General features: G+C 37.2%; 1 long non-coding RNA gene across 1 annotated transcript; it reads right to left on the bottom strand.

The window, feature by feature from the left end:
* Positions 1-28,894: 28,894 nt before the first annotated feature.
* LOC132075020 (uncharacterized) lies at positions 28,895-134,858 on the bottom strand. Its single transcript, XR_009418697.1, has 3 exons — positions 134,644-134,858; positions 29,664-29,794; positions 28,895-29,125 (listed from the first exon to the last, which is right to left on the bottom strand). It is a non-coding gene; the product is annotated as an uncharacterized LOC132075020 (long non-coding RNA).
* Between the last annotated feature and the right edge of the window lie 1,346 nt (positions 134,859-136,204).

Genomic DNA, 136,204 nt, shown 5'->3' with positions numbered 1-136,204 from the left:
CCTTTAAAAAAAAAGAAAAAGAAAATCAATTGGTGAAGCAGGAGGCAGATGGGGATACAAAAGGAAGGGTAAAGGACAAAGAGAGAGGAACATCTCAAGTATTAAAGAACTTGTATAAGTGGGTGCAGTGAGGAACATCTCTTGTCCCAATGTATAAGAACTGATTCAGCCTGAACCTCTGTTTCTCACTGTATCAATCACAAGTTTTTCACTTTGGTGGGCTTAAAGTAGTCCTCTGGGTCTTTGGAACACTTAATGGAATCACTTAGTTAAGATACTTAACTAAGTATACATCATGCTTAATGAGAGAGAACTTTCTTTTCATTCCAGTAATATTCTGAGGACTCACTACATTTGAACAACTTAAAAGAATCAATCTTGATGAGAGTCCCTCTTCCTTGTTAGAATACTAAATCTGGTAGTAAATAATGTTTTAAAAATTATTGTATATTTGGGAGAGCAGATAATACTTTCTTTCTCTGATGACATAAAAAACATATTGACTTACTACATTATTGTAACATCAAAACATACTTAATATTATTTTATACTTTAAAATATTTCTCCTGTTTCATTTTAAAAAATAATTTGTTATGGGACTCTATCATGACATTTATATGACAGAGACAAGAAGAGACACATATGAATTTTGCTTGAAAACCATTTCAGGAGTTGTCTTTAAATAAAAATGCAAGAAACATACAGACCTAAGTGATTTTATGTAGAATATTAATTAAAGTGTCTCCCCTCTACCCCTTATATGGAAATACAGTAAATATTTAATCCAGAGGGGTCCATACAGCGTTGACTTTGCACTCCTTGCATGGCCACAAAATAGCATTCTACAAAGTATTTAAGAATTACAATAAAAATCAACAGAGCTTTTTAATACATATATGTATGTGTTCATGCATCATGGAAAGAGAGTAGAACACGAATATTTCTATAATTATCCATCATGTATGCATTCCTAACAGTTTGTAGAAGATTGCTTAAGCAAAATTCCACAATGTCCATAGAAAGAACCCGGTAGACAGAATATAATGTTTTAACTCTAATTGCAATACATAAGGTCTGTGCTGGTTTCAGCTGGGGTAATTTTCTTCCCAGTGGCTGGTATTTGGGGGGCTGTGTTTGGGGTTTGTGCTGAACACAGAGTTGATAAGATGGGGATGTTTTTGTTGTTGCTGAGCAGGGTTTGCACAGAGCCAAGGCCTTTTCTGTGCTGCTGCACCGGTGAGGAACTTTGGGGAGCATGGGAGGGTGGAAAGAGGCACAGCTGGGACAGGTGACCCCAGCTGACCAAAGGGATATTCTAAACCATCTGACATTCCCAGTACATCAAGTGGGGGGAAGAAGTAGGAATTAGGGACATTTAGTGCGATGGTGAATATCTTCCCAAATCCCTGTTACGGCAATGGGGCCCTGCTCTCCTGGGGAGGGATGAACACCTCCCTGCAGGGGGGAAACAAGGATTAATTCCTTCTTTTGCTTTGTTTGTGTGAATAATTTTTGCCTTCTTGCTGTCTTTACCTCAGCCCATGAGTTTTGCAGCTTTTACCCTCCCAGTTCTGTCCCTGGTGTCACTGGTGGGGATGTGAGGGAGTGGCTGTGAAGGCCTTGGTTCGTAGCTGGGGTTAAACCACTATCAAGGAATCAAAGTTCCACTATGTTTTTCTCATGTCTAGAACTAATTTATTGAACTTTAAACTAGACTTTAGGACCTTTACCATCTAACACAGTTTCTTAAACCATTTAAAATGTATTTCTACCTACTTAAAACTGTAACTACACTTACTTAAAACTTAAACCTACTCTTCTGCTTCACATCTATGTAGCTTAATATATCTTAATTTCTCTAAAAACTTTAATTCAACCCCTACATTCACTCTCTCTCTCCGAAGAACTCAGAGACTTACATTCCAGCATCAAGGTCTCACAATATCAAGTCATGATAATTCCTTAGACTGAGATTATCTGGAACACTTTAATATCAAGGCTTATAACACTTCTGAATGGACAAAAAGGTGTTGGAACCCAGCTGAAATGGCTGGAAAATTTATTGAAGAGGCATCGTTTAGCCCACCTGGCAAAATACATTTCTGATGAAAGTATAAAACCCTTTCACATTTTAGCAAGTTGTAGTACTTTTTAAGAACTGCAAGAGTATCTTATGGGGAATTGGATTCATATTGAAAGGTAACCTTGAAGACTCAAAATGAATTGGTTCTTATTATGATTTACACACTCTAATAAAGCTGTCAGCATTTTGGCTTCTCTTTTTAGCAAAACTTTAAGGATCCCTGTGAGCTGCTTTGAATTAATCTTGGATTGGAGATTCTCTCTCAATCCCAGTGGAGGTAGTAGTCTGTGATTCATAGCATGCACCAAGCTGGAGTCTCCTATTCCTATTTGGATTTGTCAGTTTACCTGAATAGTTTTCTTTCTTGTAAAATGCCATAAAAAGTCACTTGATTTACTGAATTCCTGACAGGATTCCATGGTTAGTATTAGATTTCCTCTTTAAAAACACAACTGAAGTTGTAAAATTGACTAAAGAAGAAGCTGGTTATTGTGAACAGAAATGCCTGAAGCATGACGAGAGCATCAGGAAATACACTCCTGAAGCTCACAGCATTTGATCTGAACTGTACTTTAAGGAAGAGGGAGTGTGCCTCTTCTGTCATCTCTGCTTGGGACCCACTGGCTAGTCATCTTGAACTCCATGCCAGAAATCCCAATGACTTCAACAAGAACCAGACTGGCCCATATTTTATAAAAGAAGGTAAAATGCATAGCAGAAAGTTGGCTAAATTCTCTATGCTTTGGTATAATTTCCACTAACAAAATGGTCATTCTTCCTGAAGACCAATAAATCCAAACAACATTGCAAATCTTGGCAATTTCAAAGTCTGAAATGTCTGTCTTCACCTTCATTTGTGGCTATTTCCAATGGATGGGAGGATCTCAGAGATGCAGTGATTTACTTCATTTTAGACACAATGCTTCTCCTTCCCTTAGAACTGTGACTATACAATATGAGAGCCTTTCTTCTTCCCATGGTTTCTTTTTTTAAGATGTTAAAAGGAAGAGAATATGAATCCTTGTGTTACAGAAATAATTACAGCTGCATCAGTGAAAATGTAATTTTACTAGCTCTGTGCTACCAGAATGTTAACACTACTCTAAAAAAGTGCAGATATCTGCATCCATGTCTGAGTTTAACTGCTTGGAAAACTTTGGAATAAATATGAGGGTTCTCCCACCTCTCCAATAGCATGATGTGAGAGCTGCCACAGTACTAGTTTTGTTTCAATACAAGACCTGCACTGTGAGCCTTTGGTGGCTGAAAGGTAAATTACATTCATGCAAAACAAAACTGATGAACTACTGAAAGCTGTAGCTGTTGAAATAAATTCCTGTGTGCTAAATTTATGGGAACTATGCAGCGTGTACACCACAGTGCATTCACTTGCAGCTTCAACTTTCAAACGACTTTCATTACCACAATAAGCAGCAATATTGCAGAACAAGGTCCACCAGTGATGAGTATAAAGCCATAATTTTGTTGTTGGAAATATATACTAATCAGCATATATTAAACCTTGCGTGGATCAAGGAGCATTGCTTCTATATTTATTTTCATTTACTATTCATTACTGACATAGAAGTAATAGCAAGGCCTGAAGGCTCGGTTTAAAAGGTACTTCACTGTATTAACACTTGTTCACAGATTTCATCTTGCAGCTTAGGGCCTCCAGTGCCAAGATTTCCTCCAAGATTTCTCAGAGTCTGTTTGTCCTTTTCAAATGTACTTGTTTTCTCCGTGGCAGCATTTCCTGTTTATTTTCTACATGATTCTGACTTATTACACTGACCAGCTATTGAGGAAGACTGAAAAAAGGAGACTAAAGAATGTGTAATGTCTATTTTTCTCTGCATTATAGAAAATTTTGGTGTTTGGATTTCAGACCAGGAAGATGATTATTCCATTCTATACCCCTGTTTTCTGGAGGGTTTTGTTGAATTTTGGGTCACTGTCTCACATAAAAATTTTCAGTGTGATGCTAAAAGTGTTTCTTATATTTCTTACATCAAATAATAGAAAAGACAGCAATTATTAGACAGATCACATCCATTTAATACAGTTTTCTCACATGGTATTTCTTATATTCTAAAACCAGTGAGTTCTTAACAGCTTGCATACATGCTAATAGTTGAGATATAATTGTTAAAGTGCAGATACCGCAGATATGACATTTTGCACACTTGATTGGAAAAATACAGATTACTGAACAGACAAGACCAAGTTAAATTTGAATCTAAGCCCTGTTACACAGAATAAAGTTCTCCTTACCAATGGACACCGATTAAGTGAACACAATCATGCTTAGTAGCACTGTCAGCCCACAAAAACAAAAAGGATTTTTATTTTGATTATTTTTAAAGTTTAATGACAAATCCTTTCCCTTCTTCACATTAAAAAATAAAGGCTGTGCTGGAATCCCATTAAGGGACTGCTTTAGAGCCTGGTTCTCTGAGGCACTTACATTGTTTAAATTTTAATTTCTAGTCTGAAATTTTTATTTAAAACAGTACTTACAAACAAAAAAAAAAGTTTCTCATAGTCTGTGGCTCCTACTCTAGCAAAATCTTCTAAGCTTTTACCTGTCCCAGTGTATTCTTTGCCAGCTCCCAAAGGCATGTTTTCCCTTCCTCTGGCCTCCTTAGTCAGGGCTGCAGTGCTGTGGGAAAGCACTCTGCTTAATGCCCTCCCATGGTACTTTGACAAGGAATAGAATATATGAAAAGACAGAAGAGCTACATTCACCTTTGGTGTAATGACATGGAAGGCAATTCAAATGGCAGTCAATGAAGCAGCAGCACAGATAAATTCATTTAATGCAGCATGCTGGTTTAGGAAATTTCTGTCATGGCTATAATGTTGAGAGAAGGGACTATAACCACTACTTTATTCTGTGAGTCTCCACCTCTCTGGTGCTGTGAAGTATAATTTTCTTTGTAATTAGAAAATATTTGTAGAGTAAATTTGTGTTCATTGCAATTGATTTATTCGTTGCAATTTTCTGGTCTGTGCAAATCAATATTTAAGCTGCTTTGAGTAAAGAGATGGATCAGATGTTACAATTCTCTTTCCTAACCAGATGTAAAAACCCTCAGAATTAAGATGGGTTACATGTGGACCGCTGTCCAGAGAGCCCCATAACAGATTTCAGCATCTCGTGGTTACTCTCCTGTATTCCATTTTTGCAGTAGAAACACTGTAAGCAGATGTCTGTAACCAGATGTGTCCCTTGCTCTCTGCTTGCTCACTTCTTGCTTATTCCTAGTGCCCAGTGGGGTGCTGTTACTGAGAGAAACAGATCAAATAGTTTAAAAATCTTCCAAATGAAATGTGAACATGTATTGTTTCCCTCTGATCTTACACAGGCTATTCTCTAGGTTTAGGATTTTTAAAACTACATTAAGATGTAATTTCTCTGAAAAGTCTTGCTAATTCCTTTTGGGGTTTTTTGGGGTTTTTTTTGTTTGTTTGGAGTGGGGGTTTTTTTTTGAGGGTTTTTTTGAGGGACTTTTTGTGTGGTGTTTTATTTTGGTGGTGGTTTTTTTTGCTGTTGCTTGTTGTTGCTGGTTTTCTTTGGGGTTGGTTTGTTTGCTTGTTTCAGTTTGGTTTTTTTGTTTTGGCCTTTTTTTTTTTTTTTTGTTCAATGTCCATTGGAGTTTTGGTAGATTTATGTGATTTTCAGTTCTTATATACAAAAAAAATTATTTTCTCTGAGGGTGGTGAGATATTAGGACAAGTTTCCCAGGGAAGTTTCGGACATCCCATTCTTGGGAATGTTCAAAGCCAGGCTGGATGGGGCTCTGAGCAGCCTGCTCTAGAGGAAGGTGTCCCTGCACACAGCAGAGGAGTTGGAACTGAATTATCATTAAAGTCCCTTCTAACACAAACCATTCCATGATTCTATCATTTTTGCAGGGAGCCTTTAGAGAACCTGCAGTAAAAGAGATAAATTCCTGTCCAGCAGATACCCATATGGATGACTAACACATCAAATACAAATCTAAAATCCAAACAACCAACACAAAACATAATTCCTGGTTTAGAAACAACAGGTTTGATTTGGAGGCTGCAGATGGCTTTCCTGCATGTCTGTTATTCTGTTCTTTTCTGTGACTTTGCTGAATACAGCTGGGATAAGAGTTGTTAGTGCATTGGTCTTGTTCTTCAAGTTTAATGCAGTCTACATTTGGGTAATGCTTGGGAAATAGATTGTATTCCACAGGCACAGTTAAGGAATAAAGCTGTAAGAAATACTGAAGAATACAGTTATATAAATGTCAACAAGAGGGAAAAATTCCGGTTTAATGCAGATATTCCCAGAGAAACCTGTTTGTCATTTCTCTTTTATATTTTGAGATCTGTTTGGTGTCTCGGCACAAAAACTGAATACTGTCACTGAATACTCAGAAGTCATAATGCAGGGATATAATCCCTTGTATTTATTCACAGATCCCTGAGTGGATCAACAACAGCTATGTCCTTGATCTGGGCATTTGGAAGGTGATAGGATCAGTGGAATTGTCTGAGAATGTGTTGAGCACACAGGCAAGGTACTGCTTTCATCCTGCTCACTGAGGCATTATGACAGCAAGTATCTATCCCTTGGTAATATTTCCATCCCTTTCTCTCTGTAATAAAATACTTCCGAATAAATGGAATTATTTTGAAACTAGCTATGCATTGTTTCTGCTCTAAATCAAAACATGTCTATGATATATTTCCAAACCCACAAAAGCTATGGGAGAAACTGAAGATGCTCATAAAAAAAAAGGATTGATACAAAACTTTACTCAAAAAATAGCTTGGAAGTTATGGCATGCCTTGCTAGGATTCTTCACACTGTTATCCTGTCCTGGTAAAAATGACAGCACCATCAATAATTCCCTAATCACCTCAGTCGTTAGAATATCCCATCTGCCTCCTGCTGAATCAAGTGTGATGCTTGGGGTTTAAATGGAATGCAAAAGAATTTTGTTCTCTTACTTTCTCCTTTCTAAACTTCTAGAAAAAAGGGCCACCAGAGAGAAAGCTGTTGAGAGTTAAGGGCTTTGGTCTGCTCTGAACAATTCAAACAGCCTATATTTCCCCAATGACTTTCCCATATGGGATATTTTCCCTCTCCCAGTATTTGTTCTCTCCAAGATGAGTGAACCATGGAAGTTGTATGGGTTTTACTCTGTAATAAGTATCTTAAAAGTAATCATGATAGGTTTAGATTTTTTTTTAGGTGTACTAAAAACCAGTATGTTTGTCTGATGAGGCACAGTTCAACTATTCATTGATTTCTGGCAAGATACACCATGAGTTAATATGTCATCCATACTGAGATGAAAGACATTGATAACTAAGAAATTGTGCTAATTCACAGCCACTAATAGAGAGCATCTGTTTGAAATTAATAGAAATGCAAACAGATAAAATATGACACCCTATTGATGTCTCAGGACTACACTGTTGTATATTTTCAGCACACAAATTTTCTGAAAAAAATAATTTGTGGTACTCTGCTCTCCACTGACCTGTATCCTCTACTTCTGTTCACTCTAATTGGCACTTACAGGTCTGGGCCCTTAAAACTGGCACAAAAATGAATTAATGTGATGTGTTTTAAGCTTCTGGTCTTATCACGGTTTAATTGCAAGAATAAATTAATTTTGAATATTTTTATATACTTTAAAAACCCTCTTACTTTAAGAACCAGAAAGGGGTGATCATTCCATTCTCATTACATCCCCAAAATTGCCATGAGAAATAAAATAATTAATATCTGTGCTTATTCTTTATCATTAGTCTTTGTCCTAAGAATGGATTAATGAGAATATTCAATGAAAGTCAGAACATCCTGGCATTCACTTCTGTGAAAACTCATCCTCGTGTCAAAGACTGTAATGAGGACTGAAAGAAGCGTACAATTAATTCACAGCAACCTTAAGGTTACAGTGAGAAAATAGTACATCATTCCAGACTGATGACCAAGATCAGCATATGAGAAAATGAAGGATGAATATGAGAAGACTGAAGGAAGAGCATTTTAAAGCTGAATTATAAAGCCTTTGCTTGATGGTGTGTCATTTCAAAATCCACATTTGCTTTTATTGACTACAGTTTTCACTCCATTCAGTTTATTTCCACCTCTCCTTCGCAGATGTTCCTTCAGAACTAAGCAATTATCTAGCAAACTGATTTTCTTCACCTCTCCCACGTAAGAGGCTGTCAAGAAACAAAAGATGAAACTTCTTGTATTCCACAAGAAAGGCTAAGAAATAAGAACACTATGAAGACCTTTAGAGAAATTTCCTTGGCACCTATGATTTTGTGACAAGCATAATCTCCTTTTGGCCCCGTATATATATCTTTAGGTATTCTTTGCTGCAGTGATTAAACCGTGGGGTTCTGTTAGAGCTGTGGTGATGTTTGGTCAAAGGTTGGACTCCATGACCTGCGAGGCCTTTTCCAACCTTAATGATTCTGGGATTCTGTTAGGGCTGCTCATTTTCTGAAGGGTTCACAGCCACGAGGAGGAACAGACACTGATTAGTTCAGTGGTTTCCTAAGGCCTTGTGTTGTGTCAGTTGTGGGTATTATTTCTGATCATTGTCCTCACAGTGGTGTGAGTGTTGCTGGCTTTGAGTGACAGGTACTGATATAAAATAATATATAGAAGCAAGAAATTAAATGAGCACATCTCCTCGAAAAATGTTTAAAATGGGTGCTTTGCTTTTGATTAATAATTAACATTGCTTAGTTTCTCTAGGCCTAAGGGAATTATTACAGCAGCACGCCTGTTCCATTATACTTCAGGTACTACCAGGTTTTTCATTATTAAGCCCTGTATTTTCAGTTTGTTTGGTAATGTGGCTATAAACATTGATTCCAGCCGTGAACTTGCCAGGAAAAGATCTCAGCTTAGCAGAGACTTAAAAAAAAATTATTTTAATTTTTAAATAGTTCAGCTACTTGATAGTTAGCAGGGGGAATGGAAGCCTGGGATAACTCTTCAGAGAGAGAGATAGTGATCAGAGCAAGGCCTTCTCACTGAGTATTATGCTTTATGTTGTTTGTTTCCTGTCACAAAAAAATGCTGCTGGAAGATAAGCAGAGAAAGTTGGGGTGAGGAGCGTGACAAAGGAGAGACTTCATATCCTTAATGAATATCTGGTTCAGTATCAGAATAATCAGAATAATAACTAATTACTGTAGTTCCTTGTGGCTCCTGATATGGAGGTCAGAGCTTAATTTAAATCGAGAGAAAAAAAATTGCTGCCCGGGGTTGGAGAGAAGAATTTTTACTTATGGACCATCACTAAGAAATGTGGCACCCAGTGGAAAGATAAGAGGCAGTGAGCACAAACTGAAATACAAAAAATTCTTATTAAATATAAGAAAAAATGCTCTGACTGCAGGTGGTCAGACATTGACATAGGTAGTCTAGAGATGTTGTGCTTTACCCTTGGAGCAATTTAAAGCCTGACTGGGCATGGTCCTGGTCAACCTGCTATAGCAGACCCCTCTTTGGGCAGGGGACTTGGGGTTAGAGAATCTGCACAGGTGCTTTTCAGCCCCAGCTGTTTTGTGCTTATTTGAATAATAATACTACTATTAATGAATGGATCTGGACCAAGATTCAGACTTTGGTGCTTTCTCAGCTTTGCATTGCCTTCTGCCTGGTGGAACAGCCTGACTGAGCATAGAGATCGACAAACATCTCCGTGGATGCTTATGCCTCTAAAACTTTGGTGAATTTTAACCCTCCTGCTATCCATGTCAACTACTCAAGTAATACAGAGTTACTTTATAGTTTCCTATGCCAAACTGTCTTTGAAAATCCTTTGAAGGCCTTAACCTGGCTGCTTTTTTTGCCTTTTCTTCTTTTTCTTTCTCAGTGATTTCTAGCGGGATCTGCCCTTGAAGTGAGAAGGCGGGTGCAAGAGGAGGCAAGCATTTCACAAAGATACTGGCGAGATAGTTGGGAGACTTTCTGCTCTTTTCTTCCTGTAACAAACCCCAAAGGGCTGCAGAGTTCCAGAGGTGTAACCAACAAGTGAGACAGGACTGAGATTTTGAATCCTACTGCTAGAATTGTCCATGTATGGAGCACTGCCCTGTCAGTGGCTCAAATGTAGAAATAAGAACAGAGGCTAGCTGTAAGCTGAGTAAGATTCCAGAGGGTTTAATGCAACTTTTACTGAAGTAATGTTCTTCATACTATTAACTGCAGAAACTCATGTTCTTCCCTATTATTCCAAGGATGAAAGATCTGACCAATGTTGAAGAGCATTTTCCCAGCATTAGAGACCTCCAGAAGGAATAAGACAGTGATTGTTGAAGGGTTTGCATCTTCCCATTCAACAGCAGCTTCATGTTCTGACCCACAAACTTGACAAAAATCTCTACCTTGTCAGAAGCCCATCATGGGAACCTGGAGAAAAACCCAATTTGACATAAACAGGCAAAAATGCTACTATGCTGGAGAAAATTAGTGAACCAAACCCTTCACTTAAGATAACATCAAGGAAAATGTGTAGTGATGAATTAGTTACATCATATAGGTTTATTCTTTGACAACAATCCCCTCTTTTTCATCCTCTCTGAGCCTTTCTCTAGTGCAAAGCAATGAGACTTTGAAAGCTGCACCCCATTCCTTGCAGGAATTAGCCAAAACCACAGCCCAAGGTGGCCTTTGAAAACTGAAATTTCCTTAGACCACAATGGAACTGGTGAGTACATTTTGACACAACCTCTCTTTGATTTCTTCACTTATATTTTAAAAATAAGACTACTGTAAAACTTAACTTCTTTTCCCCCACCTTCACCTTTTTCAACTCTGGAGTAACACACACAGACACAGCAGTGTTCCAAGCAAGGGGGTTTTTTTTGTGTGCGTGTGCATTAAAACGGTACATTTATTTAATGAAGTCACCTTGGGGCTCAAACCTCATCTTGAAATCACAGTATAAAAAATTTAATACATGTATAGTGTGTGTGTGAGCAGTTGCCACTGAAATCTGTGAAAGGAAACTGAAAATATCTGCTGCACACATACTTAATAAATATTTTTTTGAATTTCTGTGATGATTCAGTGTCTTAGCACTATGATTCTGGTAAAAAAATTAGTGAGCTTTGTAAGGGGTTTTTACAGTGAAATATTCAGTACAACCTTCTCTTCATGACTTTCCTTGCATGCGTATATGGTTTGTTAAAGTGAGAATTGCTTCCTTGTGTGTTTGTGCAGTGTTTAGCACCAAAAAAAACCCCACACAAAATATCTGGGGGATCTTTGCTCTATTTTGGAGCATGTAAAATTGTAAATAGTAATTGACAAACCCAAAAGCAAGTTACATTTAGTAAGGTAATCGCAGAGAAAATCACAAATTTAACTAAGGATTGTAACATCTCATTGTATGCTAATACAGTTCTTGCAGGTACTTTGACAGCTTGGAGAATTCAGATCACATTTAGGATCCAAGTTCTCTATGCAGTGCAAGGGCTAAGTACCAAAGAGAAAAATTCAAAAGAATGTAATTCACTTGTGGGAATAAGGAGATGATGGTGGACCAAATTGGCCAGAGCAGTTGATGTCAAATAGCAAGGAAGGATCATGGCTTTGATTCTGCCCCTTGAACAGAAGTTCTTAACTCTATGGTTAGGTGCTTTGTCTAAAATAGAATTTTCTCAAAAAAGCAGTAAGGGAAGAGTGTTTACTCACATGCCTATTCAATTCTTCAGAAGTAATTATTTATTAAAGTGAAGAGGAGCCTGGTTATTTTTTTCTACATCCTTGACTAAACACCCTAAAGCAATGGGCAACAGATTTGATATTTTCTTTGGCTCTTTTGTTGTACAGTACATAGTAAAAAACACGTTTTCTTTGAGCTTGTTCTATGGAGAACAAAACCTGGATGGCAAAATAAGCAATCTCACCTACACTGATGATAAAACACCTTTCAGCTGCTTTCTGGGAGGGAAACCAAGCCCACCTGAGTGTAATTTTGGAGGGCTGAGACTGTGCATTTGTCAAGGGAAAAACCTTTAGCATACTTCCCTCCTTCCACACTATTATAGCAGATTCTTCTGTTGTATGTATATGGTTACTCTTCAAATGGAATGAAGAACTTAATCATCCTAACAGAAATTAATTTTCAACTTTACTGGCATTGAAATCTAATCTTTGTCTGGAAACAAACCTTTCCTGAGCAGTACTTTACAGCTAAGGAGCAGAAATAAACCTCTGTGGCTTTCAGTAAACTAGAACACATTTAACTGAGTGCCCTAAGAGAGACTCTCATCCTAAAATCTGGCTCCAAGCAAGGAAATACACCTTTTGTGGAATGTGCTGAAGCTAAAGTATTGATCTTAGGACTGAGTTACCCATATGGATGCTGTTCAACACTGTTCTAGTGGTACCATAGAAGTGAACACAAAAATGTGCTCTGCTAAAAAGAAAAAAAAAAAAAAAGAAAATCTTATGCATCTCTGCTTTTTAAAGTGTCTTTGTGAGAGACACTTTTTTTGGATGTAACAATAAATTCTATGAATGGTAGCTGTGAGTCTGCATGCATGTGTTAGTTTCACATAGTACTGAACACAAATATCTGTTCCAGAGCCCTTCTGGGAACAGATTTATTAAACAAAAAGAATAACTCATTTTGTGGAAGGCAAAACATTGTCTACTGTCAATGTTATTACAAATAAAGCTTGAATTGTTTCTTTTCAGTTTTTATTTCAGTTTATTGCATTTCCTTCAGTTAGTGGCATTCTGGTGAACGTGATGAAAATCTTGCCTCCTGCAAGAGTACGTGTGTGAACCATAACCGAAATCCAGTTTTGTCAAAGTTTTTGGAAGTGTGAATGTTCATAGAACATTCAGAATAGTTTGGCACAATCTCCAGTGTGAACACACATGAAAATACTAGTTAATACTATCAAAATGTGACATTTTGTTGTTTCTGTTTTCATTTATAGATCCTGCCTGTTCTGCAGCTGTTCCTTGTTATACAAGCTGACTAGAAACTGAAGAATAAACATGAGGAAGAAAAGAATAATAGTACTATCTTAACCTGCTCTTTTGATTTTCCAAGTTCACACATCAGCCCTTTGCACTAAATGTGTGTCTGTCTAGTACAAATCCCATCCAAGAGCAGTTCCAGGTAACATAATTCTAATTAACAGACCCAGCAGACCGATGTTCCCCACAGAAGTAAAAAATCACCAAACGTCTGTTATTCCTGACTGGTCTGTTTTATTTTGTTAAAACCAACCCAAAAACTCACATCTGAATATTTTCAAATCTACAAATACAGTTTTGCTGGAAGTAGGGAAAGGGGAGAAGAGTAATTGGTATGGACCAAAGGTGCTTGGTGGATAAAAAGTTTCTAATGAGAAGTTATTACATGCCAACTTCTCTTGATAAGTTTTTTGCATGGGATTTTTAAAGGGCAGAACTTCCCACCTGTCTTATGCTGTGCTATAAAACACCATAACTCTAGATGGAAGGTAGGGGGGTTTGTCCACAATGCTGTTAGCTGAGCTGTACAAGCATTGATCCTTATTAGATGAAAAATATGAGAAATGTCATATTCCATAAGGTGTCAGTGTTCCTTATGCCCCTCAACAGTGCTAATGCCTCCATGCCTCCTGGGTGGGAACAATCCTGTTCTTCACCTGCTCAACACCCACACTACACAGAGAAATTATTGGATCCTTTCAAGCAAAACATTAGAAAATTTTGCATGGGAGCAGTGGTGGAGGGATGAGATCAAGGAGGCTTCTTGAATTGTTCAGCACAAACTGAAATGTGCAAGTCGGTGGTCTTCAGGACAGTACCTGCTTCAGTATTCTAAATGGCTAGATGGGAATGATTTCTTTTTCCTTCATTAAATTTGGGTCCTCTTGGACTCATGGCTTTTGAAATACTGAGCAAAATGGCTGTACCTTCACATTTACCACATGAGCCTGGAGTGGGGCTCTCCAAGTGAACTGTTTCTAAAATGACACAGTTTTGGTTCTTAGTAAATCCACTTCAAAACCAGTATCAATGACTACCAAAGAGCACTCAAATCAAGCTGAAACCGATCGTAGCTTGTGGTTCTGAGATGTCCATTGCAATTCTAAGTACTGGATTGTTTGGTAGGTTTTTTTCAGGCTTGGTGAGTTGTGTTTGAAAAGGCAATCTAGGGAGTGTTTCACGGTGCTGTCTGTCTCAGTCTGTATGAGGCAGAATTGATTTCTTACATTGAGCAAAATGTCTTGCTATGGAGAGAGACATTGAAACTTTGAAATGCTTTTTTCTCCTGTTTTGGAAATATAACATCAAGGTGTGGACTCCAAAACTGCTGGATTGGTGGGGTGTGAAGTCTTTTCATTCAGGAAAAAAAAATAAGCATGGCTAATAACACTTGTTAATGGCTAATAATAAGAAAATAGGCATGGCTAATGGGTGAGGGGGACCATAATTTATGCAGTATACATATAATAACAGACTGTTCCTGCTGAGATGCAGTAGAATAAGCAGAGAGTAATAAAAAGTAGGATATTTTTGAGTTATTAGCCCAAATTTTAGGAGAAGGAGTCTCTCAACAGATGACGTGTGTCAGAGCTGGGAACCAGAGCCAACAGGCTGCATCAATCACAGGGTCAATTGTTCTGATTTGAAGAGAAGGAATCGTTTGGGCAGCCTTCGAGAGCTTCACATAAGTATCAGATTGTAATTCCAGCTTTAAATTTCTTACTTAAACCAAACCCCAAGTCCAACCCCCCTGGGGGTCTCTCAGCACTGCTAATGCACCCGTCAGTGCACATTCCAAGCAGCATGTGTATCCAGCAGACAATAGGGATTGTTGTGGTGGCAGGCAAAGTATGCAGTGGGTTGCAGTAGCAGGGATCATATCCCATATATTTTTAATATGATGTATGGCTCATGTTTCAAAAACTGATTATAACTAAAATTAGGGTATAAAATATTTGACTTTGATTAATATTTGCATCCAATCTAATGCCTTCATTTGTTCTGTAGTTTCATTTGAAACAATCCTATGTACAAAATGTTATGTCAGCTGAAGCTTAGCAACTGTTATTTATCTCTTATAGTCTTGCTGGAAACTTCTCAGCAGTTTACAATATTTAGTTAGGATATTTGAAGAGACCTAAAGGATTATTATAAAGAAGCAAAGCTAGGTTTGGCAAGGAGCCTTTCTTTTGTCTCTGAAACCTTCTGCAGTAAATTTAGAACAGAAGAGCAGTTCTCTGGAGTAAAAATATATGTATTGCTGGCTACAAGTGTATGTTTGCTGCTTCACAATTTTAGAATTAGATGATGGACTTATTTAGTAGACATTGGAGAGTAAAAAGTAAAACCTCTAATTTAAAACATTCCACATTACCACATTCCAAGAAAAACATGGACCGGTGAACAAAACCAGCAGTATTGTAATAAGAAAACAACTAGGTGCATTTTTTCCAAAACCTAAACCCAGAAATCTAAATGTATGAGTTACTGGCTAAAAAATCCCATTTTCATGTCTCAGTTTCTTCATGAACTGAAAAAAAAACCCAACTCAGACTTCAGAAAATTAAAAAAATAAGATCTAAGACTCCAGGTCAAGGTTTAGAGCACAGTTCTGATATTATAAAAATCTTTTTTGAACCTTAATGTTGCAATTTTTTTGTTAATTTAAAAATGTGTGGGTTTTTTCTTTAGAGGTGATTTAATGTTAAAGCATTTTTTAATGTAAAGCTAGGATCCTTGTGGTGATTTAAAAAAATCATTTTAATACATGACTCTTCATTTAGATGCTCATCGTTAGCTTTAAGCACAGGGTAACATTCCAGCCCAGCTTTCTACAGCATCAGCTTAATTTGAGTTTTACTGAATCCTAACTGCAGTAATGCATGGAAGTGAGACTGCTCTTGAATCCCTGCTCTTATGAAGGGTGCTAAAGCTGCTTTGCTTTGACTTTCTTAAGGGATTTGCAGAACAAGAGGATCTGCACCTGTGCAAGAGGCACAGATAGAGGCAGACAGGTAGAGATCCTGGAACACAACTGCAGAGATACTTGTTTGTATTAATGGAAGGCCCTGAATATGGATAAAAACCATTGTGAGGAAGGCAGGGTATGTATGTGCAAGATTTTGGAAATCTGAGGTACAATCTCCTCCTCCTAGACATCACTGTCCTGCTTGGTGTAGCTCACCCTCTCTTGAATATTTAAGAAAATAGTTGTGATCAGAGATGGATCAATAGCTGTGTGAATGACATGGATAGAAGGAAGGATGTAGCACTGAGGGGTGCTTTGGAATCAACAAGGCTCCACACAACTGCTCTGATTTTGGCAGGAGAATATTCTTTTCCAAACTCATAAGGACTTGCCTCCTGTAGTAGGCCATGTCTCTAGATAAGCAACAGCTGCTTTCTATCAGGCAATTTCTCTTATGTCTAATCCTTCTTGCTTTATCCACATGGAAGGAACAGAAGGGATTGGACTACTACCCACTGGTTGGTACATCTGTATGATTCTACTGGTATGTGCAGATCTCTAACACGTTACAGTCAGTCACTTCCCTGTGGCAGCTTTCATGGATCCCTGCTCCAGATTTCACATTTAGTTATCTTCCTGTGCCCCAGAATATCTCATGAGGGCAAAATATTTTTTTTTAATAATATGTCACTTTTGAAAGGGTGATGGGGCAAAGGCTCCTGGATCCAGGCTTGCTCAGCTGTTTGAGCTCTTGCTGTTTATGGATAGATCAATATTAATCAGAAGAACACTGCATGTAAAATATAATCATCTTTGTGATTATATCCTTTATCTCCCTCTTGAAAATCTAGTCAAAAGGCAGCCTCTTTACTATGCTCAGTGCTTTGTACAACTTCATGACAGACCAGAAAAAAACACCAAAACGTGGTGTGTCAAATGCAGCTCCCTTGGGAGGGTCAGTGTGACTGCTCCATTATGTGCCCTGACCTTCACTGCCTGAAGGACAAGGAGTTTTGTTCTTGGATCTGTTTCTCTCAACCTCTGCCTTCCCATTTTGACACGTGTTATAAATACAAGTGCCATAAATAGCTGTTTAAAGAACCAGCCTGTATTGTTTCATTGCACTTGCTGTGATGTGCAGGGAAAGATAGATCTTTGATACATGATTAGAAGTACATGAGTTAAACTATAGCCCTTCAAGGTAAAAAATATGGTTTGATGAATAATATCTTCATATTTAGAAAATATGGCATCCAATTCCAAGTTAGCTGTAGATTTTTTATGTAATAATAGGATGAATCACTTAACAGTTATGAGTTCACCTGATAAAAGTGGTATGAGGTTAAGCTGATGCTCCTAAACTGCTTGGGAATGCACACAGCAGGTTGCCACTATTCAAAGTAGTCCTGACTGAAAAACCTCCAGCCCAGCATCTATAGGGGCACATTGCTTACTGTGCCATAGTGGCAGCACTGTGAGCTTTTCCATGTTGGAGCTCACTTTTGGGAATGTGCAGCATTAGCTCAGCAAGGCAGTGGACCATAAGAAAAGTAGGTCACAGCTACTGGGATGGATAAGAGGGATACTTCTTGGAGTCCAAGTTTCTTAGCTGGGTGTCTAAAAGTCTTGAGGGTTTTAAACAAGTTTGTATCCAAAGAAATTTCATGTATGACCTGGGGTTAATACCACTGCAGAACCTCAGACTGGCATGAAAAACCAGTGTCAATCCATGCTTACAAGTTAACTGAATTACTGTCTGTATTCAAAGTTTTCTCCTCTAGCCTTTGGTCTCTTCTCATTTTTTTTCCTCTTCTGTTTTCACCTCAATTTATATGTGCTGTATTTTCCATTAATTTCTCCTTTCCCTTTCACTGGCCTCTAGGTAGGAGATGGAACAGGTAATGTTGTTTGGGTTTGGACCAATATTTTTCATATCTGATATTCAGTTCTTTTAAATTAGGCAAAACTTATTGCAACTAAGAAGTGGAGGCATCTTTAATTCAGCTGACACACAGGTTATTGTTATGAGGGCTGCATCTGCGGTTGATATCCTGCTAAGTGATGCAATTATTCCACATTGCTAGGAAAACTGGAGTGCAAAGCACACCCACCATAATGCTTAAGGCAGTGTGCAGTATGAAATATTTACTACAAAAAAAGTCTAACATCTAAAGAGAAAAAGAAATTCAATCCATGCAGTCCAAATGAGATTAAAGTCTACCTAAGAAAATTGCAAAAAAAATGCAGGGAGTCTGAAGCCAATAAAATATATTTTTGGTTATGACCTAAGAAACTATCATGTAGTTGCATTACAATTGAATAAAATAGGAATCTGGGTTATTGTCTGAGTGATAAACCCTTTGTGAGACGTTGAAGTTCACTGAAGATTATTCCTGTGTTTTCCCTCACATAACTGTACTATCATTTTATGAGTTGCAAGCAAAATGTGCACCTCAAGTCATGCACTCTTAAAAATACCAGCAATATAATCTATTTAGAGAAGGCCTGAAGCATTTTCAGAACAAGTACATCATTTTTTAAGTTTTTCCATGGGGAATTACTTATAAAAATATGTATCTTTTGGGATTTCAACCAGGATATTTGTTAATTATTGCTGACATGCCCCCCATAACACCATAAGCTCCCTCAAAGGGCAGGAAAAGAGAATCGGTCTCCCTTAATCACCAAGTATAAACCAAATAAACTTAGCAGCTACCTCTTGCTATCGAGGCAACAAACTGATACATTCAGAGTTCCCTAATGACTTAAATGTATAAAAACTAACAGGAAAAAAATAGTGCTGCTTGTTGTCAGGTTGAAACCTCAACTGGTTTCATTTTTTAGGGCACTTTCCAGAGCTACCCACTGGCTCAGAGAGCTGCAAGTGGGGTGAAACCAAAGGTTGTCTAATCAGTCAGAGGGATCACTTGTGTCACAGAGGGAGCTAAATTGACTTACAGGTGTAGTGAATGAGGCCTTCAAGGAATCAGGAGAGGGGACAAGTCCTGAATGCATTTAATATCTAGAACAGCATTTTGAAAACATGAGTTATCTTGCTATTTTGGGAATTTTAAAAATAAAGACTAAAACCCAAGGATTTGCACAAAGAATTGGTGTAGAGTATCCATGAAGAGTGCTATATGTCATCTTAACTTTGTGCAACTCCTCTGAACATCCAACATTTGTTAAATCAAGTATAACATGCAATTTTGGTCTATATGACTATTTTCCTTCTGTTTATCCTCATCCATTGATTTGTGTTGAGTTCTTCAGGTAGGAATAAAGTGAATACTTACTTAAAAGAAGTTTTCTAGCATGGTTCCATATTTTTATAGACTGATAGTGTGACAGCTTTGTAGACTCCCAGGGGGCACTGAGGTTACATTGCACTATTTGCTTTAAAAATTTCTAAAAGAGACAAAGCCACTCCAGGTTGTTCCTTGCTATTAAAACTGTATTTGGCTATGAGAGGGAAGAAACGTAACCATGTGCTTTACATGTAATATATCAAAGCCATCCATCAACACCAGCTCACTTGAATCTTGTCTGATTTTGAAGTCCTGTGTTTTGCAGAAAAGGGCTTGAAACCAGATGAGTTTTATGACAAATGTTTCTCACAATGTTAGATGCAATCCTTGTGTATTTATTTATGTTTTTATCCTGGAGAACGTTTAGGTTCTTATGGGAATGGGAACTCAATTCCAACTGACTTTATTTAAAGTTATGAATCTGCATTGGTTCAATGACCCTTGCACACAGGGTTTTAGTACAGAAGGAGACCCTTAAAATCACTGTCAAATTACACACAGGCCTTTACACTTGCACCTACTAGAAGAAAAATTTGTTTGGTGCTTTTACTTTTCTGTTTATTGTTATTTTTTCTGACAATTTAAAGGAATAAAAGACTGATGTCCTTTATCTATACAGGAACAGGTAAAATAATTATAATCATTGTGGTGATATTCATCCAAGATTATTTAATCCAGTGATTTTACTTAAAGAATGTACTTTTAAATTTTAATTTTCAAATGCTTCAGCAAAGAGACGAAGGAGGATGAATGAGAGTCTTGTTCCGCTGCAATCTCGAACTTTTGCAGTTCAAATTTATCAATCTGTTATATTGTGACAAGTACAGACTCAGACACCATAACCTTCCTCTGTATTCATCTGATTCTTCTGCTTTTGCCTTACCGGTCTTTAGGAGTTGTCTAAATAGTAGAACTTTTGCTCAGGTACATTTTAATGTTCTTTGGAACAAACTTGAAAGACGTTTAATGCTTTATCCACAGGAAAAATTTAATTAATTTACTCTTTCCACTTCAAAACTCCTCTAAACCCCTGTTCAGTCATCTGCTCACCCTGGAGCCAACTAAGGTTCGCAGCTACTAGATTGTTGCCCAATGAAGTTCCTAAACATGTATTGTTAAAAATCTGTTAAGATTGCACAACAGGTTGATTCCATGTCTGGGGCTTGAATTTTGGAAATTTGACTTCTAGGTTTCTAATTCAATCAGTGTGTCTATTGTTTCACATATAAATATATAATATATATGAGGGAACAATAAAGGGAAACCAAAAGAGTATTTTAAAGTTCTTTTCTAAAAAAAGAGAACCCTTCTCAACACTAGAAAACACGACATTTCATCCCTTTCTTGGTCTGAATTAAAGAAGAAACAACTTCCAGCTGCAAAAAACTCAATGATTTTTTTGCCTTATGAAACGATAACTTAAAAATCTTTTTACTCAAGATTTTTAAGAACTTTTAAAACTTTCCAAAATATTATCATCACATACATCCCTGAGGTCAAAAACCTGCACTGTCACCAGAATAATTTGAGTCATCATCCACAAAAACAGTGCAGCAAGAGAAATGAACCATTCTTGCAAAGAGCATACATCTAATGACACTTGAAAATCCTTGAAGTAAGAAAAAAACTTTACTATTTAAGGTCTTATTTGAAATTTAAATTGATTGAAATTGAAATGCTTACTAATTGAAACTCAAATGCTTACTTTTTCGGGAGTCTCCCTGCAGGATCTACAGAGCAACCTATATTTATCTAATAATTTTGGATATTCACTTTCCTAAAAATTTATTTTTGTACTTCATACTTTTATTTCATAAACTCTTTGTTCACTCAAGTTATATCTCACTTTTCATTTAAGTACATATATATTTTTGACTGAACAACCCTGTTACCTGATGTCGCCAAACAGACCAAACTCTCTCCAAGGGGGAAGGCTGTCTCCATGCTGAGAATTGCAGGCAGCAGTCTTAGTCAGGAATTCCCATTTCTTTAAGGGTTTTTTATACTTTTTGATTTTTCCTTTTTTCTTTTTTAAGAAAACCCTATGTAAATGCAGTAAACAAATAATCTTAGAATCCCCCAAAAATCCCAGGGTTTATGCTACTGTTCCATATCACACGAGGGTGTTAGGCCGTCTGCCAATGTTAATCCATTCCATATTAGAAACCTAAAACCTCTCAGATGTATTAGGCAGCCTACCAACACAGCCGTTCTGTGCTGGAATTTGGCTTAATTCCTCACAGTCATCCCTTTGCACTTCTTCAGCAAGGAGAAGGCTGGGGCTCCTAAGAGCTTGTCATTGGTGGCTGCTGAGATTTTTGGTTGCAGCGGAGTTTCATTAAAGCTGTTACTGGAGCCATTGGCTTTGCCATCCAAACTGCAGTGGTCACTACTGAAAAACTGAAGGTTTCATGCCACGGAGTCAGAACATGCTATATTTGCCAGCACATACCACAGTTATTTCCTTTCCTAAGCCTGTGGAAATAGACACAAATGATAATTGTTAGCAAATGTCGTGTGCTGTACTGTTTGCAGAGAGGCTTACATAATTATTGTGCAGCCCAGAGATACTGGTGTTCACTGAACTATTGTTAGTTTGAAACACCTCAGCACCTGTTTGCTTTTTTTATCAATCTGTCTTTATGAAGCTTTGAAAATGATGTCACAATGACACCAACACACAGAGCAAGCAGTGATTTTTGTTTTCTGGATTTCACAGACTCCAGGGGAAAAGTAGTGACTACTGATTTATTCAGATGAAGCAAACATTCCATTTTAAAATATAAATGGGTGTTAACAAATGTTAGCCAGCCTCTAGCCTGATATCCCTGTTTAACATAGTCCTGCTATAAATTGTATCATGATATCATGGTCCTAAATTGTGAGGACACTAAAAGAATCCATTCCATGGGCTAGATGCAATTTCAAGGCTTTTTTTTTCCCCTTAAATTCTCTTCATGCCAGAGGTGAATATAAGCTAACTGAATTATTTCACCCTCTACATCATCAGCCAAACAACTTGAAGAGCAGTTGCCATTTTTAGATAATTAATACCCTAAATCAATTCATGTTTATCTGGGTGTCCCTTACGCAATCTGTTTCTGTTATCCAACACAACAGCTGGGTATAATTTATTTCTGGCTTATCTGGCAGCTTACAGGCATAGAATTTAAACTTACATATTCTTCAAAAGTGTTGTAAAATAGTTACCATGAAAGTATCCCCTTCTAGCACAGAGTTCTGTTTTGTCTGAGTTGTGTTGGATATTTTGAACCTTTTTTTACCCAACCTAGGGGCCTCTAAACACCTATGTATTTTGTAGGACAGGAAAATGCCATCAGATGATATTCCCAGTATTTACCCAGCTAACAGCTTCATAGGATAGAGCTGAGATTTTGGGAACATGCATAAGTGTATTTAAGAAAAGGATTTAAATGACAGAGCTGCAGACCTGTAAATACTGTCAGGTGCTGCTCTGCTTAAAGGAATTTAAGATGGGGCTGAGGAGTGGCAAATGGGATAGAGCTGCTGGGGAATGGGTGTCAGAGCCTGCCTAAGACCTTCTGCAAATCTGGTCTGAAGATGTTGTGCTATAAGTGGAAGCACAGCAAAGCTCTTTGACAGCCTTGACAGCACCACTTGAGGAGGAGTGTGACAGGAGTGGTGACAAGGAGTGCTTTACATTTGTGGTCACACACACCTTATCCCATGCTCCAAGTTTCTCTACATCCTACCAGTGACCAATGGCATGGATCCATCTGCATGATGCTTTTAATAGCTTTAAAGCACGTGGAATCCAATATCTTCTTCTGGCTGGCTATCCGTGTCTGACAGGATGTGCAGGGCTGCTGGCCAGAAAGCTGATTGACTTTTGGTGTCTTGGGGGCCGAGGCTCAAAAGGCAAAGAGGAAGACTGGCCCAAAATTTCTAATCGGCAATGAAAAAAATAAAGATCAATCTCATTCAAGTGAAAAGGTAATTTGAAAGAGATAAATACTACGTATTCATGAATGGTATTAAAAAATATACCAAGTAAAGCTCATTTTTCAAAAGAAAACATGGAGTGAAAAATGTTTGTATTTAAAAGTTGCTGTAGTAGGTTTTTGTTTTGTAAAACACATTTCTTAAGAAAAAGAACATGCCATATAAACACAAACATACACACACACACATCTGCACACACATACTTCTCAAACCCGTGAGATGTCTGTTTGAAAGATGTCAGTTCTTTCAGTGACTTAAAGTTTCTTCAAGGCAGAAAACTATGGAAGATACAGTATAGCCGAACATCTGTCTTGTCATGTAGGCAGATATTAGGATTAAATTAACTAGAAATGAATAGAATGATATATGACAGGGTGCAGATGTCCCAGCCACAGTGTGATAATTTCATTGCAAAACTATGTAATGAATTCCATACATTACAGAAACACAAATATACCACTTTAGGTAATTGTGATGAAAAGGTATAATATGGAATGGATAAACAGATGGTGTACCCAAAGGCATTTCTCGTTTACTGTTGCTCTCGAGTCATTTTGAAATTACTTTATTTGGTTTACTGTACATCTATTATTACATCCTTTTCCTTCTTTTAAATTTTTTTTTATCCTCTTAGCTCTCCTGAATCTGGATTCCATGAGGAGGTTTAAGGGCCATTTTGCATGTCTGCTTCTGATAGATTGGTTAGCTCCTATTTTCTTTTGTAAACTGTACATAAATAAGCTACATCTGAAGCCAACATTTCCGTGACTTCAGCACAAATTGGATTGATTCTGGTAGCCTTTTGCCTGTACATATTTTCTAAATTGGCACATGCTGCATCTGTGCTACTTGAATTAGCAGTACCGTTCATATTTTATCACAGATTATTGGCAAATTTTCCTTTATTACCTGGAAATGGATACTTTGAATAGCATGAGAGGTTCAGTTGAGGCCTGATGGAATATTAAAATGTGATTACATGAAGATATACGTTACGATATGATTATTTGACCATCCTGAAAAATAAACCCCCTTTTTTACACCTGTCAACAGGTGTTTTTTAAGTGCTACAAATAGTTAAATCTGCAACATGGCTTTCAATCACTGGCCTCCTTTGGAGAATATATCCAGCTCTTGAAATTTGGATGTCCATAGATGAACTTTAGGGAGATCAATAGCTGAGGTGCTCCATGTAGAAACTTAAAATCTGTTCACTGCATCCATATTTGCCTGTTCTTGGAGGCTGGACTGAGGCCCATTTGAAAATACAAAATCTTAGTTCTGCTGTTAACTACAGATTAATTGGCTCATCAACCTAAAAAGTGATATAAAAATATTTTCAAATGCAGTAGAGATCAGGAAAAAACCATCTGCAATAAATTATTATTTATTTTTGCTGCTATCATCTTGATTCATATTGCAGTATCACAGCAGTAGTATCTGAAGCATTGGTGTTCACTTGCAATAAAGAGATTCTGAGGTTATCAAGAGCTTCAGTTCCAATTTAGTATTTAATCACCTGCCAAAGATATTTATTGCCGTGTATTCTCCAATTCCATGGATGTTCCCTCTTAATTATTAACCATGTCTCTAATTTTAGATCTATTTTTTAAGAGAAAAATCTTTAGTAAATGAAACAAAACAGGCGAGTGTTGTCAGCTGATTTTATTTCTATCCTAAAGCAAATCAGTGACTAAATATGGCAGCATTTTTATTGCCACCAGTGCAAACACAAGCACCCTACATATTTCAATCATTTCTGCAGTGGTTGTTTTTATTGCTGGGTTTAATCGCTTTAATTCAATGCAGTTTATACAGTGGTTTGATGTAGGTCCAGTTCCAGTACATTAAAATGTTAACACACCGGTTACTAGAGTTTTACTTCATACCTGCTTGTTTCATTTTCAGGTTCAATGTTACTTTTTTTCTGTTTCTTGAGCTTTCAAAGGAAGGGAATCTATTTAGAAGCATATGTTTTTAAATATGGAGACAGCGCAGTTCATTTTCTCACGATGAAAGCATATTTTGTATAATCATTTTTTTCCAAACAGATGCCCAGTTTATCTCACTTAAATCAACTATTTCTGACTGGACCAATTCCTGGATGAGTTAATTGAGCATGGCTAAACCCAAAATGCTGGACTAATCCAAGGAAATAGGAAGAGGTGATGACTGTGAAGATTCTCAGCTTTCAGTAAAGGTGTTTAGTTGTTTACTTATATTCTCACAACAGAAGGAATGTAACAAACTCAGCCCACTGGAAATAATTCTGGATAATCTCACTCCATTACTTTCAGTGAAATTGAGTCTGCTCACTCTACCCCTGTGAACCAACATCTCGGGGAAACAAGAAGGTAATAGCTCATTCAGGCAGTACAAAATAAGTGACAGAAGGAAAGGCAGACTGAAAGCTGTGTGTCTCTAGTTTTTAATTCACATTAGTAGTCCACCATTAATGTATTAGTTTTTCAATACCTACACTGAGCACAGGAAATCAGTGAAATGCTGTCAGCGTTGTTGGCAATGTTGTTCATTAGTGCCAGGCTGTCTTGCACACATCACAGCTGTCCATCTATGCTCACTTTTCAGACTTGGAAATTTTAGTTTGCTGAATACTGATATCTTGTTTGATCCTTTCCAACCCCAGCATCTCCCATGAAATCCTATTCTGAGAAACACATACTCAAAAATTCAGATTCTTGAATATCTTTGCTATAAAATAGCTTACTTTCTATTCTCAGTGCTTTGTATACACTCATCTATCATTTCTGTAATGAAGTTCATAGGCAGACAGCCCATGGGATCCTTTTGCACTCCTGACAGAGGGCACTGTGACTTCTAGATGGAATATAATGTTCTTCCTATTGGGTTTGGGTTTGAGAGATCTCATGGAGAGATTTGCCTGAAAAGTTCACACCTTTTCTAAGCAGTACCAGGCCAGTGCTCAGAAAATTCACTCAGGCTATGAGAATCATGAAAAGCTCTTAGGTGCCTGACAGCTACTATAAGTAAAACTGAAATACCTGAAATTCTAGCTTTACCTCTCTCTGCCATTTTTACATCTAAGGGTGAGCATTCCATCCTTTTGAAATATTAATTTTCAGTACCAAAAAAAAAAAACCAGGCAATCTTGTATTTTTCTTCTAGAAAATAAAAAAATTACTTGAAGGATATCAGTCTACCATTTGCAGGCAAGTTTACAATGGCACAATGAGGTTTGTTTGCATAGAAGAGAATTTCTCAAATCCTTTCACATATATTTCACAGGACTACTACAAAGTGAGTGCTTCTACTATGGAATGGTTCTGCTAAAAGAAATATATTGCTTTTAGCAAACATGCCTTGCAGCATGGCTTTGAATTGCACAGAAATTATATTCTTCTTCCTACTAACCTCTGCTTGTGATTTTTTATATTTCAACAGGTTCCTTTTTCCAAAATACCATTGTTAAGCCCTTATTAGAAAAGCAGAAACAAAAACTCTGAAACAAAAAAATCATTAGCACTTCAGTCTGACCCCAAGCCCTCCCCCTCAGAGAAAAAAAAAACCCACAAAAAATCAACAATTCTCTTCCAATACTTTGTTAAGCAGATGCGCATGTAATAGGCTCACAGTTGTCACAGTCTGATTTTTTTTGGACAAGGCAACTTGACTGGAGAAGGAATTAGGAAATCACTGGCACAGAGGAGGAAGAAAAAAAATAGCCAGGGGTTCATTCTGTGAGGACTTGTTGGGTCATATGAGGTTATCAACTGAACAAGTTAATGGGATCACACCCTGCTTGAAAAACAGACAAGAATATGCTTATGAATGAGCAAATGCAAACCCCTTTTTTCCTGTTTATTATTGTTTGCAGACACAAAAACACTCAAGCAGATTTCTGAGGCTATTAATAAAAAACCTAGAAGAAATTTAGAGGTTTGGGGCTTTAATTTTACCTATTCCCTGTGTGGCTATTTACAATCAGTACTTTTCTGATATTAATGACAATGAGCTGCAAAGTGGATTTGTGACCATGAATGAGACCAGCAGAGCTAGGCCTTTAAAAGTGAACTTCTGCCTCTGAATAATAATAAACTAGATTGTTTATATTAGCTTTTTTATCTATTTATTCCTGTTGTGGATGTCTTATTAGGATGTCCATCCTAATAATCATTTTGACTCATGAATGCAGAAAAAAAACCTGGGCAGCAACCACCAAAATCATCAAATATCATCTCATTTTTATCAGGGTGAGGTGTGTTCAAGAATCAAGAGTCAGGGCAGACACTTCTGACTGCAATATGAGGAATTATAACTAATTACAGAAGAACTCAAAATCTTTTTTCTATTCTGAGGCAAATGGAGTGGTACTACTTATCACATTTCTTAATTTTTTCTCTCTTTCCTCCTCCCTCACCACTACTAGAAAGCCAACAATGGACATTTCAGTGAAAATGTGAGACATCTTTAATGAATTTTAATCTAAAAACTGGGTTTCAATGCATCTACAGCTACCAATAGGGCCTGTTAGCTGAAACAAGGCTATGCAAAGTGCTAATGTCTAATATTTGTAAGCTCAGTTGAGTTTGTGTCTCATCTGAGGCATTGTTGCATAAAATGCATTTCATGTTTTGAAAAAAAATTATGACTACAGTCTTTAGTTATATTTAATGCAGACTAGGGGGCCATAGGGAATATTGTGATTTCCAAGATTTCTGATAAGAATGCTTCTCAACACACGTGCTGGAATACATTTCTGTAAGTCTTTATTCATTTATTTATCATGCTGCAATTCTCTAAAAAGGAAAATACTTGTGCTATAGTGGTATCACTGCTCATACAGGGAACTAATCACAGATTAAATTTAAATAATTTATATGTAAAATTAATTTGCCTAATGGTATAGGAGTTCAGTTAGCTGTACAGCAGCTTTACTGCTATCCTGAAGCCCTTACTATGCTGAAAAAGGAAAACAAACCCAAATGCAAAACATCAGTGAACACAATCTGAGATTTGCATAAGGACATTTTCCACATTCAGGATGTGATCTTGGTGCAGGAGCAGACTGGAGTGCAGAACTGGTTGCAGTAAGTGTGTTTTATCTTTTCCAGGTGCCCAGCCTGACAGAGGCAGAAATGCACACAAGCTCAGGCATTAGGTGCTTAGGCCTGACCCACACTGGTGCTACCTAAAGAAGCCTTTCAGGTCATTTTTGGGAGGCATGGATGAGGGTTTTAGGATCAGAATCTGAGCAATGTGAATACAGCAGCCTTCACGCTGTGTTTTGGTGTAAGGCACTTGGCAGCCCTGTGTGCTGTGGCTTCAGCCTGGAAACCTTGGCGTCAGCGATGAACTCTGTGAAACGTTCAGGCTTTAATGAAGGAAATAATGGGTTGCACTAGTGGGGTCATCGTAGGGTCAATGATTGAAATATTATTATAAAAAATACTGATACCCTGCTGCTGTTCCAATTAACCTCCCTCTGAAATTACCTGAAGGTCTTTGTTAATTGTCCTAAAACTGGTATTAACAGCATAGTGGAAAAAAAATCTGAGGTCCAACATGCTAGGAGATGGATTTCTTTTAAAATACTATCTTGGAAACAAAAGCTTTTATTTTTCTGTAATGAATTATATCTACCTAATAAACCACTGCTTTTGTAACTTAGGAATATGACCAGTCTTCCTGGGACATGGTTACTTTTATTGGAGACTCCACTTGAAATCTTTACTTCTTTTGATCTTCAGCTTAAAAAGTTGAAACAAGTACTTCTCCCAGAAATCATAAAATCTCTGCAAATATATTAGGGAAATTGTATAATTAATAAATTGAAATATATGCTTAAACCAAAAGCAAAATTCTAGACTCTGGGTGTAGCAAATGAGTACTTATACAAAAAAAACCCCAAAACCCAAAAAAAAAACTCCAAAAAAAACCCCCCAAAAAAACCCCAAAAAACCAAAAAACAAAACAAAACACCAAAACAAAAAACAAACCTACACCCGCCCCCCCCCCCAAAAAAAAAAGAAAACAAACCCCAAAAAAACAAAAAAAACCCCAGTAAGAGTGGAACATAGAACCTGGAAAGAGAGGGACAAAAGAGAGGTTGTGTCTATTTACTGTTCAGTGATTTTGTAAATTCTAAAATTCTAAACATGGGAATTACTTATGTGATTCCTTCCTTTCTGTGTTTTTATTTTCCTTTTCTTTCTTTTTCTTATCGTGCTCAGGGTTCAAAGAACCATCATCACCACTGCTAGCTTTTCTCCAGGCAAGCTAGGAGAAGGATTCAGGAAAAGAGGCCTAAAAGTCAGTTTAAGAATGTGTCACCTTGTCCACCCTGCCAGGGACCACATTCCTTTCCTGCTGGTCCTCATCAAGGTTTAAGGTCTTTGCTCTCTCAGGATCCCCATGAGTCCAATGGCAAGGACTTGTTAGCTCAAAGTCTTCTCACACCAACCCTGGAAAGAAAGAGAGCACTAGAGCTAAGAAAACTACCAAAATAAAAGAATAAAAGTGTCTCTCTTTTTTCTTTTCTTTTTATTTTTTGGTGTGTGTTTGTGATGGATTATATCAGGGAAGGTGAGAAAAAGACTGCATTAATTATGGTGAAAACAACAATCTACTGTACTGCAGTACACTGAAGTAAATGCGTGAAGCAGCAAGGAAAAACATTCAGTTTACTCCACAAATACCCTAAAATATTTCCTGCATTGACATGAGGTGCTTCATTTTTCACCAGAAGTTGTGTAAAACCATGTAACCCGTTGCACAGGACTTTCTTCTGCCCTTGGGCCAAGTCACATGCTTTCTCTTTGAGCAGCACTCCGATTTCATTCCCTAGCATGTGCATAATGTGCAAACAAGCTGAGGCAGAGGCTGCTCTGGTTTTGGCTCATTATAGGTGTGTGTGGATGTATAAATATATAATTTTTTATTGGACACATCCAGAAGTACAATAGTGCAAACACCAATGTTGGAAGGCGCAATAAGGAAGTTTTTAAGGGGGCAGGGAGGTATTCCAAGAGACACATTGTTAATGCAGGCATCACTCAACAGGTCACTGCAAACCACCTAGTGTGCAAATAAAAGATGCTGATTTGGTACATAATCCTGTTTGCCTGGCAAATTGTCAGTTTGTGACACAGCACTATAAAAATGAAGAATGAAATGGAACACAATGTTGAGAATTTCAGTATTGTTAAAAGAATAGTAACACCAGCTTTAAAAGAAGCAAGGTGGTAATTTTCTTCCCCCTATATGACATAAAAAATTTCAGGAATGATCCTGATATCAATAATTTTGCTAGGAAAAATCAGAAGCAGCATCAGCTTTTGCAGAATAAAAGTAAGCGAGATCCACAGCTAAAAGAATGCAGATGACCAAGGCATAATTTTTATATGAATGTATGAGCGTGAATAAAAATAAATAGACACGGCTTATAGTCAGGGACAGTCACAGACACACAAACACATCCCATGTGTATGCAAAATGTAAATGCACCTGTCAGGTAGCACACACTCATTAGCCATGATTAAACATAAATGACATTTCCTATGACACATTTCACTAACTGCAAGAATACTCATTTTTAACTAGTATTTTACACTAGTCATGAGGATTCTGCTAAAAGTTGTGGACAGACTATTACAAGATAGAATGGTCTTCATACTGCCTCCACTACAATGGTCTTTGCTCCTGATAGAGCTTCCAAAATATTAGATCAGCCCAAAAGAAGTTGAAGAAGAAGAGGTCTTTAGATAGAAACATACAGAGCTTCTACATTATGTTTCTTTTTTTTTTTTTTTAAGAACGTTTTAGATTCTACACTTTGAGAATTCACAACCCATTTAGGAGATTGTGGAATAATAAAATAAATACCTATCAGAAAAGGTTTTGTTTTTAATACTGGTCTTCACTGGGATTTGGTTTCCTGGTGGATAAGTAAGAGAAAAACACTAGCAGTCCAGAAGCAGCAGCAGCTGCAGAAACAAAAAGGTCATGAAATGTAAGTGCTATGCAAATAAAGGAAATAAAACAAACAGATCATTTAAAGTATAAAAGAAATAAAAGAAACAGCCATAAATCAACATGCTTGGGAAAGAAAATTAAAATAAAGGGCAGTTTGAAACAAATCAAAATGTCATCAAAACAAAAAATGGCAGAACCATAAAGAACTAATAAAATAAACAGTAATTGGAAGAAATTGCAAATAAAAATAAAATAGAACTAACAGGAGCAACAGGTGGTTGCTCATGTTACACCAAAGACTGAGTGGAAGCAAAAGCTTTTGTATTTCTCCAAATGACAGGAATGGTGTTGGACCAGAGGGCCTAGCTTGTGAGAGCATAAGAAATAATCAACAAATCTTAAAGTTTTATTCCGACCATGTTTGAAATTTCTGGAAGTATGGATGCACAGTTGACGACTGTTTTCCCCCCACTATTTGGTAGGCTACAGAATTAAAGAGAACCAAATCAATCCCTCCAGATCCCTCTTCCCAAAGCCAAAAGCATTGATTCAAACACCTCAGAAGCCAACAAGCAGCTAAAGTCCTGTGTGTGTCTCTTGTGAGTGAAGCTGAATTTCAAGTCTGGACACGAGCTGGGCTGCTGGAGTTGCTCTGCTCATGTTGTGGAGCGAGGCCAGGGAGCTGGGTTTAGTCCAGATCCCTCTAGGAGGCCTGTGAAAAGCAGTATGGGGCACAGGGACAGACAGGTAGGATGAGACAGGCCCAAGAGGAGAACATAATCACCAGGAGGTGTGCATGGAGAGAAGAAAATTACCAGCTCATAAATGACTGAACAGGCAGGATTTCACTTCTAACTAGACACCAACTCCTAAAGGAGAAAATCAACAAATTAACATGCTATGTCTGTTTTGCTAGTTGTGACAAATGAATGACAAAGAAACAGTTGTGGTCTAAGTGTTTGAAATAAGTTTAAACTGATAATGGGCCATAGCTGTGCAGGACAGAGGTGCAGCAGAGGGGCTGCTGGTGTGATGTATTCCTCTGTAATAGCCTAAATCCAAGGGCAGCCTTCCCAAAACTTGTGGAGTTGGGATCGATGTCCTGTCACCAGCTGCTTCCCTGGCACCTGCCTGCAGCTGGGCCCTCTGCCACGGGCACCCCTCGTGCCTGGCAGGCTGCAGGGCTGGGTTTGGGCTGCTGGGGCACTGCAGAGGGGCACCCTGCACTGACATTTGTCACCCACCTCCATGGGCTGTGTGACACCTGCACAGAGGGCTGAGCAGGCAATCCCTCCACACCCCTGTAGGGAATAGAGCAAAAGTGACTCGGGGCTGCAGCTGCAATAAGCTGCAGATAAGGACTAATTTCCTAACCACAGTAATAGATTAATAAAGTAGCTGAACAGTACATGTTCATCAGGCCTACTAGAAATCCAACACCGTGCTTCAGCAGTTTATTTTGCCTTTTTTTTTTTTTGTTCTAATATATCTGTTCTTAAATGGCCCCTAAACCCACGCTGTGCAGTAATTTATACAAATATTCACAGGCAACTCTACACTCAGTATATATAATTTTATTGTTTTGACTTAAAAGTCACAGGACTGAATTAAAAATGCATGGGTGGCACTTTGCCATACTGCACCTAGAGAACAAGAGGCTGTCAGCCCGAGCTCTGTGCCAACAGGTTGCTGTGTACTAGACTAAACTGAACAGCAATAAGTCTACACAGCAGAGCTTTGCTGAAAGATGTGATCACACCTCCTAATGTGACTCCATGGCTCTGTTACTTACAGCTAAATTACATTATTATGACTTCATTGTTGAATCCCAATTCTCCTAATTATAGCCTAGAGATCTATTATTTGATTTTGTAACACCAAGTGCTTCTTTTCTAAATCATGTAATCTCTTGTAGCTTATTAATGTCAGGTTTGTGCACACGCAGGGACTTGGTTGTTTGCCAGGGAGAATCAAATTTTCAAATTTTCACTGTGTTATGTTGCAGGGGTTTGCTTGTTACAATCTAATTATATTGGCACTGAAAGCAAATTTATATTATAAAGCACTTTAACTCTTTCACGGAAACGTATTTGCATATGTAAGTGTCTCGCCATTGGTTTATTAGCTTTTTTCATTGGGAAATTTTTATGGGATTCTGTAGAAAAGAATAATAATTCTGAAGCCATTAACTATTTATTTTCCTTTGAAAATAGGAAGGTTTTAATTTAAAGTGATGCTCATTGTAATAAACCCGTGAGTGAAATGCAAGTAGGTGCCACACATGGAACTGGCTTTAAGCTTTGTAATGACAAAAGCGGAAAAATTGAAATTTATTGTTTTTTTAAATTGCATAAATTCTAAAATGCCATTTGAAATTGAGACTCTATTTCCCCAGCATAAAACTGTCTGACAGGTGGTTTGGATTTTATTTACATAATTCCCAATAATGATAAGTATATTTGGTTACAGGTAGGGTATTTCATACTAAGAGTAAGCTTTAAAGCTTTTAAGTCCCAATAACATGCCTGTCATTAGCTTCTGCTGAATTCAATGGATGTTTAAGTGACTCATGATCTTCCAGACTCAGGGAGTGAAATAAAAGACTGCAATTCTCAGTGACTATGGTCCGCTTGTATGAGACTTGGGACCATGAGTGATTTTAAAGCTCTCTTTAAACTTCCTGATTTTGTAACGTTTCTTCAGGGCTGTGAGGGCTGTTGCTCCCATGACATAAATAAAAGGCTGCTGGTTCAGTTCCCTCCTCTTCTGTTGGAGCTGTGAGTGGCTCCTGAAAGGAATGGGTCTGCACCACCCCACTCCAATGGCTTCTCCCAGCCAACATGCCTCCAACTCCTTTTGCATGAGGTCAAATAACATTGGCTGCAACATAGGTTACACAACTGCCAGTTTGGTGATTTTTACTGTTTTTTCATGTCCCCCTGCCCTCCTCCCATCACTTGCAATTAGATCACTCATTTGGGCTGAATAGGAGGCCACTCAGCTCAGTCCAATGCAAGAGAGATGGAGAGCGGCAGGAGAGGGGCTGCTGCTTCCTGCAAGAGCTAAAATGGGTTAGACAGAAGATAAAACTGTCCCCCAAACTCTACCCTGTCTGTCTGTCTCCTGCACCCCCTAACCTACAGTGTCCAAACTCCCTTCTCTGCTTCTGACTCCCAGCATTTGGTTGGTTCTGCATTAAGTGTCCATCATACAGGAAAAAATGTTCCACAGGGAATAATTCTGCCTAGTATGTGATATCTTTCTGCCATCAGGAAGAAAAAGAAAGGATCAGCATTCAGCAGCAAGCCTAGTTCTAAGCAGCTTGGGGAAGATTTTGTCATTCACCATATATTTATAAGAGGCTTAGTAGCATGGGGCACAACCTTGCTGCTGTAGTCAGGCAGAGGTTTGCATACTAATATGAATATGGGATTATGATGGAGAAAACATATGTAGACACAGTTGCCAGTAGAAGTAAATGGATTGCACATTTTTGCTGCCAACCTAACAGGCTCTGACCCTGTTCCCCAAAGAAGGTAGGCCCAGAGGTTTAGTCAGAACTCAAGAGAACCTTTCCTATTGGCTTCAGTGGGCTCTATTTCTGCTCCAGGTAGCTAATGAGTTGTGGCAACCTGCAAAGCATTCTTTGATGAATATCAATAAATACTGACCATGAAATATGAAACAACAATGATGTGTTTCTCAGAAACAGTTCATCAGTACTGATATTAATGAATACTGTTCTATTTCTCCTGTATAGGGAGAAATACACCCCCAATTTTCTTCTTTCCAGATGTACATTGAAAAATACAAGCTGAACACTTTGCTTGCAAGCTCACCCTCCTGTCATTTGAAGAAGATCCCTATCTTTACTTCTAGCTCCTTGTTAGATTTTCCATTTATTTCTCCAGTCCATGGCCACCAGACCAAATAGCAGTTGACATCTGTTTATGCAGTTAGTGCTCCTTACTGAATCAAGTCCAGTGTCAGTCCTACTCAGTGAATAATAAAGTGTAGCTTTCAATGCCTATTAAAAACACCCCATTGGTGGGTTTCCCTGCTGCAGAAATGTGTAAACTCTACAGCCAGATTTAATGGGTTGGTTTATATGTGGATCACCTTACACTGCACGTCAGTACTTTTAATATTTACCAGGATTATCATCTCCATTCCAAGTATGCATTTGGAATGAGAAGGACAGAAACAACCACCATTTCTGTATAGTAAGGTGGCTTTTCTCTGCATTTTTATTCTGCAAAAACATCTGTGATCACCAGCAAAATTGGTACCAGTCAAGTGAATAGTAAGAATAAAAAGAGACTTCCATGAGAGAATAAGATTCCAAAAGGAAAACTGCTACCAAGATACAGTGGAACAAATGGGTGTCTTATGCATCTAAATGCAAATGTTAATTTTGATGGAGTTTCAGGAATTTTAATCTCTTTGAGCTGATCCCTGTAAAATTCAGGCCTCATGTTAAAGTTCATCTTTAAATGAAAACTGAAATTAGAATTGCAATGCAAGTGACATAGAGATCTTCTGAGTTTCCCTACAGAGTAACTTTATGCACATACACAGACCCATATTACTAAGCAACATAAGCACTATGAAATCTAAAAGAGGAACTCTTGTGTCTTCTGTGGTGTAAGTATCAGAGATTGGACCAAGGAAAGCTACAGTCCATGATAAAGAAGCGATGAAAAGCAATTACACAGGAAATTACCCTTCCATGTGGGTGTTTAGTAAGGAATACTGATCTGTAATGCAATTTGCAGCAAATCATTGATCAAATGTATGGATACATCCAAGGGTCCCTCTTACTGTGCTATCAAAGTAGCACATTTAATACCTTTATTTAGCTGTCTAACAGGAAGGTGAACTTTTGATGCTAAATGAGCATCAGAGCTTACATTTTCCTTGTGGTAGATCCATAGAATTATGATCAAATAATGGATTGTGGTATTTCTTGATTACACAGTTAGGGAGCAATCACCTGCCATGTTTGCTTATCTAGTTTATTTTCCTAATCAAGCCACACTGTAATTGAGGATTTTGAAACAAAGTCAGTGCAACTGCTGGAGAAATTGCCACAATTTTGATTCTGAACTTTACATCAATCAGACTAGCTGCTCCCATGACAGTTTGCTTTTGCTACAAATAGTAATGAACTTTCTTCTTTTGGATTTTGTTCCAGACAGTTGATACTACAGGGCTTTGTGCTTTGCCTTGCACTTCTTTTTTTTGGTGAGGTGTGTATGTATATCCTGGCCTAATCACATATACTGATGCACTTCATTTATTGGAAATTGCAGCAGAGATAGATGATACAACTTGCTGGTGAATCTGCAGATGTTTAAATAACTTTGGAAGAGTAGTAAGGTCTTCTGTGCCCTACAGCTGTATTTTTTTCACTGTTGCTTTTCTTACCACTTATAAATATGTAGTTGATCTCAATCCATTAGTATTTTGTCTCAAAACTGTGCAGTTTCAGCTGGATTTAATGCACATGCACTTATGTATTTTTTTCCCTGCAAATATATTTAATACAAAATCAATTATTAAATAAGAGGGGTGTGAAGAAATTGAACCACAAGGAGTCACCCAAACAAACCCAATTTTTGTTGGCTGCATGACTCACTAGTGAACCTTACTCAGTGCCCCCATTGTGCTGAGCGCCTCATAATGAAACACACAGGGTTAATGGCTGCAGTGCAGCGGGTTTAAGTGAAACCACAGCAGGTGTGAGCCTTAACGAGGCGTTAATGGGGAGACAGGTGCATGTAAACACAGAGCAGGAGGGCACAGGAGCGGCCAGGGGAGAGGGCAGAGCTGTGCCACCACAGCGCTCCAAGGGCAGCCTTCAGCCCCAGTGTCCCAGGGTCTCGGATACTGGCCAGTCAGACCTAAAAGACTTCATATCTGCAGCAAAACATTCTGTGCTAACCCTTCTGTGGAAGATACTGGCACTAGGGAAGCTCCAAAGGCAGCTCTTGCTTCTTTGTGCGTTGGGCTAAATGACCTTTCCTAGGAAATACTGTGGGAAGTTTTCCCCGGATTAATCGCTGGTCCTTAACTTGGTGTGTGTGGCTTGGCACACAGGCATGTCACACAAGGGGGTCACATCTCCACCTGCCTTGCACAGAAAGCATTTCATTACACTCCCTTCTAAATAAAAAAAAAAAAAAAAAAACCAAAAAAAAAAAAAAAACCCCAAAAAAAAAACAAAAAAAAAAAACCAAAAAAAAAACCAACAACAAAAAAAAAAACCCAGATATTGATAGCAAGGGCCCTAAACTGATGAGTGAAGCAGCAATAAGAAATGCTGCAATAAGAAACCCAGCAAACTCCAGTACCCAGCCTGAGTGCCAGGGAGAGGCAGTGCCCTCAGCTAAAATCCAGGTCTTAAAGTAGGAATTGATTCACATGTTCTCAAATTATAAGAAACAACATTTTTGGGGTGGATAGCAGCTGACAATTGCTTCATTGTTGGGGTGCCATTCCACAAGTATCCATACTGTAGAAAAGCACTTGCCCAAAGTTAGAAAGTTGAAGCCCCCTTTGAGCAAATTAAATTGTTAGTCTTTGCTACTAAAACTGTGACCTCTCTTATTCCTGCCCTGGGAGGCAAGCCTCCTTTTATCCTTTCATTTGACTTTGCAAGCAATAGTTAAACAAGGTTTATTGTTGATGGTATCATTGCTCCGACATGTAACCAACTAAAGGAGGAATAAATCACATATCAAAATTTTCTGAGCTAGTCCTGCCACAGAGATCACAATTTTTCTCCTGGCTAACTTCTAATGGTGGAGTCTCTTATTAACCCCCTTTTCAACCCTGAAGATAGAGGCTTCTTTTTCAATAACAAAATAAAAAGTAGAGACCTGATTCTGGGAACTAATAGTCCCAAGAATATGTTTTCTTCACACTGTGAAATGCCATCTTGTTGCCTGCTATACTCTGTTTGTGGTACACATTAACAATGTTTGGGACAAATCGAAATAAATTCCTTTAGAGGATTCACAATGAACAAAATCCTTAGAAAGAACAAGTTTTTAATAGAACTTTTCTTATTGTTTGTTCCATTTTGACAGTTTCATCTTCCTCTTAGCTGTGAAATGAGAATATAGGATAAGTCAGCTCTAAATATCATCCTCAGGGTATTTTTTTAGGCTCCTGACATAAGTAACATTGGCTCAGATTACTCAATTACCTGCTGGCACTCTGAAGTTGCCTAAAGAAACAGCAAGAATATATTGCTGGAATTTGCATTAAATGTGAATGGGTAGTAAAAAGAAATCTGGATTCTTTGACCTCTTTGTGGTTTGTATTAAAAAAAAAATCTAACTAGGATCTCTTGTGTTAGAACAGCTGCATGCTTTAAAAATGCTCCTAAAATTTATTTACTTTTAAAAATGCCTTTATTTATAACTTTTCAAGGTTAAAAATTAAAATAGTCTATTTCCATTAAATTACACTGAAAAAAAAATTAAACAAGAGAAATACAAAATTTAATGACCCTGCTTGGGTCTTATGGAAAAAGGAAAAATATCTAAGCTCTGAAGATTGCTTGTTACTCTTTCAGGTAATTTTTTGAGCTGTCCATTTTTTTCAGTTTGTAAGGCAAGCTGACAGGCACGTTGGACAACTTATCATGACACTGTGAGCCATAAATGTGATGCAGTGCTTCATAAATGTGACAAAGTACTTCCAAAACAAGTGTTGACTTTTAAAGGCATCCTACTTCTCTAAAAGGAGGATATTTACTCTAAGTGCAGTTTGTCGGGATTCTCAGTTAATTTGCTACCTACGCATCTTTAATATGTTTGTGAATTGAGAAAATATTCATAATTGTAAGTATCTATGAGATTACTGTATTTTCAACCAAGCTTGACAGCACAATAGAATCCAATAAATGAAAGCATCTGTTGTGCAAGGGATGCTTGAAAAGAAAGACAACTTGAATGCAAATAAGATAAAAAAAAATAAATTGACAAACTGAAATGGCATGTGTATGTCTGTACTTCATCCTCTCCACGCCATCTCAAGAACTAAACATAAAAATACTATTGTTATAATAAGAGGGGTTCTAATGAAAACTGAAGTGTAGAGGAGTTAAGATAGAACAAAATGGTTTCCCATCAGATTGGTACATTAATAATCTATAAAAGATGATGCATATTTAAATTTTCCTAACTGCTTAAAATTCTTTTCCACTGCTTGTGTTACATGAAGAAATTTTGCTGAAATAAAATACACTTCCAGCTTGATGGCTATCTGTGAATTCAGAGTGTGTTTCTCAGCAGATTGAGAAAATTCCAGCTGCATCCAGCCTTACACTGGAAGAGATCAAGTGATATTTACAACATTTAAATGCAGTCAAACTAATGGCTTCAACAAAACCTTCCCACTGTTATTGTCATCACATATCAGATGACTCACAGGTAATACTACTGCATGAAACTTTTTAATGTGAGAACAAGTTATAGCAAAATTAAACGGTGCCTGATTATAGAAATATATTCACCACTAAAGCTGAAAACAAAAGTATACCTAAAATCTGCTCTGTGTCTGTTTTCCAGGTATGGTCCAAAGCAAGACATTTGCCACTTAGGAAAACTCTTGGCAGGTGGAAAAGGCAGCTACACTGTACTTTAGCTTCTGTTACTTCTATATATCATCAATTATCATCAAGGAAGAGCTCAGGAGTGGCAATACCTGCCTCTTGAGGCACTGATGAAGGCTCTTTTATTGATCATTTCTAGTCAAGCTTGGCTAAGAAGTTGTGATTCCCCTCTCCAGTCTGTGTTTCCTCACCACATCACTGTGACACTGCATTGGGGCAGCTACACACAGCTGGACCGGAGCAGCCTCAGCTTATCCATCTTTATAAAAACTTTGGTTCTTCCAGGGATTTCCAGAAGCAACCATCAGGATAAGCAGAGGAAGAGATGAAGGTCTTAAGCCACATTCCATATCCATGCCAGGGCTTTTATCTTTACAGCTCTGTTCCTCAAACTGTCTGCCATGACAATCCAGGAAATTCATCCAAAGGCATTGACTTGTTAGTCTAGTCAGGAAACTTTCAAACAAGGCTTGAAATAAGGTGATGATAAAAATCCATCTACTGCTATAAAAATGATCCTGGAGGTTAACAGGGAATTACAAAAGAGAAAAACAAGACTGTGGTAATAAGGAAGGAAAAAGAGACTGGAGATGAGTTTATTTATCCAGCCATCTGTGGCAAAAAGGAGCAGGTCCCTTTGGCATGTAGTGTAGATGTATTTCAGAAAGTGGAGAGAAAAGCTCCAGATGTGATAGTAAACCAAAAGAGTTCAAGGCATGCAAGAAAAAAAAACAAACAAGAAGGTGGTGGGAATAACAGGAGCTAGATGGCAAACCAACTGAGGGATCTGGTAGACAGATTCTTATAAATAGATTCAATAAATTGTATGAAAAATAGGACCTTGGAGAAAGTGGTGGTTACACCATTAAATATTAAAAGCACACTTACCACCTGTCTCAATTGAGACAAAAAAGGAAATGTAACAAAGCAAAATAAAAACTTCAAGACCTTTATAGTATAAGTCAAAAGAAAACAAGGTCTAACAAAATAGAAACAGTGTTGACTACATATATGTACAAAGATTGACATGTCAGGTTTAGATAAAACAAGTCAAAGTACAAAATCTAATCAGTATCAAAACAAATAAAAGGTGATCAAGATAGAAAATGTTGATTCATGATAAATGAAGAAAGAGAAAAGGAAATATCCATTACTGAACTTAGAAAAGAAAATGAAAGTAGGTGTCATGAAACAGACTAAGGTGTTTTCTGCCCTTTTTAATTCCTTCTCCATCAAAAAGTTTAGTTGCACAGCTAGATTTTTCATTTAATATGTGTACAATCTGCAATGCGAAGCACGTGAGTAAAGTTGGTTTAGAGGAGTTAGATGCATTGCAGGCCCTGATGGAAAACCCACCCTAAATTTTTTCTAAAGCAAGTCAGAGTAATCACTAAAACAGAAATTATTATTTTCAAAAAGGTGGAAAGGCTGGGGAAAGTCCTAGAAGAATTAGAATTAAAGAAATGGAAGCTGTCTTTATTGAAATAAGAGGGGAAAGGACTTTTGAGCAGACTGGCTTTTAGAAAGGCACCTGTCTCAAAAAGCCAGGAAAACATAGCATGTCCTAAGGTAAATACACAGAAACCAATGTTCAGTTCTGAAAGTTACACCTTGACATTACTGGAGACCCAAGAAGTTTCTCTTGGTACTTTCACAGATGTAATTGGATTGGCATGGTACAATTTCCAAGAATAGAGAAACCAACAGAATTTAAGAAACTTGAGATGTGTTCCCTCTCAGATGCAGGACTGAGTCTTCAGCTTGAAGACCTCAGTCCTGGGGGCAGATCTAGGAGTTTGGGATTACAGCAGGGGAATTTGCATGTCTTTTCATTTGGGAATCTGATTCAAGCTGGCACACCACGATTAACTGCAAAGTCTCAGATGGTTTTTATTTTTACATATTTATTTTTCCCTGCCACAAGATACAAACTAGGATGTTTAGTTAGAAAAACATGTTTAATTGTACTCTGCATAAACTTCCATTTAGAAAGAAAATGTTTTTCAAATAAAGTTCTTTAAATGTTTTGTGCAACATCTGGACTTTTTTTTTTTTTTGTATAAAGGATCTGAAAAGAATTTAGAATCCCAGACTCCTTGTGGTTCTCACATCTTCATAAAAAGGCAGATACTAGAATGTGCTTGCTGCTGGGAACTGACACTTCACAATTAATAAGGGAGGAAAACGTCTCCTACTAAGCACAGGTTTGATCCTGTAGTGCCTAGGAGTTTTGCCTGAGGGTCTTTCTGAAGAGGACTGGGAATTGTATGCAAGATGGGGAAGGGAGCTTTAAAAGATGGTTTCCTCCTGCTATCCCCTGGTGCAGGGGCTGAGCCCATTCATCCTGGCATGGCCTGTGTCGCAGTGTGCACGTGCAGCATTCCTGTGGGCACCGGAGACAGGAGGGCGTCCTCCTGCAGCCACCATCCTGGCAGGTGCAGCACAGAGCAGGAGCCCATACACACAACAATAATGCAGATTATGTTCCCCAGACTACTTAGATAAATGCAGTATGATCCAGTCTCCTCACTTTATCACAACTCCTAAACTCTATTTGTTGCTTCCCAGGAAGATCTGATTTCTGAAGGCATATGATGATATGAAATCTTAATCTTTGTTGAAAAAAAAAAAGAAAAAAAGGAAGTATCTTATAAACTCTTACACTTCTGAAGAAGGTATAAAAAGCACAAGCTGTAAGGGTTCAAAACCAAAAAAGGCAAGAACCAAGTTTTTAGCATTTCTTCTACTACTTTGGAGTTAACCTTACCCCTTTTATGGGCTAGATTAACTGAAATATTGTCTTGGGCTTTCAATCCATGCTCTACTCCTATTCTCTATAGTTTGAAAATTATAGCTGCTTTGAAGATAAATGAATTCAAGTCCAGGGCTAGAGTAGAATAAAAACTTTCAACAGTTTTCAGGAATACCAAAAATTTAGGTCCTATATCCCTTAGAATGGCAGTGGTAGCCAAGTGTTTAACTCTTCTAAGCTCCTTTGCAAATCTTACCTGAAATCTCTGTTATATGTAAGTGTTTTGCCTGTTGAGCTGAAGGACCAGAATCGACTCTTGCACAGTATGTTTCTTATAATTACTCACAATGGGAGGCTGCACTGACAGCCAACTCTGGGAGGTATTTCTGAGTCTCTGATTTCTAACATTCTTCACTTTCTCACCCTATGGTATGAACAGACTGCCTTATATTGCTGACAATTTATGTTTTCCCTCTATCACCCACCTACGTAACATCTATGTTGAGCATTTACGTTTACACTAATAGCCCCTGAGAATCAATTACCATAAGAAGATCTGTTTCTTTACACTTCAACTGATGAATCAGTCATAGGTTAAAACAAGAGGAGGTAAAAAGCCAGCATGTCTGCACAGATTTTCTAAAAGCCCTTTACTTAAAAATACTCTGGATACAGAGTTCTTTTTTTTTTTCCCTGTCATGTGCATGCTCAATATTATTTTACCAGCCTTAGAATCTGCTTTCATAAATGAATTGAGCAGAAAAGCACTCAGGATTAAGTGTATATTTTACACACTCCACTACTGTGTAGTATCCCCATGCTGCAGAACACAGGCTGTTTAGTTGGCACTCCCTGGTGGAAGGAAGCATGATAGCAAACCGAGCTTAACTTCAGGCCTGAAGTTGTAAATATGGCACTGTGAGGAGGACAGAAAAAAATCTTCTGATTTCTCAACCACCACTGATTATTGACCAGCCCCAGACAGAGTTTTTCCATGGAGATTTTGTCCGTCTCTCACACACAGAGAGGTGTTTGTGGATCTGTTGATGTCTTTCCCCCTCTTTCTAAAATGCTCTCAGTGATAAAGTTCTGCAACAATGAGTCCTTTCTACCCTTCCCAAAGGTTTTTCAGATGTGTGGAACCATCACCTGTACAGAATGTGATGTCTGTCCTGATTTTTCTTTCACAGAGCAAAAATGGCTTAAAGAACCTTACTCAGACTTCTAAAATAGATCTCAGACAGCCAAAGTTGCCCAAAACCTGATTATTATTTTGCCTTTTCAAATATTGTTTAGAAATGCCTTCACTTTCTCATTGCTGACCAAATACTCCTTATTAGATGCAGTTATGTCCCATCAGTTTCCTGGCATCTGTGTGCATTTCCAGAATCATTTATACTGTGGCCATAATAGTCTGAGTTGCAAAGCAGTCTAAAGACAGGCACCTGCCCAGTGGCCTTTCTCTGCTGCACATAATTTCCTTACAACAAAGACAATCCAGGCCCCAGGTCCTGTCACCTCACTGGCACATTTCCATAAGCAAATGTACAGATGTACACTTATAATACTTTCCTGGGAACAAATAGCTTCCATTCACAAAGTATTGAGAAGAACTTGGATATTCATTGACAGTGTGACCCTATTAGTCAAATACTGCCTTTCTAACCTTGATTATATAGGTACAATCGCAAAAGAGGTGCTGGATGAACAAAGGCAGTTGCCAGGAAACACTGGCAAAATGTTTCCTAAGCACAGGCAAAATCAGCAAAAATTCATATGTTAATGCAATTTAAATGCCAATCTCAAAGCTCTCAAGATCTTCCTAATTCTGAAGTTCACAGTGAGGAATTTATAAAACTATCAAAATAATCTCTTTTTTTGGATCAAATCCATTTCGATTTAATTAAACATCCTGAAAAAATATTTTGTAAAAGACAAATATTTTTAAAGTTATTGCAAGGCAACATTGATATGTTTGATTTCCATCTGAGAAGTATAAAAACCATATGACTGCTGTTCATAGTTACAGTCTCTCAGCAATTTCCCAATTATAGCTCCTTATTTAAGAAGTGAAAAGACTATTTTCAAACCACTTGTCTCTTGTCTTATACATTACTATCAGTATTGAAAATGTAAAAGAAAATTTTATGGTCAGCTTTTAGCCTTAGTTCCAGGTATCTAAGGCTCATATTGTGACAATGTCTAGAAGACATATAAATCAAATCTCCCTTTACAATGCAACCACAGTTAAAAAGAATTGGAGAAATATCTGAGTCACTAAAGTCCGTAACATGTTTGACTTAAAGCACTTGCAGGGCACATCTGCTTAGAGAAGAGATTGCCTTTTTATATAAACACTTATTTTTGGAGTTGAACCATGATGCAAATAACTCCAAATAAAGCAGGGGGACAACCTAACTAGAATTAATGTCTTGCAGAGCCAAAAAATTGATGACAGCAGGAACCAAACTACAACTATAAACAGGCAGCACTGTGCACAGCACTGAGGCAGTGGAGGTGTGGCTGGTTTGTTACTTAAGAGACTGCAATGCATGGAGTCATCTCCTCTTCCTGCCAGATTTCCTGTATTGATGGAGTGTTCTGGGCAGAGGGACTGGGATCCTGCTTAGGTACTCCTGGGAAAGGTACATCTCTGCAGCTGTCATGCCCCATTAAGGGAACTGTATTTTATTCCTAAATCAATCAGAAGAGGGGGAATGCTAGGGTCCCCCATACAGTGATTTAGCAAGATGTTATCCTTCTCTTTACTGCTAAGTAGAGCTGCATGTCAGCTGCAAACACTCAAAGAAACCCCTATTGTATTTTTGCCTGTTAACTCAATTTTCAAGAGAAAGAGCTTTCAATATTTGTGTTTTCACAATGAGCGAACACTTATATACCTGCCTTTGTCTAGTACTAATGACATTCGTAATTAATTCCAGGAAAATATCAACTATGTCTCCTTTGTAAGGATTTAAGGATTTTGGCCTCCACAAGTGGCTGCTTTCTCTTAAATTCCATGGGCAAGATCCAAAGTCCATAGAGTCAATTGGACTTGGACAAGTGTGTTTTGGCTGGGGTCATGCATGCCCAGGTTACTTGGCATTCATTGTTAGTGAAATTACTCCTCTGCTCTCATGCCTGTTATCCATTTCCCCCCCATAAAATTATGCATTAATCTTTCCAGTACTAATTTTCAGGTATCCTTCACCTTTTTCATATGGTCCATGGACTCAGCTCACATTTACATTTGCTTGGTGTTCACACATGGCCGTGGTTGAGTTCACATCCTCCTAGTAACACATTTACCTGGGGTAACCCGAGCGTGCAGCTGACCCTTGGCTTTCCACATTGTTACATTCCAATTTGATCTCTTCAAAACTGTTCTTTGTTATAATAGTATATTTGCAGTGCAGGTTCACTTTCCTTTGCTCTCATCACCCAAACATGCCTTGGGTAAACCAATGAAATTTAGTCCTCAGGGTTGCTAATTCCACAGTTTTTCATAAACTGCAGGAAATACCACTTTGGTCTACTTACTCCTTCTTCACCATTTTGCTGACAGCCATGCTTAAAGTAATGCAGGATATTTTAAAGTAACATAAATAAATGGGAAAATGACACTACATCAGCCTAAATGCTGTTCAGGAATGATGCAGAACAAATAGGGAAAATATCATATATGTAAGTCATTTGTGAAATCAAGTTAAAATTAATGACAAACAAAATTGAGTTCCCTTTGTGGTTGATTTCCATTTAGCTGCACCCAACAATAAAATAGTTATCAAAGAAAGCTACCAATTAGATTTTAATTCAAAACATTTCCAGAAAAAACAGTTCCCAAATCTCAATTGATATCTCTCCAACAACCTCTTAATTGCAGCAAGTTGGTGGTAAAGGGGAAGAAAAAAAAAAAACTGCTTTAAATGAAAAAAAATGTATTCCGTCTGCTGGAGCATGCAGGATCCTTTCCTTAATTATTCCCAGGATTTCCCCTGTACATGAGCTTCCGCTGAAGATTATATATAGACAGATAAATATGTCTGTGTTGTCTGTGCATGTGCATACGCACATGGATGTGCGCTGAGGGAAAGAGGCAGGAAACGTTATTGTTTCAAAATCTAAGGAATTTATCCAATGTTCCACTGATTTCTCATGAAGCAAAGGTTCTACTGGGCAAAGATTAAAAAGTCCACAGTATTCAGATCTCAGGATTTTCTTCCATTTAGTTTTATCAAGTGGCATGCCTTCTTGAAATGGTCTTAAGAACAGTCAGGAATTTGTAGTCACCTATAATGAGACTCTCCAGAACCTGTCCAATCTGACCTTTCACTGTCCAAACCCAGAGTAAAATATGTCACCTTAGCCAGGAAATTCAGCAAAATTTATTCTTCCTCTATTTTCCTGTCTGAAGTAGACAGACCCATCCCATGATTATGCCTTTATCTAAATGAGACCAGACTCTTCTGAAACCTCTCAGTCCTTGCCACTTTCCTCTGTCCACAATTGAAATCTGTTGAAAGCCCTCTGCAAAGTCCTAAAATTGAGAAAGATGACACTGAGACATCTAAAGCCTGATCTGCCTGGCAAGAATATGCTCCACATGATGGAAAACCTGAAAATTATTCTTTATGTTTTAAGCAGAAACTTCCAAGCAGATGATCAGTGATGTATTTGAGACATGCAAAATCAGCACTACATTATCTAGGAAGAACTGAAGATACTTGACCACCTTCTAGACTACAAGGTAAGAGTACTTTTTTTTTTTGTTTTGTTTTATTACAGGTCAATGTGTAACAGACAATATCTTAACTCTTGCTTTCCTGCTTGGAAACCGTGTAACCCTCTATAAATATTTAACCATTCTGAGCTGGATTTTTAAACATCATCTAGCATTTGAAAATATGGTTATAGTCCACATTCCAGTCCCCCCAGTACAGTAGTATTGCACTGCTGGGAAAGATGGATTATCAAACTGAGGATGAGGCAAAGGCAAGAAGACATTGCTGAAAATCCTTTTCAAGAAAGGACTTGATGATCAGCATGCAAGGAGTGCAACAGATATTTATCAGCTGATGGTGTCACAAAATCAGGGAGTTTTTTTGCAGTACATGCATACTCTAAAAAATAATCTCAGTAACACCAGTCAGCACACTTCCTGAAATTCCCCTTGCATTGAAATTTTTAAATCTGATTGAAGCCCTGGAGAAACTGGTGCCATTGATGTTCTTGGCAGCTACAGTTTCTGGGAGATGAAGGTCTCATCAGCTCCCCTCCAGCTCTTAGAGTTAAAAGAGAACAATGTCTGGGTAGATTATGATCTAGAGTGGAGCATATTTTAGGTTCTTCTCACAGGGTTCTAGAAGCATCACACCAAGCTTCACCAGGGGAGGTTTAGGTTGGAGATCTGGAAGAATTCCTTCATGGAAAGGGTGGTTGAGCACTGGAATGGGCTGCCCAGGGAGGTGGTGGCATCACTAACCCTGGAAATGTTCAAGAAACAGCTGGATGCGACACTTAGTGCCATGGTCTATTTGACAATGTGATAATTGATCAAAGGTTGGACTTGACAATATTTGAGGTCTTTTCCAGCTTTAATGATCTTGTGATTGCACGTATGGTGTATTGGTGGGCTTAAAGGGTCCTACTGTGATAATTTCCCACATAACACTTCTAAAAGAACAATTGAGGGATGTCTGAGGTCCTACACATCTGTAGAAGAAAGAATTATCTGAAAATTATAGCAGTAAAGAAACAAACTTGGGGCGTGTTCTCTTTATCACAATATACCTGCTTTACTTTCAGAAGGAACTCAACCAGTGTGAAAGAACCTTGATCTTCTCAAAAAGGCATTCATGAAGAGTCTGGCATCCTTGGTACATATTAAATTAACTCTTGCAATTTCAAAAAAACTCAGCTTGTGTCTATAAGATGCTTGTGTCCATAACATGCCATCTCTGTTTTTCTGGCTTGCTTTTCCAGTTTCGTTTAATTTTCCATGGTTAGGAAATGTATCTTTAAATACCTGAACAATTTATGATTATGTGAAAGGAATTTTTATAGATTGTGCTTTCATTTGTTTAGTAGGAAAAAAAAAAAAGAAAAAGAAAAAAGACAGGAAAAAAGATACATGGTGTCTCCAGCAGAGTAACAGAACAGAATGAAAAAATGTCAGTACACTCTTGGGCACATCCAATTTAATCATTATATCCATTCAAAGAAGTTCTAACACAGTTCTTTGTAATGTCATGTCCCCAGCAACCATTTCTTGGTCAAATCCACCCACAGAAAAACACAGATTGCTTCCCTTCCATGTAAAGATATGTTAAACAAGTGACAAAGCAATGCCTTTTAACAACTGCAATGGCTGTTTTAACAGGGATCCTACTTGCCCCCCATTCTACAGCTAAAGTCAGCAATGAAATTTGGTTATAAATTTGAATATTCATGTAGTTCTAAATTATTTGAGTTCAAGTGTTTTGATCAGAAGTGCCTTTGGTGTTCCAATGAATGTGATAAATAAGGAGCCCTGCCCAAGTGTTAAGTCTCAGCAGAAACTAAATTTACCAGCTATTGTCACAGCCACACATAAAACAAATGAGAGGTGGAGCTGCCTCTTATAAATATTTTCTGTCTTTCATCAGAGGAGTGTGGTCTGAATAATAGCTCTGACAGAGACCAGCATGTCTAAGATCAAGGCTGCAACACATACCAACAGGCCAGAGGGGAAAATATCTCATCTAAACACCAAACAGAAAAATCCCTTGTAGCTGTGATTATCAGACAGACAGAGAACTGCACTCTGGAAGGTTATTGAGGCTCATTGTCCCACCCCCCTACTATTACACTCTATCTACAAGAAAGACACGGAAGTCACACACCAGTACCCACAGACATCCGCAAGTATTGACTTCATTAAAATCATATTGTGCTTTTTTTCTCTCTGTTTTTTTATCTGTAGGAAAGTGTCCTCTCCGGATGTTTTCTTCCCCCATTTCCCTTTTTAAGATGCTGAGGACTCTGCCTCCTTCTTCCCGTGGGTAACCAAAAGAAAACCCACAAGAAAAGGTCATCATTCGATCCCTGCTTTGTCTCTCACTATAATAATATGATCTTCCTCTACATCACACGTTTATATGCTTGACATCTATGCTTGACATTTAGTAATAAAACTGAAGTCATAATCTGCTTTCAGTTAGAAGACTCATCTTGAAACCCTTTGGTATTCTTGTCAAAAATAATAATTGCTCATTGTCAACATTAACCTCCTTGAGCCCACAGATCCATCATTCCCATTGCACGACTTAACAAACATTACTGCCTACAAAAAGCTGCTGTTGAGGTAATGGATGGCACACCGTAGCTGTTACAGCTTACTAGATGTTCTTATAGTAGTACTTCATGGTAATATTATCTGGGAATGGTTCAAAACAAGTCCTTAGTTACAGTAAAAAAATAGAGTTTTTGACAGAATTATAATAATTCACAAAAATCCTCATTTGTTAGACAGTGCCACATTAATAACATATTAATAACAATATTAAAATTAAATTAAAACAAAGTGCCACATATTAATAACAATACCCATGCAGGTTCGTTCTTTTAATGTTTTTAACCAGAAAGTGAAGTTGTTGTACCACATAAAGTATTTATGTGAAGTGGGATAACATTTGAGATAATAATCTTTCAGAGTTTTCCACAAAACTTTTCCAGTGTGCTTTAGGTAATAATGTCTCCACCTCAATACTTTAGGATATCTGAGGTACACGAGGAAAGTTGGAAACATGAGAGAAAGGTCTAGTATGTAATTATTGAGATCAGTTTAGAAATAAAAATAATTAAATTACCACCAGATTTTCTAAGAAACTAGAAATCTGGCTAGATGTCCATTTGAATAGATGAGAAAGTATAATACACTTCAGGGTCAGAAATTCTGCCCATTTAGAAAAAACCCAAAGAATTACAAGTGCTTTCTCCACAAAACACTCTGAAAAGACATTAATTCTCTGGGTAAAAAACCCAAGCAAACAAAGAAACAAACACCCCAACCCAAAATGGACAAATTGTAAATGCTGCTCATCAAATTTCAAACCAAGAATTACAGTACAATTATTTTGCTTCTTCTTGACTCAGTTGTCTTTATGCTGGGTAAACTGAAGGGAAAATTCCTTCTTCTGCCCGGGCTTTTTCATTAGGACCCAGGAAGTAACTGACTACAAGAAAAATGGTTTTCCTAGAATTGTTTGAGACTCTACAACTTGCCTTGCTATCTATTTCAAACACTTCTTTGAGTTCAAGTTTCTTAGTTATGTTAGTGGAACTACATGCAAAACCAGGGCTGTGTAAGACAAGAGATGACAATGTGACTGGTACCACACAACACTAATGCCAAATGTATTTATACTTCTACAGTGTAATTAGTCTAAAAATATTTGTGTTTATCACAGAGGTATGCCATTCATAATAAAAATCACAATACTCAATGATTGTTGCTGATCCACAGTAAATGTAAAAGTATGAGAATTTGATAGGGGTTGAAATTTGAAAGGAAACATGCTGTGTGTAATGATGCTAGTAGCACTTATGGTGTTATAAAATATCATTTTAGGTTTGTATTTTCCTAACTGGAAAGGTGTCATGGCAGTGAAATAGTAATTTTTGTTGATGACAAACAGTGGCAAAAACTTGCAGATGTCCTGGATGTATCAATAGTGGTCAAATACGTGGTTGGAGATTTTATTAAGTCATTGAATGCAACAATAACTTTTTAACAATATCTGCTGGGTTTACCACACAATTGTCATTTCACTAATTTTCAGTCTGAAAATGAAAGATAAATGTCCCTAATAAGGATCTATCCATAATAATGAAACACCATGAAGCTCATTTTGCAAACACAACCATCTAATGTCAGTTGTGTTGTTACAAATAAAGGTATCAATTGACCAAAAAAATTGGACTAATATGTGAAGGGAATCAGTACAGTTTGACAAATGACACACAAATATACATTTTCAGTCTCACTTTATTAGAAATCTAACATCTCACTAAAGGAGGTTATTTAGTCAAAAAAAATCAGGCTGATAAATTTATGCTGATTGAGGAAGAAAGGGCCACCTCTGATAAATTCTGCTCCTTCTCCCTATGTCCCACTGGTTGGGATGTCAGATTTTCCCATACCACATGCAGCAGAGCCATGCAGACATACAGCACACCCATTTACAGGCAAAAATACCCAAGGTACTGGCCCCCCTATATTCCTGGTTTTTGATCTGAAAGACAACCAGAGGTGTTGACAGCCTGGACAGGCTTACACCCATCAGGGGTGGCCACTGCTGAGAGGAATGCTGCTCAGTGTGCATGTTCCTGTTATTCTAGATCCCAAATGCCCCCTCCTATGCTGCACTGGAGGAATCAGTGCAGAGGGTATGTGATCACAAAGTACCACTTTCTCTAAGGTCAGTTTATTGCTTAAAATGAGGGAGCTTCAGAATCACAAAATACCCTGGCAAAAATCAAGACTTTTGCTCAGGCTAGCCATCAGCAGTGTGCCCCCAAAAAACTCAAAGAAAGCTGTATTCAGCTACAAAAACCACATTCAATTCACTTCACAGAGAGTTTAGTGTTGATTTGGTTAGTGCAAATGTGATATTTGCGTCAGATTCTTGTGTCTTTAGAGTAGGTAAGGGAAAGGTCAGCCAGAAATTATTTCCTAACTGTTTTTTTAAGAGGGGCTGTCTGTATGTAGGGCATTACTTCTAGAAATGCCAGAAAAAAATTGTAGGATGATGAAATTATATAAAGACTATCTAAATTTATTATCTCTCATGTTAAATCTTCAGGAATTGCAGTAGCAATGAACAACTTTGTTTCTACACCAAATTACTATGGCTCCAAAAAGGGGGCCGTGCTGTAACTTGTGTCTGAACCTGGTAAGGGCTTTCTCCTGTTTTCTGAACCAAAAGCCCATTGAACTGTGCAGTCTCACTCTCTCCAGCCACCACTGCTTTTGAGTAGGGTCTCATGTTTCTCCTGCTGTCACTGTGTGCTAACTGTCCTGCCTGCTCTTTCCCACTCTCCAAATCCTGTGAAAGCGCAAGAGAATTCTTTGTATTGAACTTGTGCTGGACTGTGTTAAAGCGACTGAGTGAGATTTTTGAGGTGTGCTGCTGCACCACAATCTCCTTTTGTTTTATTCCTCTACTATCCTCACATTTTCTTTTAAGTTCTGAAAGACTTGTGCTGGGAACAGACTTGAACAAAAGCCTAAGTTTTATTGTATCTCCTCTCTCTTTTCCAAGTTTCTAATAGGTGAGATTGGAGAGGAACTAAATAACATGAAACTGCTCATTACTCTCACAATGACAGCTTTGCAGCTCACCTCTGTGCTGGTTTTGGCAGGGGCAGAGTTAATATTCCTCATTGTAGCTAGGGCAGGGCTGTTTCAGATTTGCACTAAAAGGCTTTATAATATAAAGATGCTTTCATTCTTGCTGAGCAGCATTTACAAGGAGTCAAGGCCTTTTTTGCCTCTATTACCACCACCCCAACCAGTGAGGAGGCTGAGGGTGCACAAGAAATTGGGAACAGATAGAGCTGGGACAGCTGACCCAAGGATGTCCCATAGCATGTGGCTTTATGGTCAGCACATCGAGCTGGGGGAAAGAGGAGGAAAGAGGGAATGTTCAGAGTGATGGCATTTGCTTTCCCAAATCACTGTTACACATGATGAGGCCCTGCTTTTCTGGAGATGGCTGAACACCTGTTTGTGTTAAGTAGTGAATGAAATCCTTCTTTTTCTTTGTTTGAGGGCACAGTTGTTGCTTTACATATTGAACTGCCTTTATGTCAACCCACAATCCAAGTTTTGTGGCTTTTGCACTTCCAATTCTCTCCACCATCCCACTGAGGGAGACCAGCTGAGTGGCTGTGTGGGGCTCAGTTGCCAGCTGGGGTTTAATTGTCACACTTCAAGATTGAGTTACAAGAGGCTTAAAATGGGAGCCCACCAGCCCAAATAAAAGATTTACTTATCACCTAGTTAATGCTGGCTTAATCTTGCAAGTATTTGACAAAACATAATCACAAACAGGCCTGCATATGTGAAGAAGCCAAAAAACATCCAAGGATCAAAACACCAGTAATTACAATTTGCTGCAAACGTTGCCAATTTATATTACCTGCATCTTAAGTTATCAGTTTTCACCTCAAATTAATATACACTGAAAGGTTTTATAAATGCTACAGATATGTGTCTTTACCAAAGTTTGTGGTATCTGAATAATCCTTGTAAGCTCTACAAAGTATCTGTTTCCAACAACATTTAGAGGAATTATAAAGACATTTTTACTTTTCTGATGTTTGAAGGTTTCACATTAGCTTGTTGATTTTAAAATACAATACAACCACTGACTATATTACAAGCTATTGAAAAAGCCACTTTATATCAGTCAGATCCATTGTCCAAAGGGATGATGGTTTTATTAGCTCACCTTTCACCTATGACAAAAACCTTGGATGCTTTGATCTGGTAAAAAAAAAAATGCAATTCTAGTAAAGAAGAAATATCTTCCTTATTAAGAAACTTCTGCACAGAGAGAAAAAGAACTATCAGTAGGACAGGTGCCAATAATTATTCCTGGCTACTGAAAATGAGAAGTGCCTGAGTAGTGTCATCATAGAATTGTAAATCTTCCTATTTCCAAAATGTTGCTTTAGAATATATTTTTGCAGTAATGTGCTTTCTAATTCAAGTTGCACTGGTTTAACTGGGGTAAAGCTGTTAACATACACAGTTAACTACATGAGGAAGGGTTATATGAAGGGTTTTGTGCACTGACTGCCTCCACAGCTTATGCAGGTCACTGAGGAGTATCAGACTAATCACAAAAGTAATTTCACTGGTGATAGCTTATACATACAAAAAGACTTAAGACTTAAAGATGCAGGGGTTTTTTGCCCTGCTGAGTTACCATGCATCAATAAAAAACTTACACAAATTACCTGGTTTTAATTTGCTACAAGCTAAAGTATACACTCTACCATGAGGTATTTAGTTAAATTACAGTATTCTTGGTTGTCTCTGTATTTTTGACCTTACCAACTTGTAGTTAAAAGCAGTTATAAAAGTTTATAAGACAACTGGTGACAAATATTTAATCTAACTTATTTAAATAGCAAAAGAATAGCTTTTTTTTTTGCAAAATCATTAACAGAAGACAAGATTCTCTAGACTCTTCAGGGAAGAGCTATGCAATGCTTAGCAAATAAAAAATATTTGTTAATTGCAACCACTGTCTCTAATATTTAATGGAGTTTTTTTTTTTTTTCCAAGCACAATGACAAATAAGATTTTACCAGGTTTTTTTTCCCTTTTTAAAGCAAAACTTTCCACAGAAAGAGGATGCTCCCTACCTATTTTAGCTGTCATCATAGAAGACAGTACACAACTCCATACCATTTCCTCTCTGCCTTTCACAGCTTGAAGCCTGATATTTAAGGCAGGGGATTAGACTGAACTCAGCTGTCACAACGTTGTTGTCTGAGTGTGGCTGGCAGAGGAGCTGGCTGTGTCTCTGGGGCAGTTAGAGCAGGGGATCACACAGCACAGGGGCAGATCTCTAGCTGGCATTAACTGCTGCCATCCCACTGAAGCGCCTGCTCCCGTGCTGATCCAGGGTGGCTGCGGCTCTGAGCTGCTGCCCAGATAGATGTGCTCCAGCCTCTGCCACCACTGGGCAACTCTTCCCGCAATGTAGGGCTGGGAGTAACCATGGCAATTTGGATTCCACTTTGTGAGAGCCGCTGGCACCCGCCAACTTTCTAATGGCAGAGGAAGAAAGGAGCACCAGCAGCACAGTCTGCTCACGCTGCTTCTGTTTGTGATGCTGACACTTGATGTCCTGAAAGCCACTGCCACCGCATCCTTCCCTGTTGGTGCCACTGCACATCCTTAGGATAAAAGCCAAGCACTCTCCTGCTGAGATAATTTTAACCCCTACACTCCCTCAAAATAAAGAATCACTGATTCAGGCTGAGACACAATTTCTGTGGAACTCCCAGCTTACTTAAAACAATCACTCCAAAGGCATGGAAAGAATTTACACAGTATCATAGGATAAGCAGTCCTATTAATTCACAGTATATTAGCTGAAAAGCTCTTGTTCTGTAGTGACAAAAACATTGATTTTCAATTAAGTTGTTGAATGTATTATCTCATCTCCTCAAAATATTTCCTTTTTTGTGTTGCCTGCCTTGTTTCCTGACTTCCTAGTTACAACTGTATATTCACCTGCTTACACTAGACATAACAGTAGTTTCCATATTACAGATGTTTTTCCTTTTTCTTTGTTTCTTTTTTGTTTTTTAGGGGAAGAATCTGAGAAACTCAAGGGTTTGGCTCTGTAAAACCTCACCAATAGAATTTTGGGGTTTTCCAGACCAAGAGGACACATGGAATTCTTGTTCAGGTGCTTGTTCTGACTGACTCACTGAAACTGGGACTAGTGGGGGTAATTGTAATGTGCAGCTTCTGACCACCTCCAATATTTCTCAATACACAATACTCATGCATCTTTCAGCCTCTCTGCATATTTTAACCACCTGTGTTTGTCACTTTGGGTTTTTGTGACTATTGCTACTTTTTCCCTGTGTTCTCTTTTATCTTCACAAAAGACTTAAATGAAAATTGATAATCTTTTCTATATTTAAAAAATATCTGTCAGGCTGTAACAACAGGAGATATAATTTTTCAGGACCTTGTTTTCCCAGCTAGGGACTTTGGAGGAAAGCTGGCTAGGCTTTGAGTTTGATTGGAGAGCTTGAAGTGGAAATGGATTATCTGAAGATTCAGACAGCTCTTGAATCTACTTTGAAATTCCTTTTTGAAATGAGCTATCTTATGTTAGGGGACCTCTGTGAATGGATCACAAAAGCACTGTTAAAAGGTTTAGTGGACAAATGCAGTTTTTAAATAAGGATTTATGCATGGCCATGCAGTTAAAATTATTTTCATATTTAATTTTGGTTGGCTGGTGGGGTTTTTTTTGTGTTTGGTTGGTTGGATTTTTGTGTTTGGAATTTTTTACCATCTCTTAAAACATATGAAGTAATTGTTGTTTTTCCATCAAACACATTATCTTTGAAACAATGACTTACAGCTTGCTTCTCATTACACTGGTCAGTAAACACCAGGATAAACTCAGTATATTTTTCATTAAGTAAATATTTCTAAACTGCAGTTCTTTATTGGTGTATATTTTTTCCCAGCACAAAACAAAAGAGAGTAAATATTCTTTTGGCTGATGTGTTTTTCAGGCAACTCCTTAAAGTGCTGCTTTTAAAACATGCTACACTGGCCTATGAACACCAACACAGAGATTTGAAATAAATGAAATTAATAGCAAGAAGAGAATTTGGTCTGAGTCACATCTGTACTACGATCGAAACACTGAGGAAAGTCTACTTTAAAAAAGCTCAGTTATTTTAATTATTGAAACATTCCAGCAAATGCATTGAACAGATACTTTGAATATGTAATTGAACTTAATGCCCCAAATAAAAAAGAAAGGCACTGGTGCTGTTAACATCAAAGCTTGCATTCACAATCTAGGCCCAGCAACTGATAAGCTCCTTCTGGAAAAAAAAAAAAAAGAAAAAAAGGAAAAAAAAAGAAGAAAAGGAGGAAAAAGGGGAAAAAAAATCTGCATATTTCAGTGTCACTTGAGTAAAACTGACATGATAAAAGCAAATATGTGAAGAAAGAAAAAGCAAAGTGGGGTCAGGTTCCAGCTTCCAGCAATACTGTAGCATACGAAGTCTTAAGTAATGAACTTCATTAAAAAGTAAATTAAGTATTTCTTAGGCAGCTACAAATGAGACTTTTTTTCTATAGACTCTATTGAAACATTGCTACCACAGTATCAAAGCAAATAAGCAACAGATACACAGAAAGCAATTCTGTTCAGATAGAGATTTCTATGTTGCTGCAAAGCACTAATGGTTAATATATAAAAGCCTTTTTTTTTTCCTGTCAGATGATTTACACTAGTTTTGGGGGTTAATAAGAGAATTAAATTTCATTATAATCCACAGAGGGATTCTACTACTCAAGCGATATGTTAAGAATGACTAAAAAATATTACCTTAAAAATCAGTAATGTTACTACAAAATTTCCAGAGCAATTTTTATATTAGGCATATGATAGCCCTGAACTCTTTCCAGAGATGCCAAGGGCTTTCCCATTCCTACTGTTTCTGTGGAAGGTAACATTTCTTGTCTTCCAACATGAGACTTTTCATGTAAGTACAAAAATACGTTATATACTACATGCAAACACATGCACATTTCCTCTTAAATATATTCAATGCACTTACAGATGGATATGGATCCATCAATCTTGGATATTAACTGTAATCCAAATATTGCTACTAGCTCAGGTAAACTTAACTGAAAGACACATACACACCCTGGGTAAAGGAAAATTCTCATCCTACTTCGGTAGAGCTGCAAAAAATATTCTCAAACCAGACATCTAAATAATAATTCCCTCTCAAATAATTTGCTTGGCATTATAGGACTTGTGAAATCCCAGATAAAGAAATGAACAGGAATTACCTTACTTTTTAAAATAAAAGAAATTAACAGGAATTACCTTACTTTTTAAAATGAAAAATCTATATACTAAAATACATCTATTTCAGAAAATATCTGTTCTCCTGAGTCAATCTTGAAAGCACAAGCTATTTTTGTGTGATTTTTTTTACCCATAGAAATTAATAAAGTCTGATTATTTACCTCTTTTTCAAAATTATCTTTTCAATTTCAAGCAGATTTTTTTTCCTTCTAAAGCCCTTTTAATTCTGTTTATAGGACTAGAAGTCAAGAATACAATAAGCATGCAACTTTCTGAAACAGGGGAATATATAAACACAGAGCAAGCCAGCTTTCAGTCTTTCAATAACACACACCACCCATTACCCACAAAATGAACAATTGCCAAGGTATACAAATATCTCTAAAAGGTAGATTTAGTGTGGTCAAAGAACCATGTATTCTTTCAGGGGGTAGGATCTGAAGAATCCAATGGATTAATCATGAATACACAACCTCCCTTGTCCTTATTTCTGAAAAAATAGAAGTCAGCCCAGCACAGGGGCACAGTGTCTGGATGACTATGCTGAAATTCACTTCCACTTGCTCCAAATGCAGCAACTGCTCTAATATATTTCTTCATGGGAAGCACACAGTCAATTGTGTGCTTTTTCACAGTCCCAGTTATGACAAAAATATTACAGTTATCATTTTGAATTTCAGATAGCCCATGCTAATATATCTCAAATCAACAAAAATAATGATATCATGAATATTGTATTTTTATATATATTGAACATATACTTAACAGAAATAAGTCTCTGTATCTTGGCTTGACTGATAGCCATGATGGCAACATCAGTATCTAATGTGTTTTAAAAAATACTGTGGCTAGCTATGGATCAATTATTTTTTCAAAAATGAAAGAGCACATCTCTAATTCTTTCTCAGGGGGAGGAAAAACCCCTAAAAAACAACATGGCTGGGCCTACTTTCTTTTTAAAAAGGCATTTTCTAGGTTGGCAGAGAGTTGAATTGCAATTCAACCCTTGCCAAGAAACAACTTGCTGTTCATCCAGAGTAGTAATTCAATACATGGAACTTGACACAGCAAAATACTAGAACATCTACTTAACTTAAGCACGTGTTTAATCAATTTTCTGGGCAAGACACAGATCTGCTCACATGCTGCATTTAACTGAAATCCATTGCTTAGCAAGCGGGTTTCACTCTCCATCACTTTGTGGAGGGCCAAAGTTATCCTTGCAGTAAATACTGTTTTATTTATTAAAAGTTATTAACTGATCATAGAATCAACACTACTTTACTGTGATCTAATCTTTCTGAGGACAAATACATAGAGATTATGTATATAGGAACACTATATATATTATTACATATGTATTATAGTTGAAGGCTTCAAAGCGACCTAATTGCAGCCTTCCGACACCTGAAGAGAGCCTACGAGAAAAAGGGAAAGACTATTTACAGGAGCAGGCAGTGACAGGACAAGGGGGAATGGCTTCAAACTGAAAGAGGGTAGGGTTAGGTTGGATATTTGGAAGAAATTCTTTCCTGTGAGGGTTGTCAGGCACTGGCACAGGTTGCCTGAGAAGCTGTGGATGCCCCACACCTGGAATTGTCCAAGGCCAGGCTGGATGGTCGTCTGAGCAGCCTGGAATATGTCCCTGCTTATGGCAGAGGGGTTGGAACTCTCTGGTTGGGATGATTTTTAAGGTCCCTTTCAACCCAGGCCATTCTATGACGGTGACTCTATGACATACACCTCTCTACATTTTATATATTTAATACATACTAGGTATATCAGATGGAAATACAATTACGCTCCGTCCAGTGAAAGTTTTGCCAAAGACTACAGAAGTGCCATGACAGTGATGAACAAGTTTCCTGTGTTTAAAATGAACTTCTCCTGAATATAACAGATACACACAATTTCTTTTTAAAGAAAGGATACATTCAGTTGATAATAGAGTCAATTCCCATTACTGATTCAAAAGCAGTTCCAGGTATTTTATATCCATGTCTGAATGTTTGTGACAGATTCTTTGAACTTTCAATCATAATTCACATATCCTATAAACACTTTTCAAAGTCTTTTTATTCTCTCATGCTGTGTGAAAGACCTTGTGAAACTGTGAGAAAATAATGATTTTTCACAATATACAGTGGATTACAGAAAGCATATTGGGGAAAATTTAAAAGTAATAATTTTGAGTACACAATTTTTTTCAGATGGATTTTTTTCTTTTGGAAGTAGATCAAACTAAACAAGAAAATTCTACACCTTTCTAAATTTAGATTCTTAGTATACCATAAATCTTTTCCAATTCACCAATACAGAAATATGGTTGAAATCTGATTGTCTTTAATGTTTGTGCCAACTGGCATATGACAAAAATGTTCATGATCAGAACCTGATCCAGTTTCTTTATTAGCTTCACAGAGAGCTGGACAATTTACTACATATGTGGGGCAGAGAAGAGAATGTAATTCTAGGCAGAAATGTCTATCTATTAGAAAATATGTAGCAGCAACTATCTAAATATGTAATGCAGCAGATATGTACACTACATGCAACAAGCCAGACATGCAGCACACACAGGTGGAAAAAAGCTCCAAATGGTGTGGCTGCACAGGTGAGGAGGGAAGAGTCATCCCAAAGGCTTGTACAACAATAGCAGGGACCAGGGGTCCAAAAGATCCTACATGTTTGTAGAGTTGGTAATGGCAGTGAAGCATAATTGTCTGGAATGTTGGAAAAGCGTCCTGGGTTGCAAGATGTGGTTTGGGGGTACTCTGTTTCCCATCTGTTAGAGGTGGGGCAGTTGTCTTCTGTTAATTGGGGAGTTTTCTTTATCTCTTCCATGACCCATCTTCCCTCCAGGAGATATCTGCTGCTCATGGGCCATGGAGTGTCCCTGCATGACAGATAAAATTACACCCTCCCATTGGGAGATGCTCCGCCCAGGGGGAGGAGCCAAGCATTCCTACCTGGGTATAATCTGAGATTTGGAACACCGGGGTGGCTTTTTCCCGCTGGCTTCCCAGAGGAAGACCAGAGATATCCACATCCTCACTTGAATTCCAGAGGAAAACTGCACCATTCTACAGGATCATTGCTTCAACAGAACCACACCTGCCACTCCAGGAGGACTGCAGCCACCATTTAATGGGACTGCTACCAACACTCTGACCAACAGGGTGTCAGGTTGTATTCTGACTCTCTCAGTGTTATTTTGTATTACTGCACTGTTTCTTTTATTTTTATTTTGTTCCCTAATAAAGCAATGTTATTCCTACTTCCATATCTTTCCCTAAGAGCTCCTTAATTTCAAAATTACAATAATTCATAGGAAGGGGGTTTACATTTTCCATTTCAGGGGAGGCTCCTGCCTTCCTTAGCAGACACCTGTCTTATCAACCAAGACAAAAAGAGAAAGTGGACAGGGCTCAGACTTACAGGAGGATCTGAGCCTGGCACTGAGGCATTCAGAGGGGCGGAACGCTCCTGCGAGCTCAGACATTTCATGCTCTTGTTTCCAGGCCTGAGGCCCCTTCCCTCCAAGGGGCACTGCTCTGGGTTATGTCAGCTGAGCACAGAAGCACTGGTGAAACCCTCAGCAAAGCCACAAAAGCTCCCTGAGACCTGGCATTTCACATCTCCTGCAGAGCCAGTCCGCCCACTGCTCCCCTCTAAGTGTTCTTACAATTAAGGCACAATAAAAGATGCTGACATGCTGTGTAAGCATTGTTCCTGACTCTAGTTATCCCAATTATTTTTTATGTTTTCCCCTTAAATGAGAAAGACATCAGGTGGTAACTCAAACACTGAGATAGCTATTTATGTTTTAGAACAAACAGTTTAAACAGTATTATATACAGATGTCTAAATATTTTGAAAGTATCTGTTTATGGAAGTAAAATGGAACTACCTGTTTAAATTTAGAGAATTTTATTTAAAATGTGCATGTAGAACTGAAATTGCTTGTTAGTTGATACACAGTGGCAAATGAGGCTTATTTGCAGAGTATATGAAGTGCTTGGATTTCTGTTTGAATCGGGAAAAGCAATACATTTGAATTTTCATTAGACTGCTCCATTTTTACAAAAATGATTCATTGTATAAAAACAGTAGTAAGTGGCTTACTCTCTGTCTTTGTCAACAGACAACTGGCAAATTGCTGGCTGCATAATATTTCTGTTAGACTACTTGTGTATGGAAATCTGACTGCTTTGCAAGCAATTTAATCAGCAGTGCAAATAACCTGTGTAAAATAACCAACAGCACAAATGCCTTTAAATAATCAAGGCTCTTTAATGTACATAAAATAGGCTTTTGTACCTACAATAGACTTGATCTTTATAACCATAGATGGTTCTCACCTATTATACCACATTGTGCTCTGCAGTAATCAATGCAATATAGAACCTTGATTCTCAAACCTACTCTTTGGTAGGTGGAATTTTTCACCCGCAGAGAATTGTGTCCACAATCTCACACTACTAATAAATTGCCAGAAGAAAATAAGATAGGATTACTGATGTAAAGCTGTGAGCTAGGACTGAAAATTGGACCGCATGAATAAAAATCTATCTATAATAACAAAAAAAACAGGTAATTTGCTAATGTTCTTGAAAGCAGTCTCCCATTTTTCTTGGGCAACGAAAGTTCTCTGGGCTTTACAATGTGATAGAAGTTATTCAGATGTTTTATGCAGCATAATGTATTTTCAAGTTTTCCCATCTTAATGTCTATCTATATACAAATGCTGAATATGTTCGTCATTTGCTTAATTACACAAAAAAATGAGTATTTCTCTATGTTCCCTGGCACATGACATCACACACTGAGAGGAAATAGAGCTGGAAAACTAGTAGGCAGGTAGGAAAAAACCTTAGGATATGATGTTAAGATGAAACAAAAAAAAATTGTTTCAGCAAGGCAACAAATTTAAATAGTTGTAAATATAATTGTTACCCACTTAGAGCTTTCTTTAGACTCTCAGAATAATCTTATATCTGAAAATCAAGCTGTGCTGCTCATTTTGCTTTAAATTTTCCTTACCTGCACATTTCTATCATGTGCATTTTAAGATACCTTTTTAAATTAAAGTATTTTTATCTTTTAATTTTTTAAGATTACAAAAATTGTATGCAAGGATAAACTTATTCAGTCTTGAACTTTTAAAAGAGTTAGAAACACCTTCCCTTTTGTTAAAAAGGAAGTTATTGAGGGTGAATGGGTTTAAAAGAAGAAGCTTTCAAGGAAATTAACTTCAGTTTTAGGCAAGCTGAGCAGTAGAATGTATTGAGATATATGAAAGAGCTAAAGATACTTATTACCAATTATATGAAGTTAAAAGTTGCACATTACATGAGCTTTAAGGTGCTAACAATGAGCCCAACATCCCAATGTATAACACAGTCATGTATGTACTTTTTTCTAAATGTTAAAATACACCATTTTGACTTTAAATCAACCTAATTTTGTACCTTTTAATTCTATCTTCACCACACCTTCTCTTCCCAAGCACCTGCAATGAGTAGCTCTGCTCCCAAGTCAGGGGCCAGACAATCAGTCAGACATAAAATATATCAGTCAGATATATATATATATATGTCAGTCAGGTATAAAATTTGGGAAGAAGCTGAAGTTCTTTCAAAGGCAGTATTTTGGAAAAGGAAGTTCATTAAAGATAATGACTGGTAAGATCAGCCCATTGCATTTCTGTCTTTCCCTTTTCAGTGGTTTTGGTGTTTCATCTGTTCCCTCCCCATACACACCCACACAAACAAACAAACAATTTAATGCCATAATTCTCTAGGCATAAATGTCTATACTTATACCTCCAGGTCAGTGAACCTGGTACTGATTCACAGCTCACCACAGTGTACCTGAGTGCAGTACTTTTGTAGTGCCTGAATTGTGGTGTCACTAATTCATGGGAGATACTGAGTGCCCAATACTGCCACTGAGGTTTACTAAAAGGTTATTTTACTGTGGTCCAGCTATTCAGATACTCTTACATTCATTTGGGGAAACAGACTGGATTCCAGATGGTTCTGCTGGCTGTACTTTAACTCAAAATACTATGTTAAACAGGTACTTGTACCTGTCTACAAACCCTGCATGTCTGCTAGGAGCAAATGAAACTATTTTGCATTTCCACCATGGGTTGTACCACTACTAGGACTGTAACCACCTCTGTCTGTAGCTAACATCCAGTGCAACCAACACAGACAGTCTGGGTTATTGCTGCAATAATTACTACAGTCAATGACTTCAAAGAAATTGTCATAAAGTAAATTATCATTGCTTGCATTTATCTTCATGATTTCTATTATTACTTCTCCAGAGCTCATTGAGATATCAGAAAGACACCTGGTTGTATGAGAGGAGTTTTCTTTCATGTATTTCAGGTTTATAGCAATCATAGCTCGTACCTGTCGTATACTTTTTTCCCCAAAATTATTTTGATACATTGGCCTAGAAACCAGAGCTCTTATTCGAGAAAAATAATCAAAGTTATGTTTGAGTAGATCTAGGCAAAACAGTGAGGTCCTCAGCTGAACTGGAAATCATCTTATCTCATCTTAGATGTCCATATTGCACAGTCCATTCCTCCACTAAACTGTCTGGCTTGTGCCTACATCAACAGAGAGATATTTGCCATCTAAAGGTACGGATCACCTCACCTATTTTCAGCGTTTCTTTGGAAATTAATCACTACCTGGAATTTCCTTCACAGACAAAAGAGTGCATCAGAGCATGTGGTCCAGATACAAATATCGGTGCTGTAACATCCTAAAATAAGATTAATTCCAGCTGTGGATTTTTTTCCATGTTACAAGACCATCTTCTGCATTCTTTAGTGGAAATTGCACCAATGGTAGCCCTTGGAAAACAAATCAGTGTAGCCATAAAGGATTAATGTGTCCTCCGCTCTCACACTGGACACTTTCTCCTTTCACAAGAAGCTCTTTTATGGAAATGGAAAATCTCAAAATGTCATACACTATTGCAATGGGAAAATGGTAGTGTTTCTGCTGGTCTCAGAAAGAAATTATGTAAACAAGACTCAAAGTCACTTTTACTTTTTTTACTCTGTTCTTACTTAAGAACCCCCACATTTAACCTGAAATGACTACATAAGAAAGGCTTACTTGATTTTTGAATCTGTACTAGACTATTTGACTTTAATACATATTTCACTACCATCGTTGCTGGTGTAGCACTTGGAAAGGGTTACTATTAAAAAAATGCAAGCAGGTAATTTGGAACTCTGTCTTTCCAAAAGTTACAGCTTCAACTTAAACACAGGAACAAAGTAGTGAAGAAAAAGGTTGTTTTAAGTTGATTTTATCTGAGAGTAACAAAAAAAAGGAGTTCCTTTCTTTTCCTGGTGGTTTGGCCTGATTTATGCAGTCTTTCAACATAAAAAGAACCTGCTGTTGAGAAATATGGCAGTTCAAAAAATGGTTAATTTTGTGTTACCCTTATGGTAGCTGCATCCCCTTCCGACATTTCTACTAAAGGCTCTAATTAATGCCAAATTCCTGTGTATCCTGCTGAGACCTCTTCAGGGCTCAGAGATATGAAGTTCATTGTGATGTTTGTTTAAAAACCCAAACCACGAAAAGTTTACGGGTGGAGCTCAACAAGCTGCAGCAGAAGGTATGTGTATTCTAAATAAAACAGAATCTCCTCCTGTGTGCCAGCTGAGCCTTAGCACCAGGCCTATCCTACCTAGTCAGCAAGAGATGAAGACCCAGCTAAGAATACCCAAGTGACAGGTGTTGTTTGCATGTTTAAAAAGACAAGAGAGGAAGGTGGGAAAGCAGAGCCTCAGGTTGGTTAAGAGGATGAAAAAAATCTGAACTTCTCCTTGCTTCACAAATTCTTCCAAGAAAGAATGAGATTTACCCTTATCCCACCACAGAGTTTCTGTTCAGCCTCTGCTCCATGCCTATCCCTTGCATAAATATTTTCAGTGAATAAACAACTTAGGCAGCAAGCTACTGCAGGAGGGTCGAGAGTGCACAGCAGCTACATTTTTTTCTGACCATTGACAAATAATTTAGAGCTCTGTTAAGAGTAATAAAATTCCTCTTAAGATGAGTTGTTCTGGTTTTTGTCCATTATTGGAGAATGGTAAAAGCTGTGCCTTATTGCTTTGCAGGTTTCATGGGTTTGCATAATAAAACGCAATATTACAATAAAACATAAAAATAAACATCATTCAAAACGCAGTCTACACCCATATGTAACAGACTGCTCCTGAATACAATAGGAATATTTTTCTATCATTATTAATATTTGAATTGTACCTGAATATTAGACTAGAAACATTTTGGTTTGTAAAACTAGATATCAGCTTTCTGAACCTAATAAGTCATATTGTACTTATTTTTTTTTTTCATATCCTTCCCACAAGAATTTCCGTAGAAATGGACAGTTTGTTTTTTACACATCTCCTGTTCACTGCCTATGACATGCTTCAAAATTTTCTGTTAATGGAGCTGTTTCCTCTATCAACTCAGTTTTTTACAGACTAAACTTAAAGCCTGTTTTATTTTGATGTTTTCTGGGTTAGCCTCCTCTCAACCTATCAAAATTTGAATAACAGGTTTTAAACTTTTCAGTGTAGAATTAGAGAATGTCTTGAGTTGAAAGGGATCTATGAGGACCAACAAGTCCAACTCCCTGCTCCTCACAGGGCTACCTTAAATTAAACCACATGACCACATGTAAATTAAACCACATGATTCTGAACGGCTTGAGGTCATGAAGACATGGTCATGGGGATCCTGGCCACCTTCTTGGTGAAGAACCTTTCTCTAATGTCCAGTGTGAACTTCCCCTGATCAGCTTCATACCAATTTCCATACCAGGGTTTAGACTACCTAAGAATTTCTAAAATAAGGATATCTGGAAAAATCTGCAAGTAGTGAGAGAAGCTAGGAAATCTTTTTGACCAGACCCTTAGCTATTGCTGTCTTTATATATGAGCAGAAGAAATAGGTAAAAGGGGTTTTTTATAAGATCTGCAAAAGCTTTTCTAATCCAGGGTCATTTAGGACTTCTGATTTCCAGCTACCAGGGAGTTTTATGAGGCAATCTGGCAATCTGCATCAAACAGCTGTTCAGGCAGTTTTACTGTGCAGAATAAGCAGATCCTATGCAGAACACAGCAGCTTTTTTTGACTCATGGCTCAACCAGCAAGGAAAAGATTTGTAGGAATAAACTTGAAGTAATAAACTAATATTTTCACAAGATCTCAAATCTTTGGTGAAAGAGGATGCCTCTGTTTCAGAGCTGGAGATGGCTTCAGAAAATGTCTGATGGAGAAGACTGGCATTGGGATGTCATGAGATCATCCACAAGCCTCTTGTCTCCCTCATGACCTCATTCAGTATGAAGAAAGCATAAACTAAAATGGCATAAATATGATGTGTTTCCAATGACTCATAAATAAACACAAACATGGTGAGGTGCCTTAAACGGTGGGGGTTACGTGGTTTTGGGAATCCTAATTAAACTGAAAGTTAATGCATGTTTCCTTACTACACTCCACTTTTAAAGATGCTCCAGATATTACAGGACCTGTTATAAATGACATATAGCTCTCTGACTGCTTTCCAATTCTTTTTATTCAGCCTTTGGGCAAGATATTAAAATATATGGTGAATATAAATTTTGGAAACATATGAGAAACCTGTGGTGACAAAGTGGATTTTTTACACTGAAATTTTTCAAAACTGCTGAAAATTGGACTTGAGAGTCACCTGCAAAAGACCAGAAGTCTTCCACACTAGCAACCAGTGTACTGTAGTCAACAGTCAGTAAGAATGACTGTCCTTGTCCTCATCATTTCAGGCTTCAGCATTTGGTTTAAAGATTTAAAAGGTACTAAACAACTGCCATAAATTTTGTGAAGTCTCCCAAAAATTCAACTGTATAGCAGCTGTGAAAGTCAGATACTACATTTACTTAACTGAGTAGCCTGGACAATGCCATAATTTGACAATGGTTTTGCAACAGCGATCATGGAGCTGAAATGCTTTCACACATAGAACAAAGTGTTTTTTTCAAGTGTGTTTCCTGGCCTCCATCTTCACAAGAGTCTAAACGTATTTCAAAGCAAATGAATACATCATCAGATCAGATCAGAGAGACTGAGCGTCTTGTGTACAAACACAGCTGAAAAGGCTGGTCTAGTCAAGTGATTTTTCTCAGCTTTGGAGTTCCACCAGTTTTCAGGGGGGTCACAAATCCCTAGAGAGTGATCAGACACCTGAGAAAATGCTCATTTTTCTCTGATGATCTTCCCAGGATGGCTGACAGTGTCCAAGACCACTCCTCCTCTCTGCTGGTAACCAGCATTGTGAACAGATACCTGCCCAAATGCAAGATTGCCCAGAGCTACATTATACCCCAATAACTTCTAAATGAATGCAAATAGAGATAGTTTGTGGTAAAAGCACCATTTGGCACACAGATTCATAGCATGTAGGATATGTGCATACACATAACCGTGCATTTAACTGGCAATAGAAACCTTTAGAAAGAAAAACATCCAAGATTCTGAAATACATCACTCTTCCTCTACAAGAATATACCAAAACAAACCAGTAATATCTACAGAAAGAGTGAAGAGATAAGCATTGTAACATCATACAGTCCATAAAATAGGTGTATATTTTGCTATAGTGCATTAGGATGCCCCAAAACCAAATTCTAGACATTCCATATGTGGGAATGGGGCAAAGAATTAAAAACAAAATTGTCACAACTCTATTACAAAGTCAATACTGCTTACAAACTGAAAAACAGATTCAGTATTCCTTCTCACAGACTTTAAACAGCATTTTTCATGTCTGATTATTGAGAAGCCTTTCAGAATTGCAGCACAATAGTACAGTATACCTAATTTGGGCTTTTTTATTTTCTTTCCTCAAGCACTACGGAGGGTCAGGTACACACATCACTAACATGTAGCAAGAACATCTGAATAACCAGATAACTGAGGCAGTATGGAGAGCTGTTCTCCATCCTTTCATCCCTGTAGACAGTATTTGTCCCTTTGATCCCTGAGCAGATCAAACAAATCCACTAATCAATTATTTCCTTTTTTGTCTTTCAGATGCTGCCACAGGCCTTCAAATACTGATGGCTAAGTACTTCAGGAATATTTTATTTGTTTACTTTTATAAAACAAATGTTTACCACAAAGGAATATTTTTTTCATCTTATTATTTTTCCCACCATCCAAAGCCATAAATTTAAATACTCATATGAAAATATTTGTGAAAGCTTTTTAGTATTAATTGTTGTGAATATAAATTTTGGAAATATATGGGAAACTTGTGGTAAGAAAGTGGATTTCCTGCACTGAAATTTTTCAAAACTGCTGAAAATTGGACTTGAGAGTCACTTGCAAAACTCTAGAGGGTTGGGCTTGAATGCACTATTTGAGGGGCAGCAGAGGAGAAAACATGCTCCTGTAACTCAGAGTTTTAACAAGAATATGAGGAATAGCCTGCACAAAAATTAGAATAAAATTTAGTGACTTGATCTGCCCACTTTTCTGTGGCATTTAAAGTGTCTGAGGGACTGACAACCTGAGGGGCCAGTCCATCACATGGCTACCACCTATGTTGTGGTTCCTTACACATGCTGTGTGTCCATCTCAGAGCATCAGTCCTCTTCAGATTCTGACACTTCAGGACAACACCTCAACCTAATCTAAACCCCTTTACTAAAACTCAGAAATGTCTATTACTGCCTCATATTTTTGTTTGTTTTCATTGGTGCTGCAGCTACAGCCCCAAAGGTTCCTCTTCGACTACTAAATCAGAAAATGCTGATCTGAAAGGTTCAGTCCTGAGAAGTCCCATATGGCATTTAGTGCTACCAATATCTCAGTAAACTTAGGCTTAAAAGCTCCATTGGTAATTAAAGATAATAAACACTTAAAACTTGACATATCATCCCATTTTGTTCTGTAGGAAGTTTATGAGAATAGAAACATAGTTTCTTTAGACTTTGAGTAGCAGAGATCACAAAGAAAAAAGAAAACTCAATTAAGGAGGAGGAGCAGCTGAGTTACTGCCCTGTAATCTTCAGGGTGAGAAAGGATACACATTGAGGATGGGAGAAGTCTGGGCAAAGGGAGGAACTCTGAGTTGGAAGTGCAGCAGTGGGACTGGGAGGACAATAACCTGACAGCTGAAGAGGTTACTCACCATGTGAGGGCTGAGAGAAAGCTGGAAGTTGTTGTAGGTGGGTGTCACAGAAACACTGAGGGTTAAAAGGAAAAGGTACACAACAAACTGAATAAAGTTCAGGTAACTTATGAGGGAATTATTTCAAAATAGTGGAAAGAGGAAGAAAAGAAATGGGATGCACTGGAAAAAAATTAATAAAAAATGTGCAAACACTGTATATTTTTAACTGAAAAAAATAAAAAGCTTTTATCCCACAAGAATGGGGATTACCATTACTACCTAACACATTTTTGGAAAAATTTCTGTTAGGCTTCTAATTTTTGGATTTGTTTGAAACACTTCTAAAGACAATGCCGATTATTTAGCAAGTAAAGTTTACCCCAATAAATCCTATCCCAGCTATTTTCACAGATATATTTCCTAAAATTCTGCAGTCATTGATATGATAACAAAAGACTATTAACAAAAGCAACTATTCATTGTGAATAAGGTAAAAAAACTTTTCAAAGCAATAGCACAGAAGAGGGCCTGCATATATTATTGTTTAACTCAGGTTTTTTTGTTATCAAGAACAGAAATTAAGCACCAGGATGGAATTAATTGATCTGCAAAATGCTTTAGTTTAGGAAGGCCTGATGGAGGCTATGAAGTCACCTTCGCCTGCTCAAGGAAGGGTTGAGTTCAGAGGTAACTCAGATTTCTCAGGATTCATACAGCCAGGTTTTGAAAATCTTGAAGAGTACAGAGAGTAAAACCTCTCTTCTGTCACTTTCAAATAAAATATATGAGTTTGTCAAGGTCCTACAGACAACTTTAATTTTAACTTTATATGTTAAAATGCTATTTTTTTGATTCAGCTGTCAGAATTCAGAGGATCATTTATCCCTACAGCAGCTGTCTAATACAGTTGGAATTTTTTCCTTTCTGTGGATATCTATCTCACCTCCCTTGACACAAAAAAGGTCCCAGAAGAATAGTTTATGTGAGACAAGTAATTTTTACAAAACTAAAGTTATATAGGATGGCCATAATGAGGCATTATGATGTTCAGGCCTGAGCTCATTACATCTTCCTCTTATATGTGGGCCTTTCCAGCAGTCTATATTACTCATGGATTCAAAATGGAATTTCTTTTGGAGAGAATCTTGTGGTGCATGGCAGGGACAGCTTCATGCATGAGAGAAAGCAAGCACCTAGAAGAAAATCATGGGAAACGGCGAAATGATTTGATGATGCCTTTTCTAATGAAGGAGAAAGGGATTGCATAAATTAGGTTCAATTTTATCACAGGGAGATTAAAAGAATTAAGAATTTAAGAAAACTCAGCTGAGACACAGCACTGCCCTGGTACTATGCTACAACTTTATAATTCCATATGAATAAAGAGAGGCAGCAATATAGGTCATGGACAGAGCTGTCTATCTAGCTAGTGCACAAACTCATGCCATTAGAAAAAGAGCCCAAATACTCCTTTGATGAAGAATTACTGGGTCTGCTTGGACCAGCCGTTTCCCACTTGCAAGACCTGTAGATTCATTGGGATTAAGCCCCTCAGAATGTCTGCAGGCTCCAGCAGGCACCTATCCCTGTGATAAAGGGTTTTGCTTAAAACACATTTAGATATCTTGGTGCCATCACACAGCTCCCAGAGCCAGAATCCATGCTGAGATATCCATGTCCTGTGAAGGTGTAGGTTAATGAGAGTCAGAGCTGTGAAGAAAGGGAACAGTTTGACTGGGTGAAAGGAGAAGTAAATTCTCCCAGTGGAACACAGGGAAGAAGGCATACTGCTTGTAATAGGAGAAGGACTTTCAATGGCAAGGGAAAAATTACCAGCAAACTAACTATAGGATTTGCACACATTTCAATTAAAGAAGCTCTTCTTCTGATCTATTGACATTTGTCCATTAAACTGCAACACCTCTATTGTGCATTTTCATTTTCCAGACAGATGGACTGAATCTAAAAGAAAAATAAAAGTGAAATAAAAAAAAAAGATGGTACAAGACTCTAGTGAAGGATTTGGGTGATTATTATCCTTTATTTTATTTTTCATTGATCATATTTCCTTTTGAGTTTTCAAAACTAGCTGTAATTCAGCTGTAATCCCTACGGGACAAGAAGAACCTTTAACTGTGTGTCTGTGACAGGATTTTTTCACCAACCATATTTGAAAAAATTACATATGCTCAGTATTGCTTCTCCTCTATCTAAACCAAACCCAATTTCTGCTGTAAACATGTGACATTTATGAGCGTTCTTAGTTATTTGCTATGTCTTTAACAAATACTTCATTTAAAATAATTCCATCATATCAGCTACCTGAAAGATTAATAAACCTAACAATACTTGGAAACATTTGCTGTTTTCCACATTGTTTATATACATTCTCAATCTCTCTCTATGAATCAGAGAAAAGTAAATCTCTTCTTCTTCTTCCCTTGCTTCTCTCCCTGCAGTTATTTAGAAGACCAGTTCATATATTGTGTCCTACTTTGATAAGAAAGAAATACTATTGATATTTTTATTTCAGTTTGATAAAAAGCATGTTTGTTTTCGTTCATAGATTTAAAGCCCCAAAATGGACCAGTACCGTAAATAAAACATGCAATCTCATTTTAAAAATTTATTACAAGGAATTTTGTTTATGATTTCATGTTCTCCAGTAATAATTAATTGGAGGTCTTCACTGGTCCCCACAGACTATCATTCAAAATGCACTAAAGGATGATCAACACACAGCAGCACATCTTCAGCAGCGAAAGTAACCATATGTATTTTTACTACCAGTTTAACATAAATTTAAAACAAGTCATTTTACAGTGTGTGTGTTTTGCAAACACTGCCCAAAAAATAGCTAATTTGCCAGTTTCTAAGAGTTTGAAGCTTTTTTACTGAAGTTACAAGGATTACTAAATACTTGAATGAGAATGCTTTGCACTCTTACTGTGACTCTCATTGAAGCCTTTGGAAAAACTTTAAAATTCAGTTGATTAATTAACAATAATTAAGTTCAATAACATATTGAAAGGAATTCATTTTTTATTGTACATGATTTTGACTTCATTTTAAACAACAATACAATGAAGGCAAAACCAGCAACAGTTTTACCTCCACTGAAGCAGAGAAGAAATTTATCCAGAGAATACATGGCCACTGATGCCTCACGTTTTAGCTTTTATATTTTTCAGATTCTGTACTGCTTTAGTGTAGTTCTGAGCTTCATATTAGGGGATGGTGAGCTCTCTTCACAGAGTAGGGAGACAAAACGATTTCTTCTCTAGCTGAGGACAAATGATTCAAATTTCAGGCCCAAGAGCATAAACAACATGAACTGAAGAGAGAAAAACAAGGATGGGACTTCATAACATAAAGCTGTAATTGGGAAATTAACTCCAATATTCAAAGGGAGCAGTACTTATAATAGTGAGTGACCCTGTGACCAGCCATGCATTTTGTGACCATTTTGATTCATCTTGGGTGTAACCCTTGCTGGGCTCTTGTGCTGCCCAAGGTGTACCCATTGAGGCCTTCTAATAAATACCTATTTTATTCTTTAACTCCATTTAGTCTCTCTTCTAGGTCACCCTTCTCAAGGCATCACCACCATATACTTCATCCCTCACATGAAATCCCAAATTCTTAGAGCAAAGATGAACTTGGTAGCACATGCCAATTAAAGAAAAATGCACTCTAATGCACAGAGACCTTATTACCCTCTCTTCCTGTAGAACAGTTCCTGCATGAAGAAGGTTATGAAAGTTAGGAAGCCTAAAGCAAACACTGAGGGCTATTCTGCACTTCCAAATCAGACCTCACCTCGATTTTCACATATTGTAAATGTGTTTTTTGTTAGCAATTTGAATTTAGCACAGAAAAATAGAACACAAAAGGTATCTTGGCATCCTGAGTCTCTCTTTTCCAAAGTGAATTATTTATTGGTGGAAACAATCCTTTCATCAACCTGTATTTCTAGCTTTTCATGCCATTGCCAACTCCTATTTATGCAAATTCTTGAATTTTCCCAAATCAGTCATATTATTCCCTACATGGTTTTTACAGCTTAAATCATGTCTTTGTTATTTGACCTAAAACTAATTTTGGAAATGTTAATTTTTCTTTTTGTTGTAGAAGTTTCCATGCTTTCTTCCATTGTCTTTTTGAATTTTTCTTCATTTTTCTGTTTATGTTGAGGTGCATGAACCAGCCAAGCACGCCTGGTCAGCCTGTCCCACCAAGGATATTTTGGAATGATGAATGTTGAATATTATTCTCTCTTCTTCACTGACAAGCATGAAGTTACATTTATGTTTTAAAATGTTCGATCCCTTAGGCAGACCAGTGCTTTAACAAAATAAAATTCTCCCTAATCATTTCTATCTTCACTAATTTCACAGATGTCCACGCTAACTGGAGAACCAGAGAGCAGCTGAGGTGTTGTTCTCTGATACCCATCCTGCTCACAGCAGGGTCAGTTACAGCAGGGTTATGTCCAATTCTGCTTTGAACATCTCCAAGGACAAAGATTCCAAAACTCCTCTGGGCAACCTGTGCCAACATGTGACCTATCTGCTAAAAACAAAAAAAAATCCAACTGATCCTGGTCAACCAAGCAAATTAAGTCTTGTGTTGAATTTCTTGGATTTCAGGAAAGATGAACAAAGGAAAAGAGATCACATCTTTTTTTTTCTTCTTTACCTCTGACGAGGAACATTTGCTGCACACTAGCCCTTAATGTTATGCTGATTTCTATATAAAGCAAGAAGAATATTTCAGCAACACTAGCATCATTCTCTGCCTAGCATTACTGAGATTGAGTCATGACCTAAAGAACTACAAAGAGAACATATGATTATATCAAACAGAGTCATCTGAGTGTGAAGTATTTGTATTTTCATGGTACATACTGTGTGTTTCACTAAAGGGTCAGAGAGTTCTTGCAACGATTAAATGGTGTATTCTTAATATCAGCATTTCCCTCCTGCAACTAGTTTGTGTGACTGACTAAAGCAAAGGTTCAGCACTTCACTAGGAAAAGGATCTGACCCACTGACAAGAAAGAAAATGAGATGAAAAATAACAAAACATAGGACACCAGTCTAAAGAGCTCTTCATCTTTGAAATAGCTTAATTAGCTCACTGAAGTCTGTGCTGTGCACCATAGAGCTCTTAATGACTGGCTTGTGGAGCAAACTCCTACAATTTATTCAGGTTAACCACACTTTTAAACACATGGTATTTATTTAGCTAAGATTAACTGCATTTTGCAGAAGTGCCAACATTAGGAAAATGCGTTTTCCTAATGAAATAGTCTATGATCCCATTCCTATTTTGCTGCTGCTTATTCCACCTTGTTTTTAACAATAGAAAGAAACTTCCATCATTAGTTGGCTTAACCCCACAAGGTACATAACCCTAAATGGTTTTAAGGGTGGGAGCTTTTCACTGATTCTAATGAGACACCTGCTTAGTTCAGTATTAGGGAATTTAAGCCAAGAGCAGAAATGTAAATTTCTAACAGTGTCTTGAATGCGCAGGAACCTTGACCTCCTCTCTCAGGGCATGATGTTCCATTCCTTCCTTACCCTTTATGCTTACATAGTTTTATAGGTTAGCTTTTAGTTAATGCTAATTGAGAAAATAGCCTCTGCTCATCAGAATTAACCCTCTAGAAGAAGATATAACATATATCCTATGTATTGCATATCCCATGGCTCTTACACATCCATGTTGTTCCTGCAGGACTCGTGTAGCATGGATTTGAACTGTGGGTTTATGAGTGAAATGCTGTCATCTTCACGTGCCAGCCCTATCACTTTAATATTTATTAATCCCTGTTAATATCAAACTTTCCTCACCATGCTTCTAAACCAAGCTGCTCGTTCAACAGGAGCAGAAAATGGAGTCATTGACAAATCTATAATTTATTATACAAAAATTAAGTATTTGATATATTATGTAACTTACTAGCTAATTTAGTCATTATCTTAAGAGATATACAACAGTTGATTTTTACCACACATATGCATTTAGAAATTAAACCAAATCCTGTAAAACTTAAGGATGGTCTGCATGGAGTATATCAACTCTGCACAGCAACAGATTTTACTCATTAATGACTAATTACACTCCATTTTAAGAACTGGAATAATTTAATTATTTAAGAATCTTGCAGTACATTCACTACAAAGCAGTGATATTCGTAATTCCAATTTCGTATTATCTTTGAAGTTTATGCAGTTAGAAAAAAAAGATATTACAGTGAAATAAATCAAAATATGTTGTTAAGAAGAATCTACTCACCCTAATCTTGCCTCTAACCCTTCCTTCCCCCATCCAAAAAGCATTTTCTTTCATTAATTTTATTTAGCCCCTTGCTGCCTGCTGACAAGCAGTGAATGTCCAACAAGAAGCTCTGGGAATGTAGACATACATCATGTAGTCTGTTTATTCACAGGGAATTTATAGAATGCTCTGTAAAGTTCATTTAAAAATGCATGCAAGACAATGTGAAAAACTTAACACTCTTCAGTTTTGCTGTGCAAATGCAGGCAAACCCAGTTTTATTAGTCACATTTGCCTTTTTAAAATTTATGATTTTTGTCTCTTAAGCTTGTAATGGATTTTCAGAATTTTTCTATTTCTTGTTTATAAGGATCTTGCCTGATAAATGATATAGCATTCAAGAATTAGGCAAGCTGGCTGCAGACCTCTATAGGCTATTTTGTGGTCAGAAAGATGCCATTTTATTCTGGAACATCAGATATCCAAAATGCACTGTTCTGGAGACTGACAATGTGGCTAGCATTTTATACAATATTAATCTGAAAGTACTGACAGTGTGGCAGCCATTCACTTACATTTCAAAATGTTAACCACATAATTGTACAGGAGGGATTCCTAAGGGCATCTTTCCATTTAAGAGTATTGCAGTGGAATTTGATGCTTCTGTTCACTCCCTAATGGAAGTCATGCAGGTCACAAACCCAGAAAATACAGTTCGGTGTTTTAAGTTCCACATACTGCAGAGCAGGTTAGCTACACATTGTTCCCAATTAAATGGAAATTTTACTAACTGTACAGCAGACATCTCTACATACTTTCAGTCTCAGCATCCATTTGCATGATTTTTTAAATCAAAGATGTTTTTTCTGGGATCTTCAAAAAGCCCTGACCAGCAACTACCAGACACTAAACATGAAAGTTTTCCCACATTCCTAATTGATTTTTACCTATCTTGTCAGAATATTCTCCTGTGCTAGAAAGGTCACCAGACACAAGGGCAAAACACAGCTCCATCCTAATTTTCCTACTCAGTCATCTTTCCCACAGCAGAACTGCTACCAACACACAGGATCACTCAATCACTAATACCTTTGGCCAAATACACCAGCACTGGCACATTGAGGATTTCCAAAGTTTTTTTAGTTTTCATTGATCATGACAGCTGCTATAAAAACAAAGAAATGCTATTTCATTCTGAAGGACAGCCAGCATGAGTATGCTGTGGCAATAGTTATCTTCTTACCACACAGGCTTCATAAAGCCATGTGCTCATTTCAAGCCCAGGTAGCTCCACTGATTGTGTGGGGTCTTGCTAAAGTCACAGCCAAAACTTTCTGCAATTTAAATTTGAATACAGAACAGACATATACAGTCTGGGTGATAGAGATGAAAATGTTTTAGTGATTTGGTGCTGATGATGGCCATAAAGGTGCTCAGAAATCAAATACAGTAAGCAACAGACCTCTGTAAAAAAGACCTGCCAGTTCTGTTTTACCACACATGCCCCTTCTTCCTTCTTGTTCCCTTATTGGAACAAAATACCCTCTTAGGTATTTTACTCTTTTACTTAAACCCTTTACTCTCTCTTTTACTCTCTCAAATCCTTTACTTTCCTTTACTCTATATTAGAGTAGGGTCATTTTTAAATGACCCTACTCTAAAATAATGTCTATTATTAAAAAAAAAAACAAACCAACTTTAAGTACTGTCTTTTTAAGTTGTTTCACTTAAATACCTTTAAAAAGAGAACACTTACTGCACTGTACAGATACATTCAGCTTTTCTGCCAATCCCTTACTATCAAATCCTTTTACAGTTCTTTGTTGTGAAACCAACTATAGTGTTACATTGTCTGTCCTTACACACATTAGTGCTGGATAAAGCCCTTGGTTCCCCAGACTAAATCTGTGCTGTTCCCTGCCCTGGTTTCTCAATGCTATCTCATTGCAGCAGCTCACATTGAAAGCCTGCTATTCCCACACCCACCAACACAGCTCTTGGGATAAGAACTGCACCATTGATACAGCGTGTATTCTTTTCCATAGGTTCCCACCAGCATGTTGCTAACAATTTCCTGGGCCTTATCAAAAAAAAAAAAAAAAAAAAAAAAAAAAGAAAAGAAAAAAAAGAAGGAAAGCAGCAGAAAAAAGCCTTTGAAAAGTGAAAACAAAGAATCAGACTCTATTGTTGCTCCACTTTCACTGCCCCAATCTGTTTTCCATCACACTACATGTAGAGACTACAAACATCACCTGATACAGATACCCCAATCAACAGTTTACCATGGGCAGTTATTGTTTGCTATCTGTAATCTCCCATCCCAGTGTTTGTGGTTTTCAAATCGTCCTTTTCATTCCCTTTTAGCAACCTGAATCGAGTTGAACCTCATCCCCTGCCTCCCCCAAAAGAACCTTTTGCCTGTCAGCAGGAGTAACAACTGAGTCAGTTGCAAACTTTGGACTTGATTCATGCAGGCACAACATACAGATCACATGCCTCTGCTACGGAAATTACCCAGAAACAAAAGTGTGGAGCATGCCACTTTGATTAAGTGTACAACTGGGATCCCTTATTTCTCAGCGTGAGCCCTTTCCCCTGAGCAGCACTAAGGGCTTCTCAATCACACAAGGAAAATACTGCTAAATGGGCAGGGGAGCACCAGGAGGAAGTGTGGGGGAAAAGATGATGTTGGCTCTATTGCAAAAAATGATTTCTTTTAAAAGTGGGGGTCTTTCTTTTCTTTCCCTCTGCCCCCCTCCACCCCTGAAAAAAATCCCTATTAAAAGCAAGCTCACCTCAGGGGATATTTTGTGGTTCAGCCATCCTTCTCAAGCCTTAATTTCATTATTCAATACATCAGACAACTCAGATCTAAAAAGTGATATAAAGCAGTAATAACATGCACAGTAGTGCCTCAGGAAACACTGGTACTTTTTTTTTTGCAAAAAAAAAGTGGCAGGTAATGTGCTTAAGACCAAGGATCCTCCAGCTCAATTCCTGTGACTGACACAGATGTGCTAAGCAAACACAGCAAATTTAGCTGCCCTCCCTCAGCCTACATGTATTCATTCACAAAGCTAACAACACATAACAACACATAACAACAAATTGTTTATACACTTCTGATGGTTATCTAATATCTCACTGCTGGCAGACAAAGCCATTGTGATAATGTGCTTATCTCTGAACAGAATGAAGGGAAAGATGAAAAGTTTAGATGAGGATGCTCAGACTTTCAGACTTCACCACTCAACATTTTGAACAGAACTGCATTAATATAATATGAAAACAAAAATGAAACCTTGTGTTATTTTTAGTTTTACAATTAGAACTAAAAATGTCATTGAATGATAGGATTTTTTCTAGCAGCGATGGAATTGAGGAATACATAAATTCTAGTACAACCCCTGTTCTTTCCTTCCTTGGATTGTGAGGGGAAATCTTTCTCAGGACATTTTTGAAGGCAGAAAAAATTAAAAACTGAGGTTTTTTTAACGAGTTCATTTCGTCATATTTTGTGTACTTTTCCACTCAAATACAGGTGTGTGCCCACACAGCCTGGAAATCATGAATAACCTTTGAACCATGAGGTTTGCTTTATTTATTTCCTGATCATCGTTAATACTATTTAATGCTTTTAAAAACCACAGAAATTATGGAGAAAAATTTACTTTCTTTATTCAGACCAATGAAACATTTGGGAAGGATGCTTAAGCTCCTACTGCCACTTTTTAATTTTGTCTTAGGTTTCCTGTCTCTTTGACACCATTCAGATTTTGAAGAGAAGCAACTTTAAATCTAAAGGTCAAACAGCACAATTTTCAAAAGGGGATGGATGATAGGGTAATGAGAGAAACACAAGAAATGAAGTCTCTTTAGCCCTCTCCTCATTAAAGACTAAATTTTTGAGAAAGAGAAGAGGAAAAGGAGAAGTGACAGATGCAGCTATAGACTGCTTTTGCTATAGAGACTAAAAAGTGATAAAAGAAAAATATTTATATTTGTATGGCAGAAATCTTATCAGAGAATTGTAAAAGTATTAAGTAGGCATATAAAACATGGCATTATTATTATATCGCTAGTATAAAACTTATAAGAAGGCTTCTACAGTACTTTTATATCCCATCCCCAATAACAGAATCATATAAACCAGCTGATCAAAAAGCAAAAAAAAAAAATAAACTTGAAGAAGAAAATACTGTGAGATTTCCCCCTCAGTTTATTATTTTTACCAGAGGAGATGCAATACTGTAAATTTTTAATCTAAATGTGTGATTCATAAGAAAACAAAAATGACATGCTTGGCAGGTCATATAACAGCTGTGCACATGCATGTGCTAAGCCAGAGTCAAGTGTGGTTTTGTGTGTGTGCAATTTTTATGTGTGAGCTGGAACAGGTGACAGGAGAGGGCTTTTTGGGGTAGGACTGCTCAGGGGTCCTGTAGTCCAAGCCCCTTAAAACTACCCAGTATTTAAATTAATAATTTAAATGTTTGGAGGCTCTTTGAGGACAAATATTTAAATTAATAATTTAAATGTTTGGAGGCTCTTGGAGGACAAACCCTTTGGCCATGCTTTGTCCTGTGTGCATCCTGAGACATCTCTCAGTGTGGCAGGGCACTGACACCTGTGTCCTGCTGCTGCTCCTCTCGTGCCCCTGAGCAGCCCTGGGCTCTGCAGGCATGCAGAATTCTGCAAAGTGCCCCCTGAGACTGGTTCCAAAGGGATGAAGGCAAGCCAGAGGCCACGTCAGTGATGCTCACTAAGAGGATGGGACCTGCTCTGCCTGGTTTGACAGCCCAGTCCTCAGCTGCTGCTGCTTTTGCCAGCCTGAGTTGACTTTTTTCTGCCTCCAATCCTTTCCAAGATTTTTTTAGAACTCCTTTCTATTTCTGCCCCTTCCCCAATGCTACAATTTCTGTCTGGAAGAATTTTTAAAATCCACCTCTTCGGTATTGTTTGCTGATCCTTCTCTTGTTTGAGATGCAACATTCAGCTTGAATGTTTCTTTTAGTCAGTTCTGTGAACATCATTTATTAAGCAAATCTTTCTCTTTACAGATAGAGCTCTTTTCCTTACAACAAAGGGGGACAGACTATATTTCTTGTAATAAAATATTTCTAGAAACAAACTAAAGTTTAAAAAATTTTAAAGACTTACCACAAAACAAATATTTTTAATATGGCAGACAATCTGAATAGAGAAAAAATGCAAGCCACACTCAGATTTTAGGAATGCTCCATGTCATATTTGACTGACATAGTTTAACAATAAAACCTAGATCCAAATAACTTAAAAACATTTGAATTACTTAAATGAAGAGTAGAAAATAGACATATAGTGTAAATGTGTTTAAAGGCTAAGGGAAACTGAGTGAAGGGATTACAACTGAATGCAAAGTTAAGTTGCTGTATTAAGAATGATTCAAATAACAAAGTGTGTACTAAAATTCCTGCAGTTAAGGTGACATGTGGCAAGACCATACATTTACACCAGGTCCTTTGAGCCCATGACTTAAAATACTTTGGAAATTACTGCAGTATGCCTCCCAACTTCTAGTTGTTTTTTGTGAAGAGAATTTCCTTTGGAATACCTGCAGCTGGTATGGCATGCAGCCCTGGAATAGTGGGCAAGGATACTTGTCACTCCCTGACTCCCTGTACCTGTGTTTTCACAAGTAGATGCATCAGCCCCAGAGGCTCTACTCTCACTTCCACACAGGCAGGTATGGATTTAAGGTGCACATAAGCAAAGCAGTCACTCAAAACCCTGTATGCAAACCTTGCTGCAATTACCAAGGGGGGCAACTCGGAGAGCAGAATGTAGAAAATGGAACCACACAGCCCTGTGTAATAAATTAATCAGTGACAAAGACAGTGGCATTAGTGCACTCAGAAAATTTACAGATGACTCCAGGCTAGGCAGCTGACACACCTGAGGGAGAGGACATAATTCAGAGGGACCTGAAACAAGTTCAGGAAGGGAAGCCTTGGGAATATCATAGGGTTCAAAAATAGCCAAGTTAAAAGTTTTGCACCTGGTTTAGGGCAATCTTTGGTATCAAGGCAGGCTGAGAACATCCCTGTAGAGACAGACTTGGAATACAGGTGGATGAAAAGCTGGACATTTGCTGGCAATGTACACTGACAGCACAGAGAGCCAAAGGTGTCCTGGGCTGCACCCAGAGCCCCTGGGCAGCAGGGCAGGGAGGGGATCCTGCCCCTCTGCTCTGCTCAGAGCCCACCTGCAGCTGCATCAGCTCTGGGGCCCAGCACAGCAAGGACAGGGACCTGCTGGGGTGAGCCCAGAGGAGGCCACAAAGATGATCAGAGAGATGGAGCACCTCTCCTGTGAGGAAAGGCTGAGAGAGTTGGGATAGCTCCTCCTGAAGAAGTTCTGAGGTGGCACTTTGTGATGTCCCAGTACCCAAAGAGGGCTTATAAGAAATATGGGGACAGCCTTTTGGGTAGGACCTGTTGTGACAGGATGGGGTTAATAGTTCTAAACTGAAAGAGAGGAGATTCAGATTAGACACAAGGAAGAAATGTTTTACTCTGAGCATGGTGTAACAAGGAGAGAACTGGTAGATGCCTCATCCCTGGAAATATTCAGGGGCAGGTAGGACAGGACTCTGAGCAACCTGCTCCACTTGAAAATGTCCCTGCTCATCTTAAGGGGCTTGGACTAGAGGACCTTTAAAGCTCCCTTGCAATTCAAACTCTTCTATGTTTCTGTGAAATGTGTTGAATGAATGCACTCTTTTCAGCACATGCTATGTCATTAACTCACAACCCTCACCATTCGCTTTCTTTTTTCTCCTCTCTTTTTAACCAATTTGCCTCATCTTTTTTCCCCTTTCCCCTCCTAATGTTTTTCTTCTTTGAGGGAATTTCTCTCTCTGTGTGATAGATAAGGCAAATAAAAATGAAAGAGAGATTAATTCATTTTATGAAAAAAATATTTTTCTCAGCACTAAAGAAATAGGAATGCCTAAGGTACTAAAGTAGTAGATTTATGGTAAATAATGATACATTAATTTAAGTGTTCTATAAATTGATGGAATGGCATGACCCTGAACTTTCTGGTTCAAGTTCATCTCTGGTATAATTCTACTTGATCCAAAATAGAGTTGCAAGAATGAAAATGACACTCAAGGCTTGATTAATTTTAAGCACCATGTGCTTAAAAAGGTACATTTTTGTTTCATAAGCCTTTTCCGAACATAATTTTTTAGCAGATTCTGACAAGCCTAAATACCAGCAAGGTGACAACTTTTTATGTCTAACAGCAGCAGCTATAGCAGGACATCGACTTCTGCACAGAGGAGGAATTTAAAGATTAAAAGACATTGCCATTTGTTACTGTCATAAATGCTGTTGAACTACCCAGTATTTAAATTAATAATTTAAATGTTTGCCTAATGAACTGGACTTGATTACATTAAGACATTCTCAATTAATTCTGACAGATCATCTTCTGAATTAGAATACAGAACCAAAATGTTTTATGGATTCCTGGCCAAAGTGTTTACTGACTGAATATTTCTTCAACAATTAAAAATAGCCCTGTTCTATAGCAAAAATGCTTAAAAAGCAATGAGTGAGAAATTCAGAAAAAATAGAAACAAAAATAGGAAGCAAGGGTAGCAAATCCTCCTCTCAGCCATCCTGTCAGCTGGAAATTGGCAACTAGAGGAAGTAGAAACAAGAAGTGACAAGTAGTGGAAGAGACATGCTACCTCTGGCAACTATTAAAAGTAAGTTAAGAGGTTAGATTGTTTTTATAATATCACTCAAGAAAATAGCTGGAAGTTTTGAGAAAGACAAAAGAATAAGCCACAGACCTCTGTCAGATTACAAGAAATCGATGTACGGTTTTGCCTCAAACCAACAATTTAGTGAGATGCATTGAGCCTCAGAACTACAAGCAGTTTAAAAAAGAAAATATTAGGCTAGTTAAACCCGTTGTTCTTATTCTCTGCAATGGATCAGGTTTTAGAGGTGCTTTAGGTATTGCACTGGACCTGTGAGATTTCACTTCAGAGCAGTTTAGGGACCTCATTCCGGTCTTTGATTTTATGAAGAATTAAAAACTGCCGCTAGTCAGAGTTAAATTTTCATACCATATGTTAACACTACTTTCTATCTCATTCTCTTATTCATGCAACAGTTTATTTTTGGGCACTCTGTGTTCTTTGGACAATCAAATTACTCTTTTTGATTTACCCAGTTAAACATCAAATGTGTACAACAGGATTGGGTTGTGGAACTATTACAAGAAGAGAGACAATCACTCACATCATGGCCAGGAATGAACAAGGCAGAGACATGATGGTAGCTAAGAAGGCATGTGTAGATAGTTTTGATTTTCTAGAAAACTGTTTTTTTAAAAATTATTCCCTAAATATTCTAGAATCAGGAAGGATAGTTAGAGATACCTTATGAAAAGACAAAATAGTTCATAGAGAAAATGATCACATTACCAGAAGACACTTTCTACTCCTTGACTTAATATTATCTTTTTTACCAAACTTAAAATTTAAATACTGTCTTTCAGAGGGAGCAGACTCCTTATACAGGAGTTCAGTGTTTCACAAAAGTGTGTTTCTGTTGGCATTGTGTCAATAAGGTGAGTCCTTCATAATCTTCATGGTGTTTTGTCTAATTTTGGGGAGAACAACAAGAGAGAAAAACCAAAATTACACCCCAATCTTATTCTTAAAGAATTTTTAGGAGGAAGGGAAAATTGGTGCTAATATTAAGCCACAACTGTCTTTCCAGTACCAGACAAGTAGCCATGTATTCACATACACATTTAAAAACTGAGATCGCGTAGGGAGGTGGGGAAGGATGCTGGAGAACTTTCTGTTCAAGAACATGCCACCTCCTACTCACATTTTCTACATCATTCATCATGCCCAGCTCCAAGCTTATTGCAGGTTTGCAAAAAAAAAAAATAAAATCAGAAAACGAAGCTGTTCTCATGGTTAATAATTTTCTGAGCTTTTTTCCTCTGCAGATCTCCACATCCATGGCATTCAGGCAGAGCACTTCTCTGTGAATGCCATGCTGTAAATGTGGATAACTATCCTCCAGCATCTGCTAAACCAGCCTTGGCAACTCCTCTCCTCAAGCTGACGTGTTCCGCCACTGAGAGTCACACCAACAGCCAGTCCATGGAGACACTGATCAGGCCAAATTCAGCCCTGGTCTCGTTTCATCCCACCAGGGAACCTGACACATGGTGTCTTGTCTCTGGCAGACCAAGAAAGAGCAGCAGAGAGGCTTTGAGAGAGATGTTCGGGTACTCAGAATTCCGTGGAGAATTCTACACGTGTCAGAGCAGAAGAGCTTCAAAGCATAAAAGGTGCAAAGCATTTGTGACTTGCAGGAGGCCAGTTGAGAACTTTTAGCCTCCAGGCACTCCCTTACCACTGCTGGGATGTTCTCAGACTTCACCTCTTTCTGCTTGTTTGTCTGGGCATAGGCAAGTTATCATACCTGGCCTTCAGGTGCAATCTGGACTGGGTGTGCACATAATGGTCACTGACACAACAAGCAAAATTCATGTGTCCTGCACACTTCTGTGCAAGAACAAAGATGCCGGCATGCTAGCAATAAATAGAACAAAAAAAATCCCAATTCCTAGTTTATTTGTTTATCTTAATCTACTAAAAACATATATAAATCAATTGCAACTTATAGGGGTTTTTTTTTTTCAAAATAACTAAACCACATTCTATTAGACAACATCACTTTTTTTCTTTTCCTTATTTTTCTCATTTTTTTATATCTGAATTTCATACTTTATTCATCGACTTACATCAAAAGTGCTATACAATTCCTTCTATATTATAAAAATCTGGAGATATTTGTGGCATTGCCCATGAAAGAATGAGGAACTCCCAGACACCTAAAAATAGCAACTTTCTAATTTAAAAAAAGATAAACAACTACAATTACTTGCAGCAAGAATAGTCATTGAAAGACTTACAGCACAGAAACACTGATGGTTAAATCATATGAATAGAAATTAAATGTACAATACTGAAAGGTAAACCACAATAGAAAAAAGAAGAACCTCAAATAGAATCAGACAAGAAGAATTCAACATTTTAAAAGTATAAGAAAAGCCATAAATATCAACACAGAAAATGGAAAATCTGGATATGTTACAGAGAGAATTTTGACATATCTTGGGAAATACTGGTCAAGGTTTATCACAAGTGTTATTTAGTGTTGCTCTAGAGAGCAACACAATTCTTGATGCATATTAACACAAAACAATATCAAAGAACAAGATATAGCACAAAAAATCCAAATTAAAAATGCATTATTTCAAAGTAAAAGTAACTAAATTTCATTGGCCATATTCACATTGCTAGCATAAAATTAGATAATGAAGAAGTAAATCAAGAAAGTATTCAACCATGGTTCAACAGGGGCAATTATTTCCTTTTAGTTTCAATGTGAAGTGGGTGTTTTCAGGAAATTATTGATACTTGGGGTTTAACTTTGGAGCTTTTACTTTAACTAAAGACTCAATAAAGTGTGTCATTTTCTTGCATCATTTCCAAATTTCAATTTTTAAACACCGTGTAATCATTTCATCACTATCAGTTTTATCAAAACACTAGTCTTAGTCTCACAGAAACTTAGCTGATGGGTAACACAATGAGATGACAATTTTACTAGTACTGAGTCAATGGCAAAAATCCAACTAACTTTGAGTCATCATTTTCCCTGTTTCTGTGGATTTGCTTATACTTGTTTTTAGTATAAACTATTAACTCACATAAAAGATAATATCTATTAATGGGTAATGTTTATGATTAGAGAGTTAACATTTGCACAACCATATACCTTAACTTAATGGTTTCGTACTACTTAACCATGTGAAGTATGGGGAGGCAGAGTTTGGCCCCAAAATCATAAACAGTTTCAGTGGGAGTTTTACCTCAGCTAGTCCAGGTCCAGCAATATGCGTGACCAGGGTTCTCAAAACACTGAGCACTAAACAGCTTCCAGCTGCATGGTTTGAAAAGTCAGAGAATAAAACAGGAAACAAGTGAAAACAAGGATTCCTAATTATTGGTCACTTCAAAGTATCTGAGATGTGAGCTAGTGGATGCCTTGCACTTCTAAAAGTCTTACTTGGTCCATTTGGAGGACAAAATACAGTGGTGAAAATGTGAAAATCAGCAGTGCTGACCAGGCACTTTCTATATAAATCTATCAAGCTAGATTTTCAGATAAGCAAGAATCCAGAATCAATAATAAACGAGACTTAGAAGGTTCTTCTTGGACAGACTTTTTCATCCAATTTCACATTCTGTATACCCTCAAGCACCCATATTTCAGGTGTGCAAGGAATGTAAAATCAGATCTCTGTTGTGAACTTCACAAATCATCCTCCCTCACAATCAACTTATTGAAACCCTTTTAATATTCCACACTGACAACATCGTGCCCAAATCCTCTCCCATCCAACTGTTTTTTATTTCATTAATTACAAAGGTATTTTCAAATGCCAGTGCAATATTGAAAATTAAAATAAACAATTTCCAAAGGAATACAGATAAAACCAAACTGGCAATTTTCTTTCTCTCTTTGTAAATTGAGTTCACCACATTATCCTAACTTGCAGAGCTGCCCTGCAGAACCTTCTCCTGAGTTTCAAACCTTTGATTTAGTTTTCTTACATGGACTCAGCTTCTTACTTATTTACAGGAAAGTGTGCTGTATTTCCATCTTCATTTGACTCCATTATCAGTTTAATTTATTTTCATAATGCTTTGCCAAAGCTACTATTTAAACACGACAATTTAGAAATTCTGTTTGACAGTTCCTTTCTGTTTGATATATGCATAACTCAAAAGCATAAAACGCTTGGCCATTTTTAAGCTTCCCTTAAAGATGTGATGACATCTAGACTGTATATTCTTGTATATTCTCCACTACCCACTGCCACCTACTGCAGAATTAGGAGCAATGCAAATAGACCTACTTTTGAAAAATTCTGAAGTTGAATTGTAAATATAAACTTAAATGCTTAGCGTATAATCTATGCAGATATATGCAGCGATATATATGCATTATGGACTATTTTAGACCTGAACTCAGTAGAATAGTTAGAATAACAAATGGTTAAGCAGTTAGCTTAGATCTAAAAGCCAAATTGTTTCTCTGAAGAGGTGTCACTTTTTTCCATAAATAATTAGTTGTACTGTTTCTAAAACATTTGTATAAATTATTGAGTTTTGGTTTATGTTTATTTTTCAATTTAAAAGTCCTTTGAAGTAGTCAACCTTTTCGTGCCTCTTTAGGGTTTAATGCATTTGATTTCTAAAATGCAATTGCAAATGTGCAACTACCCCAGCTAAGACAGAGGACTTGTAAAACTACTTCAGCCCCATCTTTTCATCAGGTGAATTACTTCCTAGACCTTAATGACAAATGCCATAGGTTATGTAAGTATATATGTTGATTTAGGCTTATTTTTCATATTAAAGAAAGAAAAATCAAATTTTCTGGGAGTTAGACAACAATTTAAAATGCAATTTTCCTTTGTCAATATCCCAGTGATAGGCTTTTAGAAGCCTCGCAATGAATTAAACACATTTATCTATGGTAATAAGGTAAGCTTATTTTCCTTGTAATTTTTTTTTAACATACATCTTATTAAATTAAAATTATGTGACAAAATGGATCTTCCTTGTCCTCAAACCTATAAGCTGTGTTACATTCTGAGTTTTCTTTACCCTTCAAAACCATGAAAAATTAATTGGTTTCTAAGTCAGTTATTTTCTATAAGGGGTGTGCTCTTCCAGGTACAAAGACTTGACAGATTAATTTCCCATTTCTGGTCTTCATGTTGGAATACACATCAGTTTTGACTTCCTGCAAAATTGTTTTTTGTTTTTAGCTACTTTTTCAGTGTAAAAAATTTAAGGGAGATTTTATCTTGCACATTTAAGAAAATGATATGCTCAGACATAACACTGGCAGAATAATTGTCAATCATATAAAGAATATCTGCATTAAAGCTGCTGCTTCTGTTTAACGCCTACACGACTACATCACCAGTACCTTGGGTAAGAAATAGCTGTAGACCAAAGCTTCTTAACTATAAACTGGTACTAAATATTCCTTTAAGATAGAAGAATTTTTTTGTTTTGTTTCCAGAACCTAATAGATTTTGAAACAATTTTTGAATGGATGAAAAGAGATATGTTATAAAAACCTTTTTTGAGAGCTCATGTTTGCTATTATTATAAATGTCTTTAGCTTAAAAAGCAAGTAATAAAACACTTCATGTATCCTATATTCTTATCTATATTTTTATTACAGATTTTAAACCAAGTATCTATTCATTCTCGTTGCAGTTTCCTCTTGGTGAAAATTTTTGTTTGGAAAGAAGGAAAAGAGTTTGCTGCAAACATAAAATTTTCTTTAATTCACCAGCACAGAACTAGTAAAGACTACTTAATAGATTTGAGCAATGTTAGACTACACTAACTTCAAAGAAACAAGAACATGTACACTAAATCTTAATCCCACTGGGCTCAATGAAAACTTTCCTCTTAACATCAAAGAAATCAGGATTTGGCCTTTATGTCAACACTAACCCCTGTACCTCAGCTTTCCCACTGGACTTGGCACAAAGTAGTACTTCTGTTGAATGTATGTGTAGAAGTTTTTGGGCTTCACACGTCAGAAAATTGTAAGGATCATGCACAAGGATGGATTATTTTGTTTTTACTGAATGCATCAAAATAGTTTTCCTTTAATTTTTTTTTAACTAATAATTCATTATAATTTTCACAACACTTCATGTGAAGCAACATGGACATAATACTGAGTCTAAATTCACAGAAATATGTGACCACAATTCTCATGGGACATCCACAACTTCTCTGGGCAATCTGTTCCAGTGCTTCACCACCCTCACTGTAAAGAACTTCTTCCTAATATCTAATCTAATTCCACTGCTCTTTTCATGAAGTGTGACGAGAAGGGTCAGAACTCAAGACTGTCTTCCTCCTCTTCCACTTCCCATTCCCTCAGACATTTGTCCCTGTTCAGAAGTTAAAACTTCATCTCTGGAGACGCTGGCCTATTCCCATCCATCTGTCAGGTTTTAATTGCATCCATTGGATTCTATTACACAGCACCTTGGAAAATAATTAACTCTAGGATGAGGACTGCTAGCAGGGGCAGATGAGGGAAGAATTCTAACCCTCACCCTGTGAATGGGTACCTTCCTTTTGTGGATCACTTGCTGGCTGGTTACCTTCAGTAACACCTGACATGACTAATTTTTTTTCCCTAGTTGCTGCCATAGTTTTACATAGGTTATGCCCAGTGTTTTACACCTCCTGAGTAGCCAATTAGTGGTTGTGAAAAATAACTGGGGAAAACAAAGACCACCTTTATAAATGTGGATCAAGGGCTCTTTCTCCCTTTCTTTTTAAAATTGCACATTCCATTACCTAAATAGGACCTACTGGAAAGACAGGGAGGGAGCTTTATAAGGGAGTGCAGCAATGGAACAAGGAGTAACGATTTTACACTGAAAGAGGTCTGATTTATATTAAATATTAGGAAGAAACTCTTTCCTGTGAGGGTGGTGAGGCCCTGGCACAGGGTGCCCAGAGAAGCTGTGGGTGCCCCATCCCTGGCAGTGTCCAAGGCCAGGCTGGATGGAGCTCTGAGCAGCCTGGGGTAGTGAAAGGTGTCCCTGCCCATGGCAGGGGAGTTGCAATGAGATGATCTTTAAGATCCTTTCCAACACAAACCATTCCATAGTTTTATAACTACGATTTAAATTTACTTCCTGCTTCCAAGCACATCTCCTGTCTCTGACATCAATTTATCCCCAGTTTGGATACTTAGTTCATCTATTTTTTCAAGAAAGGAGTCATTTTGAAACAAATTCCTACCCTGACTCAAAACTGGCTTTTTTCTCTGTGTTTGCCTTTTAAATAAAATTTAAATTTGTGTTTTACTGCTTTTTAATCATCTATGGATAAAAATGTTAAAATAAAATGTCTTGATGCATTCTAGTTTAATTTAGATTCACATGAATTAAAGTTTGAATTTGCAGTAACAAGTCTGCAAAACTGCAGAGATTTTGATGATCAAGAGTGTTATGGTATACAGATTAACAGAGTACATAATATACTGGCATCCTACATCTATCCAGCTAATCTTCATCCCTTGACAAATGTTTAAACGCAGTATTTTCATAAAATTACTTCTTAAAAAATGTAATGTGCTTAGTGGATACATACCACATGATAAAGACATCAAAGTATATAACCTTTTAAATATATTCTATGCAAAATTACCTTAAAAATATGGTGGAGTCTCAAATGTTCAATGATTGTGCTCATAGAAAGCTTTAAATTAAAAATTAAGGTATAAAAACACAAGAACACAATCTCTTAGGAAACAAGCTAATACAAACGACCAAATCATGTCTAACAACCAGATAGCAATAATCTTCACTGCATTTATTCTGATTCTTGTTTACAAGGATTTTGGCATTCCACTGAATTTGTCCCCCCCACCATTTGGAGAACTTAATTTTGTAGATGTGGCCATCCCTGAGCACTGCACAGTTCTTTCAGGGGCCTCTTTTCCAATTGACAGAACAAGAGTTATAATTTCAGTTTATCTTCTGACATGGAGTTCTTGGAAGAGACAAACCACAATTTTTAACAGTTAAAACTGTTAATAACCCTACTCCTCTGTGCTTGTTTTGTGTATTTGCCTATGTGGGACTCAGATAAGAGAAAAGCTGCTCTGCCTTTTGGCGTTAGATAACATCTCACATCTCACTGAATGGGAAACTGAGAAGCTGAGTTCAGGTGCTCTTGATTGGCAAATAGAGCTTAAGATTGAGTTCCCTTCAGTTTCTGCAGTCCTTCTGCCAGAAGGACAAACAATAGTTTTATCAAAAAGCTCTGGGGTTGTGTCTCCTCCTCTTGTAGAGAATAACACATTTTATTGAACAGTAATACTTGAAAATATATGTGCATATATACATCGTGAAATTTCCTATCTTTTGCAGTGTTATTTTAGATGAGAAAAGCTTTAATAGTCCTAGCTTTTAACTTCAGATATCTTATTTTGTAAATCTCTCATTTTACAATATATGCTTTCTTAAGGTTTTATTTTTTTCTCTCTCTCTCTGTAGGCTAGTGTTACCTAGAAAAAATTATTTATAGAAGCAACATTTTTTTAGTATTTTGCAATAAAAAAATGGTATTTTAAAAGCATACACCATAATGCAGTGGTAGGAAATAGAGACTCATTCTTCTGTGTTTCACTAATTTAAAGATAGACTGCAGCATGGTTGGCTGTATTAATGCATATGAATTATACTTTCTTGTGCTGCCAAAATTTCCACAGTTCCATTGTGATCAGTGGGGATCACATGTCAGATCTGTCCTTTCCTCTTTGAACATCCCCACCACAGCCTTGATCACAGTAACTGAATTGGCCAGACAACAACTTGGTTTCAGAAAGTGCAAACTGAACACTGCGTTTCAGATTCCTCTTTGCCCAGGTCATATTACAGGGAAAATATCAAGAACAACTCTGAGTCAAAGTGCAAATACTAATAACAGCCTCACCATTTTTCTGTGATATGGATAAAGATTTCTCTTTGCTGTATAGAACTGTAACTGTGTGGAAGAATCTTTTTTCCTAGTGATTATTAGCTGCATTCTTCAATCAATTTGGGAAGCATTCTTTATGGTAGCCTATACTTCTTTTAATCAATGGAGAAAAAATTGTTGTACATAAGTTACTTTTACAGTGTGTAGTTGAATATCAGTTACAGACTGGAAACAAGGCTAGAAAAAGACAATTAATAGGACTGTGAAAGATGAGAGCTATAAGAAAATAAAAAAATAGAAAGCAAACCACAAACACCCTTAATCAGATCAGAGTTTGACTCCTGTCTAAGTCTCTGCCATGCTGCTGTGCATATGAGCTGAATATATATTTTCAGACTTAATGTAATTATCTACAAAAATTCTTAATATCACATCCCGGAGTTCTGCTTTTTTAAAAGAAGTTTTTCTCAACAGCCTGTGTTAATAATACAGCTTACTTTTTCCCCTGTGCAATACTTGAGTTTATCAGATAAAATCAAAACCGTTGACTATGGAAATACTGAAAGACACTTTCCATACCCTAGCAACAATTTATTCCCACTAACATCTCTCAGCAAGTAAACGTTAAGTTGAATGTAGCTGTTTGGCAAAAAAAAAAAAAAAAAAAAAAAAAAAAAAAAAAAAAAAAAAAAAAAAAAAAAAAAAAATTTAAAAATCAAGGCATTAAAAAGGCATAAGCATATAGCTTAGTTGTGAAAAATCAGGAAATTTCTAAAAACCCTTGGAACTGCCTTTCATTCTCCAGTGAACAGAGAAACACATACATGCATGGAAGATCATCTTTGCTCCCAGGTCTCCTGCCTCTCCTGCAGTCCATAATCCTTGTCACCTGTTCACAAAGCACTGAAAATGTGTCAGCCCCTTCACGTGAGCATCCTGCCTCTACCACGACAGCAACCCTGAGTGTGGGCATTGCTGAGACCTGAGCTTGATGCAAAGTGTTTCTGATCTCAGATGTACTCACCAGGTGATAATCTCTTAACAGATGTGACGCTATTTCCCTCAGCTAAGGAAAGATAAATCTAGATTTAGCTGGTTATGGTGGCCAGCTCTAAAAGGAGCTAGCTATACAATTAGCAATAGCAGCAATGAAAACTTGCAATTGTTCTAGCATTTCCTTTGCATATATATTTACTAACACACATATCTGGGGGACATGGCATGTTTTTTAAAAAAACAAGCTTCTCCTCTCAGATGAAAGGGAGGGAGAACTGAAACCAATTCATGGCTTGCAATCATCATTCATCCTGGAATAAAAATGCATGTTTGCTGGTTGGCAGTACTCTGTAGTTCAAAATTCAAGAATGCAGTAGATAGAGCTGACAATGAAGTAAATGTTTCATGACAACTAGAATCTATAATACTTAAAGTGTGTGTATGGTTGCAGCTTACTCAAACAGGGCATTGCATTAGAAAGCTTACACAGTTCATACTAAAACATAATCAGATGGTCCAGCAAAAAATCATGGATCTCATCAGCAAGGATACCATGCATTTGGTTTGCCAATTGATCTTTTCCTAGAGGCAGATTCAAGCAAACTTGCTTGATTTCACATTTTTAGTCTTAATTACAACCTGAAATGCAGGACAGAGTTAAAGGGAGAAATGAGTGAGGGGGCAGGGGAGAACAGGACTTGTGCCTTCAGTGTTTGGATTGATTTGTAGTGCAAAGATACAAATCTCTTGGTACCTTTGCAAAGGATTTTTTGCCACTTTCAATCTTGTTGCATGCATATCAGGAGACTCTGAGAAGCCAGCCAGCAGGATGAGGTTCTGGGGTAATTACAGGTCAGGAATCAGTGGCAGCCCTAACAGCTGGCTGTTGATTAAGGATGAAACTCTAGCCCTGTACAGAGGGCCTGAAAAAAGAGCTATACAAGACTTCAAACAGTGCTTGAGTCCTGAACAATGTAACTGCACATTTGTAAAGCCAAGTACTACAACAGCAGTCTCTTGTAGAGCAAACCAATCATTCCTTGCACTTCTTGCGCTTAATGGCAACTAAGGGCCTGAACCTGAATATGACACTCAAATTCTTTTTTTGGTTAAGTAAATGCAAAGTAAAAAATATTTTCTAAGACAAAATGTTTGATCAAATGATGAATTTGAGATGTTGCTTTGCAGAGATTTACCAACAGAGAAATAAAAATTTAATGCCTTTTTTTCTCCTCATCCTGTGTTAATGCTACTGCATTCCTTTATCTTGGTATCTAGAGAGTAGAACCTAGCACCCCCTTTTCTAATCTGTTCATCCAGATGTAATTTCCTCTTTGAAATATATGCTCAAGTTCTTCAATACAGAAAGAGAAGAAGCAAAATTGTAAACACTTCCTACTTCTTCCAGACAGCACAGCAGGAGCTGGAAGTGATGAATGATGCCCAGAGTATGGAGTGCTGTACATAGAGGTACCGTGGTGAGCACAGCCTTTATAATTATCATTCACAAAGGGCAATAATATCTCACTGAAAATAAAAAAGTAAATCAACAAAACAACCAGAAGTAGGTTTTCTCCTCTATTGCCTTTTCCATGAGGTCATCGTGCCTCCTTATAGATCTGCCCATAAGTAACAATGGAATTGAAAACAGGATATGAAAATTCTGGATTGTATGTAGCAATGGTCTCTACCTACAAATGATAGTACCAGTTCCTTTATAGCAGCTTTCAGAAAGAACCTTTCTAATGTTCTATATTCCATCAGAGCAGATAAGAACCAACCAGAAATACAGCATAAGTGACAGGATGTACTGAGGCATACCCTATACACTGATCTTAGAGTACATGCAGGAGACATTTTAATTTGCATACTCTTTTGTAACAGATTTGGGAATCACAGTACATACACAGGAACACCAAGGTACAGAGGCACTTCACCAGCCCAGGGATAAAACCATGCATTTGTAACTGATGGACACAAGAACATTCTGCTGAAAACTATATATATGAATGTTTTATGTACATGGAGTCTGAGAAAGAGGGATAAAACAATGCATGAATATTATAGATTAACTTGACAAGACAGCTGATCCCATTGTGCTCACATTAAGTGAATATGAGGTTCACTGAATGTTAGCACAAGAGAAGGAATTATTTTCTGCAGACACTGCACAGATAAATCGTGGTCAAAGTATTATTACCCTTGCATGTGAAACGAATCTCTTGAAATGATATAAAAGTTGTATTTTCAATTTTCTTTAATTTTTTTTTCTGACATTGATCTTATTAACTAGTGTTTAAAGTCTACTTTTGTAGGGCATTTTGTAATAGTACAGTAAGTAAGATCAGGGTAGTGATTGTCCCCCTGCACTCGGTACTGGTGAGGCCACACCTCGAGTGCTGTGTCCAGTTTTGGGACTCTCACTATAGCAGAGACATTGAGGGGCTGGAGTGAGTCCAGAGAAGGGAAATGCAGCTGGTGAAGGGTTTATAGAGTGAGTCAGTGAGAAGCAGCTGGGGGAGCTGGGGGTGTTTAGCCTGGAAAAAAAAAAAAAGAGTCCCAGGGGTGACCCCATCACTCTACAGCTGCCTGAAAGGAGGGTGAGGCAAGGTGGGGTTGGCCTCTTCTCCCAGGCAACAAGAGGACACAACAGCCTCAAGATATGCCAGTGGAGGTTCAGACTGGACATCAGGAAGAATTTCTCCACTGAAAGGGTTGTCAAGAACTGGAATGGGCTGCCCAGAGAAGTTTTGGAGTCACCATCCTTGGAGGTGTTTGGAAAACAACTCAGTGTGGTCTAGTTGAACTTGATGATCTTGGGGTTCTTTTCCAACCTCAATAATTTTGTTCTACTTTTTCATATTTTGTGTTCTTTTTCAAAGTGAAAAAAATGTTAAGATCACAAGTAAAATTGTGTGAGTAAGTTAAATGGTTTTAAAAACTCTCAAGTAAGTAAAAAAATAAAGAAAAGCATTAAATAACTATTTTTTAACAAGTTCCTTTTGGGACTAGATACGATGAATAGCAAGGTCACTTTTAAGGAGTGGATTGTATAACCACTATTTGGTAACACCTACTTTTACTCATATACACACTTTTCATAGTCACAATAGTATGAATTATTTCCCTTTGGCTTGTTGTCATCACCTTTGGATATTGAGAACTCTAAAACATGTATGTTTATTTTTAATTTTTCTAGTGAGATTACAATTACAATCCAGTGAGACTACACATGATGTTGAGCTAGGAATGAGCTATTTTTGTGGTCATATATCTACTCTTTACTAATACTTTTGGTATTTTAATAACAGAACATGGAAATTAATTGCCACAATCTTAGAAACAATTAGTATTTTAAAAGGAAAATACTGTAAATTGTTTCTGAAATAGTCTTCCCATTATTCTAACTAGAAGCTAACATAAAATGCTGCAGATCTAGATGGTAAAACTGTATAAGAAAAGTATCATAACTTCTCAGTGTTCTGGGCAACTTAATAGCCAAAACAAACCAAACAAAAACCAAAACTGCCCTGAATTTGTTCAAGACCTGCTGCTCCAGCTGGATGTATCAAGTTATGGGGCCCAGTGGGATACATCCCAGAGTACTGAAAGAGATGCCTTTGTGTGACTCCTCAATCCATGACTTTTCACCATTCTTGGGAGTCTGAAGTGGTCCCAGTTAACTGGAAGCTGGGAAATGTTTTCCCAGTTTTCAGTAAGACTCGGAAGGAAGACCCTGATAATTACAGGTCTCTCTGTGTCTGCTAAAATTTTTGAGAAAGTTATTCCAGGACTTATTTGAGAGACAATACCACCACTGATGAAAGACAATATGAGTTCATGAGGGGAAATTCCTGCTTAATGAACTGAATTTCCTTTTATGACTGGGTCACAAGTTGAGTTGGCCAAGAGAAGTCAGTAGATGTGGTGGGTTTGGATTTCAGTAAAGCTTTGATGCTGCCTTTCAGAGTAACCTTCTGGACAAAATGTTTAGCACTCAGGCAAGTCCAAAATATGCTGGGTGAACAATTGCCTCACAAATCAGGCTCAAAATGTTTTAGTAAGTAGGATTATGTCAGGCTGGTAGTGGGCTCCCCCAGGCTCAATTTCAGGGCTAGCGCTCTTGAACATTTTTATAAATGGTCTGGGTGCAGGAACTGAGTGTACATTAAGTGAGTATGGCAATGACACTAAAACAGGAGGAGCTGTGGGCTCCTCTGGGAGGAGAGAGAGGCCTTACAAAGAGATCTGGGTAGAATAGAGAGCAGGGCAATCACTAACCATAAGAAATTTGAAAAAGGATAAGAGCTGGATCCTCTACCCAAGGATGTAAAGAAGATACAGCCAGGCTCTTTTTTTGTGGTGTCCAGTGACAGACAAGAGGCAAAGGGCACACACTGAAGCATAAGAGCTTCCATCTGAACATCAGGAAACAATTGTTTACTGTGAGGGTGACTGGGCACCAGAACAAGTTGTCAATAGAGGTTGTGGAGTCTACACCCTTGGAGATATTAGAAAAACATCTGGAGAGGATCCTGGGCAGACTGCTCTAGGTGGGCCTGCTTGAGCAGTGGGATGGCACAAGGTAAACTCCAGAAGTCCCTTTCAACCTCAAGCATTCTGTGATTATGTGGCTGAGTGAGAACTGAAATGAAAACTACTCTTGTAATTCTACTAAAATTATACAGTGAAAATAAAATTCACCAAGCTCATCAAATTGGACAGGTTTTTCTTTGAAAATATAATGCAACGCCCAATTAAAAACTTAAATGTATAATCAAAGGTGATCTCTAGCCCTGAGATATAGGATAACTCTGTTCAGATCTTTAGCAACAGACAATTCATTGAGAGCAATTAGAATCCATTTTGCATTGGTAAATATTTATATCTGCATATGCTCTGTTATTTAAACAGGAATAGAATAATATCCCTTTTGACAATTTCAAACCCCAAAGTTAAAATCAAGTAGAGTGAAGAACACCACTGAAAAGCTAGAGACAGGTCACAGTAAAGTGCATTTCTCCTTGCACACCAGAATACACTACTCATTGTATGTTTATTTTAGACTCACAGTAGCATCACACTCAACTGCATGAGTACAAAAGGAAGAGAAATGGAACAAGTGGTTGATAATGGAAGCTGCTTAAACTGTGACCCTTTACAAAAAGTTGTGTTCAAGAAACTAGAGCTCAAGATCTGAATCATCCTCTAGTATATAGTCTTCTTTGACTATACTTATATCAAATGTGATTAAACTCATTTAAATATACTTAGTCTAACACTTAAAGTAGCCATGGCTTAGGTTCTCAGCACTTTCATTAAGAATAAGCTGAGTGGTACTTGCTGAAGTGCTAGGGCTTGTTGGCAACAACATTCTGTGAGATGCTTCTGCTCATTTTCCTCTAGCAGAAGCATGAGCCATTCAGGGCAGAAAGCCAGAAAACTGTGACATTCTTTCATATCTCAGGAAGTCCTCTCTGTGTATCAGAAAATCTCATTTCTATGGATAATTTAGGAAGAATGGATACTAAATATTAACTAACAAAAATCAATATTGCTTAAAGGGAAAATGACATTCAGCTTACTAGAAGAGCTTTCCAAGAATCTTAGTCACAAATGTGAGCAATTCCTCCAGAAAATTAAGCTGGAGACCCTTCTCTTTGCTTGTGTCATGTAACCAGGCTACAAATGTAGTGCATGCTTAATACTCCCTTTCTTGGATATGACTTAACAAGACATGCAAAGACAAAACAGGCAGAAGATAAAATGGTTTCACAATAGAGAAGGAAACAAGCTGCCATAACCTTTTTATCTACAGCTATTTATCATAATCCCCAGCAGCTATGGGAAGGGAGCAGACAAGGTCTTAAGTTTCACATGGGTCAACTGCATTTTCCATAACAAAAACTTCAGAATAATTTTTAAAAATCGTGGAAAATAACAGACAAATAGTACAGAACTTGATATATGAAAGCATTTATAAGCAAATCGACAAATTATAGATTTATACTGGACAAAGGTTAATAAAGGGAAAGATAAATGAATTGACAGTCATAATTGATATATGCAAGGAGAAAACAGGACACTGGGTTCACTATGCAAACAAAATCATGCCTGAGCTTGGGACTTCCCTTGATTTATGAAAAAATATCACTACAATATGGTTTTAAAAGAAATTCATCTTTTTAAGTCAACTGCTTGAAATCAATTGATGTCTGCAATTCAAAAGATATCTAATCACCATTCTGCAGGAGATAGCCTTATTTCAGTGATGGAATCTGATTTATGTGACAGGCTCAAATGCAGCTCTGATACCTCAGCCCATAACCAGACTCTGCTGTTGCTTGGTCAGGGAGGCCCTGCTTAACACTCCATTAGAGAGTTTTGTCCACCTGAGATAGTTTATCAGCCCAAAGGAAAGCGCACACACCTAGCTGCAAAAACACCTTACTGTTTCATGGAAATGCCCACACCTGTGCTGAAGAGAGACAACCTAGCTACCTCTAATTCCCTGACTACTCCACAGAATGGAATACCTACTGTTTGCCACAACTTCCGGCTGACATTCCAACATTACACAAGATTAAAGGGAAAATTACATGTGTAGATAGTCTAAGAAATTGATGCTTAAACTCTTTATTGACAACAAGAAAGGCAGATTACCAGCAGACATACTATGAAGTGAGACATGGTCAAGATGGTGTATTTGTATGAGAAGGTCCTATTGTATTTCACATTAAAAAAGGAAACGTTTCTTAACCCAATCTCTCTTAGAGGTGCAGAATACTGCATTTCCACTTTGGTATGGCAGGGAGGCTCTCTGCAAGACCTAGGTTACAACCCAACATTCAGAATTCCCTGTTGATATATTAGTACAAAACTTTGCACCACAGTTCAGCTGAGCAAAGCTCAGTCTTGCCTTTCCAATGTAGTTTGAGGCTGCCTGTAGAAGCAGTGTGTTACCAATTCAACTCAACTAGGTTGAATTCTCACAGGGTCCAAAGATTTGCCGTGGTCCCATAAACGTTAACCCAGTTGTGTTAGCAGTAATGCTTTCAGAGGATGCTGCCATCGTGCCCTTAAAGAGTAGTGCAACAAGAAATTATACTGGCAGGTGAGCCAAAGCCATTTCCATGCAATGAAATAAACTTCCAAAAGATGATCACTGCAGTGATCTGGGTAGTATCTGCAGTGCTACTCTATGACAGATGTTAGGCCTTGTTCAAATCTGCCTCAGCAAGACCTGCAAAAGAGCTAGAAATGATAGCCTGGAGCTAGGTCATTATTCTCACTGCATCAAACAGTGCCTGCTTAAATATGTAGCCACAAAGTATGTTTTTATGCCATTTAGAGTCCAATCTATACTCTCTAGATGTAGTTAAGGGCCTAATGGACTGGACATTCAAAAACCCCTTTCAGGATCTAGACATTCCATCAAATTCCCAGTGAAAATTAGAAATATAGAATATTAGAAATATAGAAATAAGAAGTAGGAAGATAAGAATAGTGTGTTTGGAGCTCTCTAATGGAAAATAGAAGTGCATAGAGCACTTTTTTCCTAACTTCCCCTGTTTTATAAGATTTTAGTATCAGACTCAGAGACTGATACTTATATTCAGAATTTAAATTACTCCTGTAGATCAAGAGATGGTTGGTTTAGTTTCCTAATTGATAATAATTCTACTGTGTGTTTGTGTTGTGGGTTTTGTTGTTGTTTAGTTTTGGGTGTTTTTGACAGGGTAGCAATTTGATGTGAATTACAGAAGTAATTTACAGACAGAAGACTGGAACTGCAGGCACCTTTCTCTCACCAATTGCATCAATCCCTGAACTATGGCACCTTGACCCTTTCTGCTCTGCCTCTCTTTCCCACTGAATTAGGAGTACATTCCTCCAAAGTGATTCTTGTCCAAAAGGAAAGCAAAATGCTGCCCTACACAAACTGCCCTGGCATAAGTAGAAGATGTAACCTCAAAGAGCTTCTGTTGGAAAAGACAACTGTTACCCACTTTCTGTGTGAGGATTCTAAACACTATGCACTGCTGTAAAAAAGGAAGGCAACATCAGCATCACCGCTTTCACTTTAAAAGGAAGGAGCAAGATTGGATCAATTCACTAAAGAATGCCTGGAGTCACCTATTTTCAGCAGAGATGAAGGCTCTGATTCCCAAGGGAACTGAGATCAGCTGTGAGCCTGGCTCAGAGCCTTAAATGTACATTTATTTGACATTCCCCATTTAGATTCCATAGTTATAATTTATACCATTAGCTGTTTCTTAATCCATGAGATATAATTCATAATATAGGTTGTTTCTTTATTCATGTGTTTCCATCATGATATGCCAGCCTTTTTCATCCAGTGTGGGAATACAAGCAAGCTGCTATTCTCAACACATATTTGTGACTTTGGTCAAAGTTAGGGTATTTTGATTCCTTTAGGATGCCAACTCTAATCAGTCATTAAACAAGTTCAAACAAAAAAATTCCATGGCTTTCAGTATTAATATTAAAATAACAACTGAGGATAAAGAAGCAGCAGCTTTTAAAATTAAAATATAGAAGATATCTGCATGAATAGAGATATTTGCTGCTGCTGTGAGAATCCACTGATTCTAGCGAAGGCACCTGAAAAAAATTAGGTCCAAAATGTTTGTCTTATCTGAATTATGTTCCATTAAACACCGAACCTATTTCAACCTCCCAGGTCACTCTGGTAAAGAATTGATGGCGGTCTGTGCTTAATTATAGAATATTGTCTGACATAAACTGAAATCAAACCTTTGTGTGTCTCTGTTAACTAATGAGATACAGCAGATACATTTACTTCCCTCTCTTGATTTTAGTCAGATGTTAGAATGAATTTTTAAAGCAACTGCTAAAGTAAATAAAAGTGAAGAGTTGACTGATAAGGCCAACACTGAAAGAATCCTTTGGGAATATCAGCACCAGACTGGGTGGAACATCACTTACAATTCTGACCCATATTTGGTATAATAGCTAATCCTTTCCCTCTGTTCGAAAAACTCAGCTCTCATCCATCTACCATGAATTTAACTGAGAAAGGAACTGGGTACTATGCAAACAAACAACCTTTGAAATAGAGGTCCTCAGATTGAAACACTCACCTGTTTCAAGTATGTCTTGAGATAAAGAAGTGCTAAAACACTGTGGCATGTGTCATTGCTACTCCTTCTGCAATTCACTGAAATTAACTTGTGACTTAACTGCTTTATAATACCAGCGTTTTTCTCTTCCTGAGCAAAAATGAATGCACTGCACAGTAGAACATATTCTCCTATTATGAGCTTTCTTTTATACTCTGAGGTTTATCTCACTGTTAAAATTTGAGCAGTCTGCACCTTTCCCTTTTTATCCAACAGAAGTTAATAGAAACAACTCCATTACAAAGTTTTGAAATCTTGAAAAAATGCCATAGGAAACAAATGAAAAAAAAAAACAAACTCTGGCGACAGTTTTCTTTCCAAAAACATCTGATAGAAAACGTGTTTATCAGCCCTAGTGTGTATTTATAAGCTAAAATAATTAAAATACAATATCAATTAAAGAAACAGATGTAGATGTGGGAAAGGACTATGGCATATGTTTGGAATCATGTGAGCATGTTCCTATTTGTGAAAGATACTCTGTCAACATTTTTTTAAATGTAAAGCCAGCATTTCAACCACAATTATTAAATGTGGCTACAGTCAGAAAAAGTTACTAGGCAAAAGTTTTATTCAGTAGATCTGTTCTCCATATGCAGTCAGCCCAAATGTACTCACTTAAGTGATAAAAATAAATTGTTACCATTTTTTACTCCTGTTAGCTCTGTACAGCCAAATACAGCTAAGAGGAAGTGAGCTGTATTATAACTCCTGCTCCACCACCAGATGATCTAGATGTCGGATCTGTATTATTGATGATACCATACAAGCCAGAAAGCACACAGCTTGACTGTGCAGGAAGACATGATGCAAAGGATGTGGTTTAATTAGGCAATGGCTTTATTAACTCATCTGGCAGCACTACCCAGCAATGTGTCATACAGAGCAGGTCATCGCTCTTTCACCGATTGTTCCAGCCCGTCTTGAAGGTTGCTGTCAACTTTCCCCCTTCTAGACTAATTCCAGCTGCTGCTGGGGCCTCATCATCTCCTCATCTGTACCCTCTAGGGTGCTACCTGCATGGCCCACTGTGACCCTTACACAGGTAGGCAGAGGCTCCAAACCATTGGCTTTGATCAAAGCGTGTCAAGGAGTAAGGCTTGTTTTTTTCTTCCCCCTGGACCTCATGGGAAGCAGCAAACAGCACACTACATACAACAGGTCAGAGAAAGTGAATTACTGAGGGTTTCCTATCTCAAGAGAGCAATGCAAGAACTAAATATGGTTTCCAACTGGCAGTATGTTCCAAACTTCCTTACCCATAGATTTCAAAAAACACTTCTAGATTTCGCTTTGCAAATGGGCACTGGGAAATGGGTTTATGTTCTCTATGTGAAGGTGAATGAACATTAGCACATGCTGCCAGGGAAGCTGTGGAGTCTCCATCTTTGGGGATATGCAAAAGTTGTCTGAATATGGTTGGAGCAAGGGGTTGGGCAACATGACCTTCAGATGTCTCTTTCAGCCTCAGAGAGAGACATCTGTAATTCAGAGTGCAAACATGAATTGGGTGTTAAGTGGCAAAATACATACATGGCCTCACAGACAAGCTGCCATTCTCAATTTTATGCTTTCACCAGCAACTGAGAAACTCAAAATTCATACATTATCATAGCAGTTAGAATTCCTGAGGAATTTTTGACCTTTTGTATGGATAATGGAATGCAATTGACAACTGAATGAGAGTCAATCAGCAGCTGGCCAGAAGTAACTTGATAGATTAGGAAAACATGAGCAAACAAAAATTCACACAGAAAATCAGAAATCAGATCTTATGGCACCAACTTTTTGCCTCAACCTCATCTATTATGCTTGGAAAAAAATCTTTTCTTCCTCTCTATTGACTATTTGTATATATATTTTTACATACATATATAGTGCATTCCATTTTTTGATATATATAGAAAAACATTGCAGGCACTAATTTGGTATTTGAAGCTTGTATTTAGAAGCCAGCTTCATGTGCAGCACTGCTGCTTCCCTCATGACATATTAAAAAAACCACAGTAGCTACAATATGCTTCCACATGCTTAAGATGGTTTGTGTTTAACTTGCTGTATTTTCAATGAGGTACATTTAAAAGAAGAGGATGCCTGGCACCACATGCATAATTTTGATGAATAGACAAAACATTCTCATCTGAAGTATGCTCACTTTATTAAAAAGCGTAATCTAATCTTAGCCTTTATTCTGTTAAATCAGTCATGTGTGACCCATTACTAACCCACTAACATGGAATGTAACTCGAGAGCCAAAGAATTATTCCCACCATATTGCTTATCAGAGAACTGAAAAATAGGTATATACTATATTTTCTTGTTTAATCATTCCCATTGGTGATTTATTGGCAAAGAAACTATATTTGTGCATCTCTCTGAGCCTCACTCTTCATCTGTTAATTCTAATTATCTTCTTCCTATGTTTGCCTCTTTCACATGCCTTATTTGTATAAATTCATACAAAGCCAGCATGCCAGCAAACAAATATAAAAAACCTATTTAGTGACTACCCGAGCAAAAAAGTCTGACACTGGAGGAAAGCCTGGCACTGTTTCCAGAAACAAAGATGAGAATCAAACACAACCTTTTTTCACCTGTTACAAACAGTCAATTGTCTGGAATTTCTAGACAATTTTCCTGGGGTCCACTGAAGTTCCTAGAAGGTCTGGAAAATGGATGCTAGATTTCTGAGTTTATGGTTCAAGAGGGAAAAAAAAAATTCTAGTCTTGCTGAAGACAGCAGTTGCACTTATTTCTTTGCAATTTATAAAATGCTTTGAGACAGCCTTAGAAGAGATGCACAAGAAAAGCTTATAACACTCATAACAGGGAACTGTACAGTTTACAGATCTTTGGAAATCACAGAAATGCTGCTGTATGTCAGGCTTTCTCTTGGGGATTTATTGACCTAATATCTGGCAAACGAGCAGACTAATATCATGAGACAAATATTCAAAACTAGAATTTTGAAATGTGCTTTTAAGACTGTAGAAGAAAGATGTGCTAAAGGACAGCTAGAACAAATCTGAGTGAAAGAAAAGTTGCTGTTGGGGTCTTGGCTTTTTGTTTTATTTTTTTAATTTCAAAACATAATTTAGACATTTATCAATGCTTTCTCCACCTTATCCCAGACAAAAAAACCAACAAATTGAAATTTTGGTTGCTTCAGTAATGATTTCAGAAGTTGCTTTTGAACAGAGGGACCTAGGAATCTTCATACAATATAAAAGTTAGGTCAAACTAAACTGCAGGTTTCTGATGAAGAGATACCATGGATCTTCTCTTTCTTAAAGAAACCAAAAGCAAAACAACATACCAACCAAAAAACTCCCAATACAACAACAAAACCAAGCTGTAAAATGTGTTCATTTTAATACTAAGTATCTAATTCATATGAAGAAAAAAAATACAATAAAAATTGTTTTACTTAACAATGACTGTGAATAGACAATATTTGCCAAATGCAACTGAAGTGTTTCTGCCTGGATGGGACTGCCTTAAAAGACAAGCTAGAGAAATGTTATTCCAACTCAGAAAGGCTTAAACTCTGCAAGAACCTAAAATAGCATTTGTGCATCTCTAGGAACACCACTACACAGTAGAAGTAAAATAAACAGGATAAACAGGTTTCCAGGGTTCTTATAGAGAGAGATGCATTACAACTTGTAGTGGAATCTTTTTAGCTGTTCTAATCATTAGAGCTACAAGAGACTCTGCTATTTATTCAAAACAACTTAAAGCAACTCTAAAGGCCCCAGTGTGATGTTTTCACTTCTAATTTTCATAAAATGTTGATAAGAGTGGAATCAAACTAGTTAGTTATCAGTCTTGATGTTGGCATAATGTGACTGGAAATGTACAATTTGTAATTACTTGAAAGGAAACAAATTACCTTTAAGAGGAAAACCATAGGTAGAAATTGCAGAAATTAGATGTGTTAGGCTGCTCTTAAAAAAAAAAAAAAGTACCTGTTATTTAACTTGTATTCTATGAGAAAGAATATGTATGCAAACCAAGGGCAAGTATGTAGTGGTAGAAACATAGAGTTGATGGCTGAGCAGACACTTTTTATCTATAATTTCCATTAAAAACACTAACAGAAAGTGACTTTTTCATGAGATTTATTCCATGTCTGAGTTCTTAGAAACATGACAGAAGACGGAAGAATTGCCTGATGTCAGACTTTAATTTAAAACCCCTCAAAATCAGAGCTTTGGACTTTAGACTTTGAAATAAAGCTCAGACAAAAATCTCATGAAAAAATCTTAGGTCACAAATAATTAAGCACGTGCTTAATTTTAAGCATATTTTCAGTCCCTCCTAATCAGTACAGTTAACCTTTAAAGGCACATTCTGATGGATTTGAGATCCTATGCAATCCTTTGGCTAAGTGGAAATGGATACCAAGGAAGAACACAAGTCTCCAGCTGTATCTGGACTTAAATTTGTCATGAAAACAGACAAGTATTTTTCTAGTCCAGGAGAAGCACAGAATTTTGTACAATTAATTTCTTGGTTGTTGAAAAAGCAAATTTTCCTTAATTGTCTCTTCTACCACTATTATCTGCCTAGCAATCTTAAGGTGGGCATGTAGAATATGTTTCCTGAAGTGGAATCATCCTGGTTATTGTATTTTATGTTAGCAGACAACCTGAGCAAGGAACCACTTAAAGTAAATTCTAGTCAGTCACTATAGATCTCTAGAGTCCAAAAGCCAGAAAGAATCACACTGATTGTTTCATCTGACATTTTTATAAATAAACCATAGAATTTTCCCCAGATGTGGAATGAAAGCAAATAATTCTAAAAATTCAAACAAAGGAGTCAGAAGAGAGGAAATCTTAATCTAATCATCCTGAGCCAAGATTTTTTTTAAGAGCTGTTCATCTTTCCTGAGGAACACGTAAGTAAGAGCAGTAAAATGATGGCTGGGGGACAACTCCCCTGTAAAGTATGGTGGCTGCAAAGGGAGCTGAACTCGTTGAGGAGAGTGTGCAACAACAAGATCACTGCATGGATTTTTTCCTGGACGATAAAAGGGAGGGACTGTTCCAAAACACAGCAATTGCATTCTACCATAACCACCCCAGCCCAGCCTCATGCTGCTGAGCACACAGGGCTGCTCAGACACTTTTCACAGTGTGGAATAGGATGGAAATTATGTCACATTGCTCACCTCCCTGTGACAGACTACTCACCATGATACTCTGTTTTTCCATCACACATTTCATCCTTTAAATGCAAAATATGGCCCTTTGCTTTCCCTAATCCAGAGACTATGACTCAAGAGGAGCTTGAACTGTGAGACCACCTCCTTTCCATCTCTCATTCTTTGCTTATTGATTGGAAAACTAGCTAACTTCAAATCTAAGCAACTAATTAAAAAATAACCACAGCAACACCATAATCCCAGGACACTTAAGAGCAATTTTTTTCCTGTCTGAAAATACAACTGTCCAATCTTTTATCTCTCTGAGTAACAAAGGGACAAAAATATTGCTTTACTCTTCCCTTCTTGGTGCCTATATTTCTTCAGTGTTGGGGTCTGACCCTGGCCTTCCCCACAATGGCATTTAGTGGAATAAAGCACCACTGATCCTAAAATCTCAAAAGCCAAAAGTTTAAGAAGGGATCATCACCAAACAATATAATGTTGTGAGACAGAATACCTGAAGCTAAACTTCCTTAACCCCTGGCCTGTGCCTAAACTACAGGGAAATTGTCCTTATCAAGATAAAAAAAGGTTTAGTGAGGTGATAATAATAATAGTCTGCTCAGAACAGAACTCATTTGCCTGAACAAGATGTGGTTGGAATGATCTCATGATGGAGCAGGAAATATTATTGGTTATACCTTTTGCAAGAGCAAATCCGTACTACCAAGGCAGAGACTCCTTCAGACACAAATTCAAATCCTTTAAATACCATACTCCCACTTCAATATTTTTACAACAAAACATACATTAAATACTTATAGTAACAATAGAATTAATTATACTGATAAAAAAAAAGTGACAGAAAATACCTTTTACCAATACCTAACCTGTGCATTATTTTTTTTTTTGGTCAGCCTTCAAGATAGATCACTTTTTAGGAAAATGGCTACTGTTACGCAAGGTTGTTGAAGTAAACTTTCTATCTAGTCTGGGTAATACCAAGGTATTTATTTTTCTTACTTTCTAAGGATACAGCAGTTTCCTTTGTAATGACCATGATCAGATTGGCCCCACTCTAATCACTTCCTATTGTTTCTGTACATGTGAATGTTTAACAACTCATAGACTCTGTTGACTGAGAATTGGCTCAAGGGAAACAATCTAACTCATCAAGTGTAATCAGCTGTTAATTGTAAAGAAGTGGAAATTTAAAATTGAATGTCACCTTCCACTGAGTCAGTATAACAAAGGCTGTTTATAGGTTATGTGAGCCAGAAGCTCTTCAGAGACTCCAAACTCTCCTTAGAGGTGGACATCAGTAGCTATTTGGTTGCAGAGAATACCACATGTTTCACTTGGGAAATAATTTTACTTTCCAAAGAGAACAATCACAGGAAACAGGCATATAGAGTAGATGCAACTGTCCTGAATTCCAGACAAGAATAGGCCTAAGAGGTCTTAATAAGAAAATGTCACAATAACTTTAGTTTCCACAAGTCATTCTGCATGTCCAAAACAATTTCTCTTCATAAAAGATCAACCTTAATATTCTTAATATCAAGAGACAGGACAGCTTCAGGACACCCCATCAGATCCACTTCTACATTGTTTGTGCATGTACTGAAACCTGTCTCCAGTCCACATCTGAAAACCATACTGCATGTCAGTAGCTGGAGCAATATATGTATGGATCATAATAATAAAACTAAATCATAATGGATTTAGTTTTTCTAAAATTACTCTGCTTTCTTTAGAGAGATTTAAGAAGAACACTTTTCAGAAATCTCTAGGAAAGTCTTTTATGACAATCCTGTACCTTTAACATACATCACCCTGAGTACCAAAAGACAGTAATCACATTTGTGCTATTAGACCCTTTTTCTTTCTTTTTCCACTTGATTCATGGCTGTTCATGCAGACCAACTTTTATTCATGAGTGAAATGCTACCAGCCACCATGTTAAAACCAGCAAATTTTCATGAAGTAATGTAGTCTGGTCCTCAATTCATGAAGAACATTATTATTCCTATTTTTTACAAGGGGGAAAAAAACCCAAACCAAACTCCTAATTCAGGGAGTCCTTCAATATGTATTTCTGTACTTAGAATAAATATGACATGTAGAAATAGCAACAATGATGCTATTGCAGATGTTCTGTCCTATATCAGGTCTTGGAACCAGAGACACTTTGTGTGGAGTATCTGCATGTTGCTATGTATATATGCAAAACACATATGATGTCCTCAGACTAGAATGTGATGTGAAAGCTGTTGTGGGAACAAAACCAAAACTTTATGCAATTTAGCTGCAATGAAAACTACAATAAATTATAGCCTGAATTAGAAGAATTACTCATGGTGCCCTAGTATTAAAGGTAGTAAAAACATATCCAGCTTTTAAGAAAGAGTAGATTTTAAAAAGGCTGTTATAGCAAATCTAGAATGCAGGGATGCTGCTGGTTTGACAAGAAAATTTTATATGGCAAGTAAGGAAAGGGGTCCTCAGACATAACAACCTACTCAAGCACCTTTCTACTTTAACTCAATTAAATTTTTTTCAGAAAGTGTTAGGGGGATTTATTTTCACTCCATCAAGGAACACGTGCTGAAACTTCAGATGTTGCCACAAAATTAGATTTTCATCCTTTGGTCAGATCTACCATAATTTCTTGCCTGAATCCTTTTCTGTGGTAATTGAAAACAAAAATGTTAATGATTACATGCAAATGTCTTTTTTTAAACCGTTGGCAGTTTAAAGGAAGAAAAGTTAGGGGTGTATTGCTGCTAACCAAAATTCATATGCTGTGTTAACTTTTACTGCTTGACTTCCTGAATTTTTTAGCAGGGGAAACTTCTTGAGACAGTGCCCATAACCACACCATTTCTGAATGAGTGAGATTCATATACGAGCAGCTTTCTAGAGCAAAAATGAAGGCTGGCATTTTGAAAAAAAGAGCTGCTGTCTTTGTGAACAAGACATAGATAGAAAAAATATTCAGAACTCATGGATTTCATAGGTATTTCAGTAGAAGAAGGCTCCATGCATAGCTCAGTCTATGGAGAGGTTACCAGAAGTGTGGCCTTCTCTCCAAAGAACACAATAAAATTTACATCATGGTTCGATGACAGGGAGCTCAGTAGCAATGCTGGTTTAAAAACTCAAGGCTTTTTTCTTGCCTCTTGGCAAAGTTTGCTGTCAGTCTCATTGTGTTGACAACTCATGGAGCTGTGCTGTGAACATTTCATAGAACCTGAAAAAACAACCCTCTCCCTCTTTCTTTTTTCCCCAGATTTTTTTAGCTCTTAAGTTATGCACTCTGACTTCCTGCAAGAGACAGAAAATGGGAAGCAAATCTTCACTGCAGTACCCTCAATCCCCAGTGGGCTTTCAGCTATGGGACTGACACAGACATCATGTCCTCTCCAATTTCAGACAATATCAGCCTGAAGAAACAGGATGATAACAGCAGACAATGCCTCCTGAGAGCAGGCATTGCTACACCCCCAAACAAAACATGACACCTACTTCAGCAATCACATATTGCTCCATAGTCTCTCCACAGAAATACAATGGCCAGGCTTTTCCATCTCCTGCAGCTCTTTCAGGGAAGGGAAAGAACATCTTTAGCCAACCCCAGACACCAAAAAAGGAATGGCATGAGATGAACAACATGGAGAACATTCAGGATTCTTTTGGAGAGTCCACTAGAACAGGGGGAGGTAAAGATTCAACCAGCACTACAAGTTTCTGACAGAAGAGATAAAAAGGCACTGCTCACACTCCTAAATATTACAGGCACCACCTCTTTTATTTCACTAACTCATCTGTAACCAGATCTTGAGGAAGTTTTTTTTTTCCATATAGGCAGCAATTTTTGTGAGCAACAGATGAGAGAGGACCAGAGGACCCTCTCAGACCCAAGTGTCCTGGCAGAACATGTCCCCTGGGGTTTACATCAGAAGTAGAGGAGGGTTGTGTGGAGAATAAGGATGGAACTGTACTATATTCTAGTGATTCAAGCAGGAACCTTTGTGACACTGTTATCAAGATCAGCCCAGGAGCAGTGTTTCAGCCCAACCAAAACAAACATATGACTGTATGAACTACCCTGATTATGATTTGAATCACAACAGAAGATTAATGGTAATTTAAGTGTGAGATTTTGCAGAAGGTGCCTAATAAAAAAGTGCAAGTCATGCTGTTGGAAGACTGTTTTAATATGCAATGGATCTTCAAGGCAGTGAAAATAAAACATTTATGCACCTTTGATGAAGATGGTTGTGGTAGACTTACAAAACTGTTATATTAGAGATTGATATAAATCTGCTTCATTCTCTACAGCTTCTGCACAAAATAGTCACATAAGAATGATCCATGAGTATTTGCAGCTAAAGGTTCAGATGAGGTTAACTTCAGTTGTGCATTCTCTTTTCTTATTTGTTTCTCATTTCCTCAGAGGGCCAATAAAAAGTGGAATAAAGATTTCTAAAGTGTCAGAACCACCAACTCAGGCTACTGGCTGTAGTTTTACATGGAAAAAAATGGAAGTTACTTTGCAAGAGAGCATCATTGCTATGGAAAGTTTTCTTTCAATTAAAATTAACTGACAGCAACTCTGAAGGACAGCTGTGGACAAAATTATCCATCAGGGGAACACTACTTATTGGCATGAAATGGCAAAACAAAAATGCCTGCGTAAAAGGAGGGGTAATTATTACCTATTACAGAGGGAGGGTTTTGTTTTATTTCCAAGTTTAATATATAAGAATTTTTTTCTTTAAAAGTTTGAACCACAACATCCATTTACTGAGAACACAACAAAAATGTCTAAAACATACAACAGAAGATCCATTTCTAATTTAATGTGTAGTAGTTAATCCTATATCTTTTACACCACAAATACATCATCATTCTATAACCAGAAAGAGAACACTAATTTTGCTGTAGAAATGCTTCTTCATATCTTATAGACAGAAATTTTCCCTTTAAATTAGAAAGTCCGCTCACTGATAAGGGAACAGTGAACAGGACTTCTCAGATGTAGCTGAATGTAGTCATATTAAAGGAGGAACAAAAAGAAAAAGCCTACTTCATTGAACCATTTGCAGGAAATAATGTGTGATATATTCTAGGAGATTCATTGCTTATGCAAAAACACCCATTTGTTAAATATGAATATGTTAATCTTAATAGCCTCCATTTTTTAGGCTCTCCTATGTTCCAAAAGATTCTGACTAAGAAAAAGACAGAAGATTTGTTATTATGAGAGTGGCCTAGCTCATAAGTGCTTTAATTAAAGGAATATGATCAACTTAGAACAGCTTGTACATAGATGTATAATAGATTGTTTTATCTGTTGTCCTAAGCAGCATTTTTGTAAATATAAACTAAAGGTTTTCGTGGGAAACCACAGTGTATGCATTTTGTTTACTTTGTATATTTGACATCTGTTTGGTTTAAATTAATTTCACCAGATATTCTCTGTGTAGCACTGCACAAGTGGGCTCTCCATTTCTCATCTTCTGATAGAGCTCCCAAAAAGTAACAATGTGAGAACCCTTTTTTTCATCAGAAAAATTACCACAAATCAGCAAAAAGTGTCACACAGGCTAAAGGGCAGAGTGAGTACCTGTAAGTTCTTTTAACAAAGTTGACAATATTCTTTTTATCTTGCAGTAAATTTCAACTGAGATAATTAAACTGCTATTTTTAATGTTTCCAGCCAGTGTATGAGAAAAATACAGACTAGACTGCTAGCCTGAAGAATAGTGTCCAGAAGCATTTTGTTACCCTTGACCTTGTCTGAAAGCTCAGTTTCCAGAGACCCCTTGTCTTCTGAGAACTTCCTAGCAAAAATGCATTAACAATGAGTTCTGCTCTGTATCATCCTGCAACACCACTCGTCTTGCACAGAAATGAAAACAAAAATGCTTTCTTGCATAACCCACAATGCCATTTTCTTTTTGTTCCCATGGTCTTTGGTCTTGGTTAATATGCTTATCAAAAGAACATTGGAATGTTACCAGCTCTGCTTGAAATAAGCAATATGGCCTCTTAAAAGAAAATGAAAGGCTGTCCACTTCTCCTTTGATTTAAATATTTATTTAAAAACCTTATTTTTGTACTAAGTAGCCAGCTAAAATCATAACTGACAAATCAAAAAGGTAAGGCTGAGGCTATTAGTGATAGCTCACCACAGGTAAATTTGGCCCAAGCACTTCTCTCTTTTGGTATTTGCAAGAATATGTTCCAAATAAAAGCTCTCTGCTTGGACATAAACTACAATAATTTCCACTGATCTGAGAGTCTGATCCAGAGCATCTGCTTTGCTGCCACATGGGCCGCTCTCAGGGTTAATGTAATTTGTGTGGCTTGATCAATACTGAGAGGAAAGATCATTTTTTCCCTGCTCCCATATTTGTGAACTCTGACTGGAGCTGTTCTGAATTCTGCTGTCATGGAAGTTGAGGATAAAGTTAGACTTTTCCCTGCCATTCCAGTGCAGGGCTTACACCATCCTGTCTGTATGGCAGACCCTCTGGCCTATATTTAAGCAGTAAGACATGACAGGCAGTGCATTTTCTGAGAATTATTATATGCTTTGGATAGTGTGATAAGGCAAGAAGCTGAAGGCTTTCCTTTAGGTGTCTTTTTGCCATTATGAAATGGAATTTTTAAATCAAAACAGAGAGAGAGAAAGAGTCAGAGTCCTGCACTTAGAGGGCATTATTGACACGGCTGTGACATCACTGACAGCCAGCCAGGAAGCTCTGACTATATTCAGACTTTTAAAAGCATTCTATAAACAGAACCAAAGGAGATTTTTACCTTCAAACTTAGCATGAATACAGCAGTGAGAATTCACAATGGACTCTATGCCTAATTTTTCTTCAGATATTATCAATGAATCTGGATACAACTGAGGCGAGGTTTTGATTACTTTTGCTTCAATAATGTGAAGTGGTCAGAGTTTTATTATGATTAAGAAAGAGCCACCTCTGCATGCAAAGCTTAATCTTTAATCCCCATGTCAGCCAGTACTAAATACAGAATACACAATTAAACTTTTACTGGAGTTTTTGTTGATTTTTTTTCTAAGAACTTCAGTGAACTTTGGTGCTGTCTAGAAAATTACTGCTAAATAATGCAAAGCAAAACTTTAGGCTGATGAATACGCAGAAAACTGTGTTTGGAAACTTATTTACCCATAATTTGTTTTATTAAAAAGTTTCAGCTGAGTTCACCCATTCAGCTACGCATGCTATGGAATGCAGTTGTGCAGATACTGTGAATATAAATGAAAAACCAGCTGGGGTTTTCCTGGTCACTTTTATTCATTATCAGCAATATTAAAAAGAAGAGATTTCGAATATAAAAAATTCATTAATCAAATTGGAAATTGGAATACAACAATGTTAACTACTTTCTTAGATCTCTGCCTGGGTGACAAGATAGCCTAAACTAACCCTAAAATACTGGTGTTTTTTAAATTTCATTTGATTATTTTGTTTGGGTTTTGTTATTCACAGTGTGGAATCTGACAGAATTTAGTATACCAAATTGCTTCCAATTGGGTTTTCTAGCTAATACATTCTCCCTGCACATCTCCTGTCACTCCCCAGTCCTTTATTATGAAAGGTCAAACAAAACTTCTCCCTCTGGTTTATGACATATAATTTTACCATCAGGATAACCTAAAATTAATCTTGTAGTCTGCAACCCCATTTAACCATTATAAATTATCCTGCAGTGAGCCAGCATTTCCATCTGGGTTCTGCAGCCACTCTGCAGGACTTGGCCCACCACAGAGCTGGGTCATGATGAATGCTGGCCACAAACATTCCAGGAGGTCAGCAGCCACAGAACTCGGCTTCACTGGGGAGGAAAAATGTTGTTTTCCTTCAGCTGGTAGCACTGACTTTCACTTCTGACACTTTTCCTGAAACCTGCCCAGTGGAAGGACGTGTGACACTTTTCTGGAGGAGTACTGCTCTACAAAGAAATTCAGCTTGTACACAATACTGCCAGTAAAGCATGAGTAGGAGAGAGAGAGCTGAAATTCTAGAAACCACTTTCAGAATAAAATGTCTGTTTATCTGTAGGTGGGCCAGAATTCCTGGTAATTTTCAGATTGTCAGATTTTAGGAAAGAAATTTTCTCCTAATCTCTCATAGGTGAAGTCCCAACGTTCGCTGAAGTCTTAGGGGTTTTTATTTGGTTTCCAAATAAAAGAAATTAAAGAATTGTTTCCAAAAGAAAGAAAGTGAAAAATATTCTTTGGATTTCTATATAGATCTAAAATACATTTATCATTGCTGAAGATTTGCCACTAAATTAACTTGCAGCAATTGAAACAAAAACCTAAGCAAGTTGAACAAGGACTCTGGTGTTGCCTGAAGCATATCCACATATTTACAGTGCTCTAACAAACTTCTCTTATGCTGTTATATCTTAAATAAAATTAACTACAACAGAACTTTCAAACTAAAGTGATGTCATACCTAATGTTATGTCTTATATTTTTCTTAGCATCCCTAGATCTTCCTCTATTGGCTGTCTTAATGAACTAAACATGCACATGAACCTAAGATGATTTGTCTTAAAACAAACAGCTACAGGACTAATTATAGGTCCACAAGTCATTTAAGTGAGGAAATAGGAGATATTGTGAGAATTAGCATGAGGTGAAGAAGCAACATGAAATAGTCAGTAAAAAATGGTAACACATGAGCAAGAAAAATATTAGGTGAAATATAAAGTGAGTTTTCTGGGTTTCCCACTTCTTCCTACAGAATACCACAAAATTCCCTAGGTCCAGAATTCCAGGATCTCATTCATAGTATTTTATTTTCCATCCATCTTTGATCAGATATCGTCAAGCGTACCCAGTTTGCTCTTTGCAAACCAAAGGGAAACAATCAGATCTATCCTCCTCTCACCATTTTGCACAGAATTGCGGGTTTCAGATTCAGTCCAAGCTGCCAAAGACCAGGCCTTGGCATTTTAGCTCCAGACACACAGTGCACTGTGTTGAGCATCCATTAGCATGAAGCTATACACATCAGTTCCCATTCACACGTGTAGGGAGTAGATGGATCAGAGTTTGACTCTTAGTTACTTCTCTACAGATATAAATTTTGCATATTTTTGAAACAAGTTTTCTTCAGCTTGAATAGAAATTTAGACATTACCATAACACATATTACTCATACAAAGTAAGAGGCTTAATAGTTTTAAGTGCAACACCCACACTACTTCAGAATTCAGTAACAATTGGGTTTTAATCTAATTTTTATTGGCCTATTAATGACTGAGGCATTTTTTATCTGAATTTTGTTCCTTAAGAGAATACATTACCTTTAGATTGGACAATGTGATGAAGAATCTATTTTTTCAGGCTTTTTACTTGGATGGGAACCAGTGTGTTCCTATAGAAGAGCACTGAATAATCATGTGCAAAATAGGACCACCCAACATGTGTCTATATTCACTTGGAAGTCAGTTTTATATTTCTCTGCTAAAGGATTTGCAGGAAACTTATACCGAATACATGGGTGGGGTGGGATAGAATCCTTCCTCTTTGCTTAATCACATTCAGGGAAAAGTGATGATCCATTTTGTCTGGTTCGCTCCATTACTCTTTCTAAAATTAACTCACATCTGACATTATAACATATGTTAAATATTATGTAAGTGGTCTGTTCTATATTTGGTTTATTCAGTCATAAATCCTGGCATGCACGCACACACACACAAAATAGTGCTGTGAAAAAAAAAAAGAAAGCCCACACCAAAAACCCCCACAACCTTGTGCAGACAAAATGAAATTGGTAAAAGTTGGATTATTCCTCCCAAGATCATCAAGGAACTGTAATAATCCACTGACATGAAAACTGGCAAGACATCATCCACCAGGGAAAACATTTTGCAGGTGGATATGTTCTTTTACTTGGTAGAAATAGAATTTTCACAGTCCAAGAGATCTTAAGTGCTACAGTAATTTATGCTGAACCAGGCTCCAGTCTGGCATGACCAAGGTGGCCCATGAGCATGTGAAAGCCAACACAGAGTGGCCACAACAGTGAGTTAGGAGCTCTCTCCTTGCCTTTCTTACTGGTCTTATTTTCTACTGGTTTGCCAAGAGTATGAAGATATCTCTACAACTGCAAAAGTGCAGTTTTGTCTAGAAGTAAACTTTGGTTTTTTTGAACCAGTCTCTCAGCTTTCCCAGCCTATTTCCCAAAAGCTGTGCACTGTTTAGTACAAAATTTCCAGCACTGTTTTATATCAATATTATTGGTTTCATTTGATTTGGCATGTCCGAAATAAAATACAGACACTAAATTATACATAGAACACCATTTGTATTCTAAGGCTTCTGACTTCTCTTTCTAACCAGTGTTTTGAACTATTTAAGAGCTGAAGGATTTCATACCACAAATGCTGGAGTGAATGTGGGCTCTAACAGCTGCAGAAACGCTTTGACAATGAGAGGTAACATAAAAAGCCTGACTTCCCTTCTTCTCCTTAAATGCCATTTTCTGAAAATAGCTTGGAAGAGCTTGCTTACAGGGGTGGCCCTCCAAGGACAGACAGACAGCTACAGCACAGCTGGCAGCAACACACAGCTTCAGGCTGTTACAGCCATTTCAGCCAGCTGACAGCAAGGTGCCCAAATACCTTCAGCTGAGGGCTTAGATTGTCCAGTCCCTCTGTTTCAGGAGTTGCCAGGGGCAAAAGCAACTCAGAAAGTGAGATATTGTCTAGCACTCAGCTCTGGACCAGAGGCAATTATCCAGAAATATCTGCTCTCCTTTCCTCCTGGCAGCCCCCAAGGCCTTGTTTCTCAGGAAGGTGTGCTCACTTTTCCTCACAAAGCTCCAGAGAGCAGTCTGTGTCTTTCTTCGATACAGATGCCAATTCCTGTGGCTCCAGACTCAAGCATTTTTCCTGAGCTTTCTGATGGTATGGAGGACTGATCCTGATGCCTCAGGCTTTAGCTTTTATATTTTTCAGATTCTGTACTGCTTTAGTGTGTAGTTCTGAGCTTCACATTAGGGGACGGTAAGCTCTCTTCACAGAGTAGGTAGACAAAACAATTCCATCTCCAGCTGGGGACCAAGGACAAATGATCCAAATTCCAGGCCCAAGAGCATAAAAAACAGTGAACTGAAGAGAGAAAAACAAGATGGGACTTCATAACCTAAAGCTATAATTGGACAATTAACTCCTATATGCAAATGAACCAGAACTTATAAAAGTGAGACCCTGTGACTGGTCATCCATTTTGTGACCATTTTGGTTCATCTTGGATGCAGCCCTGGCTGGGCTCTTGTGCTGCCCAAGGTGGATCCACTGAGGCCTTCTAATAAATCCCTACTTTATTTTTTAACTCTGGCCTAGTCTCTGTTCTAGCTCAGCCTTCACAAGGCATCAATCCAAATGCTTCTAACTCAGGCAAATATTGTATGGACATTTAAGCAACAAGGGCAAAATATACAGATCTGTCAAAGAAACTTTAGCAAGTAATTAAAAAGCTTTGAATCATCAGGAAGGTTATCTCTGCAATTAATTAGTTCCTTCTATCACAAGCCCTGAACTGAAAGAGCTGTTCTTAAAATGTGAACAAAACCACAGGTAAATAAGATTTTTATGTAGTGAAAGTTATCCCAAATCTACATTTACACCTCCTTTATATCAAATTATCTCATAGCTATAATTATCTCCTAATTACATGTTTATTTCTGAATTGAAGTAAGTCAAAGCCACATATAATTACTTCTTCTCTTGGTCACTGGTGCTGAAAAAAACCCCAACTTTAAAATTAAAACAAAGAAATTGTCATGTGCCAAGGTTCACACTGAGAGACACCAAAGCTCAGTTTCAAAAGAGCACCAAAAGCCTTATCCTGACCCACACAACAAAGCAGGACATTGTGAGAGCCTGGTTATATTCAGCAGCAATTCAGGGCTGAAGGGATGGTTCATATTCTAAAGTGATTCCATCATGCTGAACTACAGTAAAAATATTGGAAAACAGTGCCACCATCATTTGGAATGAGAAATATTTTGCTTTTTACTTATTACAATATGACGGATGATGGTCTAACATGGCATTACAGAGCAGCAGAGATCACCATATATATATGCTTATATCACCATCATATATGCTTAAATGTCCATTTTAGCCAGCACAGGCTGCAGGAGTGAACACCAAGCACGTCTTAGCCAGCTTTATCTCCCTTGACAGGCAGCTGAGCCTTCTACCAATATTATTCTCTTACTACCATAGGAGATACTTCAAATCAGCATGTGTAGAGCCCCCAGTCCTGGTGTAGCTGGATTTAAGAACTGAAACTACCTAAGTTATCATGCAACAACAAAAGCTACTCTTTAGTCCCTAAAAAAGTTTTCCATTCTCTTTTTACCCAAAATCAGCCAGAGCCTCTTGCATGGGACTCTTTCCTCGAGTATGTGGAAAGCTGACAATTATTATTAACTGACCTAATACTGATCTAGGCTCTGTTGCTGCCTGGTGGGCTGAGTCACAAAGAAAGTAGCTAATTACCATAGGAGGGAGAGCAGAGATTAAAGAGATACTATTGGAAAAACAGCATTGAAAAGCAATAGCTTGAAAGAACAAGGTATTGTTCTATTGTACCAAAAATAGGTAAATACCTAGAGAAAGAAAAAAAAAATGAATCAAGAGTTCTGCTTTGACTTAAAAATAAGATTAGTACCATTAATCAATCTGCTACAGCATCTTATGAACAAATTTCATAATATCAAAGAGACTATGCATTCCAGCTTTACATATAAAAATATCTCAACATAGCTCACTGTAGAGGGGGGAAAAAAAGAGAAAAACTCCCATAAACTTGTAAATTAAAATGACAGAGTAAATGATTTCTTTTAAATCCCTGCAAAGTATATTTAATGCACAATTTGAAATCACAGGAGGCGTAAAAATTGAATATTTGCAGTATGGAACAAGTGAAAGGAACAAAATTAAGCCTGGGTGGGTAGCCTTAGTAGGGTGGAGTGACAATGATGAAGAATTATACGAGGAAGAAGGGAGCTCACTAGCTCCCTAAATAGTTCACATTCAGATGCTTCAATATTTACATTTCTTTCAAATGTATAGAAGGCTTTAAAAGAAAATGTAATTTTTATTGAAGGAGTGGGATGGAGAGAGCAGGAAAAGGAGTAGAAGCAGTCATTGGGTGGATGCCACCTAAACCAGGCATTTAGACTTTGTTCCATTTCATTGAAATCATCCCTCTCCACCCTGGCCCAGCTGACAGACACACACACACACACACACTCAGACAATGTACAACACACAGAGGAGGCTGTAAAAAGCTGCTGGCACAGGTGTTATGCCAAAACATACAGAAGGACCTTACTGAGAGCCTTGTGAGAGGGCTAACTATGCTGAGGAGCAAAATCACAACATTTTTGGCAACTATTATACTCAAATCAACAGAGCTTCTCTAGCCCAAGCAAAATCACAATCAAAAAACAACACCAAAAAGCAGCACTGCAGGTTCATCTGCTCCAGGGTTTCAGCTTAAACATCTTTCTACTATTTTCACTCACTCTCTCATTCATCAGCTACTCACATTAAGACACAGTGTGCCTTGAAGGTCTTTGTTTAAGGCCTTTTCTACACACAAAACCTGTATTCCTTAGTGATTCTGATGTAATAAAAAGGTGTAAACCTGCTCTTCCTCAACATATAGACACAGTTCCTCCGTATATATACTTCTGTCAGTCTAGCTTCATGCCAAATGGGAAAAAAACCACCTGTCAGTGGCATATCTACATTCACAGATATGGATTATTACATTTGATTGCACCAGAAAGAATCAAACCTGAAACATCCTACTGTAACCCTAACTAGCTATACCAGAATACAATGTACACAGACCACCTTAATGCAGATAAAGATATGTGTAGGAAGATATGTATCCTAAAACCAACAAAATGCCATTTTCCAGAAAAAGTTTAGTTAAAAATGAGGAATTAATTAAATTCTGCTAGAAAATAATACAAGAAAACAATAACACCCACTGTAACTAATATTTTTTTTTTACACAGAAGTCTGCTACAAAGAAATTATTTAATAATAAATTTAAAACACAGCTCTAGAGAGACCAATAATCACACTGGCTATGAAATACTCAGGAAGAGGTAAATTTCAGAAACCCACACCCAGAAAAACAGAATATTATCCAACATTAGCAATGCTCTACTTGTATACCATGTCCCTCAAAAGTCTGATCTCCTGAATAGATGTCATTGACTGACAACAGCCCAGTGCCACCTTCAGTTGAAGCCCATCAGTTCAGGAATATTTGCAAGTCACATTTTTGTATTTCTCAGTAATAATTTCTAAGTAATTATGATGTTCTTGGCAGAGTTTAGATTTTTACTTACATTGGATTCTTGGAGTATTGGATTCCTATAGCAGAGTACAGCACAAAAATCTGTTCACGTTTGATCTCCTGTTCACTTGTACAGCAGAGGTTTGCTGAAAGCAGGATCAAAGATTACTCAACCTTTTTTTCCCCCTTTTTCTGTTTTCCCTGATGACAATTCCACACCAGCCTTCTTTTTTTTTCTGGTGGGCAGCAAATTTTGTACTAGTCAACACCTGAGCTGAATTTGTGAAGCTAATTAGCAAAACATCTACAGGTGTGGAGCAAACAAGGCAACACATTTTAATTTCCCAAGAATGTGAAAATTCAAGTAAACTACCAAGAAATGAAGCTCTCAAAGGCAAATGAATCCTAATAATCTCAATTCCACTATTTTGTGTTGATATTGTTAAAATAAGCTTTAGCTCACATGGCTATAGTTCGTAGTGGTTCCCTTCACTAGAATGCAAAACATGTACGTTAAATGAACTTAGCACTTTACAATGATATAGTCTTTGTATTTATGCACTCACAATTAAAGTGCAGAAAAATGTATTTATTGTTTCAGTAAAGAAAAAAATATTGAAAACTGATTTGGTTCTGGTTCTTTTGCAACAAAATCTGGTGGTTCTGGATGGCCATTAGGTGAGAAAGCAGCCTCTTTTATGCAGGTAATGCAAGTATAAAAAAAGCCCTGAAAACAGACTCAGGAAACCTGTACTGTGGATGGACCTAACAAAATATTTCTAAAATGAAATAATGAGAAAAGCAAAATAAATTTTATTGTCTCTTTCAAGTGTAATACCTCCAGATCCTTAGTAAGCTTTGAAATAGTGACATTCATGACATTCAGCATTTTTGATGTGTTCCAATGAATGGTACAGTCCTGTAACAGGAGCATATCTCTTGTTCAGCATTAATGCCACAAAAACGATATGTTAAAATGAAAAAGAGAGGGGGAAAGAGTGGATAAAATGTAAATTACATGAAATAATAAATCAAAGACCTAAAGTCTGACATTTAGATTTCTGGTGGTCCATATGTTTTACATATTACGAAACCATCCCCATAAACAATTCTTGCTAAAGAATACAATTCACATTCTTCCTAAACCATCCTATCTCATTTGTTTACAGTTTTCTTCTCAACAGCTTCATTAAATTGAAGACAGCATGAGCAAGTTGAAACAATTCATAAAGGAAAAAAAGATCTCTATTAAATAATGTCAACATCAAAGGCAACAATAAGTAATCTCCTGCAAAGGGAAAGCTGTGAAAGCATCTTTTGAGCTGGTTAAAAACTGGCAATTATCAATTTCATTTTGACATGAATGAGAAGGAGGAATGTTCTGTACATGCTTTAATCTTCTAACATATATTTTATTAAAAAAAAAAAAATTCAAAACACCTTAAGATATATTTGGTGAATATTTAACTAAGTCTGTACTAGCACAAACAAGTTTGCACCACTGAAAGCATTATGCCTCATGTCTTTGCTTTATGCTTTAGTTTTTATAGAATGCGTTTTATGGAATGGTTTTGTTAGCAGACAGTGGTCTAGTATTTATTTAGACAAAAATAAATACTTTTTTTTATTTAAAATAGATCCATTGGAAGAGGTCACTGTGCAGGAGTGCAGGTTGGTCACAGGGTGCTGGGCAAGGGGCTGGGGAGAGAAAACACCACGTGCCACCTTTTCTTGTCACTGTAAGGCCCACAGAGTTTAATAAAATAGTCACGAAATATCTGATCTAACTCACACTCCATCATTCACAGGACACTATTGAAGCAGCTCTATCCCACCCACAAACCAGCTGATCCAAATTTTCCTCATCTTTTAATCCCTGATAATAGTAATGGAGAGAAAAACAGAGGGAAATACAAATTAATTTTTTTTCACTCAGTTCTAATCACTACTTCATAATCATATTATTTTTTCTTTTCATTTTTCTCTTATCTACAGAAGAAGAACTTTCCAAGACAAATATATTTACTGTAGTTATTTAGAGGACTTTCATATTTCAAGAATGTTATATTAAAATTATGGTGAAATAAGTAAATGTTTGTAAATTTAATATCTAATAAAATAACTGTAAACAACAAAACTATTTATTTTCAATTGGTAGGTGTTAAAGACCTCTCTATACATTGTTCATATTTCCCAAGCTGTTTAACATAAGTTTTGCCCATTTTCTAATCATATTAAGGAAGATCAATAGTCATGGTACCAGTGTGATTCTATTTCCTCTGTAGATTCATCTTCATACAATACACAACACTTCCCTAGAAAATGTGTTTCAGTAAGGCTGATGGGATGGGATCAAAAATTCAGAAATTACCCCAGACAAATTTATCCTATTAGCAATTTAGGAGAAGAGAATTTACTGTGGAAATAAAAAAAAACCATGGTGGTCAGCTCTGTCAGATCTGAAAGATTCATTTAAAACAATCATTTTGAAGGGCTTGTGTGCATAAAAGCTACCCTCTTATCTTCAGCTTTCTCAGGTAATTTAATAAAGGGGTTTTTTTCCCACAAGCCTCACTAAGGAAGGGTGCCAAATTAGCCTTGCACCTCAGTCATGGCCTATGCAGAAATATCTTGAACCTCACCAGGCTTTTCATCTGACATGCAAAATGGATAGGATTACCTCATTTAGATAACACAATTGGCACAGCAGAGCTACTTGCAGAGAATAGCCACCCTTTTCTTCATCTGTTTTATATATAAATATATAAGTGCTATTGCTTCTCAAACCCCCAGAATTTTTACTTTATTATGCTACATTTACATATGACTCAAATGGTTTAGATGCTCTTTGATCAATGTTGAACTTTGCAAGGACCCTTACAACAAGTGAGAAGATTCTCTCCTTTATTTTTTCTGAATCTTGAAACCCATGCATGTAGAAGAAAAAAAAAAATGCAAAAAAGCCACTTTGCAAAGCTCTACACAGAAAGGCAACTTATTTTCTCATAATTTGTGTGTATACATCCCACACATTTTATTGGGAGGTCAATCTGAGTCAAAAGCTGCTCCATAATATGAACTTTAATTTGCATTAAAAAAGTGATTTTATTTGTGTCAAAATTGTGATCACTGCACGATCTAGGTCAAGAATCGGCGGCCACTCAACATTTTCTTATAAACACATTAAGTTTTCAACCATTTTGTCTTTAACTCCCTCTATGTAATTACCTCCTCCTTATTTCTATGCACACTAATTGATTCTCTAAGGATCCACATTTCTATTTTATCACATAGGCAAGATAAAATGGAAAAATACAACAAATCCTTAGGTTTTCCTAGATCTCTCTCTGCTTCCTACAGTATTCAGTGCTACTGTTTTCACAGCACAAACTGCCATTTGTGGATATTATTATTACTACCATTTATGGATCTGTAAATGTAGCCCTTCTGTTCTCCAAGTTTAGCCACTTGTCTATCAGGAGTGAATTGTTTTAGGAAAAACACTAAAGAAAGCAAAAATGTACTGCAGTAGTCACAACATATGGATGAAATAACAAAAGTTGGCAGGCTCAAAGTAAATAGTGATTTTTTATATTTTTTATTTTTTTACCAGACTAAAAGAGGTACTTTGTAGATTTCTTATTAAAAATTTTGATCCTATATATCACAAATTTATCAGTGCCCTCCAGCACTTGTTACCAACTCTACACCAAAGTCACTTTCTACACCTCATCACTTTTCTTTATGCAATCATTTAAGGAAGTGTAGAGCTTTCTATTCCAGTTACACTGATGCAGATGCTTAGGGTAGGTGGCTGTAAAGTTGTGGAAAATATTTTTGTCACTGTATTACCTGACCTATTCCAGACTACAAGGGGAAAATAGTTTCAAATCAGATAAAGATGAGAATATAGCTCTAAATACTCTTGGTTTGAATAAAAGCTGTTCAAAGATGGAGGAAACCCTTTTGCAGTATTTTTATTTAGTACAGTACAGTACAGCAGGAGCAGTGTAGACTCTTCCATGCCGCCTGGCCAACGTGTCTGTTTCTCACTTAGGAGAGTAGGAAAGTTCCATCTCTTGGGTTATTTAATCCTCAGCATCTTTGCCAAGATCGCCAGCAAAGCTATCAATTATCACATCACAAAAAGAGAGTGAACAACCATCCTGCAGAAGCTGGCATGAAACCATCAGCTCTTTTCACATACCTCTTCATAGCTATCAGATGGTAGTAGTTTTGGGTTGCTACTGAATTAAATACTTCAAAGTGCTCAATTTTTTGAGGAAAAAAAGAAAAGGAAAACTTAGTCCCAATGACGTCACAAGGTCTTACTGGAAGTCCATCGCAGGACATTACCCAAGGCTCTGATGGCTCCCATGTTTAGACATATCAGTTTCTGTCCTTAGTGCAGCATCCTGATCCTTCCCATGAATTTCTAGGTGGGAGCCCAGTGGGTCAGTGCCAGGAAGCACGCTCGTGCTTGTTCACCGGAATACAGAGTGCTGGCGAACACTGCGCTGAAACTCCTCTTAAGGGTCTCAAGTGTATTTCAGCACACTCAGGGTATTAGAGCTTTATATCATTTGAAAGAATCCTTTATTTTTAGTGCTAAATCAACAAAGCTGTTAATGTCATTTTCAGTCAGACTGTCATCTACTGGGAATTCAAAATTACACTCAGCTGCAAACTATTGACACTCCTCTTAACAAAAAAATGTTTTTAATAAATCTTTACATTAGCCTATGAGATAAAAAAATCTTTACCATGAAATATACAAGTGTATAAGTGTTTTATGAAAGTTTTATTAACTTTACAAAAGAAGAATTGGCAGTGAACCATGAACATCCTGTACTCCTAACACGTGGTTATAAATTACATGTTCTTTCCAATAACATCTGAAAAAGAGACTGTAATTTAAATTTCAAAACCACTTGGCATACCTACTATATAGTGCTGACATGAAGTAAAGGGAGGATCTGGAGAGACTCAAACAAAGAGTGAAAATATAAAGACATCCTTAGCTAAAAAGCTGCTGATGAATACAATTCCTTTCCAGCTGGACAGGGATCAAGTACTTGCTTGTCATATCATTCAATGCACTGTTCAATCAGGGATTCTTCCTTTCAACAGAAAGAAAACTTAAGTGCTGCTAATCATCCCTTGTAGAACTTTATCTGCAGATACCTTCTTTATGTCAGGATTTCTCAATGACCATTGCCAACAGTAGAAGGATCAAAGTTGTTATTAAACAAAAATGCCTTCACTGATGGGGAAAAGCTATCTTCTGTTCTCACACACAAGATTTTCAGCTACTAGCAGCTTAATGATATTTGGTGTGAAGTAAAGAAAAATCCGCATGAAGACTCTGAAGAAAATCTATAGAAAACATTTTACTTCCCATTTCTAGATGACGATGATGACTGCTCAATACGACCTCTTTATTCTGATTTCCTGTAGGAAGATATATGCCACTTCATCCATTTAGGGATGTACTTTAAAATGATAACACATTCAAAACTGACTTTTTTGAATAGACCTACAGTTTGCTGTGCCACATAGCAAACCATACTCTCATATGGTATGGCATTTTTAAAGTCCTAGAAATGTCTTTAATAACAGACAATGCATATGCTGACGGGAAATGTAAATTTTTTGCAAGCAGACTGGATAAGTAATTTCATGCAACTCATCCTCACAGTGCTGTCTGGTTAAAACTGGATTTTGTGCCTCCCAGCAGTATGTGAAAAGCCAGAGAGAAGCTCGCTGCCAGTTGGTTTAGTGGCTTGAATGGAACACAAGCCTAGAGAGAGAAAGCCAAGCCTCAAATAATCATGCAACATCAAGATTCCTCAAGACCAGTCCTTAGCACAAAGCAAACACAAGAGCACTCTTGAGAAGATCAAGAGAGAAATTAAAAAGCCCAAACAAAAAAAAATATTAAATGTCTAAGATTTAAAAAAAACCACTGCTGGCATGCAACCCTTTTAAGAAAAACAAGTAGCAAGATCACCAACATTTTCTAACAGTATACTCACCAACTTTGCTGAAATATTGTTAATGTCCAGTTGCAGATCTACTTTTGTTAGAGAAGGGAAAAAAGGCTAAAACAGTGAGAAAAAGGACTTAATTTAGAAAACTTTAAACAGATTGGGGAGGCAACTCTATTTTACTCCAGCCCCTACAGTGATGTAATGTGTTCTTAGAACCATGAAATGTCCCGTTTGACATATGAGAAAGCACCAGAAGACAGGACCAGTTAATTGGATAGTTTGGGTCAGGTAGGAAAACAAATTACAAAAAGAAATATAGTATTACCTCGGAAGAGTGTGTTGGGAAAAATGATCAACATCTAGTAAGACCAGTGCACCTTTCTATGGGGCATCAGTAACATGCTGGAAGCTGAAACAAAATTCTAACTCATAGCAAAGATTCACAACAATCGAGTCAGCAGCCACAGAAGAAGCCTGGATAGCAACTGAAAATACAGGCAAATTTTCTCAAATTCTATGTATATGAGAGACCTGATGCTTTGAGTCCTGCAAATAACTGATGCTTATATCCATCACTTATTTTGAAGAATAAAAAGAATAGCTTGATTTCAAACCATAGTTTTAGAAATGTGTGTTAGTCAAAGAGTTGAGGAAGACAGCATTTTGGTCATTAATGTTTTGTTCAACATCAGGATCAAAGCAGTTTGGCAAAGCTATCAAGATGGCAGATTTTCATTTATGGAAATATGCTTGGGAAAGTGGGCTCCTCTCAGATCCCTCACATTAAAACATGGCTTAGGGGACAAATATCAAGAAGATGTGATTCACAAAAAATTATCTAGTAACAGAAACAGTTTCTCTGATGCCTTAGCTGAATTATGGGGCCAACAGATATAAACTGGATGTTAATGCTATTTTGATAGAGTACAGTGACATTAATTGGAACAATAACAGTGAAATAAAATATGCAGATATTACTCAACCAAAATACTTTGCAATTCTGGAACACTTCAAAATCCTAGCTAAAAGAGAAGAAAAATGTTGGGATTTCCTCAGAATGCAGTTCCTTTACCTTGCTGGTTGTATTTTCCACCACAGCTCTCAGTCATTTTGCTTAATAACTGTTGTTTTTTTCTAGACCACATATGTTTCTGTGTTGATCCTTCTTTGCAAGCTTAATTTTGAATTACTGTTAGAATAATACATGTTGGCAATGTTAGAACACCCAATCATATAGCACTTGAAAAACAATGTAAGATTTAAAAAAATATTTCCTAATTTATTTAATTATATTAAAATTACACTCAATCTCTAGAAAAAAAGTGATATTTCTTGATTTCCTGAAAAGATCAGTCCTATATTTTTCTCATTTCCAATATATCTAATTAATTTGCTATTTTCTTATATAGTCATCACGTCTGAGGACATGGTTTGACAATGCAAAGCTGATGGGAACAATACAACTGAAATGGTTCCTGTGCACCTTTTTTGTACAACCATCCCAACTTCTGAGCTGAGGTGCCAAAACTCTTTTTGGAACTGCTCTGAGGTAGATCAGGGAATTGATCTAGGTTAGAAAAAGAAGAAAAAACAAAGGGCTGAGGTAACTGAGGAGAAAGAGGAATGACTTAGGCTGAGTGATTGAATCATGGCTCTGCCATGAGCACAATTGTGCTTTTGTCTTTTTAAATCTGTCAGGAGCTGCACTGAAACAGTCAACATGGGCACACTGGTGAGTTTGTCCAGCTTCCTTATTTAGTCTCTGCTACACTGCAAGGGGACAATTTTCAATTGCTTTAGGATGACAGAACATGTCAAGCTTAATCTTTATTACTATGATGTTTAATATTTTATTTACTGCCCATTCATTGATGAGAGAAACAGAAAAATGCTAAATACATACATAAAATGGAGCAAAAAATAACAACAGTCCAATACTTGAAATCTTTGCAACAAAACGATTTGGATGCTAGGAAATTATCTGCTCTTGATTGAAGACCTTGGAACCTTCGACCAAATAAATTAATTTTTTCCAGTTCTGAATAAGTGATGCTTGCTACAAAGTAAAACTTGCCCTTCTATGAAATGTGTTAAAGGAAAATATCATGCATATAGCGAGAATGTTGGATTTCAAGGGCATGATGTTAATCATAGCAGATCACAGTGCTATGCAGAGACAAAAATAAAAGCAGCAAAGACAAGGAGAAACATGTACCACGATTTAAAATAGAACTCCCACGCTTACAGCAGGATGAGATTGATGTATTAGACACAAAGAACTTCTGGCAAGTGACCTCTAACACTTATTATATGAAACACTGTACAAAGACTGTTGGCAAATGAAGTTATTTAATATGAAAATCGGTTCCTTTTTAAAAATCTGTGTCAGAATGACTATGTTTAACAATAGCTCAGAAATATTAATGATAATGTGAACAAGTTACAAGTAGGAAAGGAAAAGCAGAGAAGCATTACCCACAACTTAGCAGCCTGACTAATCATTCTAGAACTGGAAAAGTGCAATAATAAAAAATAAATGGTTGTCATATCTTTATTAAATTTTAATTTAGGTTCATTTTGGAAGATATAGACTATAACTACTTCTGCAAGTGATAAATTAATTTATTTTTTGCTTGGTCACAGGAAGCTTATCTTAAAAACAAAACAGAAATATAATAAAACTTATTACCATTGAAAAAATATATATGGAAAGTTAAGGGTCAAATAATGCAAACACTACAAAGTCTCTATGACCTTTGGTTTCAAATTCCTTATCTTTACACCTGAAAATAGCACAGCTCCTCTTTGCTATTATTCCAGAAAAAAAAAAGTAAATGACAATGGTTTAGTAGTTCTACTTGTGAAAAAGGGTTATTACAAAGTTTAGAACTAAGATGAGCTAGAAATTTTCTTCCTCTGAAAAATAATCCAGTCAGCATATCAGATTTATGACTGCTTCCTTCCTTAGGCATAGATATTTCACACAAGAAGAAAAAGAATAAAAATTATCTGAGACACCAAGAATCCCTTTCTAGTCTTGACCAGATTATTTAAGAGGGCTGCAGATCTGAAGGAGAACAAAACATGGCACAGAATATCCATGGATACAGAAAACAAAGAGGATTTACAGTACCACAAGTCAGCTTCCTAACAACAGTTAAAAAATATTTTTAAGCAATATCCAAGTAAAATTCTTTGTTGAAAAGTCCTTCTTACCCAAACTCACAACAAAATAATTTGTGCCATATCTTGATGGAACTCTTCTAGGTAAGATTTTTTTCTAATCTCCTATTTTGACTTGAAATAATTTCTTTGTTTCTTCCTTCAGAGGAAATGTGTCCTGGACTTCACTATACAAATGACAGCATCCATACACTAAAAAAATAAATTTGTTCTAAAATTAAAAAAAAAAAAAATTGGATTCTAGTTGTATAATTATTTTGGATTTGAAAATTTTATGACTGTGGCCAGTTGCCAAGTTGTAACAAGGTACTGACTTGTGGAAACTCATTGTTTCCAAATCTTTCAAGGAAAGATGAAAAATAACTTGGTAGCTTAAAACTTGGCAACATCAGTGCTCCAAAAGGAAAGTAGGTAATGAGGAGGAGAAAAAAAGCAGCTACAGCTGTTCTAGGTGGCCTGACAGAGCTTCTGCATAAAAATGCAATCAAATATTCTGGAAACTGTTCACAATTGTTCTGCAGGAAAGTTAATGGTGCTTTTCTAAACCCCTGCCTTCTCTCTCAGTGTAAGATGACAGTGGAGCTCATGACAATTCCTTGTAGGAAGCTGGTTAGCACATCATGCGTCAGTGAATACTTTATTGCCCTCTGTGATATTACTGATACAAGAGCCCGTCCTCTTTCCATCTGCTTCTTATCACTAAATACAAAAAATGTGATGAAAATATTACCTATCTTCCTAAATGGATTCAGATTTGAGCATCCACAAGCAGAATAAAAAATTATTGAGAAGGCTTTCTTATCACAGGCTCTCAAGGGATTCTACCCAAAGACTTTAAGACACCTTTCATATTCCCCTTTGCCTGTCCATAAAGTGCTGGGTGACCAATTTGAGGACATTACAAGAGTAGCAAATGCCACCAACCAATAGTGACAACATCACCAGGCAAGGCTGTACTGCCAAAGTACATCACAGAACCGAACTTTTGTCACTTCTGACCATTTCAGAATGATTATTTCAGAACGAAATAATTAAAATTATTTTCAAGAGTTCAGTTTTGCTTCCAAGGTACATTTTTATTTATGATAGCCAAGTCAAACACAAGTATTTCTAACAGCTATTAAATATCTGACATATATTAAATAATTTCAAACAAATGTTAGATTTGATGAAGTTTTGAATAATCAAGATTTTTTTCAAAGTATTAATGAGAATAGTTTTTAATTTAGAATAGAGAACAATAATACAGAAATTGAAACCTCTCTGAACATACAACTGTTTCTGGCTTTCTTTTGTCTACTTTACAATCTATCAAAACCACTCCTTTTACTACTTTTGTTTTCCATGTCTCTCCAGCTGTACCTAGCAAGGTTAGTGTTCCTTATGAACTTCAACATTCTTTGCAGCTACCAGGTTATTTCTTCCTTATTCTATCCATGTTTATATATCTTCTGGAAAGATACTATTTTCCAGAACATCAGCATTTGATATGATTTACTTTTTATAACCTTCTACCTCACTCTTATTTTCTCTGTTTGCTTAAATCTCCCCACCTATTCTTTCATTCGTATCTCTTCACATGTGAGAGAGGATATTAAGTCCAGGGCTTTTTTAATTATTTTTTTTTTTTCACACCATGGAAATGCACAGGTCCTAGGCACATGTCATGTCAAAGGAGAAGCATTTTTCAGCAATAAAAGAAAACATATAATTCCACCCTTTTCTTTGCAGAAGAAGACAAAGGCAATGAGGAAATGAGGTAAAAACCCCTAACCTAGACAAAACGTAACTGTGACTGATATAGCTGACTTCAAAAGTGCAGTGAGGATATTTTAAAGCATTAGAAAATATTCTGGAAGTGTATAGGTAGTTGAGAATGTTAGTGAGAACACTGTAATCTTGAAATAAAATTCTGGTCTCCCACATTCTGACTGGAGTAATTTTATCTCAGATGTGTTTTGCATAAGATGTGGAGTATGTTTTAATCAGTGAAGTATTTTTTGTGTGTTCTTTTTAACATCATAGAAAACAAAGTACAAAAATTAAACATTCACTACAGTAAAACAACTGGAAATATCCATGACTAACAGTATCAGTTCCCCTTCTCCTTAAATTCAGTTACCTTAACAACTTTATGCCATTTAATCAAGAACATCACACAACTACTTAATTTTATTCTAGATCTCATTAATGCAGTTGATTTTGCCATCGCCTTAATTTATGAGTCATTTTAACCACATCAGCAGACCCATGCTGTGAATCACAATTTGTAACCTTTATTCTGGTTCCAGTTACAAACAGCAGAAAAACAGCCAGTAGCTCTCATATGAGTTACTTACCAGTAGAGTGGAACTTCCATTTTTGGAGAAAAAATGTCCAGTTAGGAAAACATTTCTTCCAAGGAGAAATATTCGCTATTAAAAGGCCTGGAATGGAAACAAAAATGTTTCATCCTGCTTCCCATTATTATCTGGATACAAACTAAGTTCAGAGCCTAGATAACACTGCCTATGATTTAAGTTAGGGAGAATTAATGTTCTTCATCTTGTTTATGTCTCCTGCTACCACAACACTGTTCTGCTCTTGACAGCGTCAGAAGAGGCAAATATGCAGGGCAAGATGTGTCCAAAACCCAGCTATTACTACTGGAAGAACAGGACACAGAGAGGAAGAAGGTTCAAAAATAAACAGAGAGAACACTGAATCAAAGCTAAAGGGAATTTTATGTAAGATGCGGTCAATAATTAGCATTTGAAGCTGCATAAGGGGTCTGGTTCCAGTAAACATTAATAAAATAACACATCCTCGTTTGATATTAACTTTTCCTTGCAAATGTCTGATCTTTTTTCAAAACATGATTGCAAAGTTTTAGGTGGTTCTGATTAAACATTTTCTCGATATGTATAAAATAATTCCTCTATTTTATTTTTAATTTCAATATACAAATGCAATATATATTTGCATGTGGTCAAAATCTGACAATGTATCATTTCAATAAAATCACAACTTTGAGTACAACTGACCAAGTATGAATATTTACTGAAGATGGACATTGAATAGAATGATTCAGCAAGGTAAAATTGAAAAGGCAAAGGAATAACTTCTAAAAATATGAGAGACATTTTAAAATAAAATTACGCCAAGTTTAGATATGCAAACATATCTAAAAAAAGAAAAATGTTTTATGCATTCAGTAGTGCGAAATTAACACTTTGTTTGTGAGAAATTATATTTATAATTTAAAACCACTTGCCTGAAAACCTCAAGGAATATAGCCAATTCAATAGAGTGGTCACTGTTACCAATCTGCATCCACCAAATGCTGCTTTTTCTCCTTTATGTGCAAAAGAAAAAGATTTTCATTTCCTTTTACTAACTTGCTAATGGATAACCCTAACAAGGCAGAGTTACAAGGCTAGGAAAGAGCAATGAAGGTATACAAATATAGTATTTTTCCCATGTTATTTTGATGACTGCAACAGATCCTTGAGGGGAATAGAAAAGGAGAGGGTAATATGTCAAATAAATATTGCCGTGAATGACAGAACTTTGCTAATTTACATAGCAAGAGAACCTCCATATGCTTCTGAGTATTTGGCAGAGGAAATCTACAATATATTCTCCTGATAAAAACTCACTACCTCAGCAAGTTAAACAGAAATTCTCAGATTCTTCTGGAAGTTTGCTCTAGTGGCCTCTAGGAGAAATTCTCTCCTCAATTTTCCTGAGCTACAATACAGGACTTCACCAGCTCCATATAAAGAAAATGTTATTTTTCTGACTACTTTGATTATGACATTTCCTAAGAGAAAAGTAAAAATTTAAAATGAAAATGCTGGATGAGATGAAACTCATTTTCTTTTCTTTACCATAACCTGAAACCAGCTCTCCAGGGCTGAA

This window comes from Ammospiza nelsoni, chromosome 6, assembly GCF_027579445.1.
Source record: "Ammospiza nelsoni isolate bAmmNel1 chromosome 6, bAmmNel1.pri, whole genome shotgun sequence".
In the NCBI taxonomy this organism is placed as follows: Eukaryota; Metazoa; Chordata; class Aves; order Passeriformes; family Passerellidae; genus Ammospiza; species Ammospiza nelsoni.
The sequence above is the reverse complement of the archived record's forward strand: the minus strand, read 5'-3'. Positions and strand labels throughout refer to the sequence as shown.